At 32.4% G+C, this 144,179-nt stretch overlaps 6 protein-coding genes, 2 long non-coding RNA genes and 1 pseudogene across 8 annotated transcripts; all 9 read right to left on the bottom strand.

The window, feature by feature from the left end:
• Window positions 1–1,045: 1,045 nt before the first annotated feature.
• LOC114713727 (uncharacterized) lies at window positions 1,046–4,556 on the bottom strand. The gene is made up of 6 exons (XM_028898406.1): window positions 4,479–4,556; window positions 3,316–3,441; window positions 2,420–2,521; window positions 2,231–2,317; window positions 2,017–2,130; window positions 1,046–1,828 (listed from the first exon to the last, which is right to left on the bottom strand). Exons 1-6 carry the CDS (start codon window positions 4,554–4,556, stop codon window positions 1,085–1,087), a joined length of 1,251 nt encoding a protein of 416 aa, XP_028754239.1. The 3' UTR covers window positions 1,046–1,084.
• Window positions 4,557–4,666: 110 nt separating this feature from the next.
• Window positions 4,667–15,154, bottom strand: LOC114713725 (probable disease resistance protein At4g27220). Its single transcript, XM_028898405.1, has 9 exons — window positions 12,533–15,154; window positions 12,056–12,237; window positions 10,097–10,715; window positions 9,323–9,998; window positions 9,151–9,230; window positions 8,363–8,437; window positions 5,553–5,666; window positions 4,814–4,948; window positions 4,667–4,723 (listed from the first exon to the last, which is right to left on the bottom strand). Exons 1-9 carry the CDS (start codon window positions 15,152–15,154, stop codon window positions 4,667–4,669), a joined length of 4,560 nt encoding a protein of 1,519 aa, XP_028754238.1.
• Window positions 15,155–21,152: 5,998 nt separating this feature from the next.
• LOC114713734 (uncharacterized) lies at window positions 21,153–22,035 on the bottom strand. The gene is made up of 2 exons (XR_003737378.1): window positions 21,456–22,035; window positions 21,153–21,350 (listed from the first exon to the last, which is right to left on the bottom strand). It is a non-coding gene; the product is annotated as an uncharacterized LOC114713734 (long non-coding RNA).
• Window positions 22,036–40,488: 18,453 nt separating this feature from the next.
• Window positions 40,489–98,337, bottom strand: LOC114713724 (uncharacterized). The gene is made up of 13 exons (XM_028898404.1): window positions 95,269–98,337; window positions 93,491–93,559; window positions 93,116–93,217; window positions 92,945–93,019; window positions 92,170–92,845; window positions 45,586–45,665; window positions 44,758–44,832; window positions 44,490–44,603; window positions 42,741–42,878; window positions 41,844–41,948; window positions 41,667–41,750; window positions 41,454–41,567; window positions 40,489–41,253 (listed from the first exon to the last, which is right to left on the bottom strand). The coding sequence occupies exons 1-13, from the start codon at window positions 98,335–98,337 to the stop codon at window positions 40,489–40,491; spliced, it is 5,466 nt and encodes a 1,821-aa protein (XP_028754237.1).
• On the bottom strand, window positions 87,672–88,747 carry LOC114713735 (uncharacterized). The gene is made up of 3 exons (XR_003737379.1): window positions 88,721–88,747; window positions 88,008–88,109; window positions 87,672–87,899 (listed from the first exon to the last, which is right to left on the bottom strand). It is a non-coding gene; the product is annotated as an uncharacterized LOC114713735 (long non-coding RNA).
• Window positions 98,338–102,946: 4,609 nt separating the features above from the next.
• Window positions 102,947–104,919, bottom strand: LOC114713723 (uncharacterized CRM domain-containing protein At3g25440, chloroplastic-like). Its single transcript, XM_028898403.1, has 4 exons — window positions 104,693–104,919; window positions 104,359–104,605; window positions 103,599–104,000; window positions 102,947–103,117 (listed from the first exon to the last, which is right to left on the bottom strand). The coding sequence occupies exons 1-4, from the start codon at window positions 104,917–104,919 to the stop codon at window positions 102,947–102,949; spliced, it is 1,047 nt and encodes a 348-aa protein (XP_028754236.1).
• A 982-nt stretch (window positions 104,920–105,901) lies between these two features.
• On the bottom strand, window positions 105,902–131,505 carry LOC114713722 (uncharacterized CRM domain-containing protein At3g25440, chloroplastic-like; annotated as a pseudogene).
• A 320-nt stretch (window positions 131,506–131,825) lies between these two features.
• LOC114713733 (centrosomal protein of 135 kDa-like) lies at window positions 131,826–134,952 on the bottom strand. The gene is made up of 2 exons (XM_028898414.1): window positions 134,883–134,952; window positions 131,826–132,647 (listed from the first exon to the last, which is right to left on the bottom strand). The coding sequence occupies exons 1-2, from the start codon at window positions 134,922–134,924 to the stop codon at window positions 131,877–131,879; spliced, it is 813 nt and encodes a 270-aa protein (XP_028754247.1). The 5' UTR covers window positions 134,925–134,952; the 3' UTR covers window positions 131,826–131,876.
• A 1,949-nt stretch (window positions 134,953–136,901) lies between these two features.
• LOC114713721 (uncharacterized) lies at window positions 136,902–142,272 on the bottom strand. The gene is made up of 8 exons (XM_028898402.1): window positions 141,844–142,272; window positions 141,077–141,755; window positions 140,892–140,971; window positions 140,095–140,169; window positions 138,955–139,047; window positions 138,070–138,156; window positions 137,855–137,968; window positions 136,902–137,663 (listed from the first exon to the last, which is right to left on the bottom strand). Exons 1-8 carry the CDS (start codon window positions 142,270–142,272, stop codon window positions 136,902–136,904), a joined length of 2,319 nt encoding a protein of 772 aa, XP_028754235.1.
• Window positions 142,273–144,179: the final 1,907 nt, after the last annotated feature.

Raw genomic sequence — 144,179 nt, 5'->3', positions numbered from 1 at the left:
AAGCACCGGTGACAATCACGGATGGAGAAGCGCCGGCGAGAAGGAGGGAAGGAGAGTGGTCGGTCACGGACTCACGGTGAAGCAGGAGGGAGGGAGACCGTGGAGAAGCTCTACGAAGGGAGACCGTGGAGAAGCTCTAGCGAATGGATTCGGGGGGAGGGAAAATGCAGGGAGGGTTACAACTGGTAGGTGGTATTTTTATGGAACTAATAATGACCCGCAACGGTAAATTTCAGTCTCAGACGCTCCAGAAGTAGCTCTCCTCAGCGTTGCCAACGTCCACCGTTTGCTTCAGAAGTCAGTTGGATAAGATATTGCAGCCAAACAACCATTTTCCTTCATTTCAGTTGCAAACGTTGGTTTCACAATTTCCTAGGCACTTTCACCGTTTGAATCGGCAATCCAAACATACCCTAAATTGTGAGTGTCCATTGCCTTCAATACATTAGGAGTGATTCGACATTGCTGTGATGATGAGCGGGGTATAGTCCTTGTGGCTCACCAAAAATAGAAAATAAATAGTATTTCAAAATTTAATAATATAAAAAAATAAATACAAATTTTGAAGCAATGGTTGGTCAAGTGAAATTATTGATAGATCAATAATAAATTTAATATGTTCTAAAAAAATTTAAAATATTTTATTGCTATTTTAAATCAAGTTAATTCGGACCTTAAAGTGATTTTTACAAAAATGGTGAATTATCTTCCACGAGTAGCAGGAAAAAAAAAATCGTCCTGAGGGTTAGCTGAAATATATTCAATTAAAAAGGACACATACGTTTAAATTGGGAAAACTTATTGACGGTCAACATATTTGATTTAAACTATTGTTATTGTTATGATATAAAAGGATAAATAACATGCTGGCAAAAAAAAAGGATAAATAACACGATTTATTTATTAACTAGAGTAGGTCTTCTTGTGAGAATGAATAGGACAAACAATAATCACAGCCAACATTGAGAAAGAACCACAATGATAGTACATAAAACGCGGAATAGATACATTACAACCCACCTTCCATAATGAACCTTTTTCTTAAAACAATTTTTTTGGAAATTTAAATGGCGGTCTCACATAGTCAAAGTTTTTGTTTAAGATGAACCCCTAACAGCAACGAGGTTTTCTTCAAATTGGCTAAACAAGAAGACCACTTAGAATCCACATTCTCCAGGTGAGACCTCTCTTTCTTCACTGCTTCCAACTCCTTTATGAATTCAATGGTGTCCGAAACACTTTCCTTCTTTTGCTTTTCAAGAGACAACAATTTGTTGTCACACTCTTTGATTTCATTTTCTTTGCTATCTAGTTCAGTCTGCAACTTAAAGATTTGCTTTCTCAAATCTACTGCCCTTGTTTGAGCCTCAACCATAGAATTCTGCGTCTTCTGAATTTCAGATAAAAGAGCCATGGCTGCTCCTTTTCGTTGCAAACGCTGTTCAGTCATTAGCTTCTGTTTATGTTCAAGCATGAAGGAAGATAGAACAGTGTGGATTTCTTGTTGCAAAGAGTGTATTATAGCTTTTAGGCCATCATCAGAACAATGAGAGGACAAGGTGTTGAGAGCATTCTCAAGGCAAAGTTTGCTTTCTTCAGAGCCAGCTATTTCATTCAGACCCATCTTCATTGAGGCTTCCAAGTCAGCAAGAGCCTTGGTTACCTCACTATCATCTTCATGAGCGGTAATTTTTGACGCACAAGGCATGTGAACTTCCATGTCAGCACCTTCCTCCATTATTTGGAATAATATCATTAAATCATCATTCTCAAGCTGCTTAGATACATGAGGCGTGCAAGTCCCTGCTTGAGTGACCTTATTTTCATCCTGAAGTGGATAATAAAGGACAAATATTATTCTTACTAATCGAATCCAGCAACAAAATATGATTTTTTTCTAAACACATTGAATCCCAAACGCATAATTATAAATGGTAATCAACACAATATTTATTATCAATTATTTTAAAGGAAAAACATTATACCAAAAAGCAGTGCAATAAACTATAAACATACCTGTGCAGATTCAGTGATGGAAATATCTAAATGGTCCGATTGTGAGCCCTCTGCTTTTGTTTCAATACTTGAAGTTGCTATTTGAGGCTTCATGGGAGTAGAGATTGAAGGGATCTAAAACCAGAAAAATAGAAAAATTAATTTCAACCAAAAATAGTAAAGTACCAATAGTGCAACAATCACACAAGGGTAAATGAAAAGAGTAGTTATTTACCAATGGAGAGCTCGTTTCAGTGGTAGGAGTTGATGGAATTGACACTGCCACTTTATCTGATGTTTCTACAACACTTGCTTCAGCATTCTGCGCAGCACCGAATGACATTAGTTTCTTGTTTTTGTGATAGTAAAGCAATATAATACATATATATATATATATATATATATTTGTAGATTGTTAATTAACCTTTTGTGAATCATCAAGATGCATATCAGCGTCTGTTTTTTGTAGTGCTTGTTGATCAAGTGTGATTTTCTTGCCCTCACCCTCAATGCGATCCATATTCTCCTAAATGAACATAAATATGCAAAAAGCATCAAAAGATTATATCATTTACCATAATAATTCATCTTATATCAAGAAGAAACAACAAATGTTGTTGGTGATGGCTTGCTAGCTAGATTCTAGAATCGTGATTTGATTTGTTCCGACAGCTTCATCTAATTTAGAGCCTTCTTGATAGGTTGATTTCAATGTCTCCTTTTTAATTTGTTGCATAGCACAAGTTAAAGAAGTAATTTAGCTTGCTGTGAGTTCTACGCCATCTCTTCATCAACAGTATTCTTTACTAGCTAATTAAATTTTACAATACATGACCAAGCGAAGGTTTTTTTTTTGGGGATTTTCTCTTAAAATATTTGAATTAGACGATGGTGTTGTTGTCACCGGTATATCAGAAATAGGATCTTGTTAGTTTAACAATTTTATTTGCTGTTGCTATGGTAGTCCATGAACTTACAATATGGTAATGGAGAGAAGTACTATTTGATGTTTGGGCAAGTCCATTAATTTTAGGAAATTTTAAAGTATGAGGAACTTATAATGGATGTGTTTTCAAGCTGTTAACGTCTAATATTAATCACTCAAACTGATGCAATAAAGGGTAGACTTACTTCAGAAGATGCTATACTGGAGGAAAGCTTAGATGGTTCTGCTTGGGGATCTTTAGAATGCAAATGTAGTCCTCTTTCACTCTACATGAAAAATATATACATATATATATATGTATATATCAATGAATATTGAAAAAGCTGCATATATTTAATTCATTCGTTTTGTATTGTAAAATATGATAATCTTACTTGTGAAGATTCAATTTGTGAAGGAGCAGCAAATGTTGCAGGTTTGTTGGTTTGTTCTGAATCACTTTCTGCAGCCTCCTCTGGTTGTCGACTGTCTTCATCACTTGCCTCTGCTTTTTCCTTAATCTGTAACATTATAGGAGACCGCAAAGACATTAAAAAGTTCTGGACTTAATTTAATGATGTTGTACCAAAAACTGGAAGCAATCAAGAAGGCAATAGGTGAGAGAGAAATATATTTGTTGATGTCTTTTGCATACCTTAATCAGAGTTTAGTGTGCTTCTGATATGCAATGCACACCAAACATAAGTAATATATAAATATATATATAATTGACTAATTGAATACAAAAATTTTGAATAAATGTTCTCATAAAATAGAGAATAAAAATTAATTTACATTAGCATCGCTATACAGTAAGAGGACTCTTGTCATCCAAAAAGTAGTTAAAATGCCATTACTCCTTGTGGCTGACCAAAAATAAGAAAATAAATAGCATTTCAAAACTTAATAAAATAAAAAAATAAATACACAATTTGAAGTAATGGTTGGTCAAGTGAAATTATTGATATATCAATAATAACTTTAATATTTTCTAAAAAAATTTAAAACTTTTTATTGCTATTCTAAATCAAGTTAATTTGAATCCTAGAATGGTTTTTAAGAACTCGTGAATTATCTTGCACGAGTACTGAGGTAATAAATCGTCCAGAGCGTTGGCCTGAAAACGATATTTGTTATGTATTTCAGGGGGGTCATATAATTTTAATTTTGAATAAAATAAATTTAAGCATAAATAAAAAATGTGAGAAAATTATATTTAATTAAAAAGTAAATATATATACATTAAAATTGGGAAAACTTATTGACTTTCAATAGATTTAATTTAAACTATTATTACGGTATAAAGGATAAATAAAATGATTTATTTATTTAAAGTAGTTCGTCTATCTTGTGAGAATGAGTAGGAGAAACAATAATCACTATCAACATTGTGAAATAAACACAATGATAGTACATAAAACACAGAATACATAATAACAGTCCAACTTCCATAACAAACTTTTTATTAAGTAATTTTTTAGGAAATTCAAATGCTGTCTCAAATAGTAAAAATTGTGCAAAAATCAAACAGGGCTAAATGAGAATAGTAACTATTTACCAATGGAGAGCTTCTTTCAATTTTATTTGCTGTTTCTTCGATATTTGCTCCAATATTCTGCGCCGCATTGCATGCCATCAATTTCTTGTTTGTGTGACAATGAAACATTATAATACATATATATAGTCTTTTGTAGATTGTTAATGAACCTTTTATGAATCACTACGATGCATATTACGTTCTGTTTTTTATAGTGCATCATGTGTGATTCTCTTGTTCTCACCCAAAATGCGATTCTTAATGTCCTAAATGAACACAAATATAGAAAAAGCACCATAAAATTGTATCATCTACCATAAATTCAACCTATATATCAGGAACGACTATATTCTTACCTGTGGATTCTCATTTTCTGAAGGAACAACAAATGCTATTGGTGATGGCTTGCTTGATTCTGGACTCATGATTTCATTTGTTCTGGGAGCTTCATCTAATTTAAAACCTCCTTGAGATGTTGACTTTAATGTTTCCTTTATAGTAGTAATTTGTTGCATAGCACAAATAAGTAATTTAGCTTGCTGTGAGTTCTAGCACCATCTCTTCATCAACAATATTCTTTACCAGCTAATTAAATTTCACAACATATAAAAACAAGTGAAGGTGTTTGTTGGGCATTTTCTCTTAAAATATCTGAATTAGAGAATGGTGTTGTTTTGCTGGTACATCACAAAGAAGAGCTTGTTTAACAATTTTGTTTTTTACTGCTTTGGTACTCTATGGACTTACAATATGTTAATAAAATGTGGAACTGCTTGATGTTTATGCAAAACTATTTTATTTAGAAAAGTTTGAGGTTCTGAAGTGTGATGAATTTATAATGTGTGTTTTCTGATATTAGTCACTGAAAATAAATTGATAAAGTTAATGGTTTCGTATTTTAAAAACATTATTTAGCGAAATGCTCTCACAACCTTGTTAGGTCCTTTTGGATCCTTGATCACCCTCCTCCTTTTTATCAAGAGGCGGAAGGTGATGAGGGAGCTTAGTTTTCTGTTTTTCTTGATCTTATTTAGGCTTCTGTAGTTTTTCTACTTGTATCCAGGTTGTAATTCAAAAAAAAAATGATAATCTCACTTGTGGAGGAGCAGGTTTGTTGCTGGCTTGCTCTGAATCCTTCACTTCATTAGCTTCTGCAGCCTCCTCTGGTTTTGGACGGTCTTCAACACTTGCCCCGGTTATTTCCTTAATCTGCAACATATAGGAATTGTTAATTTTGCACCAAAAATTTATAAGCAATAAGGCACTAGGCAAGAGAGAAATATATTTGTGGCTTCTTAGGTGTGGCAGTGACAAACTCAATTATTTTTATATTTTGATATTTTTTATATGGGTTTTGTCAACTTAATTAGTCTTTTTAACCTAATTGATTGTTAATTGATTTAATATATTTTATTTTGAATTATTATTTTATAGGGGCAAAATTGTCATATTTTGGTTTAATTGTGACTAATTGATTTTTGAGGACAATTAATACTACCTTATTCTTGAATTTTGTTTGCAGGTTTTTAGAAAATTTAAAAAATTAAAATGAAAATTAAAAAAAAAAGAAAAAAATAATTAAAAAAAGGGAGCAAAACGTTGCGTTTTGCTCCCCCTAAGCACTGGGAAAACGGGCCGGCCTGTCACGGGCTCGAGTTTAAACAGGCCGGCCCGTTTAAGCCCGAGTTTTAAAAATGAAGCATTTTTTCAAGCCTAGCCTGTGAGATAACGGGTTCGGACTGGCCCGCGGGCTTTTAGCCCGTTTAACTAAAATGTATTTTTATTATTTTTTTTGCCTATTTTATCGAAATAATAAAAATGAAACAATAAAATTACTAATAAAAGATATAAATATAAATAAAAATAAGTCACAAACATAAACATCATTATGTCAAAACATCTATTACAATGTAATAAAGTCTATTGAATGAACAAATTAAATAGAAAACAGACATAAACAACTAAATAAATATTAAATTCAGTAAATAATTACAATATGGATGATCTTGTTTAATTATAAATAATTAACAAAAAAGTGTAACTAACAAACATAGTATACATAAAAAATAATTTTTTGTCTTACTAACAAAAAAGAAAAGAGTTCATCATCCTTAGTTCTCAATTTGTTTCTAACTATAACAATGATATAGATCTTTATTTTAATTCAAAAGATTCTTTAACCAATTCTATTTCAAGTATAAAGAATATGAAAGAATGATAAATAAAGATTGTAAAATAACACATACAGTATTTTAATAGGTTTTGACAACTTATAAATAATAACACATTTTTGTTAATATACTTAGAATTATGGTGATTTCTTTTTTGTGAATGCTATTTGTGTAAGCAGTGGGGATAAGTAAAACTAAGAGTATATTATGTGTAAAATGTTAGGGTTTTCCTTTTTAAGTTAAAAAAAAAATATAAAAATTTTTAAAAAAATATTGGCGGGTTTAAACGGGCCGGCCCGTTTATTTTTCGGCCCTACAGGGCTGGCCCTTTTAAACCCAACTTCCCTTTTAAGGCTCCAAAATACAAGCCTAGCCCGTGAATTAAACGGGCTTAAACGGGCCGGCCCGACGGGCTCGGCCCGTTTTCCCGGCTCTACCCCTACTAATAACCTATTAATCTATTATTATCATCAAAGGGGAAAACACACACACGCTTGCTGGACGGCGGAAAGAAAAGAAGAAAAAGAGGCGAGCAGAGAAGACGCGAGCAGAACAGGGGCTCCAGGCAATATTCGAATAATAATCTCCTTCTCCGTTGAACCTTCCTGGTGGCAGGTGGCGCTCGACGGAGACACACACAGCAACACACACACGCTGGACGGCACTGAGGAAGAACAGTGACGCAGACGAACAGAAGCAGCGAACAGAAGCTCGACGGCATCATCCTCCATCAACTCTTGCACTGTTCCGTCTCTGTCTTTCATAGCTTCACCGTGTTCTCCATGGAACCTTGTAGCAGAGCTTTGATTACAATTTTTATGGCAAACCGTGGCTAGCTTCATAATTCTCTAATTCAACAATAATGACAGGAGCTCGGATCATCAAAGGGGAGTTTAGTTACTTTAATTTCCTATCTAATAATTGTTTAACAATTCCTAGGTCTTAGGGTAGTTATTCTGATTATTAGAAAATTTTTATTGTTTAATCTGATTATATTTGGAGATTATTGTGACTAAATTATCGTTTTGCATTTGACATTGAGCTGTTTATAACTTTAATTTCAATTATAATGTTGTGGTTATGATATTTGTATTGATTTTAGAGTTAATATATTGTGATTTTCTGAGGTGGCTTGGAATCTTGGATCATATTGTCTCTTGCTAGCTTTAATTCCGTTGTTTTGGATTTAAGGCTTCTAATTAAGCATTGGTTTTAGCATCCTTAATCCCATTTTACTATTCTGGTTACAGTTAGTAAGTTAGGATTTTAGGAAAATATTTTATGACAATTTGAAGTGGCTCGGTTGTTGGATTAAAAGTTTAATTATAATTCTAAATTCATTGTTTTAACTTCCATATCTTTTGGAGTGATGATTGCTTACGTTGTTGAATTGGAGGATTGATTATTATCATTGTTACTTGCGTGTTTCATTTTCATTTCTTTAATCTTTATTCATTTTAATCATTTTTATATAAAAACAAAAAAAAAGTATTTTAATTTTAATTTAATTTATGGTGTTTAATTAGAAATTATCAAATCAAAAATCTTTTTTATAGTTTAGGTTACTTGCATTTATTTACTAGGAATTAATTTCATTTTCGTCTCCTCAAAGTGAATACGACCTGGATTGTGCACTATATTGCATTAATTCTGTTAATTTTTAAAGTAACCCCAAAGCAACAAATTAAGAGCAGTTATCTTCAGGCAGATTATAGGAAAGTATAGTATACATACATTTGACGAACCATTGTTTTGTTGTGCTGCTGGTCGATCTCTCCTTATAACCTTCTCTGCTACTTCTCTTACCCTCTGGGACATATCCGTAAACATGGTTAGATGGTCCATGAGATGAGACATTTTTTAAAAGGGTAAAAAGGTGAAAATTCGGCCCTATCTCCGGTGTAATTTTACCAATAATTTTTTTTTGCGTCATTAAAAAAATCAAGGTGCTAGGTACACTTAAAAAATAAGATCAAATGCAAAATTACACTTTTACTCTTTTTTAAAATATTTCTATAAAGAATGACCTCAGGATTCAATTAATTAAATTAATCACAGAGATCTGGGTGCTAAAAAAGTTTTACCAATTTGACTTAAAAATGATGCAATTCAACTTGTAAAAGTTTGATTTGTGAACACAAATGGTTAAATTTAATTTGTAAATATACAAATTTGATCTGTAAAATATGAATTTTTTGAGACATTTATACATTTAATTTTCTTGATGAGACTTATAAGTAATTTTTTCCATGGGTTGAATGAAATGACAAGTTGTTTTTATATTTTTTAATCAGTTCTATGAAAAAAAAATTGAATAAACAACTTGTCCCAAACAATGCACGGTGAATTTGAAAAGATAATAAAACATTTAAACTAAAAATAAAAATGGTGTAATGATAGGCCATTGGTTCAAGAGGAAGAGGCCCATTAAGTTTATTTAAGTTTGGTGTATGCATCGTTCATTGTCCTGTCTCCCCCTGCTTTCTCTGTCCTTAGATTGAGCCATTTATTTTGGTACTTACATTAAAAAACCGTTCATAATGATCATCGTCATCCATGCTGCCCTTTTTACGCTCAGATTCCTCTAACCAATCCGCATATCCTAACCAAACAAAGCAATTCCAAATATATATTATAATGAGAAAAGTCACAGCAATTGTAAATATATAATTAAATAATCTTTGGGATACTTACTATCAATGAACTCAAAATTCTCAGTTGAAGTTAAAGAGAGCCTGGGACAATCTTCTACTCGACGGAATATCACGGTCTGGAAATCAATTGCAGGGCAGATGGTATGAAGTTTTGGTAGACCTCTAAGCATTATCGCAAATAGCTTTGGGAACACAGCCTTGATGTGCAACTCTCGGGTTGCGCCCTGCTTCCCTCGAAATACTTGCTCAAGCTCTGGGGAATTTGATATAGCCAATATCGAGAGCTGTGGAAAGCTACCACGTGTGGAGATAGAGAATAGGCATTTCAGCCTCTCGCAGTTTTGTGTATAAATCCTATGGAGATTTGGGAAAAAACATTCTTCATCGTCGTCATCTTCAATGATGCCCTCTAGCTCCCCACAACGGAATACCCCTAGATGTCTCAAACATGGCAGGCTTCTCGAGATAGACGTAGGTAAAATGAATTTCAGCTTATCGCACCTGTAGATATATAGCTTGAAAAGATATTGAAAGCTCAGATGATTTTTTGGTCCCACACATATGTTTCTTAACCCATCCAAGTTTTCCAAAATCAGGGTTTTCAAGCTTGAATTCACAGGACATGCAATTTGAAGTCTTTCTAGATCATAAATTGTTTCCATGTCTAAGTATCCCAACGAAAGATGTCTCAAATTGCACAAGTGCATCCCAATTACCTGTATAATGTCATGACACATACACACACATATTATTATCAAAGAACAAAGCAATACACCAATAATTATAAACTAACCGTTGAAAAATAATTAATTACCTTTTTCCTTGAGGCCTGTTCTTGTCCTTCATGTCCCTCCACTGATACATCTATAAAAGAATTTATAGGAAGTTGCGGACATTCATGCAAAGTGATGCCTTCTAGAGATGATGCTTCCACATCATAGTTCTCAGGACACAAAGCCATGTTTGGTACTTCTCTAAGGCTCACTTTGTTGAGAGCTGGGAGATGAATCGTAGTATTCTGATTTTGTTGACGTGACTTATCATCACCACGAGTTTTTCCAAACACATATTTCAACTCTCTAGCCCTCCAGATATGCACAGATTCCAAGAGCACAAGGTTTGTAGAACAAGAAACTGGAAATACATATTCCAATTTGTGGCATTCGATGATTTCAATGGTGCGCAAGTTGGGAAAGATAGAGTTGGAACTCATATGATGATGATGACCATCTACCTCCTCCATTACTATATGCTCTAGCTCATCACAGTCAGAGACTTCCAATTTTTCTAACAGTAACATTGATGAGGCAATGGACACAGAAAATAGTGACCGTAAGTTTGAAATTCTGTTGATTTTCATCTCTCTCAAGTTGCCCGGGTACAACGGTGGCGTAAAAATTCCATTTGCCCTATTGCCAACATATGTATCCTGCCTTTCAAACAAATACATCAATTTGGTTCATCTTCTTAGAGTTGTAGCGCCAATTCAGAGAATGGACGGGAAAGGGGGTTCAATTTTTTTTTTTAAAAATAAATAAGTATAACCAAAGATTTTTTTTTCACATCTTATCTAACGTAATCTTTACTACATCTCAGCCAATATGTTACAAATTATTAAAAATTTTAATTTTTGACGTTCTAAATTCTTCTGAATCAATTAATTAATGAAACAATGAAGCAAAATTTAAAAGGTTGATTGTTTAAAAAAAAGCCATTGTAAATTTGATGTGGATAAGTAATTTGTTGTGAATGCCCTGCACCCTGTGGCATGTACGTGGACAAACTTTTGTAATTTGATTTATGTGTGTACTAAATAGATATCAACCGTGAGGTTGAGAATAAAATTACATAGATTGCAACATGAATAAAGAGACATACTTTACCAACAACCAATTGGTTGTTATGGTAAATAGTTTTAGCCTCATAAGAAAGAAAACACAAGTTCAAATCGCGAGAAGACTGAAGTTCAAAGTGACTTGGCAAGTCTCTGAATTGTATAAAAAAAAAAAAGAAGACAAATACTTTTGGCAAAAGCCACAGATGCTACAACAATATATATGTTTGATATAAATAGTTCATGCTGTTTTCGCACAAAAACTTTCCCCATATTCAGTCCTGAACTATCCTCAACAAATGAGATTAAACCTGCAAAAGTATTCTTTCCACCAGAAGTAAAATACCCAGAAAACCCCTCCTTATATTACAGACTTATTTGTCAGTTAAAAAACCAACAATTGTGGCATAAAAGTCACAAACACATACAAACCTAGAAATTTTGGTGTTATTGCTGACTATGATTTTTTTGGAAGAAAGAAATACTCTATATTCAGTGTAAAGTAGAAAAAGGAATCTATCAAAAAAGGCAACGACCCTTCATTTTATTGGTGAGAAGTATTTGATAAACTTTTATATACAAAAGCTTTTAATACTCTGTAAAATTTATACATACAAAATATCCAAATTCTAATGTACATCCTCCTCACCAATAAATTTTTTAATGGGAGACTTTTCCCGAATTTTTCTCTAGACTATGTGAAAAGATGAAAAAATATAGGGAGGTTAACTTTAAAATTTGAATTGCTATATGGAGGTCATCTATAAATAACTTTAGCATTATAACAAATTTGATCAACACAATTTTTGAACGTAATGAGTAATTATTTATTCTAACAATTCTCTTTTTTAAATTAACGCAACTCTATTTAATTCCCTCAATGCAAATAACCATTTGTAGCATTGATAAGAAGTGCGAGGGAGGAACATATATATGTACCTGTGGGCTAGTATGGTCCGGCTGAGTTGCCTTGGAAGTGGATGACTCATCTTCATTTGTAGCTTTTGATTTTGGCATAAAACAACATAAAGAACCACAAGAGACATTGCGACCTGGACTCTTGTCTTTTGCCTTTGACCCTTCAGTTGTATTTGCTTCTGATTTTTGTGGGAGATGACAATCTGGATATATGTTGACGAACGAAGGAACTTTTAGAATAGACAGCACTTTCAACGAACAGAGTATGTTTTCTTTTTGCATTTGATGCAACCCTCTCCCTTCTGGATATTGCCCAAACATGTATTTTAGGTTCTCACACTCAGAAATCTCCGCACTTTCAAGTGTAGGAAGGTCATCACAAAAACAAATTGGCAACATGAATTCCAATTCGTCACATCCTTTAATACTGAAGAGTTTCAATTTTTGAAACATTGAGTCATGACTCCTTGGATTGGGATCTTTATCATCCGCTTTCACCTTTCCTGATGATCCCTCATCCCCTATTATGTATTTCAGATTAGAACATCTAGCAATCTTCAAAGTTTCTAGCTTTCTTAGACTTTGGGCAGTGGATGGATGAAAAAGGCACGACATTGAACAATCCTTTACTTCTATGGACTTAAGATTACCTAGCTCTAGCTTGCCTTTAAATAATGTGCTTTCCAACTTTTCACAATCCCTTAACTCTAACTTCTCAAGTTGCTTGAGAAAGCCATCAGGATAAGGACCACTACATATTTCTCTCACAGCCACTCCAACAAGTTGCAGTTCAGCTAACTTCCTGAAGATAGCCATACCAGGTGTAAGTTGAAGAAGTTTAGTATGTATCAAACAGTTCATCTTTGACCATTTCTTCAATGAAAGCTTGATTAAGTCTCTCGTAGCTTCATCTTCAATTGAAACAATATCAGGAATAAGATTGCCCCAGCTAGATTCATCATCTCCTTCTAACTGCAAAATCTCTGCTCTTGCTGCCAAGGATTTAGTTATTTCTTTGGAGAACATCCTTTGTAACTTGGCTGGCTTGAAACTCGTTTTTATTGAAGCGTCCAACTGACAAGAATCAAATGCAGAGAACCCACTACCATCTATATGATATATTTGATATTGAGGAAGGGGTATATTTATTTGAGGAACCTGTGTGTCGATAGGCATATGATCATCATTCGAGATATAATACAACTCTTCCAGTTTTGAGCAACTTGCAATCACTTCAAATGGATTGTTCTTTTCAAGCAAGCAACGCATCAAGCATAGAAATCTCAATTTGCCTAGCTCACTAATTCCATTTGGCAAATCAAGAATTGAACAATTGGTCAATTCTATAGACTCAAGATCTTTTAAGTTTCTTATCAACATAGATATATCACCTAACTCCCAATTTGTTAGACACAGTGTTCGAATATCTTTCAATGATTGAATTGATTTGGGTAGCGAGAGGGCTAAAGTTCTGCCAAACTCAATTTTTGAATGCAAAAGCAGAACTCTAAGACTCTTCATCCCTGCAAAGACTGTATTTGGAACTTCTAAAGAACCATTTGCATTTATCCATACTAAGAGAACCTTAAGTTTGCTACCATTAAAACAATTGGGAAAGCCATTTGTGATCCAAGATGAATATTTCATATTCTCCTTCAAATTCATATTAGATTTCATGATCACTTGAATCTCTTCATTTGCTATCTCCATGGCCACTTCACGAATCAAATCATGCATCTTTACACATTCTTCACCAGCCTGCAACAATAAAGAGGAATTTATGAGCTTGTTTTTCTTCACACACACTTGACTTCTTGTTGCGTCATATTCAGCTTCTCCAAACAGCCCTAATCCTATAGCAATCCTGCTTAAAAGCTCTATGGGTATTTCATAAGCTTTTGGGAATACAGAGCACAGCAGGAAGAGAACTTGGGCTTGTTCATCTTTCAGATAATTATAGCTTAACTTCAAAGAATTATAAAACTTCGTCATATTTTCATCAACAATCCCATGACTTGAGGGTTCATTCGCACTTCTCAATGCTATCAAAGCATGGTGCCAATCTTTTTTAGGCCAGTCTTTTAAGGACTTTGCCATTGCGACAACTATAACTGGTAATCTTCCACACTCGTTCACAATATCCACTACCACCTTCTTCAAATCATCACAGCAATCCTGACCAACATGATAGAGGAAAAGATTCAATGCATCGTTCTCATCTAACTCCTCTAGTTTAATCCTCTTTTGGCATTCCATGTCAGTACAAACATTCACATAACGTGTGGTTAGCAAAACAGTGCAACGATCCTTTCTATGGAAGCCTGGCTGAATCCCCAAATTCTTAAGATCAAGCTTTTCCCAGACATCATCAAGTATTATGAGCACCTTTCCTGCATAAGCAATCCTGTTCCATATTTGTTCCGCGTGGGTCAATAGCTTCTCTTCTTCTAACTGCAATTCCAATTTCTTTGCAATGTCATCTTGAATCCTTTTCTTGTCCACAGGGGTAGACACGCTAATGAAGATGACTCTATCAAAGGAATTTGTGTTTTCAACTTGTTTCCCGACTTCTATTGCCATTGTGGATTTCCCCGTTCCTCCAAACCCGTGCAATCCTATCATATAGTTATTGTCACCTTCTAATTCCTTCTTGAGTTCCTCAAATTTCGCCTCTCTACTCTTAAAGGACACGAACTTTTGTGAATGGAACTCCATGCCTGGCACTCCAACTGCATGTGCAAATGCATCAAATTCTTGAACTTCAGTGATCAATTTTGGAATTACCTCTTTGATCAAACTTTCCAGCTCCTTTGCTCGTGCAGTTTGCCAGCAGCAATTCACACACAAGCCAAAGCATTTAGTTGGTTTAGTGTCTTGTTGTAAAAGTTGATTGGCTCTTTTAAGCCAGTCTTCAACTCTAGGATCAACTAGAGTCTCATTTCTTTTGCTGGCTTCATCTATCTTCAGCTTTACTCTTTTCATTTCAGCTGACAACTTTCCTTGTTCATTTCTGAAGTCTCGAACATAACTCTTGTATTTACGCAGGTACCGAAGTTCTTCCCATGCTTTACATGCCAGGCAGGGGATAACTGTTGTTGCGACATTGCTACCGATATCCATCTAACATGCGTATGAGATTACGGTTACAAGATTATAATATCTATGCACATGCCAACTATATATGTCTAAGATTACAATATACTAATCAAAACCATATCATTAATTGTAGGGAGAGATTATAGAAAGAATGACATCTCTCTAAGTAACCCACGTGTGTGTAATGTTTTAAGGAATGCATTCTAAAATCAACAATAACAATCCATGACCAAATAAAAGGTAATTCTAAATCGTAGTATCATAATTGTTGCAATTGTTCATAGAAAGTTGACATAGTTTGAGTGCATCAAAAGACGTTTCTACCTAATGTAAAAAGGCTCGACTTGACTACTTCAAAAAGAAATTAATTCTATTGTTTTAAGGGGAGTAGCATTCCTAAATTGCCTCTAATTGTTTGCCGTTCTTTAAAGTTACTAGCACTGCTGTTAGTTAAGCTCGATTTTTCTTCCACTAATATGCACCCTTTGATTGCTGCTTAACTGAGGTGAAATTAGATGGTGCATAATTGCGATGCACATAGCTGTATGAAAAATTAACAGATGTACCATCAAATCTATTTCATATAAAGATATTTACTTCCTCTTTCAAATTCAACAACAAGGGCAACCCAATATTTATATTTAATAGTGCTGGGTTCAATAAATATATATATGAATAATTACACACCGTCAAAATTAAATATTTTATTTTTTACAATGTTTATAAGATATAAATATACATTAAATATCATTGAAAAATATATTTTAAATTTAAAGTATTTTGGAAAAATTAATAACAGATGTTTTAATTTTAAAAAGTTAACAAGAACATAGGAAGAATACAATTTTCACAGAACGAGGATTTGAAATAGTTTGATATGAATTTACAAAACCATCACACCACGAAAGATATTGCTACTCTAAGAGAGAAAAGCAACCGATTATCATTGGTGGCAAAAACAAAATTTAAATACAAGAAACTAGAAAGAAAGGTTCCCTCTACAGAGAGAAACTCTCAAACAAAAGTCAAAACTGTAAAGGCTTTTTTGTTTTGAAAACAATTTTTGTTTTTAAAACAGAAAAAAAAAATTTTAGTTGATTGTTTTAAAAAAAAACAGTAACATATTTTTAAAAACTAAAAACAAAAACAACTTTTATATCTCTTCTTGTTCTTATTTTAATTTTATTTTTGTTTTGAAAAATTTTGAAATTTTTTTTCTTTTCTCACTTATTATCTACCATATGTTATTACTAGTGACAATTATTACTTGTCAAGTGTAATTTTTTATAATTATTTTTAAATGTGATTTTTTAAAATTATTATCCAAACAAATTCTTTTGTTTTTGGTTTTTAAAACTGGTTTCAAAAACTAATTTTATGAAATTGTTTTGAGAACAAGAAAACAAAAGCAAACAGTTGCTAGACTCTTTTTTTCAAAGGCTTTTTGTGATTGAAGAGAGAAATGAAAGCGAGAACCGATCGAAGAAGAGGACAAAAATTGCAGAAACCAGCTGGTGTGTTCAATAATGAAGGGGTACTGGCATTAAATAATTAGCAACAATTAATTTGATTATTAATTAATCTTTTCTGTAACCTCCAATGACACTCTGTGCCTTTATTACATGTCTTATTCTATGATCTCGATGTGACACATCTAATGCCTGATTATACTTTAATTAGTACTAGGACTAATTAATAATACCATATATGTTTACTTTTTGGACCACTAATAATAATAATACTTTTACATTTTATATTGAGAAGCCATAATCATTAGGCCTTGGTCACTCTAACAAAATGAGGTCACCGAATAAACATATTGCAAATGGCATGAAAGGGATTGATAAAAAAAATGTTATAGTTTCCTCATTCCTAGTACCCTATGTATTCTTCGCTGATTTATTCGCACCTTGCCCATCGTACCTTATGTTATAATAAATCTTTGAAAATTTTTCTCATCTTTGAAAATTTTATATTTTATAATAAATCTCCCTAAACTTTTACATTTACTCAGATAACGCATCTACTATTAGTTTTGTTTATTATATTATTTATCTATATGTACACGAAAGTAAAATTAAAAGGTTGCACAGATTTAAAAGTGTATGGCGGCCTATTTATTATTAAGTTTTAAATGTCAAGAAAATTAGTTGTACATAGTTTTAAATTTAGAGAAATTTTGTATAATTTAGTATTATACTATTATCATGAACCCGACCAATTCAGTCCGATCCAATTTAAATCCTTTGAAGAGAGTGCAAGTCTCCTAGTGAGGAATTTTTTTTCATGCCTAGCAATTAATTAAAACCAATGCCTTTAATTAGTAAACTCCTAATAGGGATGTAAACTCAAATCTTAAACTTGAAACTTACACACGAAAGAGTTTATAATTAAATCACAATTTTATTTATTTTTATTTTAAATCCAAATAATAAAATAAAATCTATCAACATTTATAGTTTACCGAACTCAACAACAGAGAAATTTTTATGAATTTATATATAAAGTCACTAACTATAATCAAATCTAAAAATTTAGGATAAGTTTAAAAGTGAGTTAACATGATTCTGTAAGCTAAAACATAGAAATGATCAACTCGCCAAATTTGCACCTAACAGAAGTTTAAGAGTGACGACTTTGTAAAATTGAAATGTATAAAAGTATAATATTGTCATTCTTACCTCTTTATTTTTGCTTTAACTTTCTTTTTATTAATTTAACTCGTGAGGAAATATATTTAGCTAAATATTTAAATTTTGAAACAAAATAGTTTGAATTCATTTTTCATACCATTACTTGAAAAAAAATTGGTTAAAATTAAATAAAAGTATTATTGTCATTATAAATGTCATGCATTTGCTTTTCTCTCCATTTTTCCTCATCTATCCAAACACAAGGAGGAATGTTATCTCTTCACTTTTTTCCTCTCCCTATTTTTTCTCCCCTCTATTTTTTTGTCCATTGTTTTTCTCTCAATTCCAACAAATTGAAGCATAAATAAATGAGGAACCAATAATCTCTCTCACACAAACACAAAGATGTAACGGTAACAAACGTGGACGTTTTTAGACGGTGAGAACAACATACATGTGTATTTGTTACAATAAAAATAATGTATTACCATAAAAGTGTATGGATTTTCTATTACTCATAAATTTAAATTAGTGCAAAAATAACATTTCTACAGCGACACTAATAATATAGTGATTGTTGCGAAGACAAGTTAAAAATTACAACCGGTGACATTTTTGGTGTGAGAATTCTACATCAGTTAAAATTTTAACCGGCCAGAATAAAAACATTTTATACATTCAACTAAAATTATAATTCGCGTAAAAAGTCAAAATAAAGATTGTAAAAAAGATATTTATTTACCTCATACACATTTGTTGTTCATAATTAAAAAAAATATATTTTGATTCAAATGTTCGAAAAGACTGATATTTGGATATAGAAAATATTATTTATATAGAAAGGGGTAATATGCTTCCAATTAAACTCTACCCTACAAGAAAAAATTGACAAACATATAATTAAATCTGTCTCCTATAAAGACATTTATTTTTGAGTAAAATATCCACCCCTCTGGTTTACCTAAATTATAAATTTTTTTCTATTTTGAAAACGTATATTGACTTTTCTTAAAACTAAGATATATGTTACCCAAACCTCCTTTGGATATTTGGGATTCCATTCCTGTCCATTTAAATGTTAGTTAACTGTTAAGTTTGACTCTTAAATTTCTATTTTTACTAAAATGCCTTTCATTAACATAAGAATTATTTAAACATTTATATTTGTTTTTATGCCAAACATAGATTTTTGATAAACAAACTACTTTTTTATGCAGCAAAAATTATTTTAATACATCTATTTTCAAACCTTATAATATGTCATAAAATTTATCAATTTTGATTAAATTATAAAATTTTAATTTTCCATCACATCAATTCAAATCTATTTATTTAGGTTTCTTTTAAATGGCTAAAAATATTTTAAATGCATTTTTATCATATAATTTAAATGATGTAAGTTTGCGAGTCATATAAATAATTTAAAATTTGATATTTAAAATTTTTAAACAAAATGTTTTTTTACGAACATTTTTGAAATATTCTTGATGGAGTTAACCATTTGAACTTAATTGTATGCTTTTAAAATAAAAGAAAGGTTACTATGATTAAGCCAAAATGTAAAGATTAAGGTTAGAATTTTTTTTTCCCAAATTCAATCACACGAGTAACCCAACATTTATATTGGAGAGTGTCAAGGTCAATCAAATATATATATAAAGTACACAACAATACATATGAATAATTACTCAGCATCAACATGAGATATTTTTTCCCTATTATATTCCTGCAAGAATTATCTATAATCTGGAAATATAACCTAAATTTCGCTCCTAATTAGTTAGTTTGGGTCTTTTAAATAGGATGGGAGGGAGTAGTGTGCATTACTGCAACTTATTATTGCTTACTCCCCCAAGATGTTTTTTAAGCAAAATTCTATAAAAAAAACTATTACCACTATATTACCCAATGAAAATTATTAAATATTACGATAAAAAAATGGTTCTTGATCGGTGTGATTTTGAATAAACATGATGCATCATTGTTTTTTTTTTTTTTAGTTTCTAATAAAAATGGTGGCAGGAGTATATTTCACGGGCTGCAAACCCTCTCTCCCATCACCCCGACTCCAATATAACAATACCTTCCATGGTGTCATCATATGCACAAAAAAGTTAATTTACGCTATTAAGTGCTACTTAAAAAATACTTCGATACCTTAACTACTAGTTAACCAATTTTTAATATAAAATATTTTTTATAATGTCAAATGTATCAAGAATTAGTTTATCATACCGAGTGTCATTGGGAAAATAATTCAAAGTGATAAATGATAATGACGCTTAACCCATTTTTAAATTGTTAATTATTTTATTATTTTTAGTTTTGCACATGATGCAAAACTCGTCTCATCGAAGGATGAGTTTTGTGCATGTTTATTTAATTTTGTACTAATAAACTTGGATGGTCTGGCTAATAAGTGCCTATGTCGCCAATTCTTGAGCCAACCCAGCCGGTCTGGTTAGCGTTTACAAATTAAACCATGATAATACAACTATGCTATTCTCAGTGAGAAAAGTAACCAATGAAAATTAATTTTAACAATTTTCTGCGGGAATAAAATTTTATTTGAAGATAATCACAATCAACGCACTAGTGTAGTAAAACTGTAATAGTACAGGACGAGCAGTATTACGTACGGTCAGAATACAACTAATTTCAAACTTCAATTCATGTGAACATGTTTACTTTCTATAAATAGGAAGCTAAACCATATCTATACCAACATTCATATCAAATATCGAAAATATAGAGCCACACTGTTCAACACTGTAAAAAATACAGTTAATTTTATGCTGCAAGTAAAAATACATACTACCTCAAGTGCTTCGTATAAGACCTAGTTGATTAATTTGAAGAGATTAAAAAAATTATTAAATTATCTTAAAATATTTATATTTAACTTTTTTTTCCAAACTAACTTACTTCACTTATAAATTGATATTTAATCTAATGATACATATAAGATATTAGAGAGATCAGGTATCAAGTAATTTAGGGCTTATTTAGTTCTGGTTTTTGTTTTCTTGTTCTCAAAACAATTTTATAAAACTGTTTCTTAAAACAAGTTCTGAGAATAGAAAAAACACAAAAAATATATGTTTAAATAATTATTTTAAAAAATCACATTCGAAGAAAAAAATTACATTTGGCAAGTGGTAGCTGATATGTAGTGAGTGATGGGTAAGAAGAAGAAGACTCCTTCAATTTTTTAAAACCTAAAATACAAAATACAAAAACAAACACAAAATCTAAAAATTGTTTTGGTTTTTTAGTTTTTAAAAATATATTACTTTTTTTTGTTTTTTTTAAAACAACCAACTAAAAACATATTACCAAACAAGTTTTTTTTTTTTGTCTTTAAAAATAAAAAATTATTTCCAAACCAAGAATCCAAACAAGCTCCTGAATTTTATATTAAGAAGGGGGCTAGTATATACATAACCCATCCATGTGTGCAATTTAAGAAACCTAAAATAGTTTCTATGAATAAATGAAATTTACTATTAAAACTAGGTATATACTAACCTGGAAACAGTAATTGGAATCTTCAAGTATGTTTCACGTGGCCAACCAATATCTAAGATCTGAGAAATAAAAACAAGTTAAAGAAAGTTGTAAGAGATAATACACACACATACATAAGAAGCTCCAAACATAATTTGTAAGTATCATGGAGTAGAAATTTTTACCTCTCAAAGATATCTATGTGCAACACCGCTTCAAGGCCTTTGATATTAAATCCTTGTTTTGGTTTCTTGGTTTTTTTGTTTTTCGTTTTCTGAGAGCAGGAAATATGAGAACAACGATCGTGGAGAGAAAAATCAAATGAAGAATTTAAATACAAAGAAAAAGGTGTGAAGTAGTAGGCAGAAAGAAGATTTGAACACAACTTTTCTTTTTTTGGTTTTCTCTAAACAAGAAGGAGAAAAACAACAATAACGTCACGATAAACAGAGATGAGATCGTAAAGAAAATAATTTAAATGCAAGAAGATAAAGCAAATATGCAGAAACTATATAGAGTGACTGGAGAGAAATGTGTAGCAACAAGAAAACAAAAAACAAAGCAAAAACCCAACTTGGGCACGCAAATTATTTTTTGCTTTTTTGTTTTTTCAGAAGAAAAACAGTAACAACGCTGATTAACGAAGAGCAGATCTAAAGGAAAGATTTTAAAATACAAAGAACCAAAAAGTATGAACTGCTTTGATGATTTGAGAAGGAATTTTGATTTTGTTTTGAAAGAGGAAGAAGAAGAAAAAGTGACGACGGGGAGAGCAACTAAAAGCAAGAAAACAAGTAGAAGAGCACACAAAGATGGAGAGAAAAGGGCAACAAATTAAGGAGAGAAAATCAAACGAAGGATATATTCAAATACAAAGAAATAACGTGGACAAACTCCCAAGAAGAGAGAAAGGAAAGCGAGAAGCCAAGAAGAGCACGAAAATTGCAGAGAGAGAGAGAGAGAGAGAGGGAGGGAGGGAGAGAGAAGTAGAGAGGTAAAGCAAGGACACCCCTCTTTTTCTTAGCAACAAATAAAGAAAAAAGAAATTGCTCAAAACAAATGAAGGGGAAAAAAACAAACCAGAACCACAAGAACAGCAGGAACTATGGGAAGTGGAGAGAGAAAATCAAAACAGGAATTCAAGTAGAACACACGATTTTCTCCCCTTTTTCAAAGAAAAACAAATAAAAAGGAAGAACTTAAAAGAAGACCAGACAAGTGTTTTTAACACGAAATGAAGAAAAAGAAAAACAGCAACATACAATTCATGGATAGAAAGCCCAGGCAATTTTTTTTTTTTTTTTTGGTTTCAAACACGATTGCAGAAGAACAACAGAAACAATAGTAACTGGAGAGAAAAATCAGTACAGGAATATAATTCAGGTTGAACACAGAATTTTTTCCCCCTTTTTTTAACACAAATGAAAAAAAAAAAGAACTGAAATGAATAGCACACGATTTTTTATTTTTGTTTTGTTTTGTTGGCTTTTAGTGCAAAGAAGAAGAAGAAGCATTAAAGATGAAGAAAGGACCTCAAAACAAAGAAGCAGAGGAAACAGAGCGTTGAAGATGAAGAACAAGAAAGAAAGGATCAAAAGGAAGGGTCCAAACTCCAAACACGAGCAAGAAGATCGTAGAAGAAGATCAACAACAACAGAAACTAGTGGGACTGATGATGATGATCCACAACCCAAATGGAATGGACACACAAATTGGTGAGAGGAATCCAACCTCCAGAAACTGTAGTAATTTGGTGAACACAGAGAGGCTATTTGCGCAAATAGTTGCGTGGAAGTCGGTGGATGCGACTCCTATTCAACACTGACAGTACAAATTGATTTTTTTCCAAACCAAAAGCAGAGTAAATCCATGAGGAAAATTTGAACCTTGGAAAAATGGGAAAGTGAAGTCATGATTATGCATGGGCTTCCGGTGTTTTGTTCCCGTTGAGTAATTGACCTTTTTTGTAGCCAACCACTGTGACCGGCGGGGCCTTTTTGTTTGTCATACTTTCTAACATCTAATATAATAATTTGAATAAATTAAAGATGCAAGTTGAATTAATTAGTATGATATATTTTTTCTAAAACACCTTAATTATCTTTCCTAATTTACTCATTCCTTCTCCCAATATGGTTAATTTAGGAAAAAAATTAATAACCATGTAAAATAAGTCTTACATATATGACCCACATCAACTTTCAAATTAAGTTCTATGACTTAAAGAGCATTTTATTTTTGTCTCCTTGTGAGATAATGCCGGATTAATTTTATTTTATTTACTATTTTATTATTTTAGAGGTGGATTTATGATAATTACACTTCACCCTATATTTGGCAGGTGGGAAATGGAAAGAAGAGGAGGGAAAAAAATTTCGTGAATTCTGTCTAAAATATTAAACAAGTGAGGTTATAAAATTGGGAAAATTAGAGATAAATCCCTCATTAAAAATTTAATTGGCAAATAGGACCTAGGATGATTGATTATACAAGGAAAGATTAGTTGCATACAAAGGATGATAAGTTGCACAAAGAGAAGATAGTTTACGCAAAACATTATTTGGATATAAGGAATTAGTTTGCACATAGGGAAGATGACTTGCACATAAGAGAATTTCATTTGCATAAAGGGAAATTGAGTTACATATCCCACAAAGGAAGATCATTGCACACAAAGAAAGATACATTGCGCACAAGGAAAGATAAGTTGCATAAAAAGAAGTTAAGTTGCACAAAATCCTTAGCTCTCATTTGCCAATTAAATTTTCAATAGAGGATTTATCCCTAATTTTCATATAAAATTTCAATAAAGAAAAAAATGTAAAACGAAAGAGTATATTAAAACTTAATTAACAACTTTTAACCCCACCTTATCACTTTTTTAAATTATGCTCATAAAAAATTTTCTTCCCCTCCCCTCTTTTCCATTTTCCTTGTACGCTTTAAAAGAAAAGGGAGTTGTGTGTCAAGTCCTTTTATTTATTTATTTATTTTTGACCAGGAGTCGTTTTATTTATATAAAGAAAAATGAGTCATTTGGTGTGAAATGAAATGTAATATTAAAGTCTACTCACAAGTAAAGCTTTTAATCAATTAAATTATTTCATGGGTTTTTAGGCCTACACAATGCAATGATAATAGAAAGATGATTTTTAAATTGATCTGTGAGTCAAATATTTGTGTGGAAGTGGGTGGATGTGAGCACTATTCAAGACTGACAGCACAAATTGATTTTTCATTCCAAATCAAAAGGAGAGTAAATGCTCTAAGAGGATGATTAAAAAGTAACTTGTGGCGGACAATAATGCTTTCTTTTTGGTTGCTGGAGCCAACATTAGATTCTTCTGCTTTCGATTTTTTCAGCACTTTCTGAGAGGGCTATGCAAAACAAGGCCATGAAAAGAAGCCGAAAGCATGAACAAGATGGAACAAGCCGTTAGAGCTCTGCGCTCATGTGAAGCCGTAGATCCCATGTTTCTTCAAGATCTACGCCAATATGTAAGACTGTAAGTATCACCTATCTACATCTCACATATACAATTACGTATCTTGAAGTTTTCTTTTTTTAAACTGATTATGGAAGTTTGCCAAATAAATACTTATTCAATCTAACAAGACAAGACCAAATATGTTGACAAGCACTTTTTTTAAGGCTCCGTTTGATTGATCGGAAGAATCGGTTGGAATGGACAAGATAGATTAAAATCGCAATGGAGCAGGAAGCACCTTTAAAGCCTATGACGCCCTTCGTCTCTTTTTTGTTTTCTTCTCAAATGTTAATGACGGTGGTCAAGATGTTATCAACGGCACTGGAGAAGAATGTACTGCTCTTTATTTTATTATCATTCTTACTCTTTTACTGGTATGGCATTCTCCATCATCTTGTGGAATATAAGCCTCTGAATCGTTTTTCATATATTCCTCTCTTTTTGGCCTATCTGGGTTGATCTTGTAGCTCTAAACGTTATTAAAACAGAAAAAAGCATACTGAAAGCTAGAAGCCAATAGCACAGGGACCTTTCTGCTTGATTAGAAAAGCAATAGAATTTTACATGAGAACAAATAAAAAAAAAAACAATCTTATTTTTTCAGAGAGTGATGGTTGGACGGCGTTTCAGTGGTGCCAAACCAAAGAAAGTAGAAGGGGTGGAGAAAGAAAGAAAGAGAAAGAAGGAAGGAAGGTGTAGCTAAGGAATTTGCTAAACCTAGTCATTTTTAGTTTTTAAAATGATGGGTTAATATAATTTTTTGTGTTTTTAAATTTATTTTCATTTTAATTTTGATCATTTAAGTTTCAAGTTATAAGTTTTTTTAGGCCAAAAAAAGTTAAAAGTTTTAGTTTTTTTTTTAAGTTTCTTTTATTTAAAATATTGGTTTCTATAATCCAATAAAATTTTCAATTATTTTAGTCTGCATTGTTTTGCTCCTTAAAAGGCCAAAATCTATAATTTAAAACTTGAGGGACTAAAAAAAAATGCAAGCAAAATTAAAGGACAAAAAATTATATTAATTTAAAACAATTAAACAACAAAAAATAGTTAGCTGCCATGTACGTTTAAAATTATTTGAGTTAGTGCATTTTCATTGGTTTGGCACCGTGGGAGGACATTTCTCTAAAAAATTATCAAGATAATTAATGATATGTTTTTACTTTTGTCCCTATTATTTTAAATATAAAAAAAGAGAGATATGAGAACTTATAAAAGTGTATTAAATGTACATTTCAATCACATTCTTTGAGCAAAAAAGAGAAATTTTATCATTTTGAAAAAATATTTAATAACTTAAATATCATTGTTTCAGAACTCAACCAATTTATCATATTATATTATGGACCTGAGGGAGGGAGTATAATCCAATAAATTCATAACTTCCCCCCGGAAGGGGGGGATCTAACTTTAAGGCAGAGAAAATTCCGTCTCAAAATGTTTAGAGGGAGAAATTTTTCATCAGAAAACAAAAGATAAGAAATTATGGGCCTGTTTGTCTTTGTTTTTTGTTTTCTTATTCTCAAAACAATTTTATAAAATTGTTTCTTAGAATAAGTTTTGAAAACAAAAAACAAAAGAATTTGTTTGGATAATAATTTTAAAAATCATGTTTTGAAAAATATCATAGAAAATCACACTTGGTAGGTGATAACTATCGCTGGTAATGATAAGTGGTGGATAATAGGTGAGAAGAGAAGAAGATTTCTCAAAATTTTTCAAAACAAAAAATATAAAATATAAAAACAAAAACAACAAAACATGTGAAAGTTGTTTTGGTTTTTAGTTTTTAAAAACATGTTCCTTTTTTTGTTTTTTAAAACAATGTTTTTTAAAACAAGCAACTAAAAACAAATTACCCAACCAGTTTTTTTGTTTTTCTGTTTTTAAAAACTAAAAATTATTTTCAAAACAAGAAACCAAACAGGCCCTAACTTTTTTTCTCAAAATCTCCTTATATTGAAAATTTTTTTTTGGTTATCTTTCTCATATAGGAAAAATATATGGTGTTTGGAATTTAATGAACTTAATTGAGGATGATATTAAAAAAAAATAGTGGCAATTTTTACAAAATGTAAAAACATAAACTACTTTTATCTGGTTTTTGCTGCTCTGGGTAAATGGGCCCAGCACTAGATTCTCACTGCCTTTGTTTATCTGTTTTCTTGGATCTTTGTTCTCTCGTTTCCGCCTGCGACAAAATCATTAACAGTGATGGGGAGCGCTTTGATTGATTACCGCTCATTTTTATCATCTGCATCATCCTGAAACCTTCCTCAAGTTCTTTTGGTAAGAAAATTTCTTCAATCGAAGTATATATATTCAGTTGATGCATTATTGATCCACTTCCTCTGTTACACAGTAACATAATTTTCACAACAAGTATTATCTTAAAAAAATGTTGTTTATATATAGTTGTTGGGGATATATAAAATCCCAGTAGTCTGGCATGACCTGATCAAACTCGAGTCAGTCTAGTCTAAAACATGTGGTTTAAAACAAGAAGGAATCAAATCGAATCTAACAGGTCTTATCGGGCTAGAATGGAAGGGAGTTGATGAGTCTTCAAATAAAAACCAGTTGGTCTAGCGTCATCAGCTTCATTTTTAACCATCATTTATATAACTTTAATTTTTTTTAATTTTTTCATATAAGTTTTTTGTCAATTCAAATATCCTATATTTACATTTGACGAAGCTGGGATGATCGTTGAGGGAATGATTAAATTTGACAAAGTTGTGATCAAAATGTGTGCAAAATTTTATTTCCACTAATAATTTTGTTAATTAATTGATACTTTCTATCTTCAATGATTAATTTGTTCATGGATTAATATTTGTATTTCGTCTTTCTGCAGTCATGCATATAATGGTTGGTCAAAAAAGTCATGCATATAATGAACAAACTTTCATTGTTGACCAATCCATTGTTGTATCTTTGTTGATTATTAATGAAACTTCATAGTCTTTATTTTCCTTGCTTTATAGTTTATTAAAACCTTTATATAAAAACTAAACAAATTTTTTTTAAACAATTATTTCTTTTTCAGTAGCTATTTCAAATAAGTTATAGTGGGTGTTTTATTAACTTATTTTAAGTAATTTTGTGTTGTACAAGCTAAACATATGAATGGAAGTAAGTGTATTTGGCCAAGTTTGTTGATGAAATTTTTTAAATGTACTATTATTTACAACCTTACCTAAACCATCGATAAAAAGAAACTTAAAAACATGCAAGTAATTCTTGTTTTCAAAGTGATATAAATTAACGAGAAACTTTCTAGATATAAAAGCTAGACCATATTAATATCACATTCATATGAAATGGAAAATATAAGAGTCATATTGCTCACAAATTATAAATAACATAATATTGTTAATTTTATACTCTGTAAATATACATAATTAGCGCACTTTAGTTTATAATTTAAGAAAGTTGTAGAAGTTTCTATAAATAAATCAATTTCACAATTAAAACTATGCTTATACTAACCTGAAAACAAAACAGGAATCGAAATTTTCAAGCTGAGTATGCTTCAACCGAGTAAGTGACCAACCAATTTCTAAAGAAGTACTACTTTCGGTCTTTAATATAAGACTTTGTTTAGTTTTTATATTGGTCCTAAATATAACACTCCAATCCACTTTGTCTCTCATATTTATTCATTTTTTTAAATCTATCCTTTTAATAATGATAGTTTTAACTAATATACTTGATTAACAAAGATATTTTACAAAAGATAACACCTATTTACTATAAATAACTAACTTAACTTGTTTTCTTAATTTACTCAAATTAGTCAACTAGCTCTTATATTTAGGATCGGAAGTAGTAAAAATAAGTTACAAAAAGTTTAAGAAAACAAAATGTGTGTGTGTGTAGGCAAAAAAATAAAAATAATAATAATAAAGAGGAAGATGCAAACATAATTTATAAGTATTATGGAGTATAAATCCTTACCTCTCAGAAATTTCTGCACTATGCGGTTGCAATAATGCTTTTGATATAAAAATCTATTTTTGTTCTTCCTCCCTTTTTTCGGATTTTTTGAAGAAAAGGAACTATGAGAAACAACAATATGATAGAGAGCAAATCAAACGAGGAAATTAAATACAAAGAGAAAAACGTGGAAAGTAAAAAAGATTTGAACACAACTTTTTATTTTTGGGTTTTCTCTAAAGAAGGGGAAGAATAATGATCAACAGAGATGAGGTGAGAATTAAAACAAAATTCAAATACAAGAAACTAGAAAGAAAGATTCCTTCTATAGAGAGAAACTCTGAAACAAAAGCCAAAACTCTAAATCTTTCTTCTTTTTTTTTCTTAAATTGTTGGGGAAGGACGGCAACAAACATCAAAGGCTTTTTGTGATCGAAGAGAGAAATGAAAGTGAGAACGGATCGAAGAAGAGGACAGAAATTGCAGAGAGCTGAAGAACCAGCTAGTGTGTTCAGTAATGAAGGGGGTACTGGCATAAATAATTAGCAACGATTATAACAAAAATTATAACATTTGTTATTCTATGATCTCCACGTGACATATCTAATGCCAGATTACACTTTAATTAGTGCTAATTAATAATACTACGTTTACCTTTTGGACCACTCATAATACTTTTACATTTTATATATTGAGAAGCCATAATCATTTTTCTTTGGGGCCGGATCTGTGTATCGGAAGAGAACAATCCTTCACTGTGAAATTTGTTCTCAGAGGTTATTTAGTAAACAAATGAATACATTCTGATGTGTAAACTAGCAATATGTGTTCTTCGCTGATTTCATCGCACTTTGCCCATCGTACCTTATGATGTTTTATAGAGATAATTTTCCTCATCTTTGAAAATTTTATAATAAATCTCCCTAAACTTTCACATTTATGAAGATAACTCCTCTTCTATTAGTTTTATTTATTATATTATTTATCTATGCATAATTCAAAGTTTGAGAGTTGTATATAACTCAAGTTTGTCGGGATTATAAAAGTACATGGCGGCCTGGTTTATTATTAAGTTTTAAATGTTAAAAATTAGTTGTGCATAGTTTTGAATTTGGGAAAATTTTTGCATAATTTAGTATTACACTATTATCATGAACCCGACTAATTCTTTTTTTTTTTTTTTTTAATAGCTGAAATGAGCCCGACTAATTCGGTCCGACCCAAGCGGGTGGAAGTCTCCTAGTGAGAAATTTTTTTCGCGCCCAGCAATTAATTAAAACCAATGCCTTTAATTGGCAAACTCGTAAAAGGAATGTAAACTTGATCTTAAACTCAAATCTCAAACACCAAAGAGTTTTTTTTAACCAATAAATAACTATTAAAAGTATATAATTAGATCATTAAAATATAAAAAATGATAACAATTTTATTTATTTATATTTTAAATCCAAATAATGAAATTAAATCCATCAACATTTATAGTTATTGTACTCAACAGAGAACTTATTATGAATTTATATAAAGTCACTAATCATAATCAAATCTAAAAATTTAGTCAGAGTTTAAGAGTAAGTTAATATGATTTTGTAAGCTAGAAATGTTAAAATGTTAAACTCAGAAAGTTAATTCTAGAACTTGACAACAATGATCTTGACAATCACCACATTGATGCTTTATTTATATAACTTTGTGATCAAAATTATATATGTTTAATTGTGTCTCCTCTCAGCATCCTATCTTTGTCCCAATTATTTTAGGATGGGACAAAATTGTTTTTGAACCGGATCGGATGCGGGACGGGAGTGTTCTGTCCCTGTCCCCTCCCAATATATTATTGTCGTTTATAGTTGTTATAAATTTATTATATTTATTATTGTAATAATAATATTTTGATAATGATATTTATCAAATGTTATTTTTTATTTATTTATAAGTTGTTTTGTATGGGTTACATGATATTCTTTGTAGTGAACATTTTAAGTTTGTTTATTTTGTCTCTCAAGACTACCAAAAAAAATTCCTTTACCATTATTTTCTCATTTTTATTTATTTTCTTCATATAGTTTTTATCATAATTTCTTATACTTCATCTATAACTAGTTTTTAAATTAAAAAATAAAAAATCCCAAAAAAAAAAAGATGAAATGTCCCTATCTTGTTTCAGTTATGTCCTATCCTGGTACTGTACCGTCCCATGAATATCCTTAAAAATGAACTTGCACTTAATTTGCAAGCTAACCTTTGACACAGCGTCCGTTTAACATTTAAAGGTGAATTCAAATAAGTGGAATTTAATTATGTCACCTTAAAAGGAAGCAATCCCAATTTAACAAGTCATCTGTTATAGAATTAAGGCTAAAATATAAATTTGGTCTTTTAACTTTATGTAAGGTTTTAGTTTGGTCCTTTAACTTTAAAAATTATACTTTTAGTCATTTAACTCCAAAATTATTAGTCTTAAATGATATTTTTTTTGTAACAATCATAGTTGTTTTGAATATTAAACTTAATATATTAGCATTTAGTAATGTGTTATCAGCATTCAAGAGTTCAATATCATTATTTTTTGTTAATAGTTTTAGGATTAGATGACTAAAATTTTATTTTTTAAAGTTAAGGGACCAAAATGAAACCATGTTTAAATTAAAGGATTAAAAATATACTTTAACCTAGAATTAAAATGGGAAAGAGGGGGATAAATAATTTGAATAATATTAATAAAATATTTATTTAAATTGAGGAGTAGACAATTAGATTATGGTGAAGGCAACTTAATAATTTTGAGTAAAGAACTTATTATTTTAAAATTTTGACAAAATATTCTTAGCAGGGTTAGGAAACGGATTAAATTAAAGTTTGCAAATAAAGACAAGATCTCAACAATTATAATGAAACTGGACTGTAAAGAATGCGATTATATTTTATTCTAAATTAAATTAAATTAGTATCAATTATTTGGAATTTTCGCTATGCCACTTAATTTCATATCCGGAAAATTTTAAACAAGATTCCAATTACTTGAATTGCATTCACACTAATTTATTTAGCATCTAGAATTTCTGAGAGAATTTTGGTGGGACTTATCACACCATGACTAAGCAAAGAATAACATTCAATTTTGTTTTTTTTTTTTTGGGCCTGAAGAAGAATAACATTCAAATACAAATCAAATTTTGTTATTATAAATAGTCAGGACTCATAGATAATTAATTTTTTCATTTAAAACTTATATATAATTATCTTCCCCAAAATTAATACAAGGTTCAAGTTCGTCAGGAAAGTAGAGAAATGTGAAAAAGAGAGAAATGTGAAAAAGAGGAAGAAGTGGTTTTACTGGTAAACATTTTATTTACAGTCATATTAACATGGCTGTCAAGATTTCTTTGAATGAGAGTCCTTAATTAATGATGATTATCCATTCACGGTCAAAAAAGAAAATCATGATTATCTCTGGGCCTGCTGTGTTTTGTTCCCATTCACATTCAATAATTGATCCCTTTTTTGTACAAAAAATAATTATACTTTAAAGAAAAAGAGTGTGTGTTTAGTCCTTTTATTTTATATAAAATTTTAATTTAATCTATCAACTTTATAAAATATTTTTTTAATTATATTATTTAATCCTAACACTGATAGTATGAGATAATACTAACATCAATGTAGTTAGCACCTAGAATTTCTAAGAGAATTTTGGTGGGACCCATCACTCCATGACAAAGGAAAGAATATATGACACTCAATTACGAGTCAAATTTTTGTTATTATAAATAGTCAGGACTCATATGTAGATAGTTAAGTTTTTTATTTAAAACTTATACGACATAATTATCTTCCCAAACAATAAGGTCCAAATTTGGCGGGAAAATAGAGAAATGTTGGGGAAAAGGAAGTGATAAGTGTTTACTGATGATTGATGAACATTTTATTTACATTTTATTTGATTGAGATGCCTTTAAATCCATGTGGAAAATTTGAGTCATCTTTAGAAAAAATGTGAAAGTGAAATCATGCTTGTCTATGGGCTTACGGTGTTCTGTTCCCATTCAATAATTGATCTTTTCTGTAACAACCTGTGGCAGGCGGGGCCTCTTTGTTTATTATTTTATTCTTATCTCCTTGTGATATAATCCCATGTTTATTTTATTTTATTTATTATTTGTCAAAATATACTATTTAATTTTAAAAATTATATTTTTAGTCTTTTAATTTTAAAATTATTAACAAAAAAATGACATTAAGATCTTAATTGTTGATAAAAAAAATTCTCCAATACTAACATATTTAGTTCAATTTTACAAACAATCATAATTGTTAAAAAAATATCGTTTAAACTTAACGATTAGAACTAAAAATATATTTTTTAAAATTAAGAGACTAAATTAAAATTTCATATAAAATTAAAAGACTAAATATATATTTGAGTCTTATTATTTTAAAGGTGAATTCAAAATGTAAACGGATAATTATACTTTTTTTTTTAAAAAAGCTGAACCGGACAATTATACTTTAAAAAAAAAAAGAGTGTGTGTTTTTTTTTTTTCCTAATGAGTTTAGTCGTTTTATTTTATATGAAATTTTAATTTAATCTCTTAACTTTATAAATTTTTTTTTAATCTTTAACTCTAATACTGTTATAACATGAGATCATGTTTTTTTATGTGTAAGTCATTATGATTTTTAAAAATTAAACTTTTGAGAGTGTTCCATAATATTTAAAATTTTAATTTTAACATCGTTTTATAACAGTGTTAAAATTAGAGGAATAAAAGACACCTTATAAAATTAAAGGGTCAAAACAAAAATTCATACGAAGCTAAAAATGAAAAAAAAAGAGAGAGAAATTTTTATTACTTTAAATAAGGGAAATCATTTTTCACTTAAAAAAGTTAACGACAAAATTAATTCTGCCTTAGAATTTTCATTTGATTTTAAATAAACTTTCTGTATTCTGTCACTATCTTATATAATGTTTTTGGACTGAAACTTTGTCACTATCTTATATAGTTTCATTTGATTTCAAATAAACTTTCAGGTTATTTTCTCTCCCCTTCCTTCGCAGATCAAACAAAATTATATTAAAACTTCTCCTCTCCCCTCTCTTTCCTTTTAATCAATTCAAATAAAATAATATTAAAATCTCTCCATGTTCCCCTTCGTTTCCATCTATTGAACTAACGAAAGAGACTCTTGAGCTAAATTTTGTATTCTCCTTCAGTTCTATATACAAGTCACCTACTTAAAACAATGATGGTCCTTTTTAAAAATGAAAATAGTCTAAGAAAAACAATTATTTTTAAGGATGATGCAATTAAAAAGAATACATTGGAAATTTTTTTTGGCCTTTCATGACAATATCAATTATTTAACTCCCTTTCAGTCGTAGCGGGTGTGATAATTAGAAATGATTTATATATAGAATCAAAGGGCGTAATATATAGCTAAATGATGCCTGCATAAGTGAGGATGTGTTTGTCGGCGTTTCGCTCTTATATTATCTGAAGGAGAAGCTGGAGTATCATTGTGGGTATATATATAAAAAGGACAACATTTGTGTTAGGTTTCTTATGTTTATTATACTACTTTCAATCTTTAATATAAGAGTTAATTGGAGATTTAATTTGTTCATGAATGTAAGAGGTCAATCCATTTTCTCCTCTAAGTTTGTAATTTACCCTCTGAAGTATTCATATTGATTACATATGTTAAAGAGTTTTCATTTAAGGGTAGTCATAATTAAAAAAGGTATTTTAGAAAAATCAACTCATATTTATTATAAATAACTAATTTAATTAATTTTCTTAATGTACTTAAATTAGTTAAGTATCTTCTATATTAAGAACCGGAGGTAGCATCAAGTTCTCCAATTCAACATGGCAAGTATCCTTTTTTTTTTAAATTTAGGTTTATAGTTTAATAATAATATTTCAAAAGAAGGAAACAGGGTTTTTCATCATATAAGTATAGGAGGTGCATATGGTTTTAATTTTAACACTACACACACACATACAGTTGTGGGCTTGTGGTATAGTACAATAAAACAAAGAGCAGTTTGGTGAGGAGAGTTTTGGCGTCAATAATTTTGAAGCAAATGATTTCACAGAGAGTGGTTAGACTGAGCTTTGGTGCCAAAACACATTGCGTCTTTTTTGGTGTAATTTCCCAAATAAAGTAATATTAAAAACTCTCCTCCCCTTTCCTCCTCCCCTTCCCCTACCTTCCCCTCAAACCAAACAATCCTTAGATTACCATTTAGTACAAAGTATTGAAAATAAAAAATGGAGATTGTGATTGATATTGAAAAAATAGTATTTAATATGAAAGATAACTTGTTATATCAGATTAGAAAAACCCATGTATGTGGGATTGATGAATAAAATAAGAGAAAGTAGTATTTCCCAATCCTATTTTTATGGTTTGCTTAATTCCCATGTAACAAATAATTACTCATGCTAAAGACTTTTTTAATGATTTTTTCAATTGCAGTCCTAATCTCTATCTCTATCACAAAAATTTTGAATAACAAGGTTTTCATCAAAATAGAAAACAAAAATCAATTTAGATTGGTGTCAGTAAAGAGCGAGGACTCTCCTCATATAAATAAGTGGTTACGTTAGAGGTTCAGATTTCGTATGAACGTAGCAACTAAATTGTGAGGGTCCCTTTGCCGTCAATAATTTTGAAGCAATGATTTCACAGAGAGCAGTTAGACTTTGCTTTGAACTAGGTGTACTCGGTGTGGCTCATCAAAAAGTAGAAAATAAATAGTAATTCAAAATTTGAAAATGATATTTATTATGTATTTTAGCCGGGCCATACAATTTTAATTTTGAATAAAATTAACTTAAATATAAACAAAAATACGAGAATAAATATATTTAATTAAAAAGTACAAATGCATTAAAATTGGAAAAACTGATTGACTGTCAAAACAGAGGATGCACATTCGAAGAACCCCGAGCTCTCAAATATATGCATAACAATCCAGCTTCCACAATGAACGTTTTTTTCAAATAATTTTTTAGAAATTTTAAATGACTGTCTGAAATAATCGAAGCTTCTGATTAAAATGGACTCCTAAAAGTAACAAGGTTTTCTTCAAATTGGCTAGACAAGAAGACCATTTAGAATCTACGTTCTCCTGCTGACACCTCTCTTTCTTCACTGCTTCCAACTCCTTTATGAATCCAATGGCGTCAGAAACACTCTTATTCTTTTGCTCTTGAAGAGACCACAATTTGATCTCACATTCTTTGATTTCATTTTCTTTGCTATTCAATTCAGCCTCCAACTTAGAGATTTGCTCCTTCAACTCTGCTTCCCTTGTCTGAGCCTCACCCATAGAATTATGGGTCTTCTGAATTTCAAATAAAAGAGTCATTACTCCTACTTTTCGTTGCAAATGTGGTTCAGTCATTAGCTTTTTTTTTTTTTCCCCCTCTGGTTCAAGCTTAAAGGAATATAGAACAGTTTGGATTTCTTGCTGCAAAGAGTGCACTATAGTTTTAAGGCCATCATCAGAACAGTGAGAGGACAAGGTGTTGAGAGCATTCTCAAGGCGAAGTTTGCTTTCTTCGGAGCTAGCATTTTTCTCCAAGCCCATCTTCATTGAGGCTTACAAATTAGCAAGAGCCTGAGTTACCTCGCTATCATCTTCATGAGCAGTAATTTTGGATGCACAAGGCATGCGAACTTCCATGTTAGCACCTTCCTCAGTTATTTGGAATAATATCATTAGATCATCATTCTCAAGCCGTTTAGATACATGAGGCATGCAAGTCTCTGCTTGAGTGACCTTATTGTCATCCTGAAGTGGATAAGAATGGACAAATATTATTCTTATTAATAGAATCCAGTAACGAAATGTGAATTTTTTTCTAAACACATTGAATGCTAAAGGAAGAGTTATAAATGTTCATCAGCACAAAATATATTATTAATTGTTTTAAAAGAAAAACATTATACCCAAAAAGTAGTGTAATAAATTATAAACATACTTGTGCAGATTCGGCAATGTAAATATCTAAATGGTCTGATTGTGAACTATGTGCTTTTGTTTCAGTGCTTGAAGTTGCTATTTGAGGCTCTATGTGGGTAGAGATTGAAGGGAAAATTAGAAAAATTAATTTCAACCAAACGATAGTAAAGGACCAATGGCGCAACAACCAAACAAGGGTAAATGAAAAGAGTAATTATTTACCAATGGAGAGCTTGTTTCAGTAGTGGTTGATGGAATTGCCATTGCGATTTTATCTGATGTTTCTCCACTAACATTTGCTTCAATATTCTGCGCAGCATTGAATAACTTCAGTTTCTTGTTTTTGTGACAACAAAGCATTGGAATAGATATAGTCTTTTTAAAGATTGTTAATTAACCTTTTGTGAATCATCAAGATGCATATCGTGTTCTGTTTTTGATATTGCTTGTTGATCAACTGTGATTCTCTTGATCTTGCCCTCAATGCGATCCATATTATCCTAAATGAACATAAATATGCAAAAAGCACTTTAAGATTATATCATTTGCTGTTGCTTTGGTACTCAATGAACTTACAATATGTTCATGGAGAGAAGTACTATTTGATGTTTGTGCAAGTCTATTTCATTTTAGGAAATTTTAAAGTATGATGAATTTTGTAATGAATGTGTTTTCATGCTGTCATTAATGACTCAAAATAATGCAATAAAGTATAGACTTGCTTTAAAAGGTGCTATGTTGGAGGAAAGTTCAGATGGTTTTGATTGTGGATCTTTAGAATGCAAATGAAATTCTCTTTCACTCTACATGAAAACATATATCTATGAATGTTCAGAAGGACACATATATTTAATTCATTTGTTTTGTACTGTAAATTATGATAATCTTACTCGTGCTGATTCAATTTGTGAAGGAGCAGAAAATGGTTCGGGTTTGCTGGTTTGTCCTCCTTGACTTCATCAGCTTTTGTAGCTTCCTCTGATTTTGGACCTCCTTCAGTTGCCTCTGTTATTTCCTTAATCTGTAACATAGAGGAGACAGCACAGAAATTAAAATGTTCCGGATTTAATTTAATGATATTGTACCGAAATTTGGAAGCAATCTAGAAGGCAATAAGTGGGAGAGAAATATATTTGTTGATGTCTTTGGTGTAGTAGATTATATGCAGACTTTGACGTGTTACTTTGCATATCTGAATCAGAGTTTAGTGTGCTTTTGATATGCAATGCATACCAAATCATTGAGTAATTAACCACAATAAAACACACAATACATACATAACAATCCAACTTCTATAGTGAACTCTTTTAAAATCATTTTTTAGAAAACTTAAATGACAGTCTCAAATAGTAAAATACTAATAGCGCAAAAATCAAACAAGAGTAACTCAGAAAAGTAATTATTTACCAATGGAGCGCTTGTTTCAGTAGTAGTTGATGGAATTGCCATTGCAATGTTATTTGATATTTCTCCAATAACATTTGCTTCAGTATTCTGCACAGCATTGAATAACATCAGTTTCTTCTTGTTGTGACAATGAAGCATTAGAATACATAGTATTTTTGTAGAATGTTCGTTAACCTTTTGTGAATCATCAAGATGCATATCAGGTTCTGGTTTTGATACTGCTTGTTGATCAAATGTCCTCCTGTTGCCCTTACCCTCAATGTGATCCATATTATCCTAATTGAACATAAATATGAAAGAAGGGCCATAAAATTATATCGTTTACCATAAACGCATCCTATATCAGGAAGGTCTATATTCTGACATGTGGATGCTCATTTTCTGAAGGAACAACAAATGCTATTGGTGATTGCGTGTTTGATTCTGGACTCATGATTTAATTTGTTTTAAGAGCTTCATCTAATTTAGAACCTTCTTGAGAAGTTGGTTTCTCTGTTTCCTTTATAGTTTGTTGCATGGCACGAAAAAGTAATTTGCTTGTAGTTAGTTCCAACACCATATCTTCAGCAGCAATTTTTTTTTTACTGGTTAATTAAGTTTTACAATACATAGCCAACTGAAGGTTTCTCCTAAAATATCTAAATTAGATGATGGTGCTGTCGCCGCTGGCATATCAAAAGTAAGAACTTGTTTAACAATTTCATTTTCTACTGCCTTGGTACTGCATGATCATACAATATGTAAACAGGGAGAGGAACTGTTCTGTTTGATGTTTATTTAAGACTATTTTATTTTAGGAAATATGTGTGTTTTCAAGCTATTTTAAATTCTAACATGACTCACAATAAATATGTAATAAAGTATAAACTTACTTGATAAGATGTGTTGGAGGAAAAATCAAATGGTTTTGTATTGTAAAATATGATAATCTTACTTGTGGAGATTCAATTTGTGAAGGAGCCGAAAATGGCGAGGCCGGGTTTGCTGGTTTGTCCTGAATCCTTGACTTCATCAGCTTTTGTAGCTTCCTCTGCTTTTGGACTGTCTTCATCACTTGCCTCGGTTATTTGCTCAATCTGTAACATAAAGGAGATCACAAAGAAATTAAAAATTTCTGGATTCAATTTGTTAATATTGCGCCAAGAATTTAGAAGCAATAAGAAAGGCAATAACTAAGAGATAAATGTTGTCCCCAAAACTTGCGGAAAATATCTTTGGAGGAAGAACGAACGCACCAAATTCCTAACATCTCCCTGGAAATCCTTCCAAAAGCACTGAAAAAATCTCACATTGAATCAGTCAAAACCTGGTGCTCCATCAACATTCATATTAGCATCAATTTCCTCATCCATAAGATCATTCAATAAAACTTGCTCGTGTGCATCTGAGAGCTTGGGCATGTCAATATGGTCAAGTTCAGCAAGGATTTGATGAAAGGTCGCATTATCAGATTGATTAAAAATATTCTTAAAATAATCCAGAGTTAAATTTCTCAGACCCTTAGCATCTGAAATCCAAATCCCCTCTTTGTTGAGGCCGATCTACGTTTACGAACCAAATTATGAAAATAGGCAGTATTTTTATCCCCATAGAGCAACCAATTTTGTCTCGCTTTTCGTGCCCACAATATCTCTTCACATCCCAACCAAAAGTCAAGTTCTGATCTCAAACGCAAAATCCAGTTACTGGCTCCCTTTAATTCCAAGTTAGATTGTAAGTTGCCGATCATTTGTTCGAGAGACTGGATTTTTTGATTTATCTTTGCCACTGTAGTTTTATTCCAATGAAGTAAATTTTCTTTCAACTGTTCCAAACGATAGATTAATTGAAACCCCTCGTGAGTTGAAAAAATGTTATTCCAAGAATTCTTGACCAAAGTCGAACAATGAGAAAAATTAAGCCAAAAGTTCTCAAAACGAAAACGACGTGGGACCAAACTTTGCCAAGATTAGTGTCAATCAACAAAGGCGCATGATCCGATGCAACAATAGGTAAACCATGAACCAGAGTTTTAGAGTAATTTCGCAACCATAGCACATTACAAAACGCACGATCCAACTTCTCCCAAACCACTGACTCTCCTTTCCTATTGTTACACCAAGTAAATTTTGGACTTTTCAATGACAATTCCAAAAGCTGAGCATCAAACATCAATCGACGAAATTGATTAGCTCAAGAAGTGCTCAACTTATCCTCACCATAAAGCACTTGATTAAAATCTCCCACTAATATCCAGGGCCCATTAACCTTAGATTCAGTATTTAAAATCCAGTCCCATAATAAATGACGGTTAACAAAATTAGGGAAACCATAAACACAAGACACATAAGCAAAAGTACCATCATTTATATCCACAAGGCAGTGGATCAAGTTAGCAGTACAGTCCAAAACAGAAACAGTCTTCAACATTCAAAGCTTCTGCTTAAGATGAATTCCCAAATGTAATGAGGTTTTCTTCAAATTGGCTAGACAAGAAGACCACTTGGAGTTCACATTCTCTAGTTGATGCCTTGCTTTTATTTGGTCAACCACCATGTGAGACCTTTCTTTCTTCACTGCTTCCAACTCTTTTTTGAATCCCATGGTGTCTGAAACACACTTCTTCTTTTGCTCTTGTAGAGACGAAAGTTTGACCTCACACTCTTTGATTACTTTTTCTTTGTTACACAGTTCATCCTGTAACTTAGAGATTTGCTCCTTCAACACTTCTTCCCTTGTTTGAGCCTCAACCATAGAATTTTGAGTCTTGTGAATTTCAGATAAAAGAGTCATTGCTGCTTCTTTTCGTTGTGAACGTTGTTCAACCATCAGCTTCTCTTTTTGTTCAAGCTTGGTCGTTGCGTCAATGGCAGAACAGGCTTGCTTGAAGGAAGATAGAATAGTTTCGATTTCTTGTTGTAAAGAGTGTATTGTAGCTTTGAGTCCATCATCGGAACTATGCGAGGACAAGATGTGAAGAGAATTTTGAAGGCAAAGTCTGCTTTCTTCGGAGCTAGCTATTTCATTTAGATTCATCTTCAATGAGACTTCCAAATCAGCAAGAGCCTTAGTGATATCATCTTCATGAGCAGCACCTTCCTCCATTGTTTGGAATAATCTCATTAGTTCATCATCCTCAAGTTGTTTAGACACATAAGGCATGCAAGTTTCTGTTTGACTGGCCTTAATTTCATCCTGAAGTGAAAAAGAGGAAACAAATATTATTCTTACTAATTGAATCCAATAAAAAATATGATTTTTTTTCCCTGAAACATGTAGGACTCTAATGAATAAAGTGGAGCTATAAATGCTAATGAACACAACATTTATTGTTACTTGTTTTAAAGGAAAAACATTATACCCTAAAAAACAATGTGTTAAATTATAAAACATACTTGTGCAGATTCAGTAATGTAAATATCTAGATGGTCTGATTGTGAAGTCTCTGCTTTTGTTTCAGTAGCTAAAGATGATATTTGAGGCTTCATGGGAGTAGAGATTGAAGGGATCTAAAACCAGAAGAATAGAAAAATTAGTTTCAACCAACGATAGTAAACTACAATAGTGCTGCAATCAAACAACGGTAAATGAAAAGAGTAGTTATTTACCAATGGGGAGCTTGTTTCAGTAGTAGTTGATGGAATTGGCATTGCAATTTTATTTGATGTTTCACCAACACTTGCTTCACTATTCTGCACAGCATTAAATGACATCAGTTTCTTGTTTTTGTGACAATCAAACAAGGGTAAATGAAAGCCGTAATTATTTGTAGATTGTTAATTAACCTTTTGTGAATCGTCAAGATGCATATCAGGTTGTGTTTTTGATAGTGCTTGTTGATCAAGTGTGATTCTCTTGCCCCCGCCCTCAATGTGATCCTTATTATTATCCTAAATCAACAAAAATACGCAAAAAGCACCATAAGATTATATCATTTACCATAAATTCATCCTATATATCAGGCAGGACTATATTCTCACATGTGGATGCTCATTTTCTGAAGGAACAACAAATGTTGTTGGTGATGACTTGCTTGATTCTGGACTGATGATTTGATTTGTTCTGAGAGCTTCATCTAATTTAGAACCATCTTGAGGGGTTGACTTTAATGTTTCCTTTATAATTTGTTGCATAGGACAAAAAAGTAATTTAGCTTGTAGTGAGTTCTAGCACCATCTCTTTATCAACAATTATTCTTTACTAGCTAATAAGTTTTACAATATATATAAAAACAAGTGACGGTGTTTGTTGGGGATTTGCTAGATCTCAGAATCAGATGATGGTGTCGTTGTTGCTGTCGTATCAGAAATAGGAATTCGTTTAACAATTTTATTTGCTGTTGCTTTGGTACTCAATGAACTTACAATATGTTAATGGAGAAAGTACTATTTGATGTTTGTGCAAGTCTATTTCATTTTAGGAAATTTTAAAGTATGATGAATTTATAATGCATGTGTTTTCATGCTGTTAAAGTCTAACATTAATCAATCAAAATAAGGCGATAAAGTATAGACTTTAAAAGATGCTGTGTTGGAGTTAAAATCAGATGGTTTTGATTGTGGATCTCCAGAATGCAAATGAAATCCTCTTTCACTCTACATGAAAACATAGATCTATGAATGTTCGGAAGGACGCATATATTTAATTCATTTGTTTTGTATTGTAAAATATGATAATCTTACTTGTGGAGATTCAATTTGTGAAGAAGCAGCAAATGGTGCGGATTTGTTGGTTTGTTCTGAATCCTTGACGTCACCAGCTTTTGTAGCTTCCTCTGATTTTGGACTGTCTTCATCACTTGCCTCTGTGATTTCCTTAATCTGTAACATAGGAGATCACGAAGAAATTAAAAAGTTCCGGATTTAATTTAATGATATTGTACCAAAATTTGGAAGCAATCAAGAAGGCAATAAGTGAGACAGATATATATTTGTTGATGTCTCTGGCATATCTGAATCACAGTTTATTGTGCTTCTGATATGCAATGCATACCAGATATACGCAATACACCCACACCCACACACACACACACACACATAATCGACTAATTGTATACAAAAATTTTGAATAACAATGTTTTGGTAAAAATAAAAAATAAAAAATAATTTGTATTAGCATCACTATAGAGTAAGAGTGCTCTTGTCATCCAAATGAGCAGTCAAACGCTGCTGCTCCTTGTGACTCATCAAAAGTGAGAAAATAAATAGTATTTCAAAAGTTAATAATAAAATAAATAAAAATAGACACAAAATTTGGTCAAGTGAAATTATTGATATATCAATAATAACTTTAATATTTTATAAGAAAATTAAAATTTTTTTACTGCTATTCGGAATCAAGTTAATTTGAATCCTAGCGTGGTTTTTAAAAACTCGTGAATTATCTTCCAGGAGTACCGGAAAGAAAAAAAAATCGCCCAGAGTGTTAGCTTGAAAATGATATTTTCAGCCGGGCCATATAATTTTAATTTTGAAAAAACTTAATTTAAATATAAATAAAAAATGTGAGAAAAAATATATTTAATTAAAAAGTACACACACATATACATTAATTCTGGGAAAACTTATTGACTGTGACAATAAAACATTAGAATACATATATATATAGTCTTTTGTAGATTGTTAATTAAACTTTTGTGAATCACCAAGACGCATGTCAAGTTCTGCTTTTTGTAGTGCTCGTTAACTAAGTGTGATTCTCTAGCCCTCACCCACAATGCGATCCTCATTGTCCTAAATCAATATAAATATGCAAAAAAAAAAAAAACCATAAAATTATATCATTTACCATAAATTCATCCTATATATCAAGAAGGACTATATATTCTTACACGTGGATGCTCATTTTCTGAAGGAACAACAAATGCTGTCGGTGATGACTGGCTTGATTCTGGACTCATGATTTTATTTGTTCCAAGAGCTTCCTCTAATTTAGAACCTCCTTGAGAGCTTGACTTCAATGTTTCCTTCATAATTTGTTGCATAGCACAAATTAAAGAAGTAATTTAGCTTGCTGTGAGTTCTACCGCCATCTCTTCATCAACAATATTCTTTACTAGCTAATTAAATTTTACAATATATAAAAACAAGTGAAGGTGTTTGTGGGCATTTTCTCTGAAAATATCTGAATTAGATGATGGTGATGTTTTTGCTGCTATATCAGAAAGAAGAACTTGTTTAACAATTTCATTTTTCACTGCTTTGGTTTATCTGAACTTACAATATGTTAATAAAATGTGGAACTGTTTGATGTTTATGTAAAGCTATTTTATTTTAGAGAAGTGTAAAGTATGATGAATTTATAATGTGTGTGTTTTCTAACGTTAGTCACTGAAAATAAGGTAATATAATAAAGTATGAACTTAGTTGAGAAGATGCTGTGTTGGAGGAAAAATCAAATGGTATCGTATTTTAAACATATGATAATGTTACTTGTGAAGGAGCAGGGTTGTTGCTAGTTTGTTCTGAATCCTTCCCTTCATCAGCTTCTTCGGCCTCCTCTGCTTTTGGACCGTCTTCAACACATGCCTCTGTTATTTCCTTAATCTGCAACATATAGGAGACCTCAAAGGAATTAAAAAGTTATGAATTAATGTTGCACCAAAAATTTATAAGCAATAGGAAAAGCAATAAGTAAGAGAGAAATATATTTGCTGCCTTCTTAGGTGTGGCAGATTATAGGAAAGTATAGTATACATACATTTGATGAACCATTGTTTTGTTGTGCTGCTGGTCGATCTCTCTTTATAACCTTCTCTGCTACTTCTCTTGCCCTCTGGAACATATCCGTGAATATGGTTAGATAGTATATGAGATGAGCCCTTTTTGAAAGGGTAAAAAGAATGAAATTTGCCCCATCTTAGCTGCAATTTTATCAATAATATTTTGTTTAGCACTTAAAAAAAAAAAAAAAACAGAGTGCTTGGTGTACCTGAGAAATAAATTTAAGGGCAAAATTGCATCTTTACTCTTTTTTAAAAATATTTTTATTAACAAAATAACCGTAGGCTTTCAATTAATTAAATTAATCACAGAGATATAGGTGCTATAAATTTTTTTTCCAATTTGACTTAAAAATGATGCAATTCAACTTGTAAAAATAAAAGTTTGATCTGTAAACATAAATGATTAAATTTAATTTGTGAATATACAAGTTTCATCCGTAAAATATAAATTTTTAGAGACATTTGTATATTTAATTTTCTTGATGAGACTCAAGCAATTTTTTTCCAAGCTAAAATATGGTTTATTTCGATCACCATTCCATGGGTTGAATGAAATGACAAGTTGTTTATTCAATTTTTTTTTATAGAACTGATTAAAACAATTTGTCCCAAACAATGCACGGTGAATTTGAAAAGATAATAAAACACTGAAACTAAAAATAAAAATGGTGTAATGATAGGCCATCGGTTCAAGAAGAAGAGGCCCATTAAGTTTATTTAAGTTTGGTGTATGCATCGTTCATTATCCTGTCTCCCCCTGCTTTCTCTGTCCTTAGATTGACCCATTTTATTTTGGTACTTACATTAAGAAGCTGTTCAGAAAGATCATCGTCATCCATGTTGCCCTTCGCATTCTCAGATTCGTGAAAACAATCCATATAACCTAACCAAACAAAGCAATTCCAAAAATATATTATAATGAGAAAAGTCATAGCAATTATATAGGAATCGTAAACATATAATTAAATAATCTTTTGGATACTTACTATCAATGAACTCAAAATTATCAGTTGAAGTCAATGAGAGGTTGGGACAATCCTCAACGTCACGGTATATCACGGTTTGGAAATCAATTGCAGGGCAGATGGTATGAAGTTTCGGCAGATGATCAAGGCTTATCACAAATAGCCTTGGGAACACGTGCTTGACATGCAACTCTTGTGTTGCGCCCTGCTTCCCTCCAAATACTTGCTTTAGCACTGGGGCATGTGATATGCTCAACAACGAGAGCTGTGGAAAGCTGCCACGTGTGGAGATAGAGAATAGGCATTTCAGCCTCTCGCAGTCGTCCACAATAATCCTAAGGAGATTTGGGAAAGAATATTCTTCATCATCGTCATCCTCAATGATGCGCTCTAGCTCTCCACACTCTGATACCTTTAGGTGTCTCAAACATGGCAGGCTTCTCGAGATAGATGTAGGCAAAATGAATTCCAGCTGATCGCACCCGTCGATTTTTAGCTTGTAAAGATATTGAAAGCTGAGGTGATTTGTTGGTCCCACACATGTTTCTTAACCCATCCAAGTTTTCCAAAATCAGGGTTTTCAAGCTTGAATTCACAGGACATGCAATTTGAAGTCTTTCCAGATCATAAATTGTTTCCATGTCCAATAATGCCAAAGACAGATGTCTCAAATTGCACAAGCGCATCCCAATTACCTATATAATGTCATAACAAACACACATATAATTATCAAAGAACAAAGCAATACATCAATAATCATAAACTGACTGTTGAAAAATAATTAATTACCTTTTTTCTCGAGACTTTTTCTTGTCCTATATGCCCCTCCACTGATACTTCTATAAAAGAGTTTATAGGAAGTTGCTGACATTCACTCAAAGTGATGCCTTCTAGAGATGATGCTTCCACATAATAGTTTTTAGGGCACATAACCATATTTGGTACTTCACTAAGGCTTAGTTTGTTGAGAGCTGGGAGATGAATCTTAGTATTATGATTTTTTTGAAGTAACTTATCATCACCACAAGATTTTCCAAATACATATTTCAACTCTCTAGCCCCCTGGATATGCACCGATTCCAAGAGCACAAGGTTTGTAGAACAAGAAACTGGAAATACATATTCCAATTTGTGACATTCGATGATTTCAATGGTGCGCAAGTTGGGAAATATAGAGTTGGAACTCATATGATGATGATGACCGTCTACCTCCTCCATTACTATATGCTCTAGCTCATCACAGAGGACGACTTCCAATTTTTCTAACATTAACATTGATGAGGCGATGGATACAGAAAATAGTGACCTTAAGTTTGAAATTCTGTTGATTTTCATCTCTCTCAAATTGCCCGGGTACAACGGTGGCGTAAAAATTCCATGTGCTCTATTGCCAACATATTTATCCTGCATTCCAAACAAATATATCAAGTCGTAGCACCATATTGGAGAATGGACGTGAAAGCGGGTTCAATTTTTTTTTAATAAATAAGTAAAACCAAAGATTTTTTTTCACATCTTATCTAACTTAATCTTTACTACATCTCAGCCAGTATGTTACAACTTATTAAAAATTTTAATTTTCGACCTTCTAAATTCTTCTAAATTAATTTAATGAAACAATGAAGCAAAATTTAAAAGGTTGATTGTTTAAAAAAAAGCCAGTGTAAATTTGATGTGGATAAGTAATTTGTTGTGAATGCCCTGCACCCTGTAGCATGTATGTGGACAAATTTTGTAATTTGATTTATATGTATACAAAAGTAATTTTTTTAATTTGCGGACAAAATAAGTTATCTACTTAATAGATATCAACCATGAGGTTGAGAATAAAATTATATAGATTGCAATATGAATAAAGAGACAAATACTTTACCAACAAGTTGTTGGTTGAGATGATAAATGGTCTCATCCTCGTAAGGAGGAGAACACAAGTTAAAATTCTGAGAATGACATTTGTTAGGAGAATTTTAACTTAATGTTCTCAACCTGATAGAGATTAGTCTCAAGTTTAAAGTGACTTGGAGAGACTCTAAATTATATTAAAAAAGAAAAAAATAGACAAACATTTTTTGGCAAAAGCCACAAATACTAAAGCAATATATATGTTTGACATAAATAATTCATGCCTTTTTCGCACAAACAACACGTTTCCCCATATTCAGTACCGAACTATCCTGAACAAATGAGATTAAACCTGCAAAAGTATTCTTTCCACCAGAAGTAAAATACCCAGAAAACCTCTCCGCATGTTACAGACCTATTTGTCAGTTTAAAAAAAAAAAAACCAAAAATTGTGGCATAAAAATCACAAGCACATACAAACCTAGAAATTTTAGTGTTGTTGCTGACTATGATTTTTTTGAAAGAGAACTACTATATATTTAGTGTAAAGTAGAAAAAGGAATTTATTATTGGCGAGAAGTATTTGATAAACTTTATATACAAAAGTTTTTAATACTCTGTAAAATTTGTACACACAAAATATCCAAATTCTAATTTACATCCTTCTCACCAAAAATTTTTTTAATGGGAGACTTTTCCCGAATTTTTTCGTTAAACTATGTGAAAAGATAAAAAAAAATATAGGGAGGTTAACTTTAAAATTTGAATTGCGCTATGGAGGTCATCTATAAATGACTTAAATGTTGGGGCTTTTTTTAATATTATTTTAGCCTAAGCGTTATAACAAATTTGATCAACATAATTTTTGAAAGTAATGGGTGATTATTTATTCTAACAATTCCCTTTTTTAAATTAACACTTATTTAATTCTCTCAATGCAAAGAAACACATGTAGCATTGATAAAAGTGCGAGGGAGGAACATATATATGTACCTGTGGGCTAGTATGGTTCAACTGAGTTGCCTTGGAAGTAGATGACTCATCTTCTTTTGTAGCTTTTGATTTTGGCATAAAACAACATAAAGAACCACAAGAGACATTGCGACCTGGACTCTTGTCTTTTGCCTTTGACCCTTCAGTTGTATTTGCTTCTGATTTTTGTGGGAGATGACAATCTGGATATATGTTGACGAATGAAGGAACTTTTAGAATAGACAGCACTTTCAACGAACAGAGTATGTTTTCTTTTTGCATTTGATGCAACCCTCTCTCTTCTGGATATTGCCCAAACATGTATTTTAGATTGTCACACTCAGAAATCTTCGCATTTTCAAGTGTAGGAAGGTCATCACAAAAAGAAATTGGCAACATGAATTCCAATTCGTCACATCCTTTAATACTGAAGAGTTTCAGTTTTTGAAACATTGAGTCATGACTCCTTGGATTGGGATCTTTATCATCCGCTTTCACCTTTCCTGATGATCCCTCATCCCTTATTATGTATTTCAGATTAGAACATCTAGCAATCTTCAAAGTTTCTAGCTTTCTAAGACTTTGGGCAGTGGATGGATGAAAAAGGCACGACATTGAACAATCCTTTACTTCTATGGACTTAAGACTACCCAGCTCTAGCTTGCCTTTAAATAATGTGCTTTCCAACTTTTCACAATCCCTTAACTCTAGCTTCTCAAGTTGGTTGAGAAAGCCATGAGGATAAGGACCATTACATATTTCTCTCACATCCACTTCAACAAGTTGCAGTTCAGCTAACTTCCGGAAGATAGCCATACCAGATGTAAGTTGAAGATGTTTAGTATGTATCAAACACTTCATCTTTGACCATGTCTTCAAAGAAAGCTTGATTAAATCTTTCGTAGCTTGATCTTCAATTGAAACAATGTCAGGAAGAAGATTGCTCCAGCTAGATTCATCACCTCCTTCTAACTCCAAAATCTCTGCTCTTGCTGCCAAGGATTTAATTATTTCTTTGGAGAACATTCTTTGTAACTTGGCTGGCTTGAAACTTGTTTTTATTGAAGTATCCAACTGACAAGAATCGAATGCGGAGAACCTGCTACCATCTATATGATATATTTGATATTGAGGAAGGGGTATATTTATTTGAGGAACCTGTGTGTCGATAGGCATATGATCATCATTCGAGATATAATACAACTCTTCTAGTTTTGAACAACTAGCAATCACTTCAAATGGATTGTTCTTTTCAAGCGAACAACGCATCAAGCATAGATATCTCAATTTGCCTAGCTCACTAATTTCATTTGGCAATTCAAGAATTGAACAATTAGTCAATTCTAGAGACTCAAGATCTTTTAAGTTCCTTATCAACATAGATATATCACCTAACTCCCAATTTATGAGAGATAGTGTTCGAATATGTTTCAACGATTGAATTGATTTGGGTAGCGAGAGGGCTAAAGTTCTTCCAAACTCAATTTTTGAATGCAAAAGCAGAACTCTAAGACTCTTCATCCCTGCAAAGACTGTATTTGGAACTTCCAAAGAACCATTTGCATTTATCCATACTAAGAGAACCTCAAGTTTGCTATCATTAAAACAATTGGGAAAGCCATTTGTATTCCAAGATGAATATTTCATATTCTCCTTCAAATTCATATTAGACTTCATGACCACTTGAATCTCTTCATCTGCTATCTCTATGATCACTTCACGAATCAAATCATGCATCTTTACACATTCTTCACCAGCCTTCAACAATAAAGAAGAATTTATAAGCTTGTTTTTCTTCACATACACTTGACTTCTTTTTGCATCATATTTGTCAGCTTCTCCAAATAGCCCTAATCCTATGGCAATCCTGCTTAAAAGCTCTATTGGTATGTCATAAGCTTTTGGGAATATAGAGCACAGCAAGAACAGAACTTGGGCTTGTTTATCTTTCAGATAAGTATAGCTTAACTTCAAAGAATTATAAAACTTTGTCATATTTTCATCAACAATCCCATGACTTGAGGGTTCATTCGCACTTCTTAATGCTATCAAAGCACGTTGCCAATCTTTTGCAGGCCAGTCTTTTAAGGATTTTGCCATTGCGACAATTATAACTGGTAATCTTCCACACTCATTCACAATATCCACTACCACCTTCTTCAAATCATCATGGCAATCCTGACCAACATGATAAAGGAAAAGATTCAATGCATCATTCTCATCTAACTCCTCTAGTTTAATCTTCTTTTGGCATTCCATGTCGTTACAAACATCCACATAACGTGTGGTTAGCAAAACAGTGCAATAACCCTTTCTATGGAAGCCTGGCTGAATCCCTAAATTCTTAAGATCAAGCTTTTCCCAGACATCATCAAGTATTATGAGCACCTTTCCTGCATAAGCAATCCTGTTCCATATTTGTTCCGCGTGGGTCAATAGCTTCTCTTCTTCTAACTGCAATTCTAATTTCTTTGCAATGTCATCTTGAATCCTTTTCTTGTCCACAGGGGTAGACACACTAATGAACATGACTCTATCAAAGGAATTTGTTTCTTCAACTTGTATCCCAACTTCTATTGCCATTGTGGATTTCCCCGTTCCTCCAAACCCTTGCAATCCTATCATATGTTTATTGTCATCTCTTAATTCCTTCTTGAGTTCCTCAAATTTCGCCTTTCTACTCTTAAAAGACATGAAATTTTGTGAATAGAATTCCATGCCTGGCACTCCAGCTGCATGTGCAAATGCATCAAATTCATTAGCTTCAGCGATCAATTTCGGGATTAGATCATTCGTCCAACTATACAAATCCTTGGCTTGTGCAATTTGTGAGCAGCAATTTGTGCACAAGCCACAGCATTTGGTTGGTTGATTGTCTGGTTGTGGAACTTCATTGGCTCTTTTAAGCCAGTCTTGAACTCTTGGGTCAATTAGAGTCTCATTTATTTTCCCGGCTTCTTTTATATTTAAATTTACACTTTCCACTGTAGCTAACAACTTTCCTCGTTCATTTTTGAAGTCTTGAACATAACTCTTGTATTTACGCAGGTACCGAAGTTCGTCCCATGCTTTACTCGCCAAGCATTGGATGAATGGTGTTGCAAGATTGCTACAGGTTTCTGACCCAACCATCTAACATGCATATGGGATTATGGTTACAAAATAAATTAAATCGGCACATCTAGGTACTTGCCTACTATGACCTAAGATTACAATATGCATACTAATCAAAACCGTACTAAATATTTGTTTATTTAAATCCATAAGGAGTGGTTAATTGTTGGAGTTCTCTTCAATAGCAGGGAGAGATCATAAAAGAATGACATCTCTCTCTACTTCACGCATGTAATTGTGTGTGTAAAATATTTTAAAGAAGATGCATATTTCCTAAAATCAATTATATGAATGATCAAGACCAAAATCACATAGATAGCAATTTATATACAAGTCTAAAGAGATACAACTTTATTCACAAGTTATGAATAATATGGATTTTTTTGAATTCTATGAGAATACTAATAACTCTAATTTTTATGGATTTAGGTTGATTTTAATATCTAATCAGGGAGTTACCTACTCTCTATTTTGTTGAATACTTAATTAATTAATTAATTTTTGCTTTAATCTTTGTAATTTTTTTTTTGTTTTTATCTCTAATTACTGATATTTTAAAATGATTTTAGTGCTTAGAATGAAAATATTTGCATCATTCTAGTGATTGGCCACCTTTAGTTTGAATGTGGATTTCGTAATCTTCCCTTAAAATAAGGCAGTTGCTCATAGACCAATGGTTGAGCAACTCAAGTTCACCTGAGATATTCAAATGCCCTGTGTAGTCAAGAGAGGGTATGAGCTCAATGGAAGACATTTCTTCCTAATTTAGAAGACTCTTGACTTTAAAATTAAAATTAAAGTAACTAATAATGAAAAGGAAATGAATTGTATTTTGTAAGGGGGATTAGAATTCCTAAAGTTCCTCTAGTTAATTGATTGCATTTCTTTAGAGTTACTAGCATGTCTGTTAATTTAACTCAAATAATTTACTTCTACTAAAATTCATTCTTTGACTGTTGCTTGACTATTGTGAAATTTGATTTGTTCCCAATTGTCATATTCCACATTTTGGGTTTAGAATTTTAAGAATTAGTACAAGTGGTTATTAATCTTAGTTGAGCAAAAGTCCCAAAAATGTCCTAAAAAAATAGAACAATTATAGCACTTGATATTTTCAAATAAAATAAGCTAAACGGATAACTAAAGGTTAGCCAAAGGCCAAATAAGAAAGTAAACTTGCAAAAGCATAATTAAAGCTGCAGTCCCAAGTGGGAGCCAAAGTATAATTTATAAAAATTAGGAGTGCATAAGGGTAATTTTGAAAATTATGCCTAAAATTTCAGGAAAAATTCGTTGAAACTTAGGAAGGTAGAAAACAATTTTTTGGACTCTATTGGAGGCTCAATTGAGGTCTAAATGAGAAAATCATCTCATAAATGAAATTTAGAAAATTCTTGAAATTTGGCTAACTATAGGATGATTAGCTAAATTTAATTTTTTTAAAAATGACACGAGGCCTCAAATAATTAGGAAACAATAGTGGACAAATTATTTTAAAGTTAATTTGAATTTATAAAAAAAATTTTATGCCCAGGAAATGGAGAATCTATTTTAAAGCATATTTTAAAGAAATTTCATCTAAGAACAAGACATTTTCTTGGAAATTATATAAAAAAAATACTTAGAGACCAAATCTAGGCTTGAGAAAAATTGAAGAATGTACTCCAATCCTAGATGACCTTGATTCCTTTATACTGGGTTTGGTCATACTTGCAGTGCATTTAATTTTTATTTATTGATGTATCTCTATTTTATAATATATTTTTATATATAATTAAGGAATTTTATAATGTTGAAAGGGTTTAAAATGCAGAAGACACTCATATTTTGAATTTAAAAAAGTATTCAAATTAATTGCTTAAAAGTGCATTTTTTTATTATATTTTTTATAATTTCTCTCTTGAAAGGTATTTTTGCTTTAATTCCAGGGAATATTCTATCAAACAAAATATAGACCCCACGAAAATTACATTTGTGGCAACCACTTGGCATTAAAAGAGGATTTTCCAATTATCTAATTGAAAATTATTCAAAATATCTAGCCAAAATATATCTTATCTTCCACCATAAATTAAAAAGCTTGAATAATTAATTTCTTTTATGGATAATTCCTTTATCGTGTTTTGAATTTGAATAAATATTTTATTCATATTTTTTATTAAATTTCGTGAAATAACCACCAGATATCCATTACCTATTTAATATCTCAAATATCCATGTTATCATCTTCATCTTCCTCCCAAACCCTAACCCTAGTTAATTCCACCATCATATCTTTATTCAAATTTAAAATATTATCCTTTTATCCAATATCATTTAAATTCAAAAGCTCTTTTCTTTGGTTGCCATTAATATCACACCAAATCAAGAGCATTCAAATTCAAAGTTCTATCAAGATTACAAGATAAAAGAAGATAAAAGATCAAACTAAAGGTCTCACGGGTTTCTCATTCAATTAGAATGGATTCAAGAGAGCCTTAGAGAAGAACGAAGTCATCTACACTACACAAGCACAAGCATACACTTAGTTTTCTCTTGTGTTTAGTTGTTTCACTGTTTTTTTTTTATTATTTTCTTTTTATCATTATGGTGTCATCTAGCCATATGTGTGGCTAGTCCTCTATGTTCTTGAGGACAAGATGACATGGCTTGAGTTTCCATCTATATTAGGGAGTTTGTGAGTTTCCATATTTCAATCCCCCATAGGTTAGGATTTCTATCTTTATGGATTGTTATTAAATATGTGTTTTAGTTGAACAATTGTGTTTTGAAGTTTTCAATAAATATATTTTCAGTTTTCTCATGATTCAATGAGTGTTTATCTTTATAGATTTCTATTTTGATTTGCACAAGTAGTTCATATTTTAGGGTTTTTGATAGATTACTCTTTTTAAGGGACAGGATATAATTGTTTAATTGAATTCACAAGCTAAGTGATTTTTAAATGATAATTAAAAGGTGATTATATGCTAGCTCTCTAGGTATAATTGTTAATAAATTAATCATGACTTAGATGTTATCTAGGGTTTTTTCTTTTGATTTAGTAATTAATTTTTATGCAAACTCCTGATTCTTTTGAATCTTGATAACCACTCATCAACATCCTCGGAAAGTGCATAATTCTAGTAAAGTCTTTGTTCCTTTTGTTTTCTTTTAATTATTGTTATTTTCCCTTCTTTTTTTTAATTTATTTTCCTAAAATCGACTTTCTTTTCCACTCTTTCTTTCTCTACATCATGTTTTTTTTAATTAAAAAGCTTTTCAAAACTTTAACGGAGCTCCTCATAGGAAGAGATGACCAAGGTTGCCCTCCATACTATATAGGGTTAATTTAGATAATTAATTTGAGAGCTTACACGATAAAGCAATAAGTGGCAATCAAAGTAAGCCATGAAAATTTTCTATAGATGAAATTATGAATATCCATACTAACTTGGATGTAAGCAAAGGCTTCAAGCTTCACGTGATTCAACGAGCCAAGATCTGTAAAACGGAAATGAGAGAGTTTGAGATTTTAGCTATATGAATAGGTAATAATTGGATGGGAAGAAAATTAAGGAGAGGAGAAAAGTAGGGAGAAAAAAGAGAAGAAATGGATTTTTCCTTGTTGGGATTGGAGGAGAAAGTAGAAGCAAGAGAAAAGTAAGAAGGAAAAAAATGGTGTTGGTTTGATGTATTTTTCTCCCCAAATTATCATATCTATTATATAACTATAATATTAATAATTATAAATTAAAATTATAAATGAAATAATAAAACTTGAGTTTCTTAAGGAATTTTTATTTTGATTTTAATAATTCAGGATACAAGTATAATATTGTCATTCTTACAACTTTATTTTTACTCTAACTTTCTTTTTATTAATTTAACTCGTGAGGAAATATATTTTGCTAACTATTTAAATTTTGAAATAAAATATTTGACTTTATTTTTCATGCCATTACTTGAAAAAATTGTTTAAAATTAAATAAAGGTGTTGTTGTCATTATAAATGTCATGCATTTACTTTTCTCTCCATTTTCCCTCATCTATACAAACACAAGGAGGAATATTATCTCTTCACTTTTTTCCTCTCCCTATTTTCTCTCCCCTCTATTTTTTTGTCCCTTGATTTTCTCTCAAGTCCAACAAATTGAAGCATAAATAAATGAGGAACTAATATTCTCTCTCACACGCACACATAGATGTAACGGTAACAAACCCGGACGTTTTTAGACGGTGAGAACAGCATACGTGCGTATTTGTTACAATGAGAACAATATACTACTATTACCATAAAAGTGTATGGATTTTCTATTACTCATAAATTTAAATTAGTGCAAAATAACATTTCTACAGCGACACTAGCAATATAGTGATTGTTGCGAAGACAAGTTTAAAAATATAACCGGTGATATTTTTGATGTGAGAATTCTACATCAGTTAAAATTTTAACCGGCCAGAATAAAAAATAATTTCATTTCTTTGACTCTTGAACTTTTATTTTTACAAAAATACCTTTCATTAATATAAGAATTATTTAAACATTTATATTTGTTTTTACGCCAAACAAAAATTTTGTGAAAAAAACTACTTTTTTATACAACAAACAATTATTTTAATACATCTATTTTCAAACCTTATAATATGTCATAAAATTTATCAATTTTGATTAAATTATAAAATTTTATAATTTTAATTTTCCTTCAAATCAATTCAAATCTATTTATTTAGGTTTCTTTAAATGGCTAAAAAATTTTGAATGCATTCTTATCATATAATTTAAATGATGTAAGTTTGGGATGTAAATAATTTAAAATGTGATACTTAAAATTTTTAAACAAAATGTTTTTTACAAATATTTATAAACATATTTACTTAATCAAATTTTTTAGGTCTACATTAATTAACTTGTTTAAGTTTTTGTCCCAGAAGACATTATAAAAATAAATATTTCTAAAAATAAAAAAAAATGAAATTAAGGAAAAGAAAAAAATTTTGAAATATTCCTCAAAATAATTTTAGTCAAAATTAGGGATTTAGTATGATGAAGGATAAAATAGTAAATAAAATTTTTTCTAATACAGTTGTTAATTTAAAAAAAATCATATTTTTATATATTCCTGATGGATTTAACTGTTTGGATTTAATTGTATGTTTTCAAAATAAAAAAGAGGTCCCTATAATTAAGCCAAAATGTAAAGAAGGTTAGAATATTTTATTTTATCTTATTTTTTTTCAAATTCAATCACAAGAGTAACCCAACATTTATATTTGATAGTGACAAGGTCAATCAAATATATATGAAGTGCGCAACAATACATATGAATAATTACACATCATCAACATGAGATATTTTTTCCCTATTATATTCCTGTAAGAATTATATATAATTTAGAAATACGACCTAAATTTCACTCCTAATTAATTAGTTTGGTTCTTTTAAATAGGATGGTGGGAGGGAGTAGCGTGCAATACTGCAACTTATTATGCTTACCGCCCCAAGAGGTTTTATAAAAAATATTACCAATACTACGATAAAAAATGGTTCTTGATGGGTATGATTTTGAATAAATATGGTGCATCCTTTTTTTTTTTCTTTTTTAAAAGTGTTTATCACGGGCTGCGGACCTTCTCTCTCATCAGCCCGACTCCAATATAACAATATCTTCCATGGTGTCATCATATGCACAAAAAAATTACTTTACGCTATTGAGTGCTACTTAAAAAATACTTCGATACCTTAACTACTATTTAACCAATTTTTAATATAAAATATATTTTATAATATCGAATGTATCAAGAACTAGTTTATCATTCGGAATGTTATTGGGAAAATAATTCAAAGTGATAGATGATAGTGACACGTAACCCATTTTTAAATTGTTAATTATTTTATTTAGTTTCAGTTTTGTTCATGATGCTAAACTCATTCTTATCAAAGGATGAGTTTCATGCATGTTTATTTAATTTTGTACTAATAAACTTGGATACTCTGACTAATAAGTGGCTATATCGTCATTTCCTGAACCAAGCCAGCTGGTCTGGTTAGCGTTTACAAATTAAACCATGGTAATACAACTATACAGTTTTGTGCAGGAATAAAATACAGTTAACTTTATGCTGCGAGTAAAAATACATACTATCTCAAGTCCTTAATATCAGAACTAGTTAACTAATTTGAAGATATTAAAAAAATTATTAAATTATCTTAAAGTATTTACATTTATCATTTTCTCCAAACTAACTTGCTTCACTTATAAATTAATATATAATTTAATGATAGACATGCGATTTTAGAGAGATCAGGTATGAAGAAATTTAGGTCTTGTATAGTTCTGTTTTTTGTTTTCTTGTTCTTAAAACACTTTTATAAAACTGTTTCTTAAAACAAGTTTTGAGAATAGAAAAAGCAAACAAAAAATCTAGATAATTATTTTAAAAAATCACATTCGAAGAAAAAAAAATTACACTTGTCAAGCGGTAGCTGATATGCGGCGAGTGGTGAGTAAGAAGAAAAGAAGACTCTTCAATTTTTCAAAACATAAAATACAAAATACAAAATACAAAAACAAAAAAAAAATCAAAAAATTGTTTTAGTTTTTTAGTTTTTTAAAACAAAGTACTGTTTTTTTTTTTAGAACAACCAACCAAAAACAAATTACCAAACCATTTTTTTATTTTTAAAAACAGAAAATTGTTTCCAAAACAAGAATCCAAACAAGCCTTTAATAACTTCCTTAATCTCTTTAAATTAATCAGCTGATATTTATATTAAGGACCTGAAGTAGGATATACATAACCCATCCTGGTTTATAATTTCAGAAACCTAAAACAGTTTTGTATGAATAAACGAAATTTACTATTAAAACCAAGTATATACTAACCTGGAAACAGGAATCGGGATCTTCAAGTATGTTTCACCTGACCAACCAAGATCTAAGATCTGAGAAATAAAAAATAAGTTAAAGCAAGTTGTAAGAGATAATACACATACATATCATGGAGTACAAATTTTTACCTCTCAAAGATATCTATATGCAACGCGGCTTCAATGCCTCTGGTATAAAATCCATTTTTTGTTTTCTTTTTGTTTTCTTGGTTTTTTTTTGGTTTTTCGAGAGAAGGAATTATGAGAACAACGATAGTGGAGAGAAAAATCAAATGAAAAACTTAAATACAAAGAAAAAGGTGTAAAGTAGTAGGCAGAAAGAAGATTTTAACAATTTTTTTTTTATTGGTTTTCTCTAAACAAGAAGGAGAAGAACAACAATAACAGTAACGATGACTAACGAAGAGAAGATCTAAAGGAAAGATTTTAAAATACAAAGAACCAAAAAGTCCGAACTGCTTATATGATTTGAGAAGGAATTTTGATTTTGTTTTGAAAGAGGAAGAAGTAGAAAAAATGACGACAGCGAGGGAAAACTAAAAGCAAGAAGACAAGTAGAAGAGCACACAAAGATGGAGAGAAAAGGGCAACAAATTAAGGAGAGCAAAGCAAACGAAGGATATATTCAAATGTAAGGAAATAAGGTAGACAAACTCCCAAACAGAAGCCAGCTAGAACTCAAAAGCTTTTTGTAATTGGAGAGAGAAAGGACAGTGAGAAGCCAAGAAGAGCACAGAAATTGCAGAGAGAAGAAGCACAGATAAACCGGCTAGTTTGGTCAATAGTAGAGGGGGCATTGGCATATATAATTAGCAAGCATTAATTAATTTGATTAAAAATCTCTTGTTATTACGTATTAAAAGTGACGTAAGCTCTAAATTCTTTGTTTATTTATTGTTGTCTTTGTTTTCTTTCGGATTCATTAATATATATATATATATATATATTGATCTTTTATCATGCCACCCCATGACAGGCTGTGCCTTTATTATTTATTATTTTATCTCCACATGAAATCTGAAGCCGGATTATAATTAATTAGTGCTACTAATACTCAGTTTCAAAGTAGCACATTTCACAAGGCTCATCATTTGACATTTTATATTGAGAACGGATAACCATTAGGCATTGGTCACACCAAAAATAAGTAGTCACAAAAATAAATGCAAGTTGGCAGGAAATGGATTAAACCATCGTATCACGCTACTTTCTTCAGTAGCTCCATGTCGAATTGGTTTCAGTTGAATATGAGACAGAAATTGTCCACTAGAAGTGGGCACTGGAAAGGGTCTCTTCACCATTCTTTGCTGGCTAATATCGGGAGGGGTAGAAACGAGAGGATTCACTCCAACGGAGACTCCGAGATTAGTTCAATCCTTGCTAGAGGAGAGGCTATTATGGGCAGTATGATAAATGCCCATGAAAAGTTGAGAAGTGTAAACATTAACAATCGCAAGGGTGTTCACACAATGAATGGCTCTCCCTCTGATAGCTATGACGCATGCCTTGAATTGGATGGGGCTTTCTCTTCTGTTACTCAGAATGCAGCTTGTGGAGGTATCTTACTCAATAGTCTTGACAATGTTTTGGAAGGCTTCCAGCTACGCCTACAAAACGGAGACGCACTTACTTCGGAATGACGGGGCAGTCTTGTGGGGCTAAAGAGGGCTTGGGATGGAGGTTTTCGGAAAATTCTGCTTAAGAGTGACTCACAGGAAGCTTTGAGGCTGATTCAGAATAATATATCTGACTTACATGACAATTTGTCCCTTGATTTTCTCTCAATTTAAACATAGTATTAAAAATTGAAGCATAAATAAATCAGGAACTAATAGTCCCCCTCACACACACACAAAGATGTAACGGTAACAAAGCAGGACGTTTTTAGACAGTGAGAACAACATACGTGTGTATTTGCTACAACGAAAACAATGTATTACGATAAAAGTGTATGGATTTTCTAATACTCAGAGATTTAGATCAGTGCAAAATAATATTTCTACAGCGAGACTAAGAATATAGTGATTGTTGCGAAGACAAGGTAAAAAATATAACCGGTAACATTTTTGGTATGAGAGTTCTCCATCAGTTAAAATTTTAACCGGCCAGAATAAAAATATTTTATACATTCAACTAATTATAATTGGTGTAAAAAGTCAGACTAAAGATTGTAAAAAAGATATTTTACTTAACTTATGCACATTTGTTGTTGATAATTAAAAAAAATATTTTTTGATTCAAATGTTAAAAAATATTGATGTTTGGATATAGAAAATATTATTTATATAGAAAGGTGTAATATGCTTCCAATTAAACTCTACCCTACAAGAAAAATTTGACAAATATACAATTAAATCTATTTCCTATCAAGATATTTATTTTTGAGTAAAGTACACTAACACCCCTCTGTTTTATCTGAATTATAAAATTTTTCCTCTATTTTGAAAATGCATATTGACCTCCCTTAAAATTAAAATATATGTTACTCAAATATTCCTTATATATTTGGGATTCCATGTCTTTGACTCTTGAACTTTTATTTTTACTAAAATACCTTTCATTAACATAAGAATTATTTAAACATTTGTATTTGTTTTTATGCCAAACATAAACTTTTGTTAAAAAAACTACTTTTTTATACAACAAACAATTATTAAATGATGTATTTATTAAAAAATTATTTAATATGTCATAAAATTTATGAATTTTGATTAAATTATAAAATTTTATAATTTTAATTTTCTATCACATCAGTTCAAATCTATTTATTTAGGTTTCTCTAAATGGCTAAAACAATTTTAAATGCATTTTTGTCATATAATTTAAATGATGTAAGTTTGAGAGTTAGATAAATAATTTAAAATTTTTAAACAAAATGGTTAAGGTAAGACTGTGAAAATCACATTAAAAAAAGTAATCCACAAACCCAGATCAATTTTTTTACTTATATCTAAATTGCTATCGATACGATTTTGGTAAAAAAACCCAAAAACACGTAAGTAATTCTTGTTTTCATACTGACATAAATTAACAAGAAACTTTCTAGATACGGGAAGCTAGACCAAACAAGCGTCAACATGCATATGAAATATAAAAATATAAGGAGGCACATTGCTCAGAAATCATAGAACATTCGATTAATTTTATACTCCATGTGAATATATGTACCCACCTTGATTTATAATTTAAGGAAGCAGTAAAATTATCTAGAAATAAATGAAATTTACAGTTAAGGCTATGCCTTTTCTAACCTGGAAACAGGAATCAAAATCTTCAAGTATGCTTCAAGTGACCAAGCAAGATCTAAAAGGAAAAAAATGTCAAAGAAAGTTTAAGATACAATACATATATGGGTCCTCATTGAGTTATACTAATTTGAAAGCAGGAGTCAAAATCTTCATGCATGCTTCACACGTGACCAACCGAGATCTAAGAAATATATATGTGTGTGTGTGTACACACATATGCGTGTATAAAAAAATGTAAGTATAATGGAGTACAAATCCTTACCTCTCAGATTTCTATGCGCTACGGTTGCAATGCCTTTGATACAAAAGCCTCTTTTTTTTTTTTGTCCTTTTTTTTTTTTAAGAAAAGAAACTGTGAGAACAACGATTGGGCTGAAAGAAGATTTAAACACAACTTTTTTTCCTTTCTAAACAAGAAGAAGAATGACGATAACAATGATCAACAGAAATGAGAGTGAAAAAGTAATTCAACTGCAAGAAAACGAAGCTTGAAAAAAGACAGGTTCCTTTCTTCAATGGACAAACTCTGAAACAAAAGCCGAAACTCCAAATCTTTTTAATGTGATTTTCACAGTCTTACCTAAACCATTGATAAAAACCTAAAAACACGTAAGCAATTCTTGTTGGGTTTCATTAATTGATCTTTTCGGTAACCATCCCATGACAGGCTGTGACGTTATTTATTATTCTATCTCCATGTGACATCCAATGCCAGATTATAGTTAATTAGATACAATAATACTCATTTTCTTTTTTTTTTCCTTGACCAGCACAATAATACTCATTTTCTTTTTCCTTTTTTTTTTACCAGCACAGTCATACTCATTTTCAAAATAGCACATTTCACGAGACTCATTATTTTAAATTTTATAGTGGAGACCGATAACCATTGTCCATTAGGCCTTGGTCACACTAAAAAGTAGTAAAACCAATGTACCACAAAATATATAAATATAATGCAAGTAGCATGAAAAAGATTTTTAACACAGAGAATGTGATAGTGGGATGGCAAAGATCGAGGACAGTAGAGCTGGAAAGTGTTTTTATTCAATTATTTTATTAATTTAACTCATGTTCTCTCTAATAAGATTCGTGATCTAAAAAAACATGCGTTTAATATGAAAGCTACCTTTGGCTCCGCATAAAACCAACCACTCTTTTATGGGAAAATAACTCCTTCAATTGCTATAATAAAATCAGCAAGCTGTGCCAAACAAATTAACTCTATAAATTATGGTAACATCTACCACTTTAATTTTTAATATAAGTCATTTGTAACACATTTTTACATACCAAAAACTGCATTAAGTTAACAAAATTTTCCAATTTTACCCTTATCATAGTTTTTTTTTCCCCTTTCTTTCTATATTTATAAATCATTCTCATATCCTTCCATTCTTTCTCTCTTTCCAATGAGAATTAAATAAAGGTAAAATTAAAAAAATTAAATATACTACACATGACTTATATTTAGGACGAGAGTGGTCATTTCTTTTAAGAAAAATGACCACCTTAGTCGGCAATCAAAAGACGAACTGTGTCCATGCAAACCAAGTCTTAATTAAAAGCCAATAAACATATGTACGAATCTCTATAAGTTTCTATACAACCTAGCTCCCACAAACAGCAACATATAAGAAACCGAATGAATCAATAAACGACAGCATTTTGGATGGGCCAGCGGCAACCTCCAAGGGAAGCATTTGGGTTGTGTGGATGCATGCAAAATATAAAAGGTGAGACTGTCATTGGCAACCCTAAGAAGTTGATGGTTGACTTTCAGCAGTGGTGACTTTCGATGTCACGAACTACAAGTATGATAAAGTTTAGCTTTCAATTATACTTTTAACGGTGATTTTTATCAACAATTTTGAAAGTCATCAATAAAAGACTGATAAAGTATAAACTTTAAATCGTGACATTGAAAGTTATAAATAAAAGTCTGACAAAGTGTAAATTTTCAGCAGCAACATTTATACTCATCACTTAGAATGATGCTGCTAAAAGTGGCTTTCAGCGGTGACTCTATGAAGTTGCCATTGTAAATTTGCCTTTCAGCAGCAATATTCAAGGCCAATTAGTCAGAACGGGAAAGAATGGAAAGGAATAAAATGGAATGGAATGAAAATTTTCTGGTTGAGGGCCTGTTTGGTAAACATTGGAATGAAAATGGGTTTATGAAAAAATGTATGTTTAGTTGGATGAAAGTATATTGGAAAATTGACCAATTTTATCATATTACCCTTAATATTATTAAATGAAAAAGCTTTTTAAGCTTACGTAATAATATTATTAAAATTTAATAATTAAAAAAGAATAAAAATGAATTACAAAAAAATAAATAACAATGAATATTCAATAAAAATATAAAAATAATATAGATATTAAATTAAATAACAAATATAAATAAAATATAATAGAGAACTTTGAACAAAACACTCAATATGAAAATAAATAAATACTAAACACAGTATAGAATGAAAGTACATCCACAAGAAAAAAAAGGAAAGAAGTATGATCAAGCAATTTATAAACCCGAATGGACATAAATAAAATCAAATTAAATGTCAATTTTTGGAAATTTGGATTTCAATTATTAAAATCCAATTTTCTTTCCTCTATTGAAATTTCATACCCAAGTTGGAACTAAGCAGCAAACCAAAGACACTTCTTCGTAAAGTGGGTGGAAAATTGGCATTCAGTGAAGTAAATTCGAATTTCCATTCATCCATTAAAATATGATATTCATGTTTCAATTCATGATCAATAAGTTCGAACATTTCCACAAAATTCCAATTCACCTGCTGAATCTTTGGCCTCAGTTATGCTTTATTTTTTTAATGCATTGAACAGAGCAATTTTTTATTAGATATAATTTCTCAACATAAACTCAAATTGAGCAAATGAACTATCGTTGAAAAACTTTCTGAGCCTAGTGTTTAATGCACAAGACTCATTCAAAAATGCTTTGTAATTTCAAAGTTATAATCAAAATAGTGAACAAGAGTCAGAAATGTTTTTCTTACTAGATTTGAAAAATCATATCTATTTCATATGAAAGCATTTTTTATTGAAGTAGATTTTTTTTTTGACCAGCTGACGTAGATGTTATTGAAAAGCTTATTGAGTCTATATTTATATATAGCAAGTTTCACTTCGAAAATATTTATAATTTGTGAGACATTGTAATAAATTCAACAAATGTCATATCTAAAACGTTTATGACCTTTTTTCACTATTTTATTCATAGTTTTAAAAATATAAATATTTCTGAATAGGTTTTATTTCGGTAGAAACTAGACTCAGATTTTTCCAATGATAGGTCATTTGCCCAATTTGAACTTAAATTGAGAAAGTTATGTCAAATAAAATTTAAGATATGACAAGAAAAGAAGTAAGCATCAAATTTGAATTTGCTCATTTATAGCACAGGCAAGGATATAGCCACCAACCCAGCAACATTGAACACCTTGTCGTTGTTGATGAGTTGGGTAACGCAATAATCTTCCTCCCCCATAGTTCACTCATAGTTCAGCAACATAAAATTTTCCGTCGCCGAAAAATTGCTTCTAGGAAGATTTTGCTGCCAAACGTATTTTCCCAATGGAAAATCATGATTTACCTTTTCCTTCTCAAAATTTTCAGCGTAACAAACGGGCTATCAATGTAACTAATGAAAGTGACATGGATTCATCTAGGAACCCGAGAGATACAAAATAAAAGATCTTGAAAACAATAAAAAGTTGGTCAGCTAAAATCCTAGAAGACCTTAAACATAATGCAAGTGGAATGAAAAGGATTGACAATAGAAAATATGATAATCTTACCTGTGGCAATTCAATTTGTGAAGGAGCAGGAAATGGTGCGGGTAAAAAAATCACAGAGATCTAGGTACTAAAAAAATGTTTACCAATTTGACTTAAAAACGATGCAATTCAACTTATCAACATATTGTTTACTTCATCATTACGTGGATTTAGTGAACATTTTGCGGATAAAAAAATTCTGTCAATGAACTATTATGAATTAAAATGTACTGTAATAAAGATAATTTTATAAACACGATTTTCTATTATGACTACTATTTAAATCAAACGGACAAATTGTTTATTCAAATTTTTTATAGAATTGATTAAAAAATACTCCTCCAGTCCTTAATATAAGAGCTGATTAGGGAGTTGATGTTGGTCCTATATATAAGACCTATTTCATGTATTTATTAATTTTTTTTCAAATTAACCTCATTGATATTCTTCCAATAATAATCAAGTAAGATAAGGAGGGAGGAAATTAAAAAAGGATGTTTATGGTATTTTAGAAAAAACACATAATATTAACTAATGTTACTAATATTCTTAATCTACTCAAATTAGTTAATTAGGTCTTGTATTAAAGACTAGAGGTACCTCCGGCCCTTAATATAAGGGTTAGTTTGACACTCAATTTGGTCCTAAATATATGATCCCAATCCACTTTGTCTCTTATATTTATCCATTTTTCTCTAAAGTAGTCCTTGTAGTAGTTGCACATATTAAATGTTTCATCAAATAGTAATTGTAGCTAATACACATGATTAACAAGAGTAATTTAAAGAAGACAACATCTATATATTATAAATAACTAACTTAACTAATTTGTTTAATCTATTTAAAAATATTAAACTAATTTTTATATTAAGGATGGAAGGGCCAGTATAAAAACAGTTTGTCCCAGACAATGCGCGGTGAATTTGAAAAGATGATAAAACATTTAAACTAAGAATAAAAAAGGTGTAATGATAGCCTATTGGTTCGAGAACAGCAGGCCCATTAAGTTTCTTTAAGTTTGGCGTGTGCTTCGTTCATTATCCTGTGTCCCCATGCTTTCTCTTTCTTTAGATTGACCCATTTTACTTCGATACATACATTAATACGCCGTTCATAAAGATCATCGTAATCCATGTTGCCCTTGTTCCTCTCGGATTCTCCAAACCATCGCACATATCCTGACCAAACAAACAATTCCAAATATATATTAAAATGAGAAAAATCATAGCAAGTATAAAGCAATTGTTTTAAATAATTAATTAATTCTTTCCGATGTGCTTACTGTCTCGGGGCTCATTATCAGTTGATGTTGAAGAAATATTGGGACGATCCTCGACTTGGCGGTATATCATGGCCTAGGAATCAATTGCAGGCCAAATGGTATGAAGTTTTGGTAGATAGTGAAGATCTATCACAAATAGGTTTGGAAACACATGGTTGATGTGCAATTCTTGTGTTGTGCTTTGCTTCCTTCCAAATACTTGCTCCAGCTCTAGGGCATCAAATATAACCAACACTGAGAGCTGTGGAAAGCTACCACGTGTGGGGATAGAGAATAGGCTTTTCAACCTCTCACAATTATTCACCGTAATCCAATGGAGATTTGGCAAGCAACATTCTTCATCATCATCCTCAATAACGTGCTCTAGCTCTTCACAATTTGATACCTCTGGGTGTCTTAAACATGGATGGCTTTTCGAGATAGACGCAGGCAAAATAAATTTCAGCTGATTGCATCTACTTATTGTTAGCTTGAAAATATTTTGAAAGCTCAGATGAAGATTCTTTGGTCCCACACATATGCTTCTTAGCCCATCCAATCTTTGTAAAATCAGGATTTTCAAGCTTGAATTCACAGGACTTGCAATTTGAAGTCTTTCAAGATCATAAATTGTTTCCATGTTGAAGGATGCCAAAGAAAGATGCTTCAAATTGCACAAGTCTATCCCAATCAACTGGATCATATCATAATATATGCTACATTTGGTCCTTAAAAATATAAGAGTCAGTAAACTAATTTGAGTAGATTAAGAAACCTAGTTAAGTTAGTTATTCGTAATAAATAGGTGTTGTTTTTTCTAAAATATCCTTGCTAATCAAATGTATTAGCTAGGACTACTATTATTACAAGGATTATCTTGAAAAATTGAATAAATATAAGAGATAAAGTGGACTGAGGTTTTATATTTAAGATCAAAATAAAAGTCAACTAAGTTTTTATATTAAGAATTGGAGGTAGTATATCTTACTCATCCGATCCTTAACATATGATCTAATTATAAAGTTGATTTTGGTCCTAAATATAAAACATATTTATCATATTTATCAATTTTTTCTAAATTATTTCTATACATACTCCCTCAATGATAATCAAGTAGAAGAGGGAGAGAGGATATCAAGAAAGATGATTATGGTGTTTTAGGAAAAAATATCATATTTCTTATAATTAACTAACTTCCTTAATCTAATCAAATTAGTTAAATAAGTCTTATATTAAATATTAGAGGAGTATTATCAACGAAAAAAAGCAAAAAATCAATAGCCATAAACTAACTGTTGGAAAATAATCAATTACCTTTTTTCTTGCAAGTTGTTCATGTCCTTTATGCCTCTCGACTGATACGTCTATAAAAGAGCTTATAGGAAGTTTTGGACATGCATTCAAAGTGATACCTTTTAGAGATGATGCTTCAGCAGAATAGTTTTCAGGGCACATGCTGACCATGTTTGGTGCCTCTTGAAGGCATAGTGTGTTGAGAGCGGGGAGATGAATCATAATATTCTGATTCTGTTGAGGTGACTTATCATCACCACAAGATTTTCCAAACACATATTTCGACTCTACAGTCCTCCGGATATCAATAGATTCCAAGAGCACAAGGTTTGCAGAATGTGAAGCTGGAAACACATATTCCAACTCGTCACATAACTGGATTTGAATGGCATGTAAATTGGGAAAGATAGAGTGGGCATTCATATAATGATGACTATCTACCTCCTCCATCACTATATGCTCCAGTTTTGTGATTCAGACTGCCTATTTTTCTAACAGTCGCATTGATGATGTAACATTCCAAAATTTGAAGCTATAAACTTATAAGACATTTGAGGGGCATAAATATTTAGTCAAGGCCTCAGAAAAATAAATATTCTATAAAAGACTATTTTTGAGTAGGAAATATAAGAAAATGAAGAAGGAATAATTATTAAAAATATATAATGGCCCAAAATAACTGAGAAAAATTATGGATAATTATTTTGGGAGATAAATGTGTTTATGGAAGAATAAAAAGGATAGAGATAATTTAAAATCTAATTTTCTAAATTAAAGGCTTATTTTCTTGAGAAATTCAAGCAAAATAGTTATAGGTTAATTTTTAGCCTGCAAATTTTAAAGAAGTTATTTGGTGGGCTAAGGAAGCTATATAAAAAAGAAAATTCATATAAAATGTTGAGAATTAATTTTGAAAATTATTTAGGATTAAAGTAAAAGTTCAAAAAAAAAAAAAGGCAGAGTTGAGATAAATAGCCTTTTGACTCCCCCCCCAAAAAAAGTTATACATGTCTTTCCCTTCAATGCCATCAGCTATCTCATTCCCAAATCCTTCCCTCCGGGTCACGTTCTCTGCCTCCCTTTCCCTGCCTTCAACCGGAACGAGTTTCGGTGCGCAGCGGCCTGATGAGCCCAAGAAGTTCATCATCACTACGCATCGTTTCATTAAAGCTAGGAATGATCCTGACCGTCAATCCTCTTCTTCTCTGGCTTTTGCATAACTAGGATATTGCCTCTGCGCAAAGTCCCTTTAGGCACAGTCTCCTTCTACCCCCTGCTTCGTTCAACTTACTTGGCCAGTCTCCAGCAGAGCTACTCATCAAGACGTCGTTTTCTCTCTGCTAGTTCCCCTACCAAACTCAGGCTTGTCAGAGCCTGATGCTGGGATGAGCCAATGTAAAGATGGATGAAGAAGGTGCACAATGTCGTCACCGGTTGAGGAAGAAGTCGATATTCGTTCCGACCCCGGTAAGCCACCTAAATCTCTCTGTCTTGTGCTTGTCTGATTGGAGTGTTTTGATTTGGGGAAAACGGTGAATGTTGGTTGTAAAGGGGGAAGCAATGGTAAAGGCTTAAAATGGAATGTAAAGGTAGATTAGATTAAAAGTCGGTGCTTCTGTGTGTGACGGAATTATAGAAGTTGCTTGCTTGCTCTGATTCATATAACTCGGTCCATGTTTGACGAGATATCTCTCTGATTGTTGTTGTCTGATTGCTGTGTTGCTGTAATGTTGGAAGGCATAATATACGTGTGTGTTTATGATTGCTACACTACTTTTTAGAAGCCCATAAATTGAGACCACTGTCGCACATGAGCCAGTGGATGCTTCCTGTTTCCGCCCCCTTGTTTGGTCTGTTCGTGTAATAGACATTGCACATTTTTAGCATTGTGTATGAGACTAAAATGAGTTCAACTATATCCCCATATTGGTTATGCAAATTTAACATTGTAAAATAAATTGAAAGGGGTGACTCTTCGTGGGTAGAACTCTGTTTTGAAGATATAGCTACCTAATAGGCATAACCTCAGTTATTTAGTGGTGCAATTTACCTGGGGATGAACATGCATATTCATTTCAATATGTACCAAGTGAGAATAACCTTTGTGGCCTTCTTATGTATTGCTATTATTTACTTGGTCATCTGTGGCACTGTGTAGTAGTAATTTCCATAATATAAATTACTTGAAGATGCAAATATTGTAACATTTCATCGAGAAAGAATCACTTTTGATGCATATTCATTTATTTTTTAATTTGTTGGTCTGAGGATTGAAGAGGTAGAGATTAATCTGCTAGTTTGAGGATTGAAGATGTAGAGGTTGCTGAAGTGCTGAGAAGCATCAATGCATTGCTGTCATAGAGGAGGTTGGTGAAGTAACTGTGACTGTGACAAACGGTAATATGCAGTTGTAATAGGAATTAAGTGGTTGAGTTATATAGGTTTGGTAAGATTAGATTGTTTTTAGTTTGTTGTTCAAGTGTATTATGTCGTTAGTCTTTATTTTCTGCTCTGTTCTGTGAAGTGAGAAAGAAGCAATAACATTCATTACGTGATCAGCAAATTTAGTTATATGTAGTAAATAGTCAAGGTTCATTTTGTGGCTAATAACAACACCTATAATGTGAATGACTACACTGGAAATGGTAATGACAACTTTTTTGAAATGCAAAGAAAGTTGAGCTGTTCAATTGACCAGATTTAGTTATTTATGCTTGTTGTAGAAGGAGGGCCAAGTGAAGAAGTGAAGAATGGCTACATGTTGTTTAGACGAGAATTTCTTCAGGGTGGGGAGAAGTTTAAGAATATGTCTGAACAAGTGAAAAAGGCATCAAAGGCATGGAAGCAGTTGACACCAGAGGAGCAGAAGAAATATAGTGATAGGGTGAAGCAATCAAGAAAGGAAGGGATCAAGAAGAAGGGGAAGAAAAAAGTGACTTTTAGCACTCATTGCTCCGTTCGGCAATTTAAGTCATTAGTGGACTTCATAAAAGATGATGAAGATTTGAAAGTAAGGGTATAAAATTTAGGCTTTGGCCATTTACTTGACATTGGATGTGAGAGACTCCCTCGTGACCTCATAGTATGTGTTCTCCGAGCATATGATCCGCCTGCCCATCAATTTCTAATAAGAGGGATAATAAAGGAAATAGAAGCAAATGATGTTGCAAACTTGTTGGGTATACCCCACACAGGGGAGAAGGTAAAAATGGACATATGTGATGATGATGAGACATACCAGAGGTTGAAGGAGGAATTTGGTAAAGTCCCTTATACGAAGATACTCAATGACATTAAATCTAGGCAGAAGAAAGATGAGTTTGAGTTCTTGTTTATGCTGTACACACTTGGAGTTTTTTAACTCTTACTTCACAAACAACTGTGAGTGACAAGCTAATAAGAGTCATGTGCTGTACCATGAAGGTATTTCACCAATTTGATTGGGCCACGTACATTGTGAAGCACTTGTGGAAAGAGATGGGAGATTATGTGAAAGTGTACATAAAAGCAAAGAAAGACGAAGATGAAGATGAAGGAAGTTGCAATGTGGGAGGATGCATCTACCTCTGTTGGTATGTATTTTGACTTATGCTTCTAAGTTATTGTTTTCTTTATTTGTGGAATTGGCAAGTTAATGATTTACTGTTGTAGTTATATTTTGCTGAGCACTTCCCACTATCCAAAACTGTTGAGAGAGGGTCCCTAAATGCCATTCAATTCTGGATTGATGAGAGGATAAGGAAGCTGGAAAAGGAGAGGGAAAGCAAGAGGGGTTTACTGTATAAGGGCAAGGGAAGTATGGATAGAAGTGGGAAGGATGAAGGAAAACACAGAAGTGTGGGTCATTTACACCCGGTATGTGCTTTCGTTACTATTTTTCATTCTCATTAGCAAATAATCTCATGAAAAAAGTGTTTACTCATTTTAAATTGTTTGCTGCAGGAGTTATAGAAGTTGCACGAACGATTGATGGCTCAGATCGAATTAAGCACTAGGAGGCTTATAAGTGCAATGGAAGATGAGCTAGATAAGGTGCAGATAAGGATAGAGGAAAATAATGTGACCACAGATGATGAGGACCCTATTGACGTCCCAGATGATGATAAGGGAGATGATGATGCATTTGGCGATGAGGACCCCCATGATCATGATGGACATGAGTCTGATCACGAAGGTGATGATAGAGATGAGTTCCAGGGGGGAGATGATCAGGGAGACGATGATGCAACTAGCTCAGATAGGGGTGATGACATCGGTGTTGCAGCAGAAGGTGCAGACAAAGAAATTATGGAGTCTCCCCTGCCCTTTTCCCCCATGGACAAGGGATGTCAACTCCGAAGGTCGCAAAGGGAGATGAAATCCACTATCAATTCTCCATGGATTTTGACAAAGCCAACTAAGAGGCAAAAGAGGCCCATGGATGACAAGGACCGATTTTATGACATAGTTTCCCGTATGTGTTCAAGCAAGGAGGGTGACATGTATGTACATATCCACTACCCACGTAATCATATTCATTACAATTTTGTGCTAATTGACTACATGCATAATGATATTGACAACATATTTTTAGGCCTTTGGTGAAAATCTCTGATGAAGATATCACTCGGGATCAGCTAAGGACACTTGGTGGAATTGAGAAAATAGGTAACCGGGTAAGTAGAATATTTGTGATGAGGTCATTTAATTGTTTAGTAGATGCTGCGTTTTGGGTTCATCAAAACAATTATCTCTTTGAGTACAGCTGATGTCAACTGTGTGCAAGACTCTAATGGCTGATATGGAGAAGGAAGGGCAGGTGAAGCGGCACATTTTTTATGCTGATTTTATGGTAAGCTTGCTGAGATGTTAGTTTTTTGTCGATTGATGTTGATAAATGACTAAAATGTTCATGTTTTAGGCAATAATGGCAGCTAACCCAAAACTGTGGGATGCTACAAAACAAAAGAAGCAATTTTTACCTGAAAATGTAGGCTACAACATAGGAGAATGTGATTTGATCTTTGGACCCACACTTGTTGGCGCTCACTGGTTCTGTGTTGTGCTTGAGCCTAGCACAATGAATTTCTATGTGCTAGACTCAATGAAGCCAAATTTAGAGGGTAAGAAGAAGAGCAAGAAGAAGGGTGTAATTATTGATGACATGACGACCGTGGTCACTGAATGTGTAAGGATAATGCAACTCATCTTCTATGATTGACATTTCATTTACCTTTTATTTACAATTGTGTAATGATATTGTGCAGAGGAATAGATTTTATGACATTATTGAGATAGTTAAGCCTAATGCCACTGGGAAGAAGAAAATGAGTGATATCATTTGGGCTCCTGTTCCGCAACAAAACAATCTGTGAGTGGTTTATGTTGTTGATATTATTACGTCTCAAAGCAGCCCAATGTGTTATTTTCATTCTTTTACATCGTTGGGATGTTTTGATGTGCAGGCGAGACTGCGGCGTTCATGTATTAATATGGTTGAGTAAATGGAAGCCCGGTGAGATACTTCACTATACGGATGAACAAGTGGCTGAATTCCGACGAAACCTCATGTGGTGGCTAGTGAATCATGAGCTTAATTCAAGACGTGATGAAGCATTAAGCTTGCTTTCATCAACCCAAGCCACCACACTGACCAAAAGACGGCATCTGTGATAGGAGGAGACATTATGTAGATTAGGCATATAGTATTTGTAAAAGGAGTGTTAGTTTGAAGTCTTAATATTTGACTTATGGTTGGAGGTACTAAGTGGCTGCCAGTTGTTGGCCTAATTGCAATCCTTTTTGGGATAATTTGAGTAAAAAAGTTATGGTATTTACAACATGCCATGTGACTTCCGTGATGATAATCACAAGTTGATTATTTGTGCCCCAAATTACATCCACTTGGACCCAGGTTCACTACACAAGTAATAGGATTAACAACTTTCGGATTGAGAATTGCAACCTCTGTAATGATAGTTACCACATCGCTGTTGCCATTTGCATCTGAAGTCTTTCAAGCCCAAATCATGTTTTTGAATCCATTTTCACTACCCCAGTAATGATAATGACAACGTTGTACTGATAATTGCAACCTGTGTAATGATAGTTACAATCTTCCTATTGCCTTTTTCAACTCTGCATGTTCATACCCAATTAACACTTTTTAACGGAAATCCACTACCCCGGTAATGATAATCACAACATTCGTAATGAACATTGCAACTTTTTTAATGATTGTTACCACCTCGCTATTGCTTTTTGCAACTGCATTTTCGTCCCCATGTATAAATTGTCACAGAATTTCACAACCTGGGTAATGAAAATCACAACATTGTTAAGGGAAATTGCAACTATAGTAATGATTTACCACTATGGTTTCCCCATTTGCATCCCCATGTTCAGGAAATTCTCCCATTTCTGGTTCCTTTAAGTCAAACCCACGCATCAAATTGTTCAGGAAATTTTACTACCCCAGTAATGATAATGACAACATTGGTAATGTTAATTGCAACTTCAGTAATGACATTTACCAGTCTGCTTTTCCCATTTCCGGTTCCCTTAACTCAAACCCACACATCAAATTGTTCAGGAAATTTTACTACCCCCGTAATGATAATGACAACATGGTAATGTTAATTGCAACTTCAGTAACGACATTTACCAATCTGCTTTTCCCATTTCCGGTTCCCTTAAACCCACGCATCAAATTGTTCATGAAATTTTACTACCCCCGTAATGATAATGACAACATTGGAAATGTTAATTGCAACTTCAGTAACGAGATTTACCAGTCTACTTTTTCATTTCCGGTTCCCTTAAGTCAAACCCACGCATCAAATTGTTCATGAAATTTTACTACCCCATAATGATAATGACAACATTGGAAATGTTAATTGCAACTTCAGTAATGGCATTTACCAGTCTGCTTTTCCCATTTCCAGTTCCTCTAACTCAAACCCACGCATCAAATTGTTCACGAAATTTCACTACCCCGTAATGATAATGACAACATTGGAAATATTAAATGCAACTTTAGTGATGATATTTACCACTCTGCTTTTTTCACTTCCACTTCCTTTATTTCAAAGTCAAGTAACATATTTTCAGGGAGTTTCACTAGCCCGGAAATGATAATAACAACATTGGTAATGTGAATAACAACATCGTTGATGACATTAACCACTCCAGTCATACCCATTGGCAACTTCCACCATCTCCCTTGAGGGCATTAAACAAAAGGTCATCTGTGTTGCCAAAATAGCATAAAGTACACCAAAAGAGCATCATAGGATGTCTACATTAACATTCAGACTTTACTACATGTGTAATGGAATTTACCACTGAAGTGACAATATTTACCAAAAACCAGTAGGCCCATCACAGAAGGTACATAACTTATATTCAAATGACAAGTTAACAGTAAGATTAACCCACCACCTAATGTTTCCTTGTCATTCACATTACAAAACATATCCTACCCAGTGAATATCATTTACAAAAAGGATAGCCTACCCATCATACGATTTTTACATTAACATTCAGACTTTACTATATCTGTAAAGGAATTGACCACTGAAGTGATAATATTTATTAAAAACCAGTAGGCCCATGACAGAAGCTACATAACTGATATCCAAATGACAAGTTAACATTAGGATTAACCCACCGCCTAATGTTTTCTTGTCATTCAGATTACAGAACATCTCCTACCCAGTTAACATCATTAACAAAAAAGATAGCCTACCTATCAACCCTTCTCCCAAAAAATTAAAAAGGGTTCAAGAGTCATTCCATTCCTATAACAAAAAAATTACCCCTGTTGGTATTGACATGAAACCTTAAGTTGGGCTTGGATTCTTGCATGTTCTTCTTGTGTGGCCAACTTGCTGGCATGCACTACAATGGTAGACCTTCTTGTTTTGAAACTGCGACTCTTGCCTATTTATCCTAGGCCTTCCAGGTGGTCGACTAGTCAAAGGTGGTGCCAAAAACACTTGACTTGCTATATCTTGCAGCCGATAGTTATTAGGATTTGGCATGTCGATTGTCACCACTTGAGTCATCATCCTACCATAAATCTTTTGTTGGGACGTAATCTTGTAGCATTCTTTAACAAAATCATACACATTGCAATTCAAGGCCTTGATAGCTGCACATGCATGTGGGCATGGGATGCCTGACATTTGCCAAGCTGCACAACTACATCACCTTTTTCAAGATCAACATTAATGGCTCCTTTTGCTATATGGACACACACCCTACCCCTTCCGTAAGGAACACTTAACATCTCTGCAGATCTCGCCACATTTTCATCAATGTTGCATTTGTATTTGGGCCTACACCATTCTTCCATTTGCTCATTGCCATGCTTGCTGCATACATCTTCTTGGCTACTTTTTCATGATGCTCATGTATAAGTTGGGCAACATTATATCTTCTCTCCTTTAGCATCCACGCATTGAATGACTCTGCAAGGTTTGTTGTTATGTTGTCCTATCGTTTAAAAGGGAACTTGCTTAAGGCCCACTTGTGAATATCACCATGATTGACAAGCCATTCAAATAATTGGGAATTGAAGTGTCTCATGTTATCCATTGCTTGATCAAACTCTGTGTCAAGCCTTGTATATGCAATGGCATCTAGGAAATGCAGTCCATCCTCCCTTGTGTTGCCACTTGTCTTCCTTTTTACTCTATTTAACTTGATCATTTGTGTACTGAAATTCTCCTTAACATGTCTGTAACAGTACGCATGTCGCTCACCTCCGAATATTACTTGCACAGCACCTATAATTGCATTGTGTCGGTCTGAAATGATTGTTAATTGCATTGACCCACCTATCTCCTTAATCATATGTAAGAACCATGTCCAATCCTCAAGCATCTCTCCCTTCACAATCGCAATGGCAAAAGGTAATAATTCGTTGTCTGCATCATAAGCCGACGCTGAAAGTAGTGTCCCCTTATACGGTCCACTTAAATGACTTCCATCAATATACAGTACATGTCTAGCACCAGCAATAAAACCCTCTATACAACACCCATAGGCTATGAATACACGCTCAAATCTGTTGTTCCTTGCAGCCACCCATTTTGCCACTGTTTTATCATCGGTTTCCTTCAACCAGTCACATATCCATGGAATAAGCACGTAAGTTTGATCAGGTCTACCATGTATGTCCTCCAACGCTTTTTCCTTGGCCCTGTATGCTTGCTTGTATGTCAACTTCACACCATAATCTCTTTCCAACCTCTTTTTTATATCATTTGGACGCATGTCTATATGATCCCTAACCTCTTCAATTATAATTGATGATGTCAAGCTAGTTGATCCACCATGTGTCACATGAAGATTGTCTTGGGCATTATGAACATGCTCATTTTTTAATGTCGTTACACGTAAAAATGCTGGAGTACTCTTTCCAGCTACTCTCGCACTGATCCTCCATGGACAACCTTCAACATTGCATTTGACATACATATGGGCATTAGAATTCTTCACATATTTATACTCAAATTTGTTTGCAATGCTGAATTTGTGTAGTTTCTTCTTGAAATCATCCGCATCTGGAAAAGTCTGCCTCAATCCTAACAATATTGTCTTCCATTTCAGGGAATTCATTCCTGGCAAAGGAGTTGTGCACTCTCTACTGCATATGGCAGGCTAAGAACATTTTCAGCTGCTATGTAATTCACATATTCGACAGCATCCTCAATCATTGGCTCATCATTTTGCTGTGACAGTCCCGACAATTTTGACATGCTGCATGTATAATTACAACATTTGTTATGATATTAACAACAACATTATCACAAGTAACAACTTCCATAATCCGAAACTTGTGACTTACCTGTTTCGATCAGCCACTTCTTCCTCCGTATTCTCATTACCTTTAGCTACTACGTAAACATGTGCATTACTATCATTATACTCAAATAGGTTGTCAACTTCATCATCATCAATAAGATCTATTAATATTCTATCATTCAAGGCCAATGTGTATTTAATGTCGCAACCATTACTATCTACACCAAACCATTCTCCTATCATAACCCTCAAATCTTCAAGCCTTATACCCTCCTTGATCACTCTTACCTTGACGGTTCCACCATAGTACTTAACTTCACCATCACCATTTTCTGCAAACTTCCCACCCACATGAAAGTAACAAGCAAGACGCTTTGAAGATGTTGACCCAATGTTAGATGTCATCAAAGCTACCTAACTTGCACCAGAGAAGTATAAAACAATATTTTAGTTCCCCAATAATCAATTTCATTTATCAGGATTTTGAAACTTTTTTTGCGATTTCACAAAAAATGCAACACCCAAAAAACGCGTGCTCACACTTGCTGCATTGACAACTTAATTAATATGGAATTTCACAATTCCAATAATGAATTTGACAACATTGACCACCTCATGCTTATTGTTAGCCCTCAAACTTCATGCCCACATTATCAGTTCCCACTATTTTTTCATTTCCGATGTATCACTCTCTCATCCTGGTCAGATTCTTCATTTAAACCATCTACACTCATAAACCCATCCCCATTAGACCATGTACTAGTAAACCGACTTGAAAACCCAAACCCATCATTAAGCTCCACTTTCTTACGTAATACCCACGTTCAACCCCTCTCTCACTGCAAACCAAGTTGCCCACAAAGCAATTCCACCGTAATAAATTAGATTTGTAGAATGGTGAAAGTTGGAGGAGTAGATAAGAGCATTTTAGGAGAAATTTTCCTTACCTTTTTCGTCTTCTCAGCGTTCGACTCTGCTCCACCTCCGTTTTCAGCTTTTGATCTCTCCCTCTTGTTACGTGTCATGTCTTTGTTCTTCATGAGTTCAGACAGATTCAGGGGCATTTCAGTCTTTTTGGCGAATTATCCAAATTCCAGATTGATACCCCATGCCCATTTTGTCATTTTAGTAATTTACATGCCCATTTTGTCATTTCAGAATTCAACAGTCATTTTCTTGTCATTTTCCCATTTTTTTCCCCACTCCTCATCTAACTTAATATTTACTACATCTCAGCCGCTATATTACAAAACTATACCGAATTTAAATTTCCAACCTTCTAAATTCTTCTGAACCAATTAATTATTAATCAATGAAGCACGATTTAAATGGTTACTTGTTAAAAAGTTCGGTGCCAATTTAATGCGAAAAAAGTAATCTCTGAAGGTACTGCACCCGTAGCACGTATGTGGAGAAAATTTTTGTAATTGATTTAAATCTACATAAAAGTAATTTTTTTTCAATTTGCAAACAAATAAATTATCCATTTATAGATATCAACCATGACGTTATAGAATAAAAATTGTATAGATTGAAATATGATTAAAAAAAAACAGAAACAAATACCAGAGCAATATGTATATTTCATATAAATTATTCAACAAAACATATTTGTAAGATATAAATTTTTGTAATGTTGGCTCATGCCATTTTCACAAAAACACCATCCTTCTTCATCTTGAGTTTGATCCCAAAAAATCTTAATTACAATATCTTTTAATGGCCCAATTTTCAACAGTAAAACAAAAGAAAAGGTGCAAAATAGTAACCTCAACAAATGAAATTAAACCTGCAAAAATATTCATTCCGCAAGATGTAAAACACTAGGTAAAACCCTCCTTATATTATAGATCTATTTGTCAGTTAACAAAACCAAAAACTGTGGCATAAAATTCACGAAATTGGCTTCTCTCCTTTACCCTTACTCTACTTTTCCTCATTTTCTATCGTCATCACCATTGATTATGATTTTGATTTTAACAATTTAGATTTCCTGTTTTATAAAATTATTACGATAATTATATATGAAAATATGTAGTTCATAATTGTAAACTATTATTAAAATATTTTTTCACTTATATTGTGAACTGTTCATATCAAATTTCAACAGGATGCTCAAATCAAGTTTTAATAGTTTAAATTTATTGCTATATTTTCATATAAAATTATAATAATAGTTTTATAAGTTATTAAATATGATCCCTAAAATCATAATAGTGATGAAAAGGGAAAATGAGGGAAGAGGAGAGCAAGGATGAAGATAAGCTGATTCCAAAAGTCACGACCACATATACAAGCCAAAACTTGTTAATTATGACTTACGCTTTTGCTGGTGTTGGTTTCCGTCGCATGCTGAAAGTGGGTCATTTGCAACGCTGAGAAATTTTACTGATATTGCTGACTAGGGTTTTTTTTTTCTTCCTTACAAGCTGACTAGGATTTTTTGAAAGAGAACTCTATATATTTAGTCTAAAGAATACAAAAATTTATTGAAAGAAGACAATGACCCTTCATTTTATTAGTGCGAAGCATTTGATAAATTTTTATAGATAAAAGTACTAGTACTCTGCAAAATTTGTACATACAAAGTGCCAATAAAATTTTCAACGGATGAATTTTCCTAATTTTTCCTTTAAATTATGTGAAAAGATAAGAATTTAGGGAGGCTAATTTTAAATATCGGAAATGCCATATAGAGGCTCCCTGTAAATGACTCAATTGTTAGGGCATTTTTAAAATATTTTAGCCTAAACGTTACAACCAATCTGATCACCACAATTTTTGAAAGTAATGGGTGATTACTTATCCTAATAATTCTTTTTTTTTTTTTTATCAAACGAACACCAGTCAATTAATTCTTAATGCAAGAAACGTATGTAGTGTCAATAAAAACTGCGAGCGAGGAACATGTGTGTGTGTGTGTACCTATGAGGGAGCATGGTTCGGCTGAGTTGTCTTGGAAGTATATGACTTATATTTATTTGCAGTTTCTTTTGGCAGAAAACAACATAAAGGACCCCAAGAAACACTGCGACTTGGATTTTTGCCACCGATTTTTGTGGGAGATGACTTTCTTGATATATGTGGACAAATGATGGAACTCCTCCAACAGACATTACTTTCAAACTAGGGAGTATGTTTTCTTTTTGCATTTGATGGCAAAATGTATTTTAGCTTTTCACACCAAGAAATCTCCACACCTTCCAATAGAGGAAGGCCTTCACAAAAACAAGATGGCAAAATGAATTCCAATTCATCACACATATCAACATTGAGTAGTTTCAATTTTAGGAACACTGAATCATGACTCATTGTTGGATCAAGCTCTTTATCATCCACTTTCTTCGCTATTGACGAACCCTCATAATTTATTATGTATTTTAGCTGGCTTAAACTCTGAGCAGTGGATAGATTAAAAAGACAAAGTAATTGAATAACCCTCAATTTCTACAAGCATAAGGTTACCCAGCTCTAGCTTGCCTTTAAATAATGTGCTTTCCAACTCTTCACAATCCTTTAACTCCAGCTTCTCTAGTTGCTTGAGAAAGCCATTTGGGATAAGGACCACCTTTGTCGGATTGGACAATCCCAAGGTTCCCTCAAAGCCACATACCAAATATAGTAATTGAGCCCATTTCCTGATCCAATCCCATTCCCACATGCCCATTCCTTTGTACCAAACGAGGCCTATGTAGCTCCATATTAACTGCTCTATATCTAAGAGATGTACTGACCTTTTTCTGTCAGCAACCTCATAAGCTCTGGACATGCGACTCCAAGAATGATCGGAATCCGCGTAGGCTGAACAATGACGCTCTGATTTAGAATAAATTGCAATCCATTCCGAACCTGCGAAAGTGCCCCCATCGTCATGTCCCTTTGCGTACCTACCCTGGAAACCTTGCCTGAGATCAAAATTCCATCCATATTCATTTAACATGCCAACCACTTTAGTTCTTTGAAAAACCACACTTATAAATCATCCTGAGAGATTAGATGACAAACTCCAATCTTTGCTAGCTCCCCCTCCTTCTTGACCCTGTCCCAAGTGAGTTGCTTCTACTTGCATGGTTTGCTTCTTCAACCATTCCACATAGTGCCAGACCTCCTGTTGAGAATTAAAAACCCCCTCATGCAATTTTTGGTTCCGAAAAAACCATATGGCATCAAGAATCAAGCAGCCTGTTAACTGGACTGATTTTTGCGTTGATGACAAAAACTGTCGAAACCACTCAACAAAGGACCCATCATGATACTTCCCTGTCCTGATATTTAAAACAGAACCAAACCAAATCGATCTAGCGCAAGGACAGTGAAGGAAAAGATGCGAAATTGATTCTTCCTGGCGACAGTACAAACAAACAGTATCAACTGCCATATGATGTGATTTCAACTCAGTACCAACAGCAATAGCTCCAACACTCAATTTCCAGCAAAACAATTCTACTCTTGGGAGCAGAGGAAGTTTTGAGATGTTAGCCATTATTTCTGCCACTTCCAAATTGGAACCCGCATTTCCCCAGAAACTCAGCCTATATCCATCAGCTACCTCATAACAACCTTCTTTATTCCTTTCCCATAGAGATGAATCTTCACGTTGAAAAAATAGATATCGGCGCATCTATTATTTCATTCACCACTTGGGGAGCATACAAAGCCTGCAACAAAGGAATATTCAAGAACCCAACAATTGCAGAATAAGAACCCCCACATGCTCACTAATAGTAGAAGAGAATTTTATACCCAGTTGCTGAGAGAGAGCAATTTTCTGAGCATAAGGGACATTCGGACTAAACACCGAGCAAGATTTATTCTTATTAATTTGTTGTCATGCTAGCCAACCATACTTGTCCAAGGTATCCAAAACAATACTTAACGAACCAGAATCAGCAGGGTTACCCTGGCGAATACCTCAGGAAGGCCTAAATCCATCAGTTAGAGCACCATGCAAGATAACTTGATACGGAACTGAAGAGACACAAAACATCAGCAACTGAATCCACTTTTCTGGAAATCCCATTTTAACCATCGTGGCCTATAAAAAATCGTTCCTTTTCCTTCCTCAAGGATTCAATCTTACGCAAAGTTTTAGAGGCTACTAAGATATTATCATTAATTAGCCACCCTTTAATAAATGCGTTTTGAAAAAGACTTATCAGATCATGCAAAAGTCTTTGCAATCAATTGCATAAAACTTTTGCAATTATATTATGTGCCACAATACATAGGCTAATGGGCCTAAAGTTATCAAGGGATTGGAAGGAATCCCTTTTTGGAATTACAGAGATAAATGTTGTCCCCAAAACTTGTGGAAAATATCTTTGGAGGAAGAACGAACGCACCAAATTCCTAACATCTCCCTGGAAATCCTTCCAAAAGCACTGAAAAATCTCACCTCAAAACCTGGTGCTCCATCAAGATTCACATTAACATAATATCCTCATCCATAAGATCATTCAATAAAAACTTGCTTGTGTGCATCTGAGAGCTTGGGCATTCAATATGTTCAAGTTCAGCAAGGATTTGATGAAAGGTCACGTTATCATATTGATTAAAAATATTCTTGAAATAATCCAGAGTTAAATTTCTCAGACCCTTGGCATTCGAAATCCAAATCTCCTCTTTGTTGAGGCCAATCTACATTTACGAACCAAATTATGAAAATGGGCAGTATTTTTATTCTCATAGACCAAACAATTTGGTCTCACTTTTTGTGCCCACAATATCTCTTCACACTCCAACCAAAAGTCAAGTTCTGATCTCAAACGTAAAATCCAGTTACTGGCTCCCTTTAATTCCAAGTTAGATTATAAGTTGCCGATCATTTGTTCGAGAGACTGGATTTTTTGATTTATCTTATCCACTGTAGTTTTATTCCAATGAAGTAAATTTTCTTTCAACTGTTCCAAACAATAGATTAATTGAAACCCCTCATGAGCTGCAAAAATGTTATTCCAAGAATTCTTGACCAAAGTCGAACAATAAGAAAAATTAGGCCAAAAGTTCTCAAAACGAAAAGGACGTGGGGACCAAACATTGCCAGGATCAGTGTCAATCAACAAAGGCGCATGAACCAGAGTTTTAGAGTAATTTTGAAACCAGAGCACATTACAAAACGCACTATCCAACTTCTCCCAAACAACTGACTCTCCTTTCCTATTGTGACACCGAGTAAATTTTGGACCTTTCAATGGCAATTCCACAAGCTGAGCATCAAATATCAATTGACGAAATTGATTAGCTCAAGAAGTGCTCAACTTATCCTCACCATAAAGCACTTGGTTAAAATCTCCCACTAATATCCAGGGCCCATTAATCTCAGATTCAGTAGTTAAAATCCAGTCCCGTAATAAATGACGATTAACAAAGTTAGGGAAACCATAAACACATGACGCATAAGCAAAAGTACCATCATTCATATTCACAAGGCAGTGTATCCAGTTAGTAGTACAGTCCAAAATAGAAACAGTCTTCAACATTCAAAGCTTCTGCTTAAGATGAATTCCCAACTGTAATGAGGTTTTCTTCAAATTGGCTAGACAAGAAGACCATTTGGAATTCACGTTCTCTAGTTGATGCCTTGCTTTTATTTGGTCAATCACCATGTGAGACTTTTCTTTCTTCACTGCTTCTAAATCTTTTTTGAATCCCATGGTGTCTGAAACACACGTCTTTTTTTGCTCTTGAAGAGACAAAAGTTTGACCTCACACTCTTTGATTACTTTTTCTTTGTTACACAGTTCATCTTGTAACTTAGAGATTTGCTCCTTCAACACTTCTTCCCTTGTTTGAGCCTCAACCATAGAATTTTGAGTCTTGTGAATTTCAGATAAAAGACTTATTGCTGCTTCTTTTCGTTGTGAACGTTGTTCAATCATCAGCTTCTCTTTTTGTTCAAGCTTGGTCATTGCGTCAATGGCAGAACAGGCTTGCTTGAAGGAAGATAGAATAGTTTGCATTTCTTGTTGTAAAGAGTGTATTGTAGCTTTGAGTCCATCATCAGAACTATGTGAGGACAAGATGTGAAGAGCATTTTGAAGGCAAAGTCTTCTTTCTTCAGATCTAGCTATTTCATTTAAATCCATCTTCAATGAGACTTCCAAATCAGCAAGAGCCTTAGTGATATCATCTTCATGAGCAGCACCTTCCTCCATTGTTTGGAATAATCTCATTAGTTCATCATCCTCAAGTTGTTTAGGCACACAAGGCATGCAAGTCTTTGTTTGAGTGGCCTTAATTTCATCCTGAAGTAAAAAAGAGTAAACAAACATTATTCTTAGTAATTGAATCCAATAAAAAAATATGATATTTTTTCCCGAAATATATAGGACTCTAATGAATAAATGTGGAGCTATAAATGCTAATCAACACAACATTTATTATTACTTATTTTAAAGGAAGAACATTATACCCAAAAAAATAGTGCATTAAATTATCAAAAAAAAATTGTGCAGATTCAGTAATGTAAACATCTAGATGGTCTGATTATGAGCTCTCTGCTTTTGTTTCAGTCGCTAAAGATGCTATTTGAGGCTTCATGGGAGTAGAGATTGAAGGGATCTAAAACCAAAAAAATAGAAAAATTAATTTCACCCAACGATAGTAAAGTACCAATAGTCCCCCAATCAAACAAGGGTAAATGAAAAGAGTAGTTATTTACCAATGGAGGACTTGTTTCAGTAGTAGTTGATGGAATTGACGTTGCAATTATATTTGATGTTTCACCAGCACTTGCTTCACTATTCTGCACAGCATTGAATGACATCAGTTTCTTGTTTTTGTGACAATCAAACAAGGGTAAATGAAAAGCGTAATTATTTTAGATTGTTAATTAACCTTTTGTGAATCGTCAAGATGCATATCAGATTGTGTTTTTGATAGTGCTTGTTGATCAAGTGTGATTCTCTTGCCCTTGCCATCAATGCGATCCTTATTATTATCCTATATCAACATAAATACGCAAAAAGCACCATAAGATTATATTATTTACAATAAACTCATCCTATATATCAGGAAGGACTATAATCTTACACGATGATGCTCATTTTCTGAAGGAACAACAAATGCTGTCTGTGATGACTTGCTTGATTCTGGACTCATGATTTTATTGGTTCCGAGAGCTTCATCTAAATTAGAACCTTCTTGAGAGCTTGACTTCAATGTTTCCTTCATAATTTGTTGCATGGCACAAATTAAAGAAGTAATTTAGCTTGCTGTGAGTTCTACCGCCATCTCTTCATCAACAATATTCTTTACTAGCTAACTAAATTTTGCAACATATAAAAACAAGTGAAGGTGTTGGTGGGCATTTTCTCTTAAGATATCTGAATTAGAGGATGGTGATGTTTTTGCTGCTATATCAGAAAGAAGAACTTGTTTAACAATTTCATTTTTCACTGCTTTGGTTTATCTGAACTTACAATATGTTAATAAAATGTGGAACTGTTTGATGTTTATGTAAAACTATTTTATTTTAGAAAAGTATGAAGGATGATGAATTTATAATATGTGTGTTTTATAACATTGGTCACTGAAAATAAGGTAATATAATAAAGCATAAACTTAGTTGAGAACATGCGGTGTTGGAGGAAAAATCAAATGGTATCGTATTTTAAAAATATGATAATGTTACTTGTGAAGGAGCAGGGTTGTTGCTGGTTTGTTCTGAATCCTTCCCTTCATCAGCTTCTGCAGCGTCCTCTGCTTTTGGACCGTCTTCAACACTTGCCTCTGTTATTTCCTTAATCTGCAACATATAGGAGACCACAAGGGAATTAAAAAGTTATGAATTAATATTGCACCAAAAATTTATAAGCAATAAGAAAGGCAATAAGTAAGAGAGAAATATATTTGCTGGCTTCTTAGGTGTGGTAGATTATAGGAAGCTATAGTATAAATACATTTGATGAACCATTGTTTTGTTGTGCTGCTGGTCGATCTCCCTTTATAACCTTCTCCGCTACTTCTCTTGCCCTCTGGAACATATCGGTGAACATAGATAGTATATGAGATGAGCCATTTTTGAAAGGGTAAAAAAGATTGAAATTTACCCCCATCTTAGGTGTAATTTTATCAATAATCATTTGTTTAGCACTTAAAAAAAAAAAACAGAGTGCTTGGCGTACTTAAGAAATAAATTTAAGGGCAAAATTGCATCTTTAACAAAATAACCTTAGGCTTTCAATTAATTAAATTAATCACAGAGATACAGATGTTAAAATATTTTTCCCAATTTGACTTAGAAATGATGCAATTCAACTTGTAAAAATAAAAGTTTGATCTGTAAACATAAATGATTAAATTTAATTTGTGAACATACAAGTTTGATCTGTAAAATATAAATTTTTAGAGACATTTTTATATTTAATTTTCTTGATGAGACTTATAAATTTTTTTCCAAGCTAAAATATGGTTTATTTCGATCACCATTCCATGGGTTGAACGAAATGACCTTATTTTCATCCTGAAGTAGATAATAAAGGACAAATATTATTCTTACTAATAGAATCCAGTAACAAAATATCATTTTTTTCCCCTAAACACGTTGAATCCTAAAAGCTGAGTTATAAATGGTAATCAACACTATATTTATTATTAATTGTTTTAAAGGAAAAACATTATACCCAAAAAGCAGTGGAATAAACTATAAGCATACTTGTGCAGATTCAGTGATGGAAATATCTACATGGTCCAACTGTGGGCTCTCTGCTTTTGTTTCAGTACTTGAAGTTGCTATTTGAGGCTTCATGGGAGTAGAAATTGAAGGGATCTAAAACCAGAAAAATAGAAAAATTAATTTCAACCAAAAATAGTAGAGTATCAATAGTGCAACAATCACACGAGGGTAAATGAAAAGAGTAGTTATTTACCAATGGAGAGCTCGTTTCAGTAGTAGCGGTTGATGGAATTGACACTGCCACTTTATCTGATGTTTCTGCAACACTTGCTTCAGCATTCTGCGCAGCACCGAATGACATTAGTTTCTTGTCTTTGTGATAGTAAAGCAATATAATACACACACACACACACACACATATATATTCTTTTGTAGATTGTTAATTAACCTTTTGTGAATCATCAAGATGCATATCAGCGTCTGTTTTTTGTAGTGCTTGTTGATCAAGTGTGATTTTCTTGCCCTCACCCTCAATGCGATCCATGTTCTCCTAAATGAACATAAATATGCAAAAAGCATCAAAAGATTATATCATTTACCATAATAATTCATCTTATATCAAGAAGAAACAACAAATGTTGTTGGTGATGGCTTGCTAGCTAGATTCTAGAATCCTGATTTGATTTGTTCCGAGAGCTTCATCTAATTTAGAGCCTTCTTGATAGGTTGATTTCAATGTCTCCTTTTTAATTTGTTGCATAGCACAAGTTAAAGAAGGAATTTAGCTTGCTGTGAGTTCTACGCCATCTCTTCATCAACAGTATTCTTTACTAGCTAATTAAATTTTACAATACATGACCAAGCGAAGGTTTTTTTTTTTTTTTTTTTTGGGGATTTTCTCTTAAAATATTTGAATTAGACAATGGTGTTGCTGTCACTGGTATATCAGAAATAGGATCTTGTTTAACAATTTTATTTGCTGCTGCTGTGGTAGTCCATGAACTTACAATATGGTAATGGAAAGAAGTACTATTTGATGTTTGGGCAAGTCTATTAATTTTAGGAAATTTTACAGTATGAGGAACTTATAATGCATGTGTTTTCAAGCTGTTAACGTCTAATATTAATCACTCAAAATAATGCAATGAAGTGTAGACTTACTTCAGAAGATGCTATATTGGAGGAAAGTTCAGATGGTTCTGATTGGGGATCTTTCGAGTGCAAATGTAGTCCTCTTTCACTCTACATGAAAAATATGTACATATATATATATGTATATATCAATGAATATTGAAAAATCTGCATATATTTGATTCATTCGTTTTGTATTGTAAAATATGATAATCTTACTTGTGGAGATTCAATTTGTGAAGGAGCAGCAAATGTTGCAGGTCTGTTGGTTTGTTCTGAATCACTTTCTGTAGCCTCCTGTGGCTTTGGACTGTCTTCATCACTTGCCTCTGCTATTTCCTTAATCTGTAACATTATAGGAGACCGCAAAGAACTTAAAAAGTTCTGGACTTAATTTAATGATGTACCGAAGTTTGGAAGCAATCAAGAAGGCAATAAGTTTGTTGATGTCTTTTGCATATCTGAATCAGGGTTTAGTGTGCTTCTGATATGCAATGCATACTAAATATAAGTAATATATGTATAATTGACTAATTGAATACCAAAATTTTAAATAAATGTTTTCATCAAAATAGAAAATAAAAATTAATTTCCATTAGCATCGCTATAAAGTAAGAGGACTCTTTTCAGCTAAACAAGTAGCTGAAAAGCCACTACTCCTTGTGGCTGACCAAAAATAAGAAAATAAGTAGTATTTCAAAACTTAATAAAATAAAGAAAAATAAACACAAATTTTGACGTAATGGTTGGTCAAGTGAAGTTATTGATATATCAATAATAACTTTAATATTTTCTAAAAAAATTTAAAACATTTTATTGCTATTCTAAATCAAGTTAATTTGAATCCTCGAGTGGTTTTTAAAAAACTCGTGCATTAATCTTCCACGAGTAGTGGGGGAAAAAACCATCCAGAGTGTTAGCTTGAAAATGATATTTATTATGTGTTTCAGGAGGGCCATATAATTTTAATTTTGAATAAAATTAATTTAAATGAAAATAAAAATGTGAGAAAAATATATTTAACTAAAAAAAAAATATATACATTACAATTGGGAAAACTTATTGACTGTCGATAGATTTAATTTAAACTATTATTACGATATAAAAGATAAATAAAATGATTTATTTATTTAAAGTAGTTTGTCTTGTGAGAATGAGTAGGAGAAACAATAATCACCATCAACGATGTGAAATAAACACAATGATAATATATAAAACAGAATACGTACATGACAATCCAACTTCCATAACAAGCTTTTTATTGAATAATTTTTTAGGAAATTTAAATGCTGTCTCAAATAGTAAAATAGTGCAAAAATCAAACAGGAGTAAATGGGAATAGTAATTCTTTACCAATGGAGAGCTTGTTTCAGTTTTATTTGCTGTTTCTTTGACACTTGCTTCAATATTCTGCTCCGCATTGCATGCCATCAGTTTCTTGTTTGTGTAAAAATAAAACATTATAAGAAATACATATGGTCTTTTGTAGATTGTTAATTAACCTTTTGTGAATCACTAAGATATATGTTACGTTCTGTTTTTTGTAGTGCATTAAGTGTGATTCCCTTGCCCTCATCCAAAATGCGATTCTTATTATCCTAAATGAACATAAATATGGAGAAAGCACCATAAAATTGCATCAGTTACCATAATAATTCATCTTATATCAAGAAGGACAATATTCTTACATGTGGATGCTCTTTTTCTGGAGGAACAATAAATGCCGTTGGGGCTGGCTTGCTTGATTCTGGACTCATGATTTGATTTGCTCCGAGAACTTCATCTGATTTGAAACGTTCTTGAGAGGTTGACTTCCATGTTTCCTTTATAATTTGTTGCATAGTACAAATAAGCAATTTAGCTTGCGGTGAGTTCTGATGCCATATGTGATATTCTTGTCTAGCTAACTAAATTTCACAATACATAACCAACTGAAGGTGTTTAATTAGATGATGGTGTTGTTTTCGCTGGTATATCAGAAATAAGAACTTGTTGAACAATTTCATTTATTGTTGCTTTGGTACTCCCTGAACTTACAATTTGTTACTAAAGAGTGGAACAGTTTGTTGTTTATGTAAGACTATGTTATTTTAGGACAGTGTGAAGTATGATGAATTTATAATGTGTGTTTTCAATTAGTTTTAAAGTCTGACATTAGTCACTCAAAATAAGGCAATAAAGTATAAACTTCATTGAAAAGATGCTGTGTTGGAGGAAAAATCAAATGGTTTTATATTTTGAAACTGTGATAATCTTACTCGTGGAGATTCAATTTGTGAAGGGGCAGCAAACGGTGCAGCCTCCTCTGGTTTTAGACCGTCCTCAACACTTGCCTCTGTCATTTCCTTAATCTGTAACACAGGAGACCACATAGAAATTAAAAACTTCTGGATTTAATTTGTTAAAATTGCACCAAAAATTTATAAGCAATAAGAAAGGTAAAAGTATAGTATACATACATTCGATGAACCATTGTTTTGTTCTGCTGCTGGTCGGTCTCTCTTTGTAACCTTCTCTGCTACTTCTTTTAACCTCTGGAACATATCCGTGAACATGGTTAGATAGTATAAGAGATGAGCCATTTTTTAAAAGGGTAAAAAGATTGAAATTTGCCCCATCTTAGGTGTAATTTTATCAATAATATTTTGTTTAGCACTTTAAAAAAAAAAACAGAGTCCTTGCTGTACTTGAGAAATAAATTTAAGGGCAAAATTGCATCTTTACTCTTTTTCTAAATATTTCTATTAACAAAATAAACCTAGTCTTTCAATTAATTAAATTAATCACAGAGATATAGGGGCTATAATTTTTTTTCCCAATTTGACTTAAAAATGATGCAATTCAACTCGTAAAAATAAAGCTTTGATCTGTAAACATAAATGATTAAATTTAATTTGTGAATACACAAGTTTGATCTGTAAAATATAAATTTTTAGAGACATTTGTATATTTAATTTTCTTGATGAGACTTATAAGCAATTTTTTTCCAAGCTACAATATGGTTTATTTCTATCACCATTCCATGGGTTGAATGAAATGACAAGTTGTTTATTCAATTTTTTTTTATAGAACTGATTAAAAAAAAATATAAAAACGATTTGTCCCAGACAATGCACGGTGAATTTGAAAAGATAATAAAACATTGAAACTAAAAATAAAAATGGTGTAATGATAGGCCATTGGTTCAAGAAGAAGAGGCCCATTAAGTTTATTTAAGTTTGGTATATGCATCGTTTGTTGTCCTGTCTCCCCCTGCTTTCTCTTTCCTTAGATTGGCCCATTTTATTTTGGTACTCACATTAAGAAGCTGTTCATTAAGATCATCGTCATCCATGTTGCCCTGCGTACTCTCAGATTTGTTTAACCACTGCACATAGCCTAACCAAAAAATAATTCCAAATATATATTATAATGAGAAAAGTCATAGCAATTATATAGCAATCGTAAATATATAATTAAATAATCTTTTAGTTACTTACCACCAATGAAGTCAACATTATCAGTTGAAGTTAAAGAGAGCTTGGGACACTCTTCTACTCGACGGCATATCACGGTCTGGAAATCAATTGCAGGGCAGATAGTATGAAGTTTTGGTAGATCTTCAAGGATTATCACAAATAGCTTTGGGAACACATGCTTGATGTGCAACTCTCGTGTTGCGCCCTGCTTCCCTCCAAATACTTGCTCCATCTCTGGGGCATCTGATATAGACAACCACGAGAGCTGTGGAAAGCTGCCACGTGTGGAGATAGAGAGTAGGCATTTCAGCCTCTCGCAGTCTTCCACAATAATCCTATGGAGATTTGGGAAAGAACATTCTTCATCATCATCATCCTCAATGATGCGCTCTAGCTCTCCACAATCTGACACTTCTAGGTGTCTCAAACATGTTAGGCCTCTCGAGATAGATGTAGGCAAAACGAATTTCAGCTGATCGCACCTATAGATATCAAGCTTGGAAAGATATTGAAAGCTAAGATGATTTTTTTGTCCCACACATATGTTTCTTAGCTTATCCAGTCTTCGCAAAATCAGGGTTTTCAAGCTTGAATTCACAGGACTTGCAATTTGAAGTATTTCAAGATCATAAATTGTTTCCACGTTGAAGGATGCCAAAGAAAGATGTTTCAAATTGCACAAGCGCATCCCAATTAGCTGTATCATATCATATTATGTATGTGTATGTTATTATCAAAGAACAAAGCAACAAATCAACAATAATCATAAACTGACTGCTGGAAAATAATCAATTACCTTTTTTCTTGACAGTTGTCCTTGTCCTTCATGCCTCTCCACTGATACATCTATAAAAGAGCTTATAGGAAGTTCCTGACATTTATACAAAGTGATGCCTTCTAGAGATGATGCTTCGACATAATAGTTTTTAGGACACATAACCATATTTAGCACTCCGCCAAGGCTTACTCTGTTGAGAGCTGGTAGATGAATCTTAGTATTCTGCTTTTGTTGAAGTAACTTATCATCACCACAAGATTTTCCAAATACATATTTCAACTCTCTAGCCCCCTGGATATGCACAGATTCCAAGAGCTTAAGGTTTTTAGAACAAGAAGCAGGAAATACATATTCTAATTTGTGACATCCGATTATTTCAATGGTGCGTAAGTTGGGAAAGAAAAAGCGGCCTTTCATCTGATGACGATGACCATCTACCTCCTCCATTACTATATGCTCTAGCTCATCACAGAGGACGACTTCCAATTTTTCTAGCAGTGACATTGATGAGGCAACGGATACAGAAAATAGTGACCTTAAGTTTGAAATGCGTCCAATATTTACCTCTCTCACATAGCATCGGTATAACGGTGGTGTAAAAATTCCATGAGCTCTGTTGCCAACATATTTATTCTGCATTCCAAACAAATATATCAATTCATCTTTAACAAATTACAAATGTGTATATTAAATTGCAGCTTTTTTGTTTGTCTCCTTAGAGTCGTAGCACCATAACAGAGCAGACGTGAAAGCAGGAGCAGATAGACATTTTATTTCAATTTTTCAAAATAAATAAGTATAATCAAAGACTTTTTTTCCACATCTCATCTAACTTAATCTTTACTCCATCTCGGCTACTATATTACAAAATTATTAAGAATTTAAATTTCCAACCTCCTTTTTTTGCCAACAATTTCCAACCTTCTAAATTCTTCTCAATCAATTAATTAATAAACAATGAAGCAAGATTTAAAAATGGTTAATTGTTAAAAATTTCAGTGTTAATGTAATTTGAGAAAAATAATTTATGGATGCCCTGTACCCTGTAGCACATATGTGGAGAAATTTTTCTTCGCAAACAAAATAAATTATCCCTTTAATAGATAGGAACCATGAGGTTATAGAATAAAGTTGTATAAATTGAAGTATGATTAAACTAACAGAGACAAATACCACAGCAATATATATTTATTCTACAAAACATATTTGGAAGATATAAGCTTTTTCTGATTCTGGTTCATGCCATTTTCACACAAACACCCTCCTTCTTCTTCTTCAGTTGATCCCAATAAAAATAAATCTTAATTACAATATCTCTTAGTGGTCCAAGTTTCAACAGTAAAAGGAAAAAAAGGGATGTAATACCCACAACAAATGGGACTAAACCTGCAAAAATATTCTGTCCTCATGAAAAAAAAAAAATCAAGAAAACCCTCTTTATATTATAGATCTATTTGACAGTTAACAAAACCAAAACTTGTGGCACAAAAATCACGAAATTGGCTTCTCTCTTTTACCCTTACTCTATTTTCCTCTTTTTCCATTCTCATCGCCGTTGATTATGATTTTAACCATTTGATTTAATGTTTTATAAAAATATTATTATAATTGTATATGAAAATATGTAGTTCATAATTGTAAACTGTTATTAAAATATTTTATTTTTTTCACTTAAGTTGTTAACTTTTCATATCAAATTTTAACAGTATGTTCAAATCAAATTTTAATAGTTTGAATTTATTTCTATATTTTCATATAAAATTATATGAATATATAGAAATAAATTTAAGTGGGTTTTACTGGTGGTGCGCCGAAAGTGGCTCTTTTTCAACACCTAGAAATTTTAGTGATATTGTTGACTAGGATTTTTTTGAAAGAGAACTCTATATATTTAGTCTAAAGTATAAAATGGGATTTCTTGAAAGAAGACAATGACCCCTCATTTCATCAGCGAGAAGCATTTGATAAATTTTTATATATAAAAGTACCAGTACTCTGTAAAATTTGTACGTACAAAGCACCAGTGAAATTTTCAATGGATGAATTTTCCTAATTTTTATTTTAAATCATGTGAAAAGATAAGAATTTAGGGAGGTTAATTTTAAATATTGAAAATGCTATATAGAGGCTATCTGTAAATGACTCAAATGTTAGGGCTTTTTAAAAATATTTTAGGCTAAACATTATAACCAATTTGATCAACACAATTTTTGAAAGTATAATGGGTGACTACTTATTCTAATAATTCCTTTTCTCAAATGAACACTACTCAATTAATTCTCAACGCAAAGAAGCATATGTAGCATCAATAAAAACTGCAAGAGAGGAACATATATATGTACCCGTGAAGTAGTATTTGCAGTTTCTGATTTTGGCAGAAAACAACATAAAGGACCCCAAGAAACATTGCTACTTGGACTCTTGTCTTTGCAGTCCTTTGACTCCTCACTTGTATTTGCTACGGATTTTTCTGGGAGATAACATTCTTCATATATGCTGACAAATGATGGAACACATTCAATAGACATTACTTTCAAACTAGGGAGTGCGTTTTCTTTTTGCATTTGATGCAACCCTCCCTCTTTTGAATATTGCCCAAACATGTATTTTAGCTTCTCACAACGAAAAATCTCCACACCTTCCAATAGAGGAAGCTCTTCGTAAAAACAAGTCGGCAAAATGAATTCCAATTCGTCACACACAACAACATTGAGTTGTTTCAATTTTGGGAACATTGAGTCATGACTCCTTATTGGAGTAGGATCTTTATCATCCACTTTTTTTGCTGTTGACGATCCCTCATCACTTATTATGTATTTCAGCTTAGAACATCTAGCTATCTTCAACGTCTCTAGGTTCTCTAGACTTTGAGCAGTGGACGGATGAAAAAGACAAGTCATTGAACAACGCTTTATTTTTATGAACTTAAGGTTACCCAGCTCTAGCTTCCCTTTAAATAATGTGCTTTCCAACTTTTGACATCTAATTAACTCCAGCTTCTCTAGCTGCTTGAGAAAACTGTCAGGATACTGACCACAACATATTTCTGTCACAGCCACTCCATCAAGTTGTAGTTCAATTAACTTGGAGAAGATAGTCACTCCATATTTATGTTGAGGATTGTCTGTATAGATCAAACACTTCATCTTAGACCATTCCTTCAAAGAAAGCTTGATTAAGTCTTTCGCGGCTCCATCATCTTCAATTGAAACAATGTCAGGAATAAGATTGCTCCAGCCTGCTTCATTATCTCCTTCTAGCTCTAAAATCTCTGCTCTTGCCGCCAAAGATTTAATAACTTCATTGGAGAAAATTCTTTGTAACTTGGCGGGCTTGAAACATTTTTTTATTGAAGCATCCAGCTGAGAAGAATCAAAGGCAGAGAAGTCGCTGCCATCTATATGGTATATTTGAGAATTAGGACAGGTTGTAATTTGAGGAACCTTTCTGCTCTGAGGCATCTGATCATCATTTGAAACATAATACAATTCTTCCAATTGCAAGCATCTTGGAATCACTTCAAATGGATTGCTGTTTCTAACTGAACAACGTATCAAGCTTAGAAATCTCAACTTATCTAGCTCACCAATTTCTTTTGGCAATTCAATAATTGAACAATTACTTAATTCTAGAGACTCTAGCTTTCTTAAGTTCCTCATCAACACAGATATGTCACCCAACTCCCAATTTATAAGAGATAGTGTTCGAATATGTTTTAGTGACTGAATTGATTTTGGTAGCAATAGAGCAGAAGTTCTACCAAACTCAATTTTTGAATGCAAAAGCAAAACTCTAAGACACTTCATTGCTCCAAAGACTGAATTTGAAATTTCCAAAGAACCATTTGTATTTATCCATACTAAGAGAACCTCGAGTTTGCTATCATCAAAACAACTGGGAAAGGCGTTTGTGACCCAAGATGAATATTTGATATTCTCCTTCAAATTTGTCTTAGAATCCATGATCACTTGAATCTCTTCATTTGCTATCTTCATAGCCACTTTGCGAATCAAATCATTCATCTTTACACATTCTTCACCAACCCTCAACAATAAAGAAGAATTTATGAGCTTGTTTTTCTTCACATATACTTGACTTCTTGTTGCATCATATTTGTCAGCTTCTCCAAATAGCCCTAATCCTATAGCAATCCTACTTAAAAGCTCTATTGGTATTTCATAAGCTTTTGGGAATATAGAGCACAGTAGGAAGAGAACTTGGGCTTGTTTATCTTTCAGATAAGTATAGCTTAACTTCAAAGAATTATAAAACTTTCTCATATTGTCATCAACAATCCCATGACTTGAGGGTTCATTAGCACTTCTCAATGCTATCAAAGCACGTTGCCAATCTTTTGGAGGCCAGTCTTTTAAGGATTTTGCCATTGCTACAACCATAACTGGTAATCTTCCACACTCATTCACAATATCCACTGCCACCTTCTTCAAATCATCAGGGCAATCTTGACCAACATGAAAAAGGAAAAGATTCAATGCCTCATTTGCATCTAAGTCCTCTAGCTTAATCTTCTTTTGGCATTCCATTAGGGTACAAACATTCACATAATGTGTGGTTAGCAAAACAGTGCAACGACCCTTTCTATGGAAGCCTGGCTGAATCCCCAAATTCTTAAGATCAAGCTTTTCCCAGACATCATCAAGGATAATGAGTACCCTTCCCTTGTAAGCAATCTTGATCCATATTTGTTCCGCGTGGGTCAATAGCTTCTCTTCCTCTAATTGCAATTCCAATTGCTTTGCAATGTCATCCCGAATCATTTTCTCATCCACAGGGGTGGACACACTGACGAACATGACTCTATCAAAGGAATTTGACTTTTCAATTTGCTTCCCAACTTCTATTGCCATTGTGGATTTCCCCGTTCCTGCCATCCCATGCAACCCTATTATCTTGTTATTTTCATCTTCTAATTCCTTCCTCAATTTCTCAAACTTTGCCTTTCTACTCTCAAAGGACATGAACTCTTGTGAATAGAATTCCATGCTTGGCACTCCAGCAGCATACGCTACTTCTTTAGGAAATTGTTCAACTTTAGCGATCATTTTCGAGATCCGCTCTTTCGTCAATTTTTCCAACTCCTTGGCTTGTGCAATTTGCGAGCAGCAATTTGTACACAAGCCAAAGCATTTGGCTGGTTTAGTGTCTTGGTGTAAAACTTCATTGGCACTTTTAAGCCAGTGTTCAACTATAGGTTCAACCTGAGTCTCATTTCTTTTCTTGGCTTCGTCTATCATTAGCTCTACACTTTTCACTGTAGCTAACAACTCTTCTTGTTTGTTTTTGAAGTCTTGAACATAACTCTTGTGTTTACGCTGATACTGAAGTTCCTCCCATGCTTTACGTAGCAAGTCTGGGATGATTGTTGTTGCAACACCGGTACAGATATTCATCTAACATGCATATGGGATTACAGTCACAAAATCAACTAGATCATATGATCTAAGATCATAATATACTAATTAAAACTATATTATTCAATGGGAGGCAGAGATCATAGAAAGAATGACATCTTTCTCTTCTTCTCCCAAATAAGTGTGCATCTATCTATATAATATCCTAAGAAAGGATGCATATTCATCCTCAAATCTATGGCAATTAATGGTCATGATGACCCGAAAACATATCAAATAGCAATTTATGTATAAGAACCACGGCAACTACCACGATTTAAATCTATGAAGCATGATTTAGTTATATTAAAATTTCATGAGTAACTAATTATTGGAGTTCTTCACAGGTCAAGATCATGAGCACTAACAATGATCATGAGAAAAATCAAACAAAAAAGGTTCACTCCAATTTTTAGATAAAGTAAGCTACGAAATTATCTATGGATCGATAAATTAAAATTATGAATATCCATACTAACTTGGATGCAAGCAAAGGAAGTATGCCAATATCAGCTTCACTTAATTTAACGAGCCAAGATCTGCGAAATAAAAATGAGAAAGTTTAAGATATTAGCTATATGAATATATAAGAGATGGAAGCACAAATAAGATAAGAAACTATTCTCTCTCCTGCGCAAAAATGCAACAGAGGGTATGAGCCTATTATTACATGTGCCAGCAAGGGACCCAGAAATTTTAGATTGTGGGAACACATTAAAATTAAATATTATTTTTGGTATTCACCTATTATAATGAGAAATTCAAATTTTGAGTTTGTTATATGTTCAAATATATTAAATTTATCTAAAAATAAGAATAGGGTGAATGAATTTTTTTTTAAGCAAAATAGGGTGAATGAATTAAAAAAAAAAAGATACGTGAATCATGTTTTATTTAATTAGCAACAGGATTGGTTGTTGCGCTGCAACAGACTCAACAGGGAAGGAGGTAAAAAGCAAATGAAACTGTTTTTTTTAAAAAAAGTCACTATATCAAAAAGTAAAAGGTTAGTATACATCCAGCACACTGAAATTTTTTTTTAGGTGTATTCAGCACCTTAAATTATTTTTGTGATACATCTAATACTCTTAAGTATTTTTTAAGGGCGTCCAGCCGTCCAACACCCTGAAATTTTTTTTTGCCTTAATACTTTAGGTTGTTAGATGAAAAAAAATACTTTTATATCCTGGACACACTCAAGGTGCCAGATATATCACAAAATATTTTAAAATACTTTTATATCCTGGACACACTCAAGGTGCCAGATATATCACAAAATATTTTAATACTTTCGGATACTAGATGAAGCTTAACCCAAAAGGAAAAAGCTTATTTATCTATTTAATTAATAGAGTAAAGTTATAATGAACTAACAAGTCTTGTTTCCTCCCAAACCTCTCAAGAGTCAAGAGAGTTAAAACTTAATAAATGATTGACGCACTGAAAATTATATTGTTAAATACAAAGTATTAACAACCACACTTACTAAACACCATTCAAGACATAATTCTTTAAGTGTTAAATAATCGTGCATAATGCATAATTATGGTACACTAAAAAATACACCCTTCTGTATACTCATGATCATTTAATTAAGAATAACCCAAAATATTTTAAATGTAAAATGTATTGTTTGATGAAAAATAAAAATTTATTACTGTTAATTAAAAAGTTACCTATGGAGAGTTATACACAATTTTATCTAACAACATATACACTCAGGCATATAAATTTTTATCGCATTTGGGGAAAAAAAAAACTATATTCAGAGAGAGCACTACTCGGAGATGAAAAGATAAAGCGATGCCAAGAACACAAGATAAAAAAGAAAAGGGAAGGAAAGAGAAAATAAAGAAGAACATTATGTGAAATATGTGTTACAGAGAACATTATGTAAAATATGACTTTAGTTTTTATCAATGGTCTAATAATGTTTAATAAAAATCATAATTAAAAAAATCTAATATTAAACTCACACGTGAAATATTTTTTTTATTATTTACCTTTTTTCAAAATTCAATAAACCTACGTATGTTTTTCTCACCTTTTTTAATTATTTTATTTTACTTTTTATTTTCCCCCTTTTCTCTTTACATTTCCACAAATTTTTATCTTAGGCAATTAAAATTCATAGCGACATAAATTGGGAATTTTTTCCTGTAGGATCCCAAACCATATCAATGGCAATATATTAATAATTGATCGACCATCAGGGTCATTTTTTAATTTACAGAATAGGCTATGAAAATCTTCAATACTAACTTGGATGCAGGCAAACGCACTAAGGCAGTGAGAATCTTCAATTTTCAGACTTGAGATTACCAGCCAAAATCTGATCAATAAAAAGGAGAGAGTTTTAAGAGATTAACAATATAAAAATGTAAAATATCAAAGTACAAATAAGATAAAAACTATATATAAATTCACACAAATTTCGATGCTCTCTTAAATTTAAATGCTACTTATCTTCCATAAGCTGAAAAGACATTGTTATTAATCTAAATACTTTAATGGACTAAAATATACAACAAAGAGGCCAAATGCAAATACACATACTAACAAAATTTTAAAAGTATCATGGAATACAAAAATTACCTCTCCTGCGGAGACTTCTATGCCTTTCCGTAACAATTCCTCGGATATGAAAGCCTCTCTCTTTTTTTCACCCTTGTTTTTCTTATTTTTTAATTTAAGAATAACGAAACCAACAATGAATAACGGAGAGAAGAATCAATGGAAGATTTCAAAGACACAGAAAAAGGGGCACGAAAAGTATTATATACAAGCAGAAATTGAAATATTTGGGTAGAATATTTGATAACAGAAGGCTTTTTTTTTTTTTGGGGAATGAGGTGAAGAAACAACTATAGAACAATGACAGAGATGAGAATAAATGAAGAAATCAACTACAAGGAAATCAGTGTTGCAAAAGAAGAAGGGCTTTTTTTTCTGCTTTCGGAAAAATATAGAAGGAGAAGAAGAACAACCTTTAATGGACTGAAAAATCAAAAAGAAGGACGCAAATGGAGTGTGGAAACTGATTTGCAGAACGGAGAAGCTGTAATGATTGAACGTGGGAATTGGCAAAGAAATTGCAACAATTGAACGTGAGAATTGACAAACCCTGAAACTCTTACAAGTTTAGAATGTACAGTTTTATACCCCCACGGGTCAATAATATAAGCTGTTGGTTAAAAGAAAATTGTGATCCAAAATATAAGATGTTGTCAAAATAATTAATGTGATTTTTTTCACTTTCACCCCCATTAAATATAAGAGAGAAAGAGGAGAGAGATGAGAGGTAATAAAAGTGTAATATGAACGGCCATTTTGTTATTTTTAGGGGTAAAATAGTAAAAATTTATCTTTTTAGAACCCATTTAATGATTAAACTTTTATTTTTTGGTATGTGAGAGAAGCTAACTTATCATATTATGGACCGGAGTAATAATGAACAATGGAATCTGATAGCTTGGTTTATGCATCAGAGGCTTGACTTTTGAAACATTGAAGTAAGGTATTATTCTTTAAGATATTCCTTCATAAATGGTTTAATGGATGCTTCATTTTTTGAAACTTTGAAGGTATTATCTTCTAAGACAACATTTTACTAAATTTGTTGAGAAATACTTTGATGCATTTAACCCTGCTTTCTCATAATTATAGTACCATTTACTAACTAAAGTGATTCCCCATGCTCTTACATAAAGATAAAGTTGAAAAAAAATCTTTCGCTTTGAGGCAAAGTCAGAGAGTTAGCGTCCTCTCTTCAGTTTTGAAGAGGTATTTAGATGCGAGTAGTAAGGACCGGAGGCACTAAATGATTTAATTTTCATGGAGGCTTTACTTTTAAAACACTGAAGCAAGGTATCATATATAGTTGTAGGACACAATTTTACTTTAAGAAAGAAAAGTATTACTTCATATATAGTTTAATGGATGCTTGGCTTTTGATACGTTAAAGGAAGGCATATTTGATCTTTCCGGAAACCATTTTTATTCACAGGAGCAATGTGAAAAAATTTTATTTAAAAAAAAAATAAAAACAAAGGGAGTACGGAATAAGTGGTGAACTTGTGGTTTACAAATTTGAAAAATAGATATTTGGCCTCTTCAATGAGGCCATATAGAAGGATAAAAACGACAACAAATTTGGTTTTATTCTTCACACTGTAATTGTTGAATTCCATTATCACGGCTCTGTTTAATGGTCTTAGTCTGTTTGGTATCAATATAAAAACTTAAAAGTATAGTTTATATAAACCGAGACAAAACCCATCCCACATGTTTATCCCGTATTCGGTAAATCATAATTAGAAAAGTATTTATAAGCCATTCCAAGCGGGCTTTATATCAAACATTTGTACAGCTTGATCACCAACAATGGCGACCTAATGTTAAATTACGATACTGGCTCAGAATGACGTCAAAGAACGACTTGCATGGTTAGAAGGTTTCTCAGCAGACTCACAACATCAGATTGATCATATAATACAATTACACACACCTAGACCGAATCTTCAGAAAGTCAGAAACGAGAAAAATGCATACATTAAGAGCTTTTTTGCCCCCTTTGGGCTATCGAAACAAGCATCATTTATGCAAGTTGTCAATCAGGTAATATGATACTCACGCATAGCATCTTTATTCTTCGGGTGCTTTCTCTCCCTTTTCTAAATCGTTCAAGGTGTTGATGGTACTCTTCTAGCTCCTTCTCCAACTTCTCAATGAACTGGCTTGTATGCTCAAGGGACTGCTCATATCTATATTTCTCCAAGGCCTGGGAATTAAGGTTAATGAAATTTTAAAAAAAAAAGTGTTATTATGAGCTCGAGAAAAAAAGGTAAAACAATAGTACCGGCCACTCATAAAAAAGAATATTTTCCAGTGTAAGACTATGAGTCAGTTCTGCACCATTTCATATTGCCATCTATTATATCAAACCACCAAGCCTGGAATATGATGAGCATTTGATAAATCAAGCCTAACGAAATGCCCCTAATGAATATTAATTTAGATAGCGACAAATCACTCCTTAAAACCATAGTATACAAGGACATCAGAAAAAGATGGCTCGTACACAAGACACTTAATTTTATAACAACATATCATGAAGAAGATCATTTCGACATGAGATAGCCCATGAAAAGAGAGGAAAATAGTTGTGCCTTCTAAATGGCAGAAAATGATAGTGTCTAACATACAAAACCAGGCTATATTAACAATTAAATTGGGCCAATGAATAACAGAGCTGAAATAACCTTCTCTTTTGACGGCGTATCTGGTGTTGACATTACTTTTGGTTGCACATAGTTCTTTCCACGGTAGAAAATCATGGTATTATTGGGCTTGATGTCAATCACAATACCTTTGCTCAAACTGGCAAGTTCCTCGGCATATTCATGAACCTGTCCTGGCTTGCAAGGCTTGCAGACAACCTTAACGGTCTCATGCCTCTTACAATGAAGATGTATGTTCAGAACAACCCCGCCAAACACTCCTCGTCTCCCGACTGGAACATAATTTTTCTTTTTCTCACCAGTACGCTTCAGGTAATGTATCTCTTCCTCTGTTAAAATTTCTGGATCATATATTTCTGCTGGGGATTTTGGTGCCTCAAATTTCCTCAGCTTCTCAATCAACCAGGCTTCCTTCCACTTGGCCTGCAGAAGGACACCAATGATTAAAAAAGACACTGCAGATTCTTAAATGTATGCCCTGTTATCAAACTAATCAATATGGCAATTGAGAAACTGCATGGTCAAAGCATGCCTGTCTCAGTTCAAAAAACAAGAACTTCATAAAGACTTTTTTCACATTAATAAAAAGCTTGTAACGTCCAATTCCCATGGAACAACGAGTGGATACTTTACTTTGGGTATTTTAAGCAGCAGTAGGGTCAAGTAAGAATCACCGCAGTATCACATGAATTTTCATTTGAAAACCGGAGAATGTCTTGAAAATATGCAGATCTAAAGTGATCATAAAAGTATGTTGACACCTGACGTGAAATTATCTAACCTTCTCAAGCTTATATCTTATCCTCACTTCCGATATTGGGGAATTCATCTCCTTTTTAGCCTTCAAACGATAGAATCTGAGCTCTTTCAATTTTGTTTTTCTAGACATTTTAACTTTTTTCTCCTTCTTGGCCTTTGTTGTGGAATTACTATTATCAGGCGTCTTGCCTATTGAGAACCTTGCAACATCATTGTTTGTGTTCAGCTCAAATGAAGCATTACTCGTGTATCTAGCTAGCAGCCATTTCCTAAAAATAACCTAGGCTGACATGCTTGATCTTTAAATGAAAAGGAAATCTGAGGAAGAACGTAATGATGCCAAACTTGAAAGATGCCTTGCCAAACTGCAGTTTCTTGGATGGATACACATATCATGAGTGGAAGATATGGAACACAGGATTGCCCTTGGAGATGATATGTCAGTAGGAACATTTTCAACCAGATAGCAGAACCAGTACAAGCTACCTCTGCAGAGAGAGAAAATAAATAGATTCAGGAGCTCAGGAAATGAAGAGCTACTTGAGCCAGAGTAAGTTTGCAACATGAACTGTGATGTTTCCATATATACTGCAGAAACCTTTTCCTCCAATTTAGTGTAATTTACTATTAAAACTAACAGCTCAAGAGGAAAAAAAGCTGTGTTGACTTGAGATTCTGTAATTATATAAATATAACCTAAGAACACAGTGCGCATACATGGTGTTATCAATAGCTGAAGGCAATGCCCACATGCAATAGTTTGTAGCCTTTGGGGGGGGGGGGGGAACAATGGTGCTTTTATAAAATTTTGGTGAGGTTTTTTTCTGTGCTTTCGAACGTACACAGTACAAGTGCTTCTAGGAAGTGTCCTAAGAGATTTTTTTTTTGTTTTGTTTATTTTTGCAAGTTTTCAAGGGAAAAAATGAAAACTAAAAAAAATGTTCAAACTCTTCGAATTTTGAAACTACCTATTTAACTTAGTAACATCTGTTCAGTTAATCTTAGAAACTATAATATCAACATCCTGAATTTTCTTCCACAATAGTTATTTTTCAAAAAAGTAAATTGTTTGGAAAGCTCCCAATTTGAGGTAAAGTTCAGACAGTATGATGATTCATCAGAAACACTGCAATAAGCGAGCACTTGTATCAATAACTATGATTTTGCGAATGGACAATTTCTCAAACTTTTTCCATTCACAACAAAATAGTTATTTTTTTTGTGCTGCAATAGTCATAGTCCTTGGCAGTTCGAACATTCTATTTGTTCTTATCAGTCTTACTCCTTGGCAGTTTGAACGTTCTATTTATGTTTGTTTTCAATCATTGTATATTCTTGTTTTGGAGAGACTCCAAGCAAAAACTACAGCAATCCATTTTCCAGCTCTCGTAAAAAAGAAAAACAGTTAATAGAGTGTTAATTTCAATCTGGAAGCTGACTTCTACGCAGCCATAAAGTTCTATAGCCAAAAGAAAAACTGCAATCCAATAAAAAGGGGGAAATTGGTTTCTTCTCTTACCATTACTTTCTAATAAAAGAAACTCTCAGAAGGTTTGTCAACAGATTCAGGACATCCGATGGTACTCTTCTAGCTCATTCTCCAACTTCTCAATGAACTGGCTTGTATGCTCAAGCGACTGCCCATATCTATATTTCTCCAAGGCCTGGGAATTAAGGTTAGTGAAATTAAAAAAAAAAAAAAGCGTTATTATGAGCTCAAGAAAAAAGGTAGAACAATAGTGTCAGACACTCATAAAAAGAATATTTTCCAGTGTAAGACTATGAGTTGGTTCTGCACTATTTCACATTGCCATCTATTAGGAATATCTTCCACTGTAAAACTCTGGGTTATTCCTGCACTATTTCATATTGTCATCCATCATATCAAACCACCAAGCCTAGAATATGATGAGCACTTAATAAATCAAGTGTAATGAAATGCTCCTGATGAATATTAATTTAGATAGCTAAAACATGGCTTATATGCAAGACACTTCATGTTTATAACAACGAATCATGAAGTATATCATTTCGACATGAAATAGCCCATGAAAGAGAGGGAAATAGTTGTGCCTTCTAAATGGCGGCAAAAGATACAGTGTCTGACACAGAAAACCAGGCTATATTAACAATTAAATTGGGCCAATGAATAACAGAACTGAAATAACCTTTTCTTTTGACAGCGCATCTGGAGGAGACATTACTTTTGGCTGCACATAGTTCTTGCCACGGTAGAAAATCATGGTATTTGATGTCAATCACAATACCTTTGCTCAAACGGGCAAGTTCCTCAGCTTATTTGTGAACATGTCCTGTCTTGCAAGGCTTGCAGACAACCTTAACTGTCTAATGCCTCTTCCAATGAAGATGCATGTTCAGAACTACCCCACCAAACACTCCTCGTCTCCCGACTGGAACATAGTTTTTCTTTTTCTCACTAGTACGCTTCAGGTAATGTATCTCTTCCTCTGTCAGAATTTCTGGATCATATGTTTCTGCTGGGGATTTTGGTACCTCAAATTTCCGCAGCTTGCCAGTCAACCAGGCTTCCTTTCGCTTGGCCTGCAGATTTTCAAGTTTAAGAAAAGACACCAGATGATTTTTCAAAAAAAAATCAAATAAGGGGGCAAAGAAAAATGCAGAATTGCAGCCTATCTGGGGCACTTTATATAAACAATGACACTGCAGATTCTTAAATATATACCCTGTTCTCAATAAGGCAATTGAGAAACTGCATGATCAAAGCATGCCCGTCTCGTTTTGGGGGGGGGGGGGGGGAAGAACTTCATTAAAGACTTTTTTCACATAAAAGACAAATTCAATTTGTAATAAAAATCTTGCAACGTTCAATTCCCACGGAAAAACGAGTGGATACTTTATTTTAGGCATCTTAAGCAGCAGTAGTGTCAAGTAAGGATTTGAGGAATTCATCTTCATTTTAGCCTTCGAACGATAGAATCTTGGAAGATTCCTTGCCAAACTGTAGTTTCTTGAATGCACAACAAACATATCATGATTGGAAGATATGGAGCACAGGATTGCCCTTGGGGATGATGAGACAGTAGGAACATTTTCAACTAAATAGCAGAATCAGCACAAGCTACCTCTGCAGAGAGAGAAAATAAAATGAACAGCAGCCAGTTCCCAACAATTCCACTGATCTTCGAATGAAAAGGAAATCTGTGGAAGAAGGTAATGATGCCAATCTTGAAAGATGCCTTGCAAAACTATAGTTTCTTGGATGCATACACATATCATGAGTGTATGTTTCACAGCGTGTGTTGCTTCAAGTCCTTACTTTCATTTTTTCAGATTAAAGGATTTGTATATCTCTCCAACACCTTAGAATTCCAAACATCGATAAATATATGGAAAGATTACTCTAAGGACCCAATGAAGGAAAACAATTGTTAAAAAGTATAATAACAACTGAACAACATATATTAGCAAGTTTCAGGGTAGAAAATAACAGCACATTTTAACAGCTCACTTGGACGGCCATTCAGAGAGTGGCAGTGATAGAGGCCAAGGGCAATCCTCTTTCTTTGTTTTTTTTTTTTCTTTAATCATTTCAAATCTCTTCTTTTGCTCTCTCTCTCTCTCCAGTGATCATATTTGACAGAAACAGTAGCGTCATCTAGCTTTAGCCCCCTCACTTCTCAAGGCGTTTTCTTCAACAGGTTGGAAAAAGAACATTAACTAATAAGTGATGAATGATTCCTTCAACTGGTTGAGGAAGAAAAACTTTAGAAGTCTTCTTCCGTGGAAACTACCACAGTGATAATGCAGAAAAGCACAAAATACATACATAACTACCCAACATTGACTACAGTCTAGAACTTTTTTTAACGTATTCTTAGGTAATTCAAATGACAGTCTCCAACAGTCAAAGCTTCTGCTTAAGATGAATTCCTAAGAGCAATGAGATTCTTTTCAAATTGGTGATACAGGAAGACCACTTAGAATTCACATTCTCTAGTTGATGCCTTGCTTTTATTTGGTCATCCACCATGTGAGACCTCTCTTTCTTCATTGCTTCCAACTCCACTATGAATCCAATGGTAGAAAAAATGCTCTTTCTGTTTTGTTGTTGAAGAGACAACAGTTTGATTTCACACTCTTTGATTTCTTTTTCATTGCTATACACTTCTGCCTGTAACTTAGAGATTTGCTCCTTCAACTCTTCTTCCCTTGTTTGAGCCTCAACCATAGAATTCTGAGTCTTGTAAATTTCAGATAAAAGAGTCATGGCTGCCTCTTTTCGTTGCAAATGTTGTCCAATCACTGGCTTCTCATTTTGTTCAAGCTTGATCATTGTGTCAATCATAGCATAAGCTTGCTCGAAGGGAGATAAAACAGCTTGGATTTCTAGTTGCAAAGAATGTATTGCAGCTTTAAGACCATCATGAGAACAATGAGAGGACAATGAGTTGAGAGCATTCTCAAGGCAAAGTCTGTTTTCTTCAGAGCTAGCTATTTTATTCAAACCCATCTTCAATGAGGCTTCCAAGCAACAAGAGCCTTAGTCACCTCGCTATCATATTCATGAGTAGTAATTTTGGATGCATAAGGTAAGTTGACTTTGTCCGCACCTTCCTCTATTATTCGGAACAATCTCATTAGATTGTCATCCTCAAGTTGTTTAGGCATGCAAGTCTCTGAGTGAGCGACTTTAATCTCATCCTGAAGTGAATTAGCATAAACAAACATTATTCTTACAAACAGAATCCAACAAGAAAATAAGAATTTTTTCCTTGAAACTTAGAGGACTCTAAATGAAAGTGGGGTTGGAAATAGTAATCATCAAAAAATATATTATTAATTGTTTCAAAGGAAAAACATTATATCCGAAAAGCAATGCAATAAACTATAGACAGTTGTGTAGATTTAGTAATGTAAATATCTAACAGGTCTGATGATGAATTCTTTGGTTTTGTTTCAGTACTTGAAGTTAATATTTGAGCCTTACTGGGACCAAAGATTAAAGAGATCGAAAACAAAACCAAAAAAAAAAAAATTATTGTCAACGAAAGTTAGTAAAGTACCAATAGTGCAAAAATCAAACAAGGGTAAAAAAAAAAAAAAAGAGTAATCACTTACCAATGAAGTGCTTGTTTCAGTAGCAATGGATGGAATTGCCATTGCAATTTTATATGATGGCTCTCCAACACTTGCTCCAGTATTCTGCATAGTATTGAATGATATCAGTTTCCTGTTTTTGTGACTATAAAGCATTAGAATACATATATAGTTTGTTGTGGATTTAACTAACCCTTTGTGAATCATCATGATGCATATCAGGTTGTGTAATTTTTGGTGGTGCTTGTTGATCAAGTGTGATTCTCCTGCCCTCGCCCTCAATGCGATTCAAATTACTCAAAAAGCACCATAAAATTATATCGTTGACCATAAATTCAACATATATTAGGAAGGACTATGTTGTTACACTTGAATACTCATTTTCTGAAGGAACAACAAATGATGTCGGTGATGGCTTGCTTGATTTCAGAGTCAAGATTTGATATGATCTGAGAACGTCATCTAAATTAGAACCTTCTTGAGAGGTTGACTTCAATGTTTCCTTTATAATTTGTTGCATAGTGAGTTCTAGCACCATCTCTTTATCAACAATATCCTTTACTAGCACGATACCTGCTTGCAAGGGTCGGGTCCGACTGGTCGCAAACGAGAATGCAAGGCGCCTTCCCTACCATGTCATGGGCTCGATACCTGCGAGTGCACTTGGGATTAGTCTGGTCGGTTGTACTGGGATACCCTGAGGCAGCGATACCATCCTACTCAAAAAAAAAAAAATATCCTTTACTAGCTATTTAAACTTTACAATGTTATAAAAACAAGTGAAAGTATTTGTTGGGGATTTGCTAAATATCTGAATTAGATGGTGTTGTTGTTGCTGGTATATCAGAAACAGAAACTCATTTAATAATTTGTTGCTTTGGTACTCCATGAACTTACAATATATTAATAAATAGTAGAACTGTTTGATGTTTATGTAAGACTATTTTATTTTAGGGAAGTGTGAAGTATGATGAATTTATAATGTCTGTGTTGTCAAGCTTTTTTAAAGTCTAACATTAGTCACTTAAAATAAGGCAAGAAAGCATAAACTTGCTTGAGAAGATGCTGTGTTGGAGGAAAAATCAAATTGTTTCGTATTTTAAAAATATTATCATCTTACTTGTGAAGATTCATTTTGTGAAGGGGCAGCAAACGGTGCAAGTTTGTTACTAGTTTGTTCTGAATCCTTGCCTTCGTCAGCTTCTGCAGCTTCCTCTGTTTCTGGACTTTCCTTGTCGCTTGCCTCTGTTATTTCCCTCATCTGTAACATAAAGGGGACCACAAAGGAATTAAAGAGTTCTGGATTTAATTTGTTAATATTACACCAAAAATATATAAGCCCTAAGAAAGATAATAAGTAAGAAAGAAATATATTTGTTGGCTTGTTAGATTATAGAAAAGTATAGTATACATACACTTGATGAATCATTGTTTTGTTCTGCTGCCGGTCGGTCTCCCTTTATAAGCTTCTCTGCTACTTCTCTTAACCTCTGTGCCATAATTGAACATATCCATGAACATGATTAGATGGTACATTAGATGAGACCTTTTTTTAAGTATTTCATTTAAAAAAATCAACCTTAGGCTTCAATTAATAAAATTAATCACAGAGCTAGGTGCTGACAATTTTTACCAATTCTACTTAACCATTATGCAATTCAACTTTTAAACATGGAAGTCTGATTTGTAAACATAAATTGTTATATTTATTTTGGTACTTACATTAACAAGCTGTTCAACAAGATCACCAACATCCACGTTGCTCTTGTTCCTCTCAGATTCTCTAAACCATCGCATATATCCTAACCAACCAAAACAATTCCAAATATATATTATAACGAGAAAAATCATAGCAAGTATATGGCAATTATTGTAAACAATTAATTAATTCTTTCAGATGCTTACTGTCTAGGAGCTAATTATTAGGTGAAGTTAAGGAGATATTGGGACAATCCGACACATGACGGTGTATCACGGTCTGGAAATCAATTGGAGGGCAGATGGTATGAAGTTTTGGTAGGCAGTGAAGATATGTCACAAATAGCTTTGGGAACACATCCTTGATGTGCATCTCTTGTGTTGAACCCTGCTTTCCTCACAACACTTGCTCAAGCTCTGGGGCATCCGATATAACCAACATCGAGAGCTGTGGAAGGCTACCACATGTGGAGATAGAGAATAGGCATTTCAACCTCTGGCAGTCATCCACAATGATCCTATGGAGATTTGGGAAACAACATTCTTCATCATCATGCTCCTCAATGATGTGCTCTAGCTTTCCACAATCTGATACTTGTAGGTGTCTCAAACATGGCAGGCTTCTCGAGATAGACGCAGGCAAGACAGATTTCAGCTGATGGCATCCATCAATTTTTAGCTTGAAAAGATTTTGAAAGCTCAAATGCAGATTCTTTGGTCCCACAGATATGTTTCTTAACCCATCCGAGTTTTCCAAACTCAGGGTTTTCAAGCTTGAATTCACAGGACTTGCAGTTTGAAGTCTTTGCAGATCATAAATTGTTTCCGCTTCCACGGATGCCAAAGAAAGATGTTTCAAATTGCACAAGCGCATCTCGATTAGCTGTATCATATCATAACATATGTATGCTATTATCAAAGAACAAAGCAATGAATCAATAATCGTTGACCAACTGTTGGAAAATAATTAATTACCTTTTTCCTTGAGAGTTTTTCATGTCCTTTATGCTCCTCGACTGATACATCTATAAAAGAGTTTACAGGAAGTTCCGGAGATCCATCCAAAATGACACCTTCTAGTGATAATGCTTTCACATAATAGTTTTCAGGACACATACTCACCATATCTGGCACCCCTCTAAGGCCTAGTTTGTTGAGAGCTGGGAGATAAATCTCAATGTTTTGATTTGGGTGAGGTGAGTTATCATCACCATAAGATTTTCCAAACACATATTTTAGCTGTGTAGCCTCCAAGATATGCAAAGATTCCAAGTGCACAAGATTAAATATGTCAATTCATCTTTAACGAATCATAAATGTGTATATTAAATTGCATTTTTTTTTTAATCCGTTCCTCTTCTTAGGGTTCTAGTACCATACTCCTCTAGTCTTATTTATAAGGTAGAGAAAAAAAGATATTTTTTTAGTCTTATTTATAGGACACTGAGAGAAATTTTTTGCATGGATATACAATATTACCCTTCATTTATTATTATGTTGACTTTATTTACGTGAAATATTATGTGTATTAAATAGAAATAAAATTGAAAAAATGTTACATTTTAAATAAGAGTTATTTAAGGTTTTTCTTGGTTTGTATGAAATACGTTAGAGTGACTTGTAAATAGAACTAGAGGAGTATAAGAAAATAGATGTGAAAGCAGGAGTGAGGATATGTTTTACTTTATTTTTTTTTTTATTTTTAATACATAAGTATAAGCAAAGATTTTTTTTTCCTCATCTCGTCTAATTCACTCTTTACGACATCTCAGCCACAATGTTACAAATTAATTTGAATCTTCAACCTTCTAAATTCTTCTAAATCAATTAATTAATGAAACAATGAAGCAAACTCTAAAAGGTTGACTGTTCGAAAATATTCATAGTGTAAAATTTGATGTGAAAAAGTAGTTTGTGAATGCCCAACACCCTGTAGCATATAAATGAGTGGACAAAATTTCGTAATTTGATTTACATATACAAAAGTAATTTTTTTCTTTGCGGACAAAATAAATTATCTACTTAATAGATATCGACTGCGAAATTAAGAATAAAATTATGTAGTGGCCGAAATGTCCTCAACAAATGAAATTTAACCTGTAAAATTATGCTTTCCTCAAAGAAATAAAATACCCAGAAAACCCCTCATCATATTATTAGTTAAAGAGATCAAAAATTGTGGCATAAATAAAAATCACTAGCATAAACAATTCAAAACTTGTTAATTATAACATTGGATTTTGCTAGCGTTGGTTTCTGCCGCAAGCCGAAAGTGGCTCTTTCTCAAAGCCTATAATTTTTAGGGTTATTGCTAACTATGATTTTTTTCTGAAAGAGAACTACTCTATATTTAGTGTATATACAAAGCACCAATACTCTGATCTATATCGTTCTCACCAATAAAAATTTTAACGGATGCTTTTTCCTAATATTTCCTTTTGGGGAGGTTAACTTTCAAATTTGAAATGCTATATGGGGGTTAGCTATAGACGACTTAAATGTTGGGATTTTTTAAATATTATTTTAGCCCAAACATTATAACAAATTTGATCAAAGCAATTTTTCAAAGTAATGGGTGATTATTTTATTTTCTAATAATTCTTTTTTAAAATGAGCATTACTCTATTTAATTCTCAATTTAAAAAAAAAACATATGCACCATTAATAAAAAGTGCGAGGGAGGAACATATATATGTACCTGTGGGATAGGAAGGTCCAGTTCAGCTGCCTTGGAAGTAGATGGCTTTTCTTTATTTGTAGTTTTGGATTTTGGCATAAAACAACACAAACGAACCCAAGAGACATTGTGACTTGGACTCTTGTCTTTAGCCTTTGACCCCTCATCACTTGTATTTGCTGCTGATTTTTGTGGGAGATAACTATCTGGATATGTGTTGACAAATGATCGAACACCTTTAATAGACATTACTTTCAACAAACAGAGTGTGTTTTCCTTTTGCATTTGATGCAACCTTCCCTCTTCTGGATGTTGTCCAAACATGTATCTTAGATTCTCACACTGAGAAATCTTCACACTTTCTAGTTTAGGAAGGTCATCACAGAAACAAATTGGCAACATAAATTCCAATTTGTCACATCCTTTAACATTGAAGAGTTCCAATTTTTGAAGTATTGAGTCATGACTCATTGGATTAGGATCTTTATCATCCACTTTTACCTCTCCTAATGATCCTTCATCCCCTATTATGTATTTCAACTCAGAACATCTAGCAATCTTCAAAGTTTCTAGCTCCCTTAGGCTTTGAGCAGTAGATGGATGAAAAAGACATGTCATTGAACAACCTCTTATTTTTATGGACTTAAGGTTACCCAGCTCTAGCTTGTCTTTAAATAATATGCTTTCCAACTTTTCACATTCCCTTAACTCCAGCTTCTTTAGTTGCTTGAGAAAGCCATCAGGATAAGAACCATTGCATATTTCCCTCACATCCACTCCAACAAGTTGCTGTTCAACTAACTGGGATAAGGTAGCCACACCAGATGTAAGTTGAAGACGCTCGGTGTGGATCAAACACTTCATCTTAGACCACTTCTTCAAAGAAAGCTTGATTAAGTCTTTCATAGCTCCATCTTCAATTGAAACAATATTAGGAATTAGATTGCTCCGCCCTGTTTTATCATCTACTTCTAACCGTAGAATCTCTGCTCTTGCCGCCAATGATTGAATTAATCTTTGGAGAAGATTCTTTGCAACTTGGTTGGCTTAAAAATTGTTTTATTGAAGTATCCAACTTAGAAGAATCGAAGACTCAGAAATCGTTGCCATCTATATGGTATATTTGATGTTTAGGAAGGGATGTAATTTGAGGAACTTTAGCATCAATAGGTATATGATCATCATTTGAAACATAATATAATTCTTCTAGTTGTGAGCATTTTGCAATCACTTGATTCACTTCAAATGGATTGTTCTTTCCAAGTGAACAATGCATCAAGCATAGAAATCTCAATTTATCTAGATCACTAATTCCATTTGGCAATTCAACAATTGAACAATCAGTCAATTCCAAAGACTCAAGCTTTTTTAAGTGTCTGATCAACATAGATATGTCACCCAACTTCCAATTTGTGAGAGACAATGTTCGAATATGTTTTAGTGATTGAATCTATTTTGGTAGCGATAGAGCTGAAGTTCTACCAAACTCAATTTTTGAATGCAAAAGCAGAACTCTAAGATTCTCCATTGCTCTAAAGACTGTATTTGGAACTTTCAAGGAAGCATTTGCATCTATCCATACAAAGAGGACCTTGAGTTTGCTATCATCAAAGCAATTGGGAAAACCATTTACAATCCAAGATGAGTAGATCACATTCTCCTTCAATTTTGTCTTAGGATCCATGATCACTTGAATTTTTTCATTATCTACCTTCTCCAAGGCCATTTTCGTGGATTGTGCATCTTCACATATTCTTCACTAGCCTTTAACAATAAAGAAGAATTTATGAGTGCATTTTCAATCTCATGAGCATGACTTCTTTCTACATAGTATTGGTCACCTTCTCCAAAAAGCCCCAAACCTGAAGCAATTCTGCTTAAAAGCTCTAAGGGTTTTTCATAAGCTTTCGGGAAGATAGAACACAATAGGAAGAGAATTTTGGCTTCTTTATCTTTTAGATAAGCATAATTAAGTCTTAAAGAATTATAAATCTTTCTTTTTTTGTTCATCAACAATGCCATGCCTTGAAGGCATGGGGTTTTTCAATACAATCAAAGCTTCCTGCCATCATTGTGGAGACCAGCTTTTTAAGGCCTTTGCCACTGCTATAATCATAATTGGCAATCGTCCACACTCATCCACAATAACTTGTGCTAACTTCTTCAAATCTCCAGGATAATCATTCCTACTTCCAACAATATGAAATAAGAAAAGATTCAACGCATCATCCATACGCAAGATATCTAATTGAATTGTCTTTTGGCATCTCATGCTTTGATAAACATCCGAAGAATGTGTGGTTAGCAGAACAAAACAGTGACCCTTGATATGAAAGCTAGGTTGAATCCCCATGTTCTTAAGGTCAGGCTCTTCCCATACATCATCAAGTATTATGAGTACCTTCCCAACAAGAGCAAGCCTGGTCCATATTTGTTGCGCATGGCTTGATAGCTTCTCTTCCTCTAGTTGCAATTCTAACTGCTTCGCAATGTCATCTCAAATCCTTTTTTTCATTGACAGGGGTAGACACACTAGTGAAGATGACTCTATTAAAGAGTTTTGAGTTTTCAAGTTGATTCCTGAGTCTATTGCCATTGTAGATTTCCCTGTTCCTCCTAGCCCTTGCAATCCTATCATATAGTTATTCTCATCTTCCAATTTTTTCTTGAGTTCCTCAAACTTCTCCTTTCTACTTACAAAGGGCATGAACTCTTCTTGAGAAAGGAATTTCATGCCTGGCACTCCAGCTGCATATGCAACTTCTTCAGGAAATTCTTTAACTTCAGTTATCAACTTTGGGATCAGCTATTTCATCAAACTTTCCAACACCTTGGCTTGCGCAATTTGCATGCAACAACTCGTACACAAGCCAAAGCATTTGGTTGGTTTAGTGTCTTGTTGTAAAAGTTCCTTGGTGCTTTGAAGCCAGTGTTCAACTATGGGGTCAACTCATGTCTTATTTCTTCATTTGGCTTCTTCTATCCTTATTTCTACAATTTTCACCATAGCTAACAACTCTTCTTGTTTCCTTTTGAAGTTTTGAACATAACTCTTATGTTTACGCTGATACTGAAGTTCCTCCTATGCTTTATGTAACAAGCCTGGGATAATTGTTGTTAGAACACCGGTACATATATCCATCTAACATGCATATTGGATTGCGGTTACAAAATTAGCTAAATCATCATATCTAGGTACTTGCCAATTGTGTTCTAAGATTATAATATGCTACTCAAAACCCTATTATTCAATATTAGGGAGAGATCATAGAAAGAATGACATCTCTTTCTCTCTACTTCACCTAAATAAGTACACACACGTGTAATATAGCTTCTTAAAAAAGGATGCATATTCATCCTCAAATCTATAGTAATTAATGTTCATGATGACCCAAAACATACCAAATAGCAATCTATATATAAGAACAATGGCAACTACCAAGATTTATAGCTATGAGAGAAATTCTTGAATGCACCCGATACACCACCTCATCTATGCTCTGTCCACTTATAATACAACAAATAACCCCATTTTAATCTGAGCTGGCAGTTCTTTTTTAATTTATATGAATATGTCATTTTTTAAAAATAAAATTTCTAAACAAATAAGTACACTAAAACAATATTTTAATCAAATTACTGATCAGATTCTCTCTCCTCTCTCCTCTCGTCCTCCTCCTCCTCCATTGGAACCCTTTTTCTTCCAATCCAATTATTGCTTTGCCATCTCTAATCCCTTACATAGCTTTTCTTTAGGTGAAATGCTCAAAATAGTTTTCATATTTCAAATGCAAGGAGTGGGCTGGGATAGGGATTCAAATGTGATGTGCATGAATTAGTTTAATGCCCTCTTCACACTCATGCTATTAGAAATGCTTCCTATTCTATTCTAATGCAGTGGAAACCTAGATGTAGCAGGTGCCGAAACAAAGTTTCGAATCACACCGATGGAGGTGAAAGATTAGCTTATTTAGAAATAAAGAGCAAAGTCAGAAGAAACATAAACAAAAAACAAAATTTCAAGTGGTTTTTGCCATCAGTTTCAATTTATTTGAATTTGAAAAGAAACCCATGATTTTAGGAAGAGAGGAGAGAAAGAAAAAAGAACCTTTAGGTTGAGGATTTTTTTTTGGTTAACAAAACCAAGCAACTTTTAGGCTGAGGGATTTTTTTGGACAAAATCAGGCAACTTTAGTCTAAAGAACTTAATCAATGGAGACACTAACAGTCAACACTGAGGGCAATGATAGCAACTATGCTTACCATGAAAGAAATTGAATTTTGGAGAAAAAGGGTTCCGATCGAGGAAGGAGGAGGAGAGGAGAGAGGAAGGAATCGTATGACTAAAATAATTTATTTTTTCAGAAATTTTATTTAAAAAATACCATATTTATCCATAATTAAGAAGCTGCCAACTCATACCAAAATAAGGTGATATGTTGTATTGTGATTGGATAGACCACAGATAAAGTGGTGCTCCAGGTTCATACAAGAATTTCTCTATCTATGAAGCATGATTTGTTGGTTATATTAAAATTTCATAATTCATAATGAGTAATTAATTATTGCAGTTCTTCATTGATAGGGATAGATCATAAAAAGAATGAACTAAAACCAGATATAGCAATGATCATGAGCAAAATCATTTTGATAGCAATTTACATACAAGTCAAGACAGTCACCATAATATATATTCACAAGTCAAACAAAAAAAATGGTTCGCTCCAATTTGTAGATAAAGTAAGCTACGAAATTTTCTATGGATCGATAAATTAAAATCATGAATATCCATGCTAACTTGGATGCAAGCAAAGGAGGTGTCCAAATATCAGCTTCAAGTAATTTAATGAGCCAAGATCTGCGAAAGAAAAAGAGAAAATTTAAGATATTAGCTAATATGAATATATAAAAAATGAAAGACAATATAAGAAACAAATCTCTCATGCAAAAAGATGCAACAGCGTGTGTGATACTATGATTACATGTAGCATAGGACCCGGGAATTTTAGATTGTGTGAAAACATTTTTCTGTATTTGTTACATTAAAAACAACATATATATATTTTACAGTAAAAGATTATGACTTTTCTATTACTACTAGAATTAATATAAATAAAAAGCAGAAAACTAAAGAGAAGATCTGAATAAAATAATATTTATTAAAGAGGATCTTAAAAAGTATGATTATCTAGAAGGACTAGATTTCAAAATATAAATTTAAATATACCATACTGCCCCTAACTAAACTGCTAAATTTCCTATCTCTCTTATATCCCATGTTTGACCAACCACTATAATATGTAAACTTATCATCAATATCAACTCTTCCACTAAGCCGACTTCAAAAATGGCTTATCATTGGCTTTACACTGAAATTACTGTTCAGGAGCCATCATTGGCTTTACACTGAAATTACTGTTCAGGAGCCATCACAAGGGATGTGTGGCTTGCAAAAAAAAATTCTCAGGCGTTGCGTCTTGTGGCTCATTTAAATAACTGTTTTAATAAGCTTTGGGCTCTGTGCAAGATTAAAGATTGGGTTTATAAAAATTTTTATTTCGTAACTTTATTTTCTCTATTTTCAATATCTAACAAAAATTATTATTGAATTATTATTTTAATAGACTTTTAAGTCTGGTAGGAAAAAGGGTTTGAGATCTTTCTTGCCTTTCTTTTTGTAAATTAGAGAAACTTATTTTTTAAATTATTCCATATCTTTAGGAGTTTCTTTTAAACCACCTTTTATTTTATTTTTTTATGAGCTATTACATTCACTACCTATGAAGTTTCTTTTAAGAATAAAATCTCATAACCTCTTTTTTTTCCAAATATTTATATGTCTTTTTATTATTCAATATAATATAATTGTAGCTGGTCAAAAAAATAATAATATGATTGTATAAAATTTGTATCTCACATTTCTTTCTCTATTTTAAATACATGATAATAATTATTGTTGAATATATATAAAATTCCATTGTATAACAATTAAAAAAAAATCTGCCTCGGCTTGAAGACGGAAGGGAGATGGAGAGGGGAGTGGAGATTATTAAAAAAATAAATGAAGATTTTTGATTAAGGACCGCACATGGGAATTACTTTCAAACAGCCCCAAAAAATTCTAAAATATCACTGCAGAACTAAAGGACCAAACTAAAATTAAAATTAGGAGTAAGATTATAATAATACCTCTCATTTTTATTTTTTTTAAAAATAAATATTAATGGTCGCTAGAGTTCTGGCCACTGGAGATTGGAGGTCCGACCACCGGCGCTCAGGTGGCCGCCATCAGAGGGTGGACCTCCAGCGGCCGCTACTGTAGCTCCAGTAGCTAGAAGTTTTTCTTTAAAAAAAACACGGTGGCCAAGGAAATGTTTGAACTCATGACCTCTTAGCACACCAAAAATAATGTAACCACTAAGTCAAGCAAACCATTCAATCATATAGTGCAAATAAAAATATATATAACAAAGCAAACACAAGTATCCAAGTGTAAATGAATAAATGAAATTTGACAATTTATAAATGAAATTTACCAATTTACAACAAAAATTTGGTAATTTACAAATAACATAAAGGAATTCACACCTCAAATGCAAATGTTTAAGTGCAAGTAAACAAATGAAATTCAACAATTTACAAGTGAAATTCAGAAATTTACAACAAAAATTTGGCAATTTACAAATAACATAATGGAATTCACAACTCCAAATGCAAGTATTTAAATATAAGTGAACAAGTGAAATTTGACAATTTACACTTACACTTGTTGTAAATCGTAAATTTCACTTGCTCATTTACACTTAAACACATGCATTTAGGGTTGTGAATTCCATTATTGATCTTAATCAGTAACTACTGAGAAAGATACTTTATCCTATACACAAAAGAAACTGAAGTGGGCAACATGGGGACTTAAGTTTAATTTACAGATAAAGTGTAGTATTCATGTTCCATTTTTAGATTACTGGATCATGGAAATTTGATGCTACAAAAATGTGGCTGTTCAATACTTCAATTTTTTTACTCTTAATCTTTTCAAATGTGCATGAAGCAGTATTAATGAGATTATTTTGGAAGCAAGACTAACATGGATCATGCGTGAATTCAGGCAGGGGAAGGGGTTCAATGCACTTTTGAAAAGGCTTAAACAAGGGGTGTTTGCACATGTTATTTGTAAATTGTCAAATTTTTGTTGTAAATTGCTGAATTTCACTTGTAAATTGTCAAATTTCACTTGCTCACTTACACTTAAATACTTGTATTTGGGGTTGTGAATTCTGTTATGTTATTTGTAAATTGTTGAATTTTATTTGTAAATTGTCAAATTTTCCTTGTTTACTTACACTTAGACACTTGCGTTTGTTTTGTTATATATATTTTTATTTACATTATATGATTGAATGACTTGCTTGGCCTGGTGGTTACATTATTTTTGGTGTTCCAAGGGGTTATGGGTTGAAACCTTTTCTTGGTCATTTTGTTTAAAAAGAAAAAAAGAAAAACTTTTGGCCACCGGAGCTACAGGAGTAGCCACCGAAGGTCCAACTTCTAACTGCGGCCACCTGAGCGCAGGTGGCCGGAACTCTGGCGACGATTGATATTTATTTTAAAATAAAAATAAAAATGAGTGGTATTATTGTAATCTTACTCCTAATTTTAATTTCAGTTTGGTCCTTTAGCCTTGCAGTGATATTTCAGAATTTTTTGAGGGCTATTTGAAATTAATTCTCATCTGCTGTCCTTAATCGAAATTTTATCAAAAATAAAAGAGGCTCCATTTATAATTATACCATGGCCCTTCACTCTGCTCGGGAACGGAAAGAAGAAAAAAGGGTGAAGCAGTGAATTCAGAGTGGCAGTGATGTGGAATTGTAGGAGTCTGAATCGCAGGCCGAGGGAACCAGTTTCAGTGCTCATCGCTTTGATGAGCACTATAAACTCATCAAATCTGAACCGTTTATATCTGATTTAAATGGTTTAGATTTAAAATCTTTAATTAATTATTTTTAAATAGAAAAAGCTATTTTTTAAAAGAATGACAGTTAAGAGATCAACTTTATTTTAGAATCTATATGTATTAAAATAATTATTTTGGATAAATAAAAATAAAAAAATCAAATCTAGACCATCCAAATGAGATATGAACGGTTCAGATATGATGAGTTTATGGTGCTCATCAAAGCGATGGGCACCGAAACTGGTTCCCAGGCCGAGAAGCATAAAGATGGAGAATAGGCCAAGAACTCTAGACGTGAGACGAGCATCAAACACGATAGAAAGACTCCAGAAGGATGTGATCAAATTTCTCTCCCTTACATTCTCATCTCTCTACTCCTAGGTAGAAGCTGGCTTTATCAGTTCTATAAATAAACAGGAAAATAGCTTTGTCAAGCAAGGATGCGAGCGTGGGGAGGAACCAGCGAGGCAGAGAAAGAAGGCGCCTTGAAGCGAGACAAGTCCTTGTATCAAGCTTTCTCTGAATAACTCCCTCTCTCACTCCACTGAATCTTACTATCCCGAATGCTAACAACATAGATTTTTTAAGAAGCTTGACCAAGAAAGCACGCATCAAAATAAGTTTTCTTATGGGTAACTCAAAATTTTTTGTTGTTCAGTTCTGGATTCTCTTATGGGCAACTTTTCTTGTGGGGGTAATTCATTGGTGGTGAGTCTGGAAATTAAACTTTTGGATACGAATAGTTTCCCCCCTTTGATTTATATGCTTCTGTCCCCCTCTCTGCATTTCAGTTTCCTTTTATTCTCTGGCAGCTTCTCATTTTGCTTGCTTACCTATGGCTATCAACATTTCTTGAAATTTCAATAATATTTTTCTTTGGCTTGATCTTTTCTTCTCTCTCTCTTTTTGGTAAAATCATAGTTTGTTAACTTCATTGACCTCACAAGATTCTGACAACTTGGGGAAGTAATTCCTCTTCTTTACAGCATTTGTGCTTGATCTCACAAGATTCTGAGCAACTAAATAATCCGCATAATCATGTAAAAGCTATTCTTCTAGATAAGTATATGATGATTATGTATCTTGATCATTGTCAAGTGCTTAAGACTGGAAATTTTCCAACATAGGCAGATGAATTTTCTGATGTGGAATATACTTTGTTTCAGACTAATCCTTATGTAAAGGTGGAGGCAGCAATTGCTGGAAATCTTTCAACACCGGCAAATGAAGGTAGCAAAAGCTTGTGTCATGTTTCTCTATCAAACCTGGCTTTAGTTTGGTGGCAATATATTTGGAATCTGCTCAGCCTTCAATCTACGGTAAAATGCTTAATCTTTACCAACTTTTTTATTTCATCACATTATGAATTCGTTCATCTAAAAATCTCAGATTTGCTGATATATAGAAATTTTTTGACATGGCTAAATAAAGGCAGCAAAGTACAGCCAAATTGATCATGCATTTTCTTGCTTACAAATTGAGCATTTTGAAATTTTTGACTTGTCATATCAGAGCTTCATGTTCATGTTGCAGAGATTTTGGCAAAGTGATGAGCTTTTTTTCCTATCTGAAATACTGTTTTCTGAAACATGATTATGTGATTTTTCTTTATCTTTATTTTCATTTTTAATTTCAATTAATTTTGTTGTGTGAGATTTTTCTTGAGCGGTTGCGTTTATGATATGAGGGTGTAACCTTACCAATATGTTGCTTTTTAAATTAAGTCCAAATGTCCGATCCTCACTAGCCACAAGAGTAAGGACCAGCGATGCTATAATCTAACATAAAGTATGATTATTCCTTTTTACATCTTGGTAGGGACTGTGGCTTCTATTTAATGATATGCATTGTTTGAAGTTGATGACTATTTGAAATAAAATTGAAATTGAATATTTGAACAATATTTTCCTTGGTGAAATGTTTGGTTCAACAATTGACATTGATGTGAATTTCTAGCTGACTGATACTTACACTTGAATATGGTTGTATTCTACTGTTCATTTGATTTGAGGTTACTTCTCCAAGTCTTCATTATCGTGGAGAGTTCCAAATAATTTCACATATGCACTTATTTTTACTCTAAGTAAGAGCATTTGGACCTGTGATGTAATTTTGTTTATCATTTTATGTGAATTCGTTGTACTAATTTCAATAAAAAATAATATAATTTCCTAATATGCGCGGGTAATACATTCTAGTTTAAATAATAACTAAAAATTATTAAAATTAAGAGTTTGAAAAATTTTAGATATAAAAGTGAATTTGAATAATGTCATTTATATAATTATTTAATATTTAAAAAATTGAAATTATGAAAAATATTTACAAAAATTTTAATTGCATTTATTGAAATAAATTAAAGTATATTTCTTCAATGTAAATATTTTATAAAATGTATACACACATAGTAAAACAATTTATAAAACAAAAAAGGGAAAAGAAAGAGATATTTGACAACAAAGAGAAGGACAATTTCAATTGAAACAAAGAAAAAGATAAAAATTAAACAAATAATTTCATTTCATTCTGTGTTTAGGTATATGAGATGTTTTGAACTATTAAAAAATGATTTTGATTTGATTTTAATAAATTTTGTTGCAAATATTGATGAGAAAAATATTATAAAGAAATTTAGTCAATAATATTAAAAAAAAAAACTCAATGGATGTGTGATAAGGGAAAATGTAGGAATTTAGTAAAGGGTAATTTAGTATTTTTAAATTTATATTTTATTGTTTGGTCCTTAAAAATAATTATAGTTTTTAATATCTTTCCCAATAAATATTATTTTTGCTAGATCCTTCTCCCTAATTTTTCCAATAAAAAATAACACTTTTCTGTTAGAAGGTGAAATTAAATATTATTTGGTATTCACCTATTATAATAATAAATTTAAATTTTGAGTTTATTATAAGTCTAAATATATATTAAATTCATCTAAAACTAAGAATAGGATGAATAAATTAAAAATAAAATTAGATAATGAATCACGTTTTATTTGATTTGCTACAGACTTGGTTGCGCAGCAAGAGGCTGAAAAGGGAAGGAAGCAAAAACAAATGAAACTTAACAAAAAAAGGTCATTACATAAAAAAGCAATAAGCTTATTTTTGGAGATTGTTGGCAATGCCTTTCCTCCCAAACCTCTCAAGAGTCAAGAGAGTTAAAACTAAATAAATGATTTTTTTTTACCAGAAAAACTAGATAAATGACTAATGTACTAAAAATTATATTGTATAATACAAAGTATTGACAAACCACACTTTACCAAACACCCTTCAAGACATATTTTTTAAGTGTTAAATATTCGTGTATAGTGCAATAATGCATAGCAATTGTACGGTAAAAAAAACACCCCTTGATTTTTCAACTAAGAATAACCCAACCTATTTTAGGGTGTGCTTGGGATAGTGGTGGCAAAAGTAATTTTTTTCAATCTAACTTTTACAGAAATCAAATTGAGTGAAAGTCAGATAGTGTAATATGATTTATGTTTGGATTGGGTTTTGTAAAAAGTCAGTTTAAAAAGCTGAAGTTTGTTTGGATAATAAATGTAAAAGTAAGTTTATATGTAAAATGACTTAAAAGGCCATGAATTTTTTTAAGTAATACGTATCTAATATTATAGGTATATAATGTGACCATTTTAAAAGAAATATTAAAAATAAAATTATTAAAAATAAAGAAATTTAATTTATTATTAGAAAGAAATTAAAAAATACTAAATATTTAATTAAATATATTTAATGGATAAATGTATATAAATTAGAAATCATATATATATATAATTTTTGTTCTTCTCGTTTTTTTTCCAGCCACAATGAGGGAAATAAATGCATGCAGAAAGCCAAATTAGATATTCTTTTTTTTTGGTAACAAATCGGATATTTGATGGGTTGGTGAGAAGCATTAATGCTGACCCACTGGTAAAAGCAAAATAAGTGAGCTTCTCTTTAAAAGGCCGTTTACTCTTAAAAGTCAGATTGCAAAAATGGTATTCCAAATGCATTTCAAATCCAAAAAGCTCTTTTTGCCATTTGGAAAGTCAGTTTGGGCCTCCAAATTTGATCCCAAACACACCCTTAATTGGAAAATATATGGCTTGATGAAAAGTAAAAATTTGACTCAAGTAATTACCTATAGAGGGTAGTTATACACAATTGTATCTAACAATATATACACTCACTCATATAAATTTTCGTCGTATTAAAAAAAAAACTATATTCAGAGAGAGCGACGTGAAGAAATAAAGCGCTACCAAGAATACAAGATGGAAAACAGAAGGGAAGGGAAAAGAAAATAAGGAACATTATGTAAGATATGACTTTAGTTTTTACTAGTGGGCTAATATAATCATTTAAAATATCAAAGTGCAAATAAGATAAATACTACTGGTCAAAAAAAAAAAGAAAGATAAATACTATATATATATATATTCATACACACTTGATTTCGATGCTCTCTTAAATTTAAATACTAATTATGTTCCATAAACTGAAAAGACATTGTTATTAATTTAAATACTTTAATGTGCTAATTAAAATATATAACAAAAAGGTGAAGTGCAAATACACACACCAACAAAATTGCAAAAGTATTATCGAATACTAAAATTACCTCTCTACCAGAGACTTCTATGCCTTTCTGCAACAATTGCCTATGATATCAAAGCCTCCTTTTTTTCCCCTTTTTTTTTTGTTGATTTTTTTTGGATTTTTTTTTTTTTGGGTTTAAGGAGAACGAAACCAACAATGAATAATGGAGAGAAAAATCATAGGATGATTTTAAAGACAAAGAAAAAGAGTACGAAAAGTGCTAAGCACAAGCAAAAATTGAAATGTTTGGGTAGAATATTTAATAACAGAAGGCTTTTTTTTTTTCCCCGGAATGAGGTGAAGAACAACTATAGAAGAACGATAGAGATGAGAATAAGTAAAGAAAAAATAGAAGGAAATCAGCGTTGCAAAAGAAGGCCTTTTTTTTTTTTTTGGGAAAATAATGAAGAAGAAGCAACTTTTAATGGGCTGAAAAATCAAAGGATGAAAATGGAGCGTGCCAACTGATTTGCAGAAGCAGAAATTGTAATGATTGAATGTGAGAAGTGGCAAACTCTGACTTTCCAATTGTGACAACGCAGAAGAACTCTTCAACTTTAGAATGCATATATTTATATGTATAATGGAATCTGATAACCTGATGTGTGGTTTAGAGTCTTTACTTTTGAAACATTGAAGTAAGGTATTATTCTTTAACATATTACTCCTCCGATCCTAATTATAAGACCCAATTGACTTATTTGAGGAAATTAAGAAAGTAAGTTAAGTTGGTTATTTATAATAAATAAGCGTTGTCATTCCTAAAATATCTTTGCTAATTAAGTATATTGGCTAAAACTATCATTATTAGAAGGATTATATTGGAAAAAATGCATAAATATAAGAGACAAAATGGATTAGGTCTTATAATTAGGACCAAATAAAAAGTCAAATTGGGTCTTATAATAAGGACCGGAGGAGTACTTCATATGTTACTTGATGCATTTAACTCTGCTTTTCCATAATTACACCCTTTTTTAATTCAATAAATCGGACATCATATGTCTGCATAAAATTCAGAAGATGAATGCACTGTTCATAATTTTGTGAATATTGCTGTGACTAATTTATTAGGAAAGGAGACTTGAAGTCTAATATAGTGATTTCTTATGCTTTTAAATAAAGGTAAAGTTGAAAAGAATCTTTCTTAGTCCTGAAAAAGCAGTTAGATGCGAGTTATGATAAGGACTTGAGGGAGCATATGATTTTAACTTCAACGGAAGGTTCACTTTTAAAACATTGAAGTTAGGTATTATGCATAGTTTTAGGACACAGTTTAGTATTGCTTCATTCATGGTTTAATGGATGCTTAGCCTTTGATAGATTAAAGGTGTACATTATCTTTCAAGAAACCATTTCTAGTACAGAATAATTTGTTAACTTGTGGTGTACAAATTGCAAAAATGGATATTCGGGTTCTTTAATTGGGCCATATAAAAAGCAATAACGTGGTTGATTTTATTCTGCATGCTATAATTGCTAAATTCTATTCTCAAAATGGTTCTATTTAATGATCTGGTCTGTTTGGTATGAATAGGGGGGAAAAGCTAAAATAAAAGATTGAAGCCCCATACCTTGCAACTGGCTCCTATAGAACAACTTTCTTTTTTGCTCCCCTGGCATCATTAAGCATTATTATGTCAAAGATTTGTACAGCCTGATATATCACCAAAAATGGCGACCTAATGTTAAATTACACTACTGGCCAAGAATCACGTCAAAAAATGAAAATGCCGGGCAATGTCATTTTGTCCATTGCTCTTATATGAGACCTTTAGGTCAGGAAAAACAGAGCGACCCTGCCTCGATTCCCAGAGATAGAACTACAGTTTTCAATAATATGGTTTTTCAACAGATTGACACTACAAAAGTAAAATAATAAGAAAAACTGTTAGAAGGTTTTTTAACAGATTGAGGACATCAGATTGATCATATAATACAAATTATCTTGACTGAAACTTTCAGAAAATCAGAAACCGGGGGGGGGGGGGGACCATACATTAAGAGTTTTTCTTGGCTATCAAAACAAGCATGATTTATACAAGTTGTCAATCAGGTAATATGATACTCACGCATAGCATCTTTATTCTTCCGGTGCTCTCTCTCCCTTTTCTAAATCGTTCAAGGTGCTGATGGTACTCTTCCAGCTCCTTCTCCAACTTCTCAATGAACTGGCTTGTATGCTTAAGGGACTGATCATATCTATATTTCTCCAAGGCCTGGGAATTAATGTTATTGACAATTTTTTCAAAAGAAGAAAGGAAAAATAATACTCCTCCGGTCCTTATTATAAGACCCAATTTGACTTTTTATTTGGTCCTAATTATAAGACCCAATTCATTTTCTCTCTTATATTTATGCATTTTTTTCCAAGATAATCCTTCTAATAATGATAGTTTTAGCCAATATACTTAATTAGCAAAGATATTTTAGGAATAACAACACTTATTTATTATAAATAACCAACTTAACTTACTTCCTTAATCTCCTCAAATAAGTCAATTGGGTCTTATAATTAGGACCGGAGGAGTACTACAATAGTATCAGACACTGATAAAAGAGAATATCTTTCAGTGTAAGAATAAGATTTAACTCTCTACTATTTCATACTGCCATCTATCATATCAAACCACCAGTCCTAAAATATGATGAGCACTTAATAAATTAAGTGTAATGAATAATCCTGATGAATATTAATTTACTCCTCCAGTCCTAAATATAAGACCCCTTTTGTAGTATAATTTACACTACAAAAGGGGTCTTATATTTAGGACTGGAGTAGTAGATGGGTAAATGACACCAATCTCTCCTTAAACGATGTTGTGAGCGCATCAGGAAAAGAGGGCTCATATACAAGAACTTCCCTCTGTCAAAATTTATGGATCATATGTTTCTGCTGGGGATTTTGTTAAGTCAAATTTCCGCAGCTTCCTTTCGCTTGGCCTGCAGATTTTCAAGTTTTAAAAAAGACACCAAATGATTAAAAAAAAAAAATCAAATGAGGGGGCAAAGAAAAATGCAGAATCCCAGCCTGTCAGAGGCAATTTAGAAAAACAGTGACACTGCAGGTTTCTAAATGTAAGCCCTGTTATCGAACTAATCAATAAGGCAATTGAGAAACTAAATGATCAAAGCATGCCTGTCTCAGTTTAAAAAAGCAAGAACTTCATAAATACTTCTTTCACATAAAATATATGTTCAATTTGTAATAAAAATCTTTTAGCATTCATTTCCCATGGAACAACAAGTGGATACTTTATTCTGGCATGTTAAGCAGCAGTAGTGTCAAGTAAGGGTTTGAGGAATTCATCTTCATTTTAGCATTCGAACGATAGAATCTGAGCACCTTCAACTTTTTTTTAAGTTTTTTTCTTCTTCTTGCCCTCTGTTGTGGAATTACTATTTGATAAATCCCTATTTTAATATATTATTTAATGTCTTTTTGGGGATATTTATCAATTAAAGTGGAATAATTTGCATTGATTTTAGATATTTTGAATTAAATATTGGTGGCACAAAATTAGAAATTTAAAAGAAAATATTATCATATTTTATCTCTTTTTAAATAATTGATTTTGGACTTTATGATAGTATCTCAATTTATCTTTTGCAGGTCTCAAAAAAAGAAATAAACATAGAAGAAAAGTTGAAACAGAAGGAAAAGAATTTAAAAAAAAAAAAGGAAAGAAAGGAAAGAAAGGGACGGAAGAGAGGGAAGACATGGATTTTGGAAAGATATTAGGTTATATATTAAATCCATCAATTGCAAGACGGAGGATATATACACACAATCACGCCGCCAACGCCTCAGACCACTAGCTCTTCTCCGCATATACCCCGTCCCCACCTTCAATTCCAATATCTTCCCTTCGGCCAAATACATGACCCTCATAGCCTTCGCACAGCCACACGCAAGACCGAGGCCGCCAACATCAATTCGCGTGGAGACGCCATACATACACACCGCCGATCTCATCTCCAATTTCCATCTCCTTCTTTTCGGCCATACCAGTGCTTCCTTTTATCTCTTTGCCATCAATCCTCACATTCATTCCTCTCCCATAGCCTTCATGGATTCTCATTGCTTCAAATATAGTGTGGATTCTTCTAGAGCTATGAGAGGCTAATTCCCTTGTGCTTCTTGAAGATGGAGGAGTAGCTTGAGTTTAGAGCTTCAACTAGGGGAGTATTTAGTTTTCCAATTAATTTTCTCTTGGACTTCATTAGATTTTTCCTGTGTTAGGAATATTTCGTTTGATTTGGAGATTGAGATTATGCGTTATAATTTCTGTTAATTGGATTTTTGCAGTTTAATTTGAGTTGTATTACTTGGGATTTGAATTCATATATATTTCCTTTGCATTCATTAAAATTATCTTATCTGGCGCGTTGTTAGATTTTATGATTGAGATGTATTGCAATTGAGTGTCTCCGTGAGCATTCTTTGATAGGGAAACAAGTTTTATTAACTCAATTTAAATTGCACATCAAGTGGTTTTTAAAAGGAACTTAATAACTTGATTACTATCTAGCGTTTAGGGTAGTTAAGTGTTGAGTTTACTTGACTCAAACCGTGTTTGGGGTTGTTTTTCTTAACTTGGTGAATTATTTTACTCCTATATCTTTTATTAAGCAAGGATAGCTACATTCTGTTTTCAAGAAGCATTCTCATCACTGATTTTCTAAAATTCAAACTTGCATTTTTCATTCTTTCTTTATTAAAAATATAAAAAAAAAATAGTTTAGATTTATTTCTTATTTTCATAATTAGTTTTATTAATTGAAAATCCTTTTTCAACCCCCCTTTTTATTCTTTATCACTTAGTTAACTTAGGAATTAACAAAAGGCTCCTCAAGAGACATGACCCGAGTTGTGCTTTACTGCATAATTTGGTTTTATTTTTGATTTAACCCAAGGCGACTAAAAAGGTTCAAATCACTATTATCAGGCGTCTTTCCTAGAGAGAACCTTATAACATCGTTGTTTGTGTTCAGCTCAAATGAGGCATTGCTTATGTGTCTAGCCAGCAGCCAGTTCCTAAACATTCCCTTGATCTCTGAATATAAAGGAAATCTGGTCTGAGACAGAAGGTAATGATGCCGCCGATCTTGAAAGAAGTTTTGCCAAACTGTAGCTTCTTGAATGCACAAATATATCATGAGCGGAAGATATGGAGCACAGGATTGCCCTTGGAGATGATGTGACAGTCAGAACATTTTCAGGAAGATAGCAGAACCAGTACAAGCTACCTCGGCAGAGAGAGAAAATAAGAATAACTGAAAATTATAGGAGCTGGGTGTAACTTCTGAAACAAGAGAGGTAGATTAAAATTAACAGCTCAAGAGGAAAAAATCTGTGTTCAAGTGAGATTCTTTAAAAATGCACACAAAAAATAAGAATAACTGAAAAGGTATAACATTAATACAGAAAACACAAAATACATACATAACGTACAACCCAACTCTAACTATAGTCTAGAACTATTTTTACATGTTTCTTTAATAAACAATTAAATGAGAATCTCCGTCACTCAAAGCTTATGTTTAAGATGAGATCCCAACAGCATTGAGGTTTTCTTCAAGTTGTCTACACAAGAAGACCACTTACAATTCACATTCTCCAGTTGTTGCTTTGCTTTTATCTGGTCTTTCACCATGTGAGACCTCTCTTTCTTTACTGCTTCTAATTCCTTTAGGAATCCAACAGTGTCAGAAACACTCTTCTTCTTTTGCTCTTGAAGAGACAACAGTTTGGTCTGGCACTCTTTGATTTCTTTTTCTTTGCTATACAATTCAGCCTGCAACTTAGAGATTTGCTCTTTCAACTCTACTTCCCTTGTTTGAGCCTCGACCATAGAATTCTGAGTCCTGTGAATTTCAGATAAAAGAGTCATAGCTGCTTCTTTTCGTTGCGAACGCTGTCCAATCATTACATTCTCTTTTTGTTCAAGCTTGGTCGCTGTGTCAATGGTAGCAGAGGCTTGCTTAAAGGAAGATAGAATAGTTTGGATTTCTTGTTGCAAAGAGTGTATTGTAGCTTTAAGATCATCATTGGAACAAAGAGAGGACAAGCTAGTGAGAGCGTTCTCAAGGCAAAGTCTATCTTTTTCAGAGGTGGCTATATCATTTAGATCCGCTTTCAACGAGGCCTCCAGGTCAACAAGAGCTTTAGTAACCTCGCTATTAACTTCATGAACAGAACCTTCCTCCATTACTTGGAATAACCTCATTAGATCGTCATCCTCATGTTCGTTAGACACATATGGCATGCGGGTCTCTTCTTGAGTGACCTTGATTTCATCCTGAAGTGGACATGAATGGACAAATATTATCCTTACTAACAAATTAGTTCAGTAAGAAAAATAATATTCTTTGACATTTACGACTCTAATAAATACTCTTTTGGCCCTATTTATAAAAAGAAAAAGAAGTTTTTTTTGTTTTATTTATAAGTCACGTTATTAAATTTTTAACTTGAATGTGCTATTTCATCATTTATTTATTATAGTTTAGATAGTTATTTTTTTTGAAAGGCGTATATATTAAATATAGGTAAAGTTGAAACATTATTACTCCTCTAGTTCTTAATATAGGACCTAGTTGTTGAGTTGATTTTAGTTCTAAATATAATATCTATTTCTCATATTTATCTTTTTTTTTTTAAATTACCTCCATAGATACTTCCTTAACCATAATCAAGTAGAAAAGGGAGAGGAGGTATTAAGAAAGATGATTATGGTGTTTTAAAAAAAAACATGTCATATTTCTTATAATTAACTAACTTACCTAATTTTTTTAATCTAATCAAATTAGTTAAATAAGTCTTATATTAAGAACCAGAGGAGCATGTTTTAACGAAGAGTTCATTCATTTTGAGGTTTTCTTAATTTGTGTGAAACAAATTGGAAGTGTCTTATAAATAGAATCGGAAAAGTAAAAGCAGGGTTCTAAATAATGATTCGGCAAAAATTTTACTACTCGCTCAAAGAAAAGACATTATATCCACACAAAAAAAAAAAACAGTGCAAAAACTACAAACACACTTGCGCGGATTCTGTTTCAATGCTTGAAGTTGCTATTATATGGCAAAGAATAAAAGTTGCTGCTTGAAGGGATATAAATCACACAATAGGAAGAAAACAAAAACAATTGGGCCGACAAATTTATTACCAGCTGACATAGTTTGCATCATTCTAACTTTGCATCATTCTAACGGTACATATAAAAGTACACTCTTCTATATATTCCTGATAATTTAATAAGGAATAACCCAAAGTATTTTTATTGGAAAATATTTATTGATGGGGTATTCAAATTCGTGACCCTTGCTAACTAAAAAAACTTATAAAAGTGCTAGAATTAGTGAACCACTGGAAAATTTAAATATTCTTCTAATTCTATTTGTTAGTCAATTTTAACATATTTTGTTGGAATCAAGAAAAACTTAAAATATCATTAGTTCTATCTTAAAATTTAATAACTTTTTAATTTTATCCATATTTAATATATATACTTTTAAAAAGAATACAATCTCAGCATAGCAATAAAAAAATTATATATTTATATAAAAATTTAACAATGTAACTTATAAGTAGCGCAAAAATATTTTCTCAGTAACTTACAAATAAAACAATAGGAGTATTATTCATTTTCCGTTGCTATTAATATAAAATACTTTAATGAACTAAAATAAATAACAAGAAGATCAAGTCCACACACACTGATTGAAGGATAGAATATGAAGGGATATACAACACACAATGGGAGAGGAAAAAAAATAATTGGGCCAACAAATTTATTCATAACTGAGATGGTTTGCATCATCCTAACTTTGTTTTATTAACATAATTGTACGCACAAAAATACACTCTTCTATATATCCATGATAATCTAATATGGAATAATCCAAAGTATGTCAATTGGAAAATATTTATTGATCACGTATACAAATTTATGACCGTTGCTAACAAAATAATAATAATTATAAAGTGTTAGAATCAGTGAATCACCTGTAAATTTAAATACTCTTCTAATTATATTTATAAGCCATTAACTTTAGAAAAAATGGCAAAAAAAGACCCTCAAATTTGAAAAATTGCAAACAAAGACCTGTTCACAAAAATTGTTGTCAAAACCTATACTGTTATTGTCAAAACCCATAATAATGTGGTAACGGGTCGCTATTTGTAATTTTTCTATTTCAGCTGTTGTTTTTTGCGATTTTCCCTTAACTTTATCTTAAAATTTAATAATAACTTTTTAATTTTACCCCTATTATATATATATTTTTATACAAAAAAAATCACAATCTTTGCAAAATAATTATTAAAAAAAAAAAAGAAAAATTATTTACTCCTCCGATCCTCTATATATATATTTAGAGATCTTATATTTAGGACTGGAGAAGTATATTATAAGCTGAAAAGACATTGCCATTAATGTAAATGCTTTAACGAACTCAAATAAATAACAAGAAGATCAAGTCCAAACGCGCGCGTGCACACATTAATTGAAGAAGTATCATGGAATAAAATTACCTCTCGTCCAGAGATTTCTATGTCTTTCTGCAGCAATGCCATCGATGAGAGGCTCCTTTTGTCCTTTTCCTTTTAATTGACTTTTTTTTTCTCTTTTGTTATTTAATTTGATGGTTTTTTATCTCAGAAAAACGAAACTAAAATTAAAGGAAGATTTACAAAGAAAGAAAAAGAGCTAGAAAAATATTTTGCAGTGTTTGTGGATAGAGTATTTGAAAACAGAAGAAAGGCTGCAGAACAATGACTAATAACAGAGATGAGAATAAACAAAGAAATGAAATACAAGAAAAATAGTCTTGCAAAAGAGTTTCCTTCAAAGGAAGGATCCAAATGGAGGGCGCAAACTGATTTGAAGAAGCAGAAAGTGTAAGGATCGAATGTGAGAGTTGGCAACTAAATTTTGAATTGTGATGTATAGAACTCTTTAACTTTATATATATATATATATATATATATATATTTTGTGTCCAATGGAATCTGTTGATGACTTGATATGTGGTTTATAGTTCCAGGACACCAATTTACACTTGTTAGAAAGTATTACTTCGTATATGGTTTAAGGGATCCTTGGCTTTTGATATATTAAAGGAAGGCATATCTTATCCTTCAATAAACCATTTTTATTTAGAAAGCAAAACGTAACGAATTTTTAAAAAATATATATATCAGAGGGAGTACGAAATATAATTTGTGAACTTGTGGTGTACAAATTTCAAAATTAGGTATTCAGGATATTTAATGAGACGCCGTATAGAAGGATCAAAATAAGACCAAGTTAATTAATTTGATTAGATTAAAAAAGTTAGGTAAGTTAGTTAATTATAATAAACATGATAATCATATTTCTCGATATCTTCTCTCACTCTCTTATTTGATTATGGTCGATAGAATATCAGTAGGAATAATTTAGAAAAAAATTGATAAATATGATAAATATGTATTATATTTAATATCAAAATTAGCTCAATAATTAAGTTCTGTATTCAAGACCAAAGGAGTATCTTATTACATGTCTAACCGAACATGATCCTTATGGTAACCAACATATAAAGCTGAACACCATAGTTTATATCTATATATATATTTGCGATTTAATTAGGATACAGTTCGTGTAAATATGCAACAAATTTTAGTAAATACCGTGCAATTCCCATATTATGTTCTACACACATATATATCATACTACCTCCAGTCCTAATTATAAGAACTAGTTGACTAATTTGAGGAAATTAAGGAAAGAAATTAAATTAGCTATTTGTAATAAATATATGTTGTCTTTCCTAAAATATCCTTGCTAATCAAATGTATTGGCTAGAACTACCATTGTTAAAAGGACTACCTTGAAAAGAAATGTATAAATATGACAGACAAAATAGATTGGGGTCTTATATTTAGAATCAAAATAAAAGTCAAACAAGATCTTATATTAAGGAGCGAAGGTAGTATTTCTCTTTGTCACATGTATTTCTTTGTTACCTCACAAACCATGTGCTTAATAAATGATGTAATTGTGAGGGTCAACATAAGAAACCGTACCGCTCTAACAACGTAACTTATCCGAAATTGACGAGTGAAAAATTACTTTATAAACAAAAAAGGATTTGCAAAGATGAAACATGGTAGTCACATTTTTTATATTATAAAATGAAGTGAGATCATGTATTAAAGATATTAAAAAAATTGCACCAATTAAATAAATAGAAGAACACCATTTTTTAACGTCCAAAACCCCTTCAATGTTAGAGATAAAAACCACGGTACTTAGTTCAGAAAATTTTTACTATAATTAATATTTACAACAATAAGTCTCCCACAACTCTAAACCCAAGCTAGCCCTGCTCTTTATTTATTTATTTGGTTTTTTTTTCTTTGAATAACAACTCAACCGCTTATCCATATCAGCATAGTGAAAATCACCACAATGATAACACAAAAAACATAAAGTACATAGATAACAACCCGACCGGCTAGAACCTTTATTTATATTTTTTACGAAATTTAAATGAACGTCTTCAACAGTCAAAGCTTCTGCTTAAGATGAATTCCCAACTGTGATGAGGTTTTCTTCAAATTGGCTTGACAAGAAGACCACCTAGAATGCACATTCTCTAGTTGGTGCTTTGCTTTTATTCGGTCTTCCACCATGCAAGACCTGTCTTTCTTCACTGCTTCCAACTCCTTTTTGAATTCAATGGTGTCTGAAACACACTTCTTCTTTTGCTCTTGAAGAGACGACAATTTGATCTCACACTCTTTAATTTCTTTTTCTTTGTAATACAATTCATCCTGCAACTTAGAGATTTGCTCCTTCAACTCTGCTTCCCTTGTTTGAGTCTCAACCATCGAATTTTGAGTCTTGTGAATTTCAGATAGAAGAGTCATGGCTGCTTCTTTTCGATGTGAACGTTGTTCAATCATTACCTTCTCTTTTTGTTCAAGGTTGGTCGCTGTCTCAATGGTAGCATAGGCTTGCTTGAAAGAAGATAGAATAGTTTGGATTTCTTGTTGTAAAGAGTGTACTGTAGCTTTGAGATTATCATCAGAACAGTGAGAGGACAAGGTGTGGAGAGCATTTTGAAGACAAAGTCTACTTTCTTCAGAGCTAGCTATTTCATTTAGATCCATCTTCAATGAGGCTTCCAAATCAGCAAGAGCCTTAGTCACCTCATTATCATCTTTATGAGCAGCACCTTCCTCCATTGTTTGGAATAATCTCATTAGATCATCATCCTCAAGTTGTTTAGGCATGCAAGTCTCTGCTTGAGTGACCTTAATTTCATCCTGAAATGGATAAGAGTGAACATATATTATTCTTACTAATAGAATTCAATAAAAAAATATTTATTCCCTGAAACATATAGGACTCTAATAATAAAAGTCGAGTTATAAATGGTAATCAACACAAAATTTATTATTAATTGTTTAAAAAAAAAGTTATATCCAAAAAACAGTGCGGTAAACTATAAACATACTTGTGCAGACTCAGTAATGTAAATATCTAAATGGTCTGATTGCGAGCTCTCTGCTTTTGATTCAGTACTTGAAGTTGCTATTTGAGGCTTCTTGGGAGTAGAGATTGAAGGGATCTAAAACGAGAAAAATAGAAAAATTAATATCAACGCAAGTTAGTAAAGCACCGATAGTGAAAAAAATTAAATAAGGGTAAATGAGAAGAGTAATTATTTACCAACGGAGAGCTTGTTTCAGTTGTCTTTGATGGAATTGCCATTGCAACTTTATTTGATGTTTCTCCAATAATACTTGCTTCAATATTCTGCACAGTATAATATCGAATAGCATCAGTTTCTTGTTTTTGTGACAATGATGCATATCAGGTTCTGTTTTTGTTAGTGCTTGTTGATCCGCTGTGTTCCTCTTGCCCTTGCCCTCAATACGATCCATATTGTCCTAAATGAATATAAATATGAAAAAAGGGCCATAAAATTCTATCGTTTACCATAAACTCATCCAATATCAAGAAGGTCTATATTCTTACCTGTGGATGCTCATTTTCTGAAGGAACAACAAATGTTGCTGGTGATGGCATGTTTGATTCTGGACTCATGATTTGATTTATTTTTAGAGCTTCATCTAATTTAAAACCTTCTTGAGAAGTTGACTTCAATGTTTCCTTTATAATTTGTTTCATAGCACAAAGAAGTAATTTAGCTTGCAGTGGGTTCTGATGCCATATCTTCAGCAGTAATATTCTTGTCTAGCTAACTAAATTTTACAATACATAACCAAGTGAAGGTGTTTAATTAGAGGATGATGTTGTTCTCGCTGGTATATCAGAAATAAGAACTTGTTGAACAATTTCATTTATTCTTGCTTTGGTACTCCATGAACTTACAATATGTTACTAAAGAGAGGAACAATTTGGTGTTTATGTAAGACTATGTTATTTTAGGGAAGTGTGAAGTATGATGAATTTATAATGTGTTTTCAATTAGTTTTAAAGTCTAACATTAGTCACTCAAAATAAGGCAATAAAGTATAAACTTCATTGAAAAGATGCTGTTTTGGAGGAAAAATCAAATGGTTTTATATTTTAAAACTGTGATAATCTTACTCGTGGAGATTCAATTTGTGAAGGGGCAGCAAACGGTGCAGCCTCCTCTGGTTTTAGACTGTCCTCAACACTTGCCTCTGTCATTTCCTTAATCTGTCACATAGGAGACCACATAGAAATTAAAAACTTCTGGATTTAATTTGTTAAAATTGCACCAAAAAATTATAAGCAATAAGAAAGGTAAAATTGCACCACATTCGATGAACCATTGTTTTGTTCTGCTGCTGGTCGGTCTCTCTTTATAAGCTTCTCTGCTACTTCTTTTAACCTCTGTACAATAATTGAATATATCCGTGAACATGGGTTAGATGCTACTCTATATTAGATGAGATATTTTTAAATATTTCCTTTTAAAAAAAAAATCAGCCTTAGGCTTCAATTAATAAAATTAATCACAGAGCTAGGTGCTGCAAAAGTTTTACCAATTTCACTTTAAAATGATGCAATTCAACTTATAAACATGTTGGCCATCTCTTCATCAACAACATTCTTTACTAGCTAATTAAATTTTACAATATATAAAAACAAGCGAAGGTGTTTGTGGGCATTTTCTCTTAAAATATCTGAATTAGAGGATGGTGTTGTTTTTGCTGGTACATCAGAAAGAAGAGCTTGTTTAACAATTTCATTTTTCACTGCTTTGGTTTATCTGAACTTACAATATGTTAATAAAATGTGGAACTGTTTGATGTTTATGTAAAACTATTTTATTTTAGAAAAGTGCGAAGTATGATGAATTTATAATGTGTGTGTTTTCTAACATTAGTCACTGAAAATAAGGTAATATAATAAAGTATAAACTTAGTTGAGAAGATGCTGTGTCGGAGGAAAAATCAAATGGTATCGTATTTTAAAAATATGATAATGTTACTTGTGAAGGAGCAGGGTTGTTGCTAGTTTGTTCTGAATCCTTCCCTTCATCAGCTTCTGCAGCCTCCTCTGCTTTTGGACCGTCTTCAACACTTGCCTCTGTTATTTCCTTGATCTGCAACATATAGGAGAGCGCAAAGGAATTAAAAAGTTATCAATTAATACTGCACCAAAAAATTTATAAGCAATAAGAAAGGCAATAAGTAAGAGAGAAATATATCTGCTGGCTTCTTAGGTGTGGTAGATTATAGGAAGCTATAGTATACATACATTTGATGAAGCATTGTTTTGTTGTGCTGCTGGTCGATCTCTCTTTATAAGCTTCTCTGCTACTTTTCTTGCCCTCTGGAACATATCCGTGAATATGGTTAGATGGTATTGAGATGAAGCATTTTTTAAAAGGGTAAAAAGATTGTTTAGCACTTAAAAAAAAAAAAACAGAGTGCTTGGTGTACTTAAGAAATAAATTTAAGGGCAAAATTGCATCTTTACTCTTTTTTTAAATATTTCTATTAACAAAATAACCTTAGGCTTTCAATTAATTAATTAATTAATCACAGAGATATAGGTGCTAGAAATTTTTTTCCTAATTTGACTTCAAAATGATGCAATTCAACTTGTAAAAATAAAAGTTTGATCTATAAACATAAATGATTAAATTTAATTTGTGAATATACAAGTTTGATCTGTAAAATATACATTTTTGGAGACATTTGTATATTTAATTTTCTTGATGAGACTTATAAGCAATTTTTTTCCAAGCTAAAATATGGTTTATTTCGATCACCATTCCATGGGTTGAATGAAATGACAAGTTGTTTATTCAATTTTCTTTTTTTATAGAACTGATTAGAAAATATAAAAACAATTTGTCCCAGACAACGCACGGTGAATTTGAAAAGATAATAAAACATTGAAACTAAAAATAAAAATGGTGTAATGATAGGCCATTGGTTCAAATGAAGAGGCCTATTAAGTTTATTTAAGTTTGGTATATGCATCGTTCATTGTCCTGTCTCCTCTTGCTTTCTCTTTCTTAGCTTGACCCATTTTATTTTAGTACTTACATTAAGATACTGTTCAAGAAGATCATCGTCATCCATGTTGCTCTTCTTACTCTCAGATTCTTGGAACCATTGCAGATAACCTAACCAAACAAAGCAATTCCAAATATATATTATAATGAGAAAAGTCATAGCAATTATATAGCAACTGTAAATATATATTTATAAATAATCTTTTGGATACTTACTATTAATGAAGTCAACATTATCAGTTGAAGTTAAAGAGAGCTTGGGACAACCCTCGACTAGACGGCATATCACGGTCTGGAAATCAATTGCAAGGCAGATGGTATGAAGTTTTGGTAGATCTTCAAGGTATATCACAAATAGCTTTGGGAACACAGCATTGATGTGCAACTCTCTTGTTGCGCCCTGCTTCCCTCCAAATACTTGTTCTAGCACTGGGGCATGTGATATAGACAACCACGAGAGCTGTGGAAAGCTGCCACGTGTGGAGATAGAGAATAGGCATTTCAACCTCTTGCAGTTATTCACAAAAATCCTATGGAGATTTGGGAAACAACATTCTTCATCATCATCATCCTCAATGATGCGCTCTAGCTCTCCACACTCTGATACCTGTAGGTGTCTCAAACGTGGCAGGCTTCTCGAGATAGACACAGACAAGACAAATTTCAACTGATCGCATCCATCTATTGTTAGCTTGAAAAGATTTTGAAAGCTCAGTTGAAGATTTTTTGGTCCCACACATATGTTTCTTAACTTGTTCAATCTTCCCAAAATCAGGGTTTTCAAGCTTGAATTCATAGGACATGCAATTTGAAGTCTTTCCAAATCATAAATTGTTTCCAAGTCCAAATATACTAAAGCAAGATGTCTCAAATTGCAAAAGCGCATCCCAATTACCTGTATAATGTCATAACACACATTATTATCAAAGAACAAAGCAATACATCAGCAATCATAAACTGACTATTGAAAAATAATTAATTACCTTTTTCCTCGAGACTTGTTCTTGTCCTTCATGTCCCTCCACTGATACATCTATAAAAGAGTTTATAGGAAGTTGCGGACATTTACCCAAAATGACATCTTCTAGAGATGATGCTTTCATATAATAGTTTTCAGGGCACATACTCACCATATTTGGTACTTCGGTAAGGATTACTCTGTTGAGAGCTGGGAGATGAATCTCACAATTCTGATTCTGTTGACGTGACTTATCATCACCGCAAGATTTTCCAAACACATATTCCAACTCTCTAGCTCCCCAGACATCCACAGATTCCAAGTGCACAAGCTTTTTACAACATGAAGCTGGAAATAGAGATTCCAACTTGCCACATGAATTTATTTCAATGGTGCGTAAGTTGGGAAAGAAAAAGCGGCCATTCATATGATCATGACCATCTACCTCCTCCATTACTATATGCTCCAATTCATCACAGCTCCGGACTGTCAATTTTTCTAGCAGTGACATTGATGAGGCAACGGAGATAGAAAATAGTGACCTTAAGTTTGAAATACTTCTGATTTTCATCTCTCTCAAATTGCATGGGTATAATGGTGGTGTAAAAATTCCATGAGCTCTATTGCCAACATATTTATCCTGCATTCCAAACAAATATATCAATTCATCTTTAACAAATTACAAGTGTGTATATTAAATTGTAGCCTTTTTGTTTGTCTCCTTGGAACCGTAGCACCATAAGAGAACGGACGTGAAAGCGGGAGCGGATGGACATTTTATTTCAGTTTTTCAAAATAAATAAGTATAATCAAAGATTTTTTTTTTCCCACATCTGATCTAACTTAATCTTTACCACGTCTCAGCCACTATATTAGAAAATTATTACGAATTTAAATTTCCAACCTCCTTTTTCTTTCTTGCCAACAATTTCCAACCTTCTAAATTCTTCTCAATCAATTAATTAATAAACAATGAAGCAAGATTTAAAAATGGTTAATTGTTAAAAATTTCAGTTTTAATGTAATGTGAAAAAAAAAAATTTATGGATGCCCTGTACCCTGTAGCACATAGGTGGAGAAGTTTTCTTCGCAAACAAAATAAATTATCCATTTAATAGATATGAACCATGAGGTTATAGAATAGTGTTGTATAAATTGAAGTGTGATTAAAAAACAGACAAATGCCACAGCAATATATATTTCATATAAATTATTCTACAAAACATATTTGGAAGACACAAGTTTTTTGTGATGCTGGTTCATGCCATTTTCACACAAACACCATCCTTCTTCATCTTCAGTTGATCCCAATAAAAAAAAAATCTTAATTACCTTATCTCTTAGTGGCCCAAGTTTCAACAGTAAAAAGAAAAAAAGGGACGTAATACCCACAACAAATGGAATTAAACCTGCAAAAATATTCTTTCCTCATGAAAAAAAAATCAAGAAAACCCTCTTTATATTATAGGTCTATTTGTTGACAAAACCAAAACTTGTGGCTCAAAAATCACGAAATTGGCATCTCTCCTTTACCCGTACTCCATTTTTCCTCTTTTTCCATTCTCATCGCCGTTGATTATGATTTTAACCATTTAGATTTAATGTTTTATAAAATTATTATTATAATTGTATATGAAAATATGTAGTTCATAATTGTAAACTGTTATTAAAATATTTTATTTTTTCACTTAAGTCGTTAACTTTTCATATCAAATTTTGACAGTATGTTCAAATCAAATTTTAATAGTTTAAATTTTTTTTCTATATTTTCATATAAAATTGTATGAACATATAGAAATAAATTTAAGTGGGTTTGGCTGGTGGTGCGTCGAAAGTGGCTCTTTTGCAACACCTAGAAATTTTATTGATATTGTTGACCAGGATTTTTTTGAAAGGGAACTCTATATATTTAGTCTAAAGTATAAAGTGACATTTCTTGAAAGAAGGCAATGACCCCTCATTTCATCAGTGGGAAGCATTTGATAAATTTATATATATAAAAGTACTAGTACTCTGTAAAATTTGTACGTACAAAGTACCAATAAAATTTTCAATGGATGAATTCTCCTAATTTTTCTTTTAGATCATGTGAAAAGATAAGAATTTAGGGAGGTTAATTTAAAATATCGAAAATGCTATATAGAGGCTATCTGTAAATGACTCAAATGTTAGGCCTTTTTTAAAATATCTTAGGCTAAACATTATAATGGGTGAATTCTAATAATTCTTTTTCTCAAATGAACACTACTCAATTAATTCTCAATGAAAAGAAACATATGTAGCATCAATAAAAACTGTGAGGGAGGAACATATATATGTACCTGTGAAGTAGTATGGTTCAGCTGAGTTGTCTTGGAAGTA

This window comes from Neltuma alba, unplaced genomic scaffold (assembly GCF_004799145.2).
Source record: "Neltuma alba isolate B1F8T4 unplaced genomic scaffold, ASM479914v2 tig00011454_pilon, whole genome shotgun sequence".
In the NCBI taxonomy this organism is placed as follows: Eukaryota; Viridiplantae; Streptophyta; class Magnoliopsida; order Fabales; family Fabaceae; genus Neltuma; species Neltuma alba.
Note: the sequence above shows the minus strand (reverse complement) of the source record. Positions and strands in the feature narration are given on the sequence as shown.

Bases quoted from the DNA above. Each gene is read 5' to 3' on its own strand.
- LOC114713727 (XM_028898406.1), bottom strand. From the start codon at position 4,556: ATGGCATGCAATGCGGCGCAGAATATTGGAGCAAATATCGAAGAAACA. The intron at 2,131-2,230 runs GTAAATAACTAC...TTCTGGTTTTAG, and splicing joins CTGAAACGAGCTCTCCATTG to ATCCCTTCAATCTCTACTCC. The intron at 1,829-2,016 runs GTATGTTTATAG...TATCCACTTCAG, and splicing joins CCATCACTGAATCTGCACAG to GATGAAAATAAGGTCACTCA.
- LOC114713725 (XM_028898405.1), bottom strand. From the start codon at position 15,154: ATGGATATCGGTAGCAATGTCGCAACAACAGTTATCCCCTGCCTGGCA. The intron at 9,999-10,096 runs GTAATTAATTAT...GACATTATACAG, and splicing joins AACAGGCCTCAAGGAAAAAG to GTAATTGGGATGCACTTGTG. The intron at 8,438-9,150 runs GTAAGTACCAAA...GATATGTCCCAG, and splicing joins ATTATGAACGGTTTTTTAAT to AGGGTAAGAGAAGTAGCAGA.
- LOC114713724 (XM_028898404.1), bottom strand. From the start codon at position 98,337: ATGAATATCTGTACCGGTGTTGCAACAACAATCATCCCAGACTTGCTA. The intron at 44,833-45,585 runs GTAAGTACCAAA...GATATGTTCCAG, and splicing joins TTTCTGAACAGCTTCTTAAT to AGGGCAAGAGAAGTAGCAGA. The intron at 41,254-41,453 runs GTATGTTTTATA...TTTTCACTTCAG, and splicing joins ACATTACTGAATCTGCACAA to GATGAAATTAAGGCCAGTCA.
- LOC114713733 (XM_028898414.1), bottom strand. From the start codon at position 134,924: ATGGCATTGCTGCAGAAAGACATAGAAATCTCTGGACGAGAG. The intron at 132,648-134,882 runs GTAATTTTATTC...TGTCCACTTCAG, and splicing joins TAGAAATCTCTGGACGAGAG to GATGAAATCAAGGTCACTCA.
- LOC114713723 (XM_028898403.1), bottom strand. From the start codon at position 104,919: ATGGAAACATCACAGTTCATGTTGCAAACTTACTCTGGCTCAAGTAGC. The intron at 104,606-104,692 runs GCATCTTTCAAG...GGTTATTTTTAG, and splicing joins AGAAACTGCAGTTTGGCAAG to GAAATGGCTGCTAGCTAGAT. The intron at 103,118-103,598 runs GTTATTTCAGCT...CTTAATTCCCAG, and splicing joins ATACGCCGTCAAAAGAGAAG to GCCTTGGAGAAATATAGATA.
- LOC114713721 (XM_028898402.1), bottom strand. From the start codon at position 142,272: ATGGAGGAGGTAGATGGTCATGATCATATGAATGGCCGCTTTTTCTTT. The intron at 140,972-141,076 runs GTAAGTATCCAA...TTGTTTGGTTAG, and splicing joins TAATGTTGACTTCATTAATA to GTTATCTGCAATGGTTCCAA. The intron at 137,664-137,854 runs GTATGTTTATAG...TATCCATTTCAG, and splicing joins ACATTACTGAGTCTGCACAA to GATGAAATTAAGGTCACTCA.